General features: G+C 34.2%; 1 protein-coding gene and 1 long non-coding RNA gene across 2 annotated transcripts; one reads left to right on the top strand and one right to left on the bottom strand.

Moving 5' to 3' along the window:
* Nucleotides 1-51,176: 51,176 nt before the first annotated feature.
* On the bottom strand, nt 51,177-116,512 carry LOC149544175 (subtilisin-like protease SBT4.14). Its single transcript, XM_089795926.1, has 11 exons — nt 116,408-116,512; nt 116,187-116,290; nt 115,858-115,955; nt 110,937-111,080; nt 110,545-110,740; nt 99,283-99,808; nt 53,846-53,949; nt 53,362-53,589; nt 52,855-52,966; nt 52,548-52,761; nt 51,177-51,754 (listed from the first exon to the last, which is right to left on the bottom strand). The coding sequence occupies exons 1-11, from the start codon at nt 116,510-116,512 to the stop codon at nt 51,177-51,179; spliced, it is 2,409 nt and encodes an 802-aa protein (XP_089652052.1).
* LOC149544176 (uncharacterized) lies at nt 91,968-99,164 on the top strand. Its single transcript, XR_016355753.1, has 2 exons — nt 91,968-92,113; nt 98,885-99,164. It is a non-coding gene; the product is annotated as an uncharacterized LOC149544176 (long non-coding RNA).
* Nucleotides 116,513-144,179: the final 27,667 nt, after the last annotated feature.

Genomic DNA, 144,179 nt, shown 5'->3' with positions numbered 1-144,179 from the left:
GCAACATCACAGGTAATCCTAAACATGTAGAAGAGCAAGATGAGGAAATACTCTTTAAGGATTTGGCTAGAGAGGATTAAATACTTGTTTTTGAACTTTCTTCCTATAGTAGGCAGCTTACAAATGATGCCTTGTTGGATTGGATCTTTGAAATTGAGAAGTAATTTCATTATGAAAGTATTCCTGAATATAAGAAGATGAGGATAGAAGTTACAAATTTGAAAGGACATGCATCTCTTTGGTGGGAAAAATTGAAAAATTATAGAAGAAGAAGAGGAAAAGAAAAGATCAAGACTTGGGTGAATACAATTGGTAAGTTGATAAAGAAGTTCCTTCCTCTTGATTATCAAGTTAATGTTAGTATGACTACTATGATATTCCTTTAGGAGAGTATCCTATCATTGTTGGAGTGTTGGAGAGATTGACAATATGATTGTGTGTTTCATTCATGACTATTTTTTTCATTGATGTCAACATAGTATGAAGATTGATAGAGTAGTAGACAAAGATTGAGGTTGTATAAATCAAGTATTGAAGATGAGGTGAAGCACAACTGGGTACATGTTTCATACTGTGTCCTAATTTAGTGGTTAAGTGTGTGTATAGAAAGTTGAAGAGTAGTGAGAGTTATTTGTGATTTACAAAAGACAGTTTGTAAACACAATTCCTAAGAAGCAATTTCTAGTATTTGGATTATATCTCGTAATAGGGATAGAATCTAGTTAAGTGTAGTTAGAAAAAGAAATAAGGTAGTCTAATGATGATGTCAATGAGTGTGTAAAATCTGAGGTTGCACATGTGAGAAGTTATGAAGACTATGAGCCGACAACATTATGTAATTATGAAAACATGTAATGTAACATATTATCTTAATGAGATCCTATTATAACTATAATTGGGAAAGCCTCAAGGTAGACTCAATGATTTTTTTCGAGTACATGATATGAAGGAAATTTATTATCCATATGACAAAAAGACATGTTGATGATTTGATCAAGTGTACATGATAATTAAAGAAGATTGGTAAATGTGAGTAAGCATTCAAATGGATCATTGTGATGTGAAGTTGGAGATCCAGTACTAAGATATGAGAAGTGTTCTAGGTTGATAGAGGCATGGTAAAAGGATAGAGAAAGAATATGAGTTGCTAAGATTAGTTGCATTCCTATTATTTTGAAAGGAATAATATAGAGGCCAGTTGGATAGTGAGTTCAGTGGTCTTGCCCCTAAATTTGTTTAGATAGTGGGTCCATCTGCCTTCTACAACTCCTAATAGGGTTGACACAACTCCTAATATGGTTTTTACAAATCCTAACGGGATTGGAACAACTCCTAACAAGGTTGGCACAACTCCTAACAGGGTTGGCACATCTCCTAACAGGGTTGGAATCTCTTCACATGTATTCAAAGTCTCCTAACAGGGACTGATATGTACTAAATATATTTCATTGGCTCTTTACAGAGTCCATCCTCTTGCAAGAAACTTATATATTAGTACATCATTTTGTGGGTACCATCTCCATTAGGGTTGTCCCTTTGATCAAGGGTTTCCCTGGATAACATATCAGGTGTTATTGTGTATTGTATCTTCTTATGCTTTTTATTGATATTGATCACATGTTTAAGATTTAATAAGGATGATAAAAGTTGTATTGATCATATATTTATTCACCTCCCCCCCTCCCCCCCAGTTATCCTGGTGGACTTTACATTCTAACTATTATTATGTTGGGAAGAAGGAAAAATATATGACAAAAAGACACATTTGTTAAAGATTATATAGAGGAATTCTATGAGTTAGATATTAGATTTGGACATAACAATGATGAGGTTGAAAAGGTTGCCAGATACTTAAATGGTTTGAGGAATTCTATATCATTTTTTTGAAAATAAAAATTATTGAGGAAGCATATATGTATGCATTGAAGGCTGAAGAAAAATTGGAAAAGAAACAAGAGTACAAACAAGGACAATAGGTGCAAGATCTTAGGAAAGTAGAGGTATAGCTTATGGAGAAGGTAGTAGAGTTGAAAATACACCTAATGATAAAGGAAAATTAGAATGGAAGGAGGATAATGGAAATAGAGGAAGAGTTAGCTACACTAGAGGTAATTATTCTAGTTACTTTAGGAATAATAGCATTGCTAAGAGAGAAGATAGATCTTGGTTCAAAGGTATTTGTTTTAAGTGTGGTGAAGGACATAGATCTTTTGAATGCAACTTTTTAGTAAGAAGACATGAAGTATTAGCAAAAATGCTTTGATTCATGAAGAAGGTATTGATATGCCTAATGAACCTAAGAAAGGAGAGAATGTGATGGTTAGAAGAACCTTGTGAAATTAACAATTGGACGTAGAACATATTTTGAGGAAAAGTCTTTTCAAGCCGAGATGTAGGATTGAAGGAAAATGTTGCAAAATAATCTTTGATATTGGTAGGCCTTATAATTTGACATCTAAAGAATTACTATCTAAGTTGAAATTATAGAGATTGAAACATCTAACCTTATCACATTGCTTGGATCTAATATGAGCATAAATTAATGTTAAATGAACAATTATTTGTGAGAATTAAGATTGGAAACTATTTTGATGAAGTTTTGTGTGATGTTATGCCTATGGATTATTTTCATAATATTTTGAGAAGACCTTGGTAGTATGATATACAATCTTTACATGATAGTGTATTGAATCAATATACTATTGTTGCAATATGATAGTATATTGAATCAGTATACTATTGTTGCAACAACCAACATTTCCCTTCAAGATTCATGGCATGGTTTAACCACCTCCTATGTTCTATAAGTCATGTGGTTGTATTGTGTGTTAATAGGTCAATCTTTTAGTGCAATAGAAAATACGAGGGCTTTCAAGTTTCTAACAATTGGTATCAAAGCTTGGTAATAGATTTGAATCTCCTCACGTAACTCTAAGGTCGGGAGGGGGAATTTTTGGACTAATAATTGATCTTTCCCTTCAAGATTCATGACATGGTTTAACCACCACCTATATTCTATAATTCATGTGGTTGTATTGTGCATTAACAAATTGACCTTTTAGCATAATGACAAACATGGCAGCTTTCAATTTTCTAACTATTTGGGCTAATGGTAATAAACAAGTAATATTTCCTTTGGTAGAAAAACCTGTAAAAATCATTGTACTAAGAGTTTTTTTGGTTGAAGGAAATAAATTTGTGAAAGACATGAAGAAAAAACATGTTTTCTTTGCTTTAGTCCCTAGGAAGGCTACAAAACAAGATGGAATTGAAAATGCACTTGAGGTTAGACTTTTTTTTACTAAGTTTCAATATTATTTCAAATAATGTACCTGATGGTTTACTTCATGTGAGAAGTATAAGTCATTGTATGGATTTGTTACATGGAGCTAGTTTACCTAATAAAGAACCACATAAACTAACTCCAACATAGAATGGAGAATTTAATAGACATGTGCATGAATTACTTGAGAAGGATTGGAACCTAAGAAGAATGGAAAATGGAGAATGTATAGTGATTCTAGAGATATAAATAGAGTAATAATGAATTATAGGTTTCCTTTTCCTAGAATGGATGAAACTATGAATCATTAGAGTGGGGCAAAGTATTTTAAAAAGACTGATTTAAAAAGTGGCTATCATCATATTGGGATTAGAGAAGGGGATGAATGGAAGACTTCTTATAAGACTAGTGAAAGTTTGTATGAGTAGTTGGTTATGCCTTTTAGTTTAACTAATACACTAGGTACTTTTATGAGGTTGATGAATGAGGACTTCAAGAAATTTTTGGGTAAGTTTGTAACTGTACATCTCAATGAAATACTAATCCATAATAAGACAAAAGAAGAACACCTAATCCATATCAAAAAGTTTTGTATAGAGATTGATAGAGGAGAAGTTGTTGATAAATTTGAAGAAATGTTATTTTATGAAAGAGGAAGTTGTGTGCCTTGATTTTGTGATTTCTATTGATGGACTAAAGATGGGTCACAAGAAGATAACATCTATTCTTGATTAGCCCACACCTAAGAATGTAGGAGAAGTGAAATCATTTCATGGTTTGGCAAGTTTCTATAGGAAGTTTATCATAAATTTTAGTTCTATTTGTAAAGCTATAACAGAGACAATGAGACGTAACAAAAAGGAATTTAAATGGAAACATGGAGAAAATAAAATATTTGAAATATTGAAGGAAAAAGGATTTTGAATAACCTATGCTCAAAAAAAGGTTTTTCAAGTTGACTATGATGCTAGTGATAATAAAATTGGAGTTGTTTTGAGTCAAGAAGGTAAGCCTATAACTTTTTGCAATGAGAAGTTGAATGATGCTAAGAGGAAATATTCAATCTATGATTAAGAATTTTATGCAATTATTGAAGCTTTGAATAAATATAGATATTTTTTTTGCCTAGAAAAAATTTCTTGTACATTGGTCATAAAGCCTTATAGCATTTGGGAAGTTAGAATAAGTTGAATTAGAGATCTATGAAATGGGTCAAATACATGTAGAACTTTTTTTGTTTGTTGAAACATAAGACTAGATAGTCAAATAAGGTAGCAAATGCATTGATCAAAATAAGAAGCATGTTGAGAGAGATGAGAGTTGAAGTGCTAAGGTTTGAGGATCTAAAGAACTTATAAAAAATTGACCTTGATTTTGTCAAACCTTATAAAGCTTGTAAGAATCATATGATAGAGGAATAAGATTAGTGGTTTGATTATTTCATTCAGGAAGATATGTTGTTTAAAGCAATTTAGTTGTGTATATGAAGAGGATCAATGCAAGATAATATCATTAAGGAAAAACATAGTGGAGGACTGTAGGACATTTTCGGATTGACAAGCAATGAAGTTGATTTTAGAAAGATACTTTTGGTGATGATTGTATAAGGATGTTCAAAGAATGGTGTGGAGTTGCAAAAATTTTCAAGTAGCTAAGGGTCTATTTGGTTGGTGGAAGATGATGAGAATTGACATTTTCATTCTCTGGATTTGAATTTTTTTCATTTGTTCAAAATTGGTAGAATGGAATTAGAATATCAAATTTCTAATTTTGTCTCAAAACTCAGGTATCAGACTTCCCAATAGCAAGTAGGAATTGAAAATCAAAACCTAGTTATTCTTTTTGAGGAGTGTTAAAAAAGTTAGATTGGAATATTTTTGAGAGTATGTCTTCAACTCCAAGATTAGGCATAAAAATGTGTCTTTCCACTCGTCTTCCAAGTGAAACAAATTATACAGTAAAATCCCAAAATAAGAATGAAGATTTGAAAAACCTTGATTTGGCTAAATTGAGATTTGTAGAAAACTTGATTTTTACAATTCCATGAACCAAACGAACCCTAAAGGAAGTAGTCAAAATGTGGGATTGTATACAAATTTACATGTTCCTTGTAGACTTTGGGAAGATATCAGTATGGATTTTTTTCTTAAATTACCTAGAACTTAGAGAGGTAATGATTCTATCTTTTTAGTGGTTGATATATTTTCTAAAATTACAAATTTCATACCTTGTAAGAAGACATTAGATGTAGTACACATAGTAGATTTATTTTCAAAGAGATTGTGAGACTACATGGATTTCCTAAGACTATTTTTTTGGATAGAGATACTAAGTTGAGTATTTATTTTTAGAGAACACTTTGGAAGAAGTTGAATATTAAGCTTAAATTTAATTCCACATTTCATCCATAGGTTGATGGAAAAACTTAAGATGTGAACAAAAGTTTGGGTAACCTATTGAAATGTTTGATTGGGGATAAACCTTCTAATTGGAACTTGGTTTTGACACAATCAGCGTTTGTATATAAAAATTCAATGAAAAAAAAAAGTACTAATAAAACACCCTTTGAGATTGTGAATGACATGAGTACTAGATGAACTACTAAGTTGAGGAAGTTGGATAGTAAAGTGAAGAATAGTGCTGAAGAAAAATGATTTGTGGAATTTATGAAATGTTTTCATGAAGAAATAAAGAGTAATTTACATGTAGGAAATCAAGGATACAAGGAAAGAGAATATAAGAAGAGAATACATGAGATGTTTGAGGTTGCAAATGAGGTAATGATACATTTGAAGAAAAATAAATTTCTAGTTGGAACATATCTAGTAATTTGAAGATGAAGAAATTTGGGCCTTGTTGGGTCTTGAAGAAACATGATAATCGTAATGCTTTTGAAGTTGAATTGCTTGATGTCATGGATATTTCACTTATTCTCAATAGTTCAAATATCTTTAAACATTATGAACCTAATGAAGAGACTTTTGGTAAATCTGATTATTGTAAGAAAAAGACAAAAGGGAATTGATAGAATTTTGGATGCCAAAATTAACAAAAGCGCCAGAGGAAAGGATTACAAGGAGTACTTGGTTTAGTGGTAAAGTAAACCTATTAAAAATAGTTCTTGAATATCTCAAGATTATTTGGATCTTTATGATACTTCTCTGATCACCAATGCTTCCTAATGTGGACATTAATCCTTATTTACCCTAGGTTTCTGATGTAGGAGCATCTTTGGTGCTTTGTCAATCTTGCATCAACCAAAAGGATTTCCTATTTATTGTTCTAATATGTTGTTCATGGAATGACTTTTATTATGTTTAATTTATCTTTGCATACATTAGGCTCCCTAATGAGGAGCTATCGTGGATCATGTCCCTAAGCTCACAGAAACTAATTCTATCATATGGAGAAGTTATCTTTCTCTTTGTTTGTGGCATTCTCATTTCTTGATAGTTCAAGTAACATGCAAGTTTTGGATTTGACAAGGTTTTTTTTGGCATCAAGTATTTTTTCATCATTTGTGTTTGTTTATTTGATCATGTGAGGACCTATTCTTGTCCTTGTCAAAACTAGTTTTCCATATTGTAAGGTTGCTAATTTCTCCTTTGGGGCAGGACCTATATTTTGTAATAATCTACTTGACATACCAACTTATGGTCTTGCTAGCCATATAATTAGAGATCTAGGATTAGAAAAAGTATAATGAAGTTAGATAGTAGGAAATATCAAGAAGTTAGCTTTGTAATCCCAAGCTTCTAAGACTGCACATATTAATTTGAATGTATATGGCTGCAACTAGGTAGGTCTTATGCCTGGCATGCTGAATGAAGATTGTTTAATCATATCTGCATTGGAATCTATGTAATTTCTTGTGGTTTCTCCTATATTGTGTTGGCTCAATGTGTAACTCTAGTGAGGGAAACTTTACAGTGGCCCTTAAGTGCTCCTGTCCTTTATCAATATGTTTGTGCAAAAATTTATGTTATTTTATGCAATTTTGTTTATAAATATATTGAGTGATTAGGATAGTTTTGAACATGATGTTTACTTATTTTCTAGTTAGCTTTGGCATATTTTGATACTAACACCTTATTTTTCCTAATATACATTACCAATTATGTTAACTCTACTATTAACCATAGCATTGGTTCACTACATATCATTAAAGACTTCATTAGGGAAAGCATCATTACATTTAAATATAACTTGTGTAGCTAGTAGAGTTGGCCTGGGTAGTTGGTTTTATCCCCATTGGTCTCAAGTTTTATTTTGAGGCCTAAGCTTATCTAAAATGTGTGGTTTATGGGAAATTCTATGCATCCTTAAAGGACTAGTCTTGCCTCATCTCACCCCTTCCTAAACCCCAACTTGGAATTACATGTATGACCAAGGTAAGATGGGCCAAACATTGGACTGGGATGCAAGAATACTTTTGAATTAACAAAAAATATTTACATCCAATTTTTGTTAGTAATTCTTAAGATTTTTAGATTTTTCATTGATATGTATAATCTCTTCTATCAATTTACTCTACATTTTTCCTTTTATAATTATCTTTTTCAAATTCTAAAATTCATATCTCCTAACTAAATTAATGATATTTTAGACATAATTTGTTATGATTCAAATTATTAAATAATTGTGTGTGTGTGTGTGTGTGTGTGTGTGTGTGTGTATAGACAGACACACACACATAATATTCTTCTATACAATTTCATAATATGTTTTGGACATTGTTAATTAAATATTCCATAATAGAATCTAGGTATCACTTTAGCCTTAGTGCTTTTATTTTGCAAAGTATCAAATTTATTTATTAGATTTTATTTCTTCTCAAAAAAATGAGACTAGATGTTAGTGTTGATCTCTACGCCTAAGTTTTCTATTAGTGTTCAAACACTTAATCATTTACTAGGCAAGGTTGGACAGTCATTACTGTGACCAAATAGTCATTTACTAGGCAAGGTTGGACATTCATTACTATTACCAAGTCATCTAGTAAAGGTCGAGTACATACAAATTTATTTTTCTAAGAAAGTCAAAGATTGCCGAGCACATTGATATTACATAGTTGAGACCAAGTAAAATTGTAAGACAATTTTTTTCAAGTGAACAAAATAGATCAAGTGTGTAGAAGTCAAGTGCCAGCATGAACGTTAGTTATGACCGAGCATCAGAACATGATGTAAGAAAATAAAGGGGGACATAAATTATTATTATTATTATTATTTTAAAATTGTGGAGGAGAGAGAAAGTGACAAAAATTAGAAGAAAAAAATTTAAATTTAAATTTAAAAATGGAGAATGTAATGCCCCGCCAAGGGATCCAAAGAATTTTCACTAAGTTTACCAAACATTTTTTTTTTTAAATCATGAAAGATTAACCATTCACAACATACACGGAAGCAATAGTAACATCCAACTAAGAATAACATAACATAACAGATTACATTCTTTAAAGATCCCTTAACGTTGAATTACTTCTAATCACAACTTATTCATCTAACATTACATCCTTAACAATGAAATAACAAGGATACATCCAATGTACTTAAACAATATACAAGTGTACATTTTAGATTGCTCAATCATCCACTATACATGTTACAAGGTATGAAAAGTTTAAAAGAATAAACATCCATGTAAATAAAGTACACCATCATCCAATATTAATCCATGATGCAACAACATAAATGAAACCACATTTCATACATGATACAACATCACAAAAGATATAAACATCCATCATGTAAGATAACCATATATCACAAACATAACTAACTAAGTGCACGGTTCCTCCCAACCGTAAATAGCATCATTAGATCATCGTGGATCCTAGCCATCCCTCTGTGCGTAACATTCCAAAGCACCAAAGAGATCATCGGTATTATCATAGTAGGAATGTCACTCCTAAAACATCCTACTAACATGAAAAGTAAAGCATAAGATATCATCATCTAACATATGCAAATCATCAATGTAAGGAACATACCAGTAAATACATCCATCATAGGGTATATCATCTACCATAATGATCCAAGAACATAATGAAGATAAACACCAACCAAGAATACTCCAGCCACGGTGTCTCAATGGATCTCAAATGATAAGAGTGATAAAACACTACCACTCGACCACGTGGTACCTAAATGGTCCACTCCCACCGTGCTGAGGAGATAATCTCAAGTCCCAAACAGGATATCAAAAATACAAAGCATAAATCTCTTTAAATCCAGGAATCCTAAAAGTACACTAACTCAAAGGTTCCATCACACACAAAAATGACATCTAATTCCCAGAGGCACACAATGACATGTAGGAAACCTACTCTGCAAGCGGGAAAGTGTCATCGCATTTATCTTGTACAAGTTACCCTGGCAGTTAGCTAAACTCCACGGGTCCATACAGATCTCATGCGGCCACTAGTATCCTCTCATACTGATGAGGCATACTATGGAATGCAAGGTCACAACCATGCATCTCACTACTCCCATCCTAGCCTGTATAAGTGCTCAAGGCATGGGCGAGAACATCCAAAACAATTATCTTTTTAGGTTCATTTAATCCCCATTTAGTGTGTAAATGTTATCACTTATTAACCAAACTTACAATGAGTTATCCTAGCAGCCACTTAGGGCCCCAGCCCCCATTGCAAGCCACTTCCAGACACTACAAGTAGATTACCTACCCTAACGCTCATGGAATCATAATCACCACAGTTCTATACAAGCGACTGTAAAGAAAATCCAAAAGATAATCCATAAAAAGAATCATCAAATATCCACAAAATAAGCATCAAATATCCATAATAAGAATCATCAAATCTCCAAGATAAGAATCATAAAAAATGCATAAAAGAATCAAACCTCAATGAGCAACATCCATAGAAAATCATGACCACAACAGTTCTCTATTGGCAACTGAAGGCATCATTGATATTCATAAATATCCATTGGTTCTCAATAACCAAAATATATCATCACATCCATTGGTTCTCAACAAGCAACCAATAATATCTCAAAATCATACTAATCAAATATCTCAAAATCATACTGATCGAAGACTCCAAAATGGTTGAGTCAAACATGTCACAACATGACATCATCAAGAAATAAATCAACACTTTAGTCCCATCATGGCGACTAGAAAATAATCCAAGGATAACTGATCGATGACTCAAAAATGATTAGCTCAGGTGTCTCAAACACATACATCTTAGCTTCACACATGAAGACTGATGAACAAATACAAACATTTCATAGAGCATACAATCACATAACCATGGTTGGGCTTATAAAGATCGAGACCAAAAAGATCAACATGCCATCACATCTCATAACCCCTGAGCCTCTGGTAACAACCTAGGACTGGTCAACACTAGTCAACCCAAAACCGAAAACAAGAAGCATATAGAATACACGATGCAAACACATGTTTTGGTTTTGCTATAATCTCATAGTTGAGTTAAGTGTAGAGTTTCATTTTTCCATTTTCAAGTGTAGGGGTTTCAGTTTCCATTTTCAAGTATACTTCAAATGTCTAAGTTTCATCATTTGACCTACAAGTCAACCCAATTGTTCCCCGATAACATTATCCTAAGAATAACTTAAGGATAATTATTTACTCATTAAACTGATCATCATTGACCTTTAATTAAATTATCCTTTATATTTAACCATGATCCATATTTTAATTAATTAACTCTTCTTTAATGTTACTTCAACTTTTCACATAAATCAAGGATCATTAATCGTTAAATTATAAGAGAACCAAATTATCATTCTTCAAATAAGATATCTTAACTTAATTAGAATGCTCAATTAAATCCATCAATTGACATAGGCACACCATCTATGACCTATTATCATTCTAATAATTCTTAATTAAGACTTAACTAAATAATATTAAAACTTAAGCCTTTAATTCAATCGTTATCATCATTGACAATCATATAATATCTAAAATCATAAATTCAAGTCAAAAGATTTATCAACCTCAATATAGATAATCTACAATCTCGTTAAAATAATTATATCAATTAAATCTCTATTACATAACTTAGTTATTAATTAAATCCAATTAATTCTGATTAATTGATTTAATTAATAATTTCACAACCAAACTATCATCCCAATGAGTATTAGTTGTCTAACAATAGTTTGTACATCAAAGTCAACTTCAATCCAATACACAAATATGAATATTTTAACAAGTTATTTTGGAAATCTTATCCATAATGACTACATTCATCTTTCTTAACAATTTCGTATTAATGATAATCATTTCCTAGATAAATCTTTATCGTATTTAATTATATTGACAACACATTAATTGATTAAAATCAATTATACTTCAAATCCAAAAACTAATATCTTTCACAAACTTTAATCATTAAATAATCTTCACTGGATTAAATCTAATCAAACTATTTACACCATTATTTATTAATAGTTTGTTAGACACAACAAACATTAATAAATAATAAACTCATCCAAACTATTATTACTCGATTCTAGAGGACCTTCCATAAACTTCATTGGTTAAGATTTAACTAACCCTTAACACCACTAAGATATATCAATAATTTATTTAATAATACATATCGTATTAACAATACCATAACAATTCAAATCATAGCAAGATTATTAAATGACTATGTCCCCTGCTAATTAAAACTAATATCATTTTAAGTCTTTATGGATATCCCGTCTAATTAATTGGATCAAATAAGTTTAACCCCCTATTAAAATGTGATCTCAAATAAATATCTTACTCACTAACAATACTAAATTAGTTAGTAATAACTTAATTTTTCCATCCTTGAGAATTCTATAATTATTTTTACCACTTCAATATTTCATCTTTTCTATTAACCTTAGTTACACTAATTAAATAAATTTATTAACCTAAAACTATATCACTTATTTAAAAACTAGAATATTAATATTTCATTAATATTTATATACATACATCTATATATTATATATATATATATATATATATATATATATATATATATATATATATATATATATATATATATATATATATATATATATATATATATATATATATATATATATATATATATATATATATATATATATATATATATAAAACAATATATCTTAACAAGCATATATTAATAAAGCCGATTGTTTCAGTACAACACCCGACGGTGATTGCATTACCGTGCGACTATCACCTAAGTGACTTACTGTCGCGGGTACTTTGCTTGAGGTACCCTACAGCCCATGATTGTGAACTGACATTAATGTCAGTGAGGGGGTGGCATGGTAAACAAATTACAATTCTCTCCCATGTTTTAAACAATGGTCGTAGGCTTTATAAAACCCCGCGGACCTTATTACAAGCAAAGCCTTGTGGCTCGCGAAATCGTCGTCGACAGTGCCGTGCATTGACGACTTGCAATAAATGTGGCCTGCTGATCGCAGGTACCCTGCGATGATGCAGGTACTCGGTGATCACGCAGAGCCTACGTACATTGCCGCTGGCGGTATGGGAAAGGGGCGAGTGTGGTGGTTTAAACCCCGCCCACCCAAACGTGCATAATAACATTTTCTGTTGTGTGCTAGAACATGCATTCCAAGTTTAAAGTTTTCCATTTCGACTTTATACAAGTATATATACATATATGTATATATGCATATATATATATATATATATGTATATATGCATATATATATATATATGTATATACGTACATGTATGTATGTATATATATATATATACACACACACAATTTACTATCAATTAACACTGCATTTAATATATATATATATATTATATATATGCAGATTTGCAAAAGAGAGTATATATTTAGACTTAAACAAAAGGGTCTTTTCTAAACAAGAATTTTCCGTTTTAAATAATTATTTTCTAAACATATCCATTAATCCATCCAATAGGTTTAACTATAGATTTGATATCATCTTTCTCAATTTGATTCTAATTCGAACCCAAACCCGATTTAGATCTAGTTTTCTCTTTAATTGGATCTAGGGTTTTCTAATGTTTTCTACTCAACCAATAACATATCTAGATTTCAATTCCAAATTTCAAATTCATTCATGGAATATAATCAAACACATATAACAAACATGATGAAGACAAGAAGAGAAATGGTGCAAAGAGAAAATGAGAATATCACGAGTGCACCTGGACACTGATGCTAATTTTTCCATGCCTCAGAAGTCCATAGAAAATCCCTTTCTTCTCCATCATCCGTGATTCCTTCAAGATCCAAGCCAATCAAATCCTCCAAGTGACTAGATGTGCTAGAAGGAGCATAGAAGCATATAGAAATATATGAGCATATGAAGAAGAATATGAGCTTGTAGCTTGTAGCTTCCATTAAGCTTGTAGCTTCCATAAGACTTGTAGCTTGTAGCTTGCATTAAGCTTCCATTTAAGCTTTCATTTTTGCTTGTCCAAACACACTAGGAGAGCCTCAATTTAAAGGCCTCTAAGATGCATCTAGAGTGTCTCTAGAACAACTAGAAGATAAGCATGACAACCAAGCATGGGCCTTCTCCAACCTTCTAGATAAGTCTTAATGTTGTAAACACCATGTGCTCAAATAAAAATGCTAACTTCTAAGTGTAGACAACTAGTGCATTCTTAGAGTGCAAACTTTTGTGTTGTCTACATGACAACTCCCGAGAATTTGCTAACTCCTATGTGGTCAAATATTAAAATAATACACAATAATTAATATAATATTTAATTTACTCTTTCTAATTTAATTTATTTATTTATTAAATCTCATGCACTAACTTTAATAATTCCACTTTTCAATCTTAATATATTTATATTTTAATCACATGAGATTTAGAATCTTTTAATAATTAAAAATATATTTTCCACTTTTAAATTTCATTTTCCAAAACTTAATTGCTAAAATATTTATTAGCTTTAATAATATTATTATTTAGTCATTTATTTAAAAATGAACTCTAAATATATTATTATTAAAATAAATATTGTCACATTCCAACTTTTAACTTTTATCTTCAAATTTAATTATTTTATTTAATTAATTTCCAAATTAATTAAATTAAATAAATATTAAAATACCATATTAATTTTCCATTTAATTAAACCATTAATTAAATCTTTTAATTAGGCTTAATCAATAGAAAATACATCAAAGACTCACAAGGTAAAAAATATGAAAATCCATCATAGCCAAAATACATACAAAATCAAACCAAGGGTTAATATCACGAATTACGTTATCCAACGTATTCGAAGGGTACTCAACTCAGATACTTGTCCTAATTTTCCAATTAGAACAAATGGCTTAAAAGGGTTGGGATTTGGACTTGAGAATTTATCTCCCCTCTCTTATCATTGAGATAGTGTGATAGGGTACGCTCATCCTGGCAATTCAGGGAAGTCGATACCCAGTACCTGCAACCTGCATAAAAACCATGCATGTACAAGCACAATATATACTAAACTAAATAGGCAATGGCAGGAAGTGGTGCATCGTGTAGATCCCGACTAGCAGGTGACTACGACTCCCTTCCTTAACCACATCAGACACACCATACAAAAGCAAACACGCAAAGCAAACACACACACCATACACATGCAAGTATGGGGTAAGTATCCATAATAAAAACACATATGATAATAAACCATCTAACTAATCATCATTAATAACTAAAAGCAATGTAATAATCATCATCAATAATTGCGAACACTAAAAATAATCATCATACATACATGAAATGCAAAATCTAAGTAATCTCATCACGCAATAAGCTGAATCCATAGTAGAATATCTGATAATCTCAAAACAATGTTGCTAACTATCAACATAAAACCAGCTCTAAAAGAGTTCAGCAACGACAACAAAATGCGAACTAGGGGCAGGCACTACAGAGAAAAAGGTAAAAAGATATTTAATAGGTGGCATTATTAAATGTAACTTGTGGCTTGAGGGTTTATTTAATGTAACTTGCTAGGCCGACTTGTGGTGTACTCATATATTTAACATAAAGGTTTATTTTAATTTGTAATGGGCTAGGCCAACTTGTGGCTTAGTTGGGTATAAGTAGGGGGTCTTGTGGAGTCTTTTAGACATTCATTTAGTGGAGTGAGTCATAGAGAGTGTGGGATCCATCTTGGAGAAGAACATGGAAGATGGAATAGTTGAGTGAGCAAAGTTTTCCTAGTGTATGGATAGAGTGCCAAATGTGAGGTAGTTTATATGTGGATCTTGGGTAAGTTTGAGAAGAGCTAGTAGTTGAGGCTTGGTGATGAAGGTTGCTCCTCTTAATACCATTGACACATAACAAAAATAAAGAAACAACAACAATTTGTGAGAACAAAATATGGGCTTCTTATCATCGTTGCAATTGCAGAATTAAAAAGTTTAGAATTACAATATGTTAACCCACATGGTCACATTTATTATCGTAATTTGCAAGACAAAACTACAAACTATCATCTAGAGTTGTCAAAGACAATGTTCAGGGATTTCTTAAATAAGTAATTTTATGCCACACATGATGGTTCTAGACACCCAAACTTAATATCTAGGGTCAACAAACTCTAACAATACATATAGAGTCATCCAAATACACCTTTGACATTTATTTTAGAAATTTTGGGTAGCCCAACTTCAAAAGGCCATAACTCTTAAACCGTTGCTCTGATTGGCTATTATAACCACTTTTCAGAAACTTTAGCTCCTTATCTAATGGCTAAGATTGGCACAAGAACCCTTTCATTGAGTTTTTGGACCTCATCTAGGACCTTTAAGGCCTTCAAAACTGAGCTTGAAGTTTTTATACCAAAATAAAAAGATTTTTTGGTGGGCTTGCAAGCACAGGTTTAAATCTTCCTTGGAGGTTTCTACCAAAGTGTGGATCTTGACTATCTAGTGTTGGGGTTGGATCTTGAGGGATCTTGTAGAACTATTTTTGTAATTGCTATTATATTTGGTTGTAACCAAGAAGGCCTTATAGATCGGCACATTACATGTGATCAATTATTTTATGAATAAAGAGTTGTATTTGGTATCAGATTGTGTAACTTGCGTTGTGCTTTTTTTGTGTAGTTATTTGTTGGGGACTAGAAAATCTCCTTTGGGGATTCTCCTTTCTTGCACTGCATTAGAACATTCAGAGGCCAAACAAACGAGTTTTTTTAATATGAGTTTGTAATTGAAAAGACACCTATGTAAACCATTTTTGGCTGACTTCTATACAAAATTTAATGATTATAGAGATAGTTAAGATGGAGTTTATGCAACTTCATAGGAGGTATTGATCTCGAGGAAAGAAGATCAACCAATCATAAAATCATAAGAGAAATAGCAAAATGGATGAACTGTGAATCATTGATTATGATCAAAAACTTTCAAAGATTATCTATTTAATGAGGGCTCTAACCCTAGGATCAAAAATAATGTAAGAAGAAATGGTGAACGAGTGATCAATAATGAATGGGTGAATGCACAAGTAAAGGAGCAAACAAGGACAGAACAAAGCAAGGAAGACTGAGTCTGAAGGGAGATTAGAAAGAGAGGTCTAAGCACTGAAGGATAGAATAGAGATATCAAATTAAGAGATTGAATTGAGACATTGAACATGAGATCCAAAATTATCTTTTAGAGAAAACCTAGGGTCAAGTACTTGAATCAATTTTAATAGATTGATTCAAGGCAAATCTCTTAACAAAGTGATCTATTTAGAATCTCCTAACCGAGTCCTTAATTGATTATAAATGTAAAATCCTTTAACAAGGTAAGACCTAATAGTCTTAAATCTTTTAACAAGGAAAACCCTTCATTGATTAGATCATCTATTATGATCAACATTATAACCCTAATAGGTTAACTTTACTATTGCAACAATGAAGATTTGTGGGTTTCCATAATGTCCCTACTTGCAAGGGCTTATATTATTGTCCTGATTTTTTCCAAATAATCAATTTAAAGGTTATTATTGTATTATTAATGATTCTTTATATATGTATATATTCCTACCCAATCTATTACATTGTACGTATAGGATAGGTCACCTAGGGATTGGACAAGGAGATCGTATTAAAGGCTTGACAAGACCTTGGTCCTCACCTTTCAAATGAGTTCTTTCCATCCCTCACCATGCCTAGATGTTATACCATACCTCAGTCCTCAAACGTTGTGGTGGGGTCCCATAGCTCGATAGACCTAAGCCCAAGAGTCGATATATTCCCCTCTTGCCTTAGGACTCAGCCCTACCCTCTTATCCACCTAGTTCTTACTGATTAATGTAATTCTTGGGATTGTTTTCAAGTCATTATCATCTCTTAATCAATTACATTGATTAGATGTTTATTTCTTTTATTTAATTATGTCAAATGAAAGAAAATGTTCATTCTTATTACCTTGGTATTTCTATATAATTATGTTACCTCATTATTATCATAATTAATATTAAACAATATTTAAAATAATAAATGTTTACCTTATTACTATTTTTCTTTTCCAAGAGTCACAACCTTTCATAATACAAATCCTTTGAAAATTCACAACACTTTATAGTTATAATCCTTTTGAAAAGTCACAACACTTCATAACTAAAATCCTTTGGAAAAATCTCAATACTTTATAATCACAATATTTTTGAAGAGTCACAACCATTCATAGTTATAACCCTTTCAAAGGTTCACATCCTTTGATATCAGTCATACCTTTTCAAAAGGTCACTTCCTTATTTTCTTCATGATATTACTTTCCTCTTCCATTTTTCCTTTTTGAACTCCTCTCTTCTCCTCTTCCTTTTTCCCTCTCTAAAATAAACTCTCCTCCCTTTTGTATCTTAATTTTAAGAAGTCATGTCTATTTGTTAAATCTCTATTGACTTTTTATTAGATTTAGTTAATTCATATTATTCTATGTTATATTATTTATTTACTTACTTACTTGTGTTTATTATTATTTATTATGAAATTCTATTTAGAAATTTAATATACTTTCTACAATATTGTCTCTTGTATTTAATTTAATTTATTTCTTTACTCATTAAAATTTTATTATTATTTTTAATTATTTAAACTATCATGCTAAATATTATTTTAATAATAATATAAATTAAATAATAATTATTTTCTTGTTTTATATTTTAGTATTAGTCTTAATATAACTTTATTATTTATTTAATAAAATTGTATTATCTAATAATTATTAAAATTCTATCTTAAAATGGGGATATGACAGTTTCATCCCCACCTCGATTTTACCTTCACATTGAAGTGTCTTTGGGTAACCAAATCATTTGTGTTATGTGTCGAAACTTTTCAAGGACATTAGATTTTTATTTTATTTCAGCATTAGAGTTTTTAAGATAGATCTAAGATATGAGATGAATTACGTGTGAAATCATTAAAAAAAATTTGCAAGTAATATTTTAAGATCTTGATTCACAACTCCCCCCCCCCCCCACTTAGTCTCTTTTTTCCTATTAAATCCTTCCAACAATTGGTATTAGAGCGTATTTCTCTTGGAAAGAGTCTAATAGCTTGAGAGGATCAAATCTTGGAGATGGAGGAATAGAAGATGAGAAAAATCATTGAGAACCACATGATTAAAATCTAGATTATATTGCAACAGCTTGAAGGGGAAAGAGAATAGTTTTAAAAAATCCTTGAGAAAAAGTAAAGAAATGGTAATCCAACAAAAAGACACACTATACAAGGAGATTGATACAGAAGGACTACTTGATAGTAGAAATACTACTGATGGCGATGAAGCAATAGCATAACTACTAGAGAAGAAGAACATTATGAGAAAAGAGGTAAAATGACTCATGAGAGAATAGGAAACCTAATCAATAAGACTATGTGAAGTGATAGAGAAAAGAAAGAAATATAGAGAAGACAAAATCATGGCTAAATAGGATAAAACATAGATGGCAACCACACTTGAAGAAAGATCATTTGAAGTAAAAAATCTCACAAAAAATTTGTTGGATATGATAAATTAGTAGATAATTACAATTTAGGAGGTAAACAAGAAGCACATCTAGAGATTACAAGTTTAAGGTCATAGAATGAGAAACTAAGAAATGAGTTGAGGAATGTAAAGGAACTTCTAGAAAGAACAAACAAACCAAGTGAATTTATCAAATACTTTGAAGAACTGATGAGATCACTAAGATCAACAAAAGACACTTCTAGACTAGGATACAACAAACACTTTTCATCTACTAAGGAAGGAGAATCATCCAATAGTGGAGAACAAAGAAATGTAAAATCTAAAGGCAAGCCTACATGTCATCATTGTGATAAACTTGGACACATAGCCAACACCTACATAAGCAAGAATGGTATGCAAACTTCTAAACCCAAGTTTATTGATAATTTCTTTAATTGCAAGAAGGTGGGACACCAAGCACATGAATGTAGATCAAAGAAAAGTGACCCACCCACTACATCTAGATTCAAAGGACATTTCTATATTGTCAAAAATATGGACATAGAGCTCATGAGTGTAGGTTCAAGACAAAATTTAATTGGACATCTGAAAAATAAGCAGATGCACCAATAAAAAGTAACTCTCACAATTGGGATTACAATACATGGTATATTTGTCATTATTGTGGAGTATATGGGCACATTATAAAGAATTGCATTAAGACACATTTAAGAGAAAATCATAAGAAATTTCTCAATGGAGAACTAGTTTGTTTCAGTTGTCTCAAAGTTGGACATGTAAGTAGATTTGCAGAACCAGAATACCAACACCAAACAATGAAGATGGAAAAGGTAAATAAAAGGTTTGAGGTAAGAAAACATGGAAAGAGACAGTGAAAGATGAAAGCTTTGGAACAACCGAAGTTGAGATTGTTGGTGTTTTTAAAACTATAGGTTACTAAGAACCCTGTACCAAGATGCAAAAGATAAATAAAAACATAAGGACTAGCTAGATCTCATATTCAGCAAAAATGATTTCAAATCTAGACCAACTTTTAATAAAGCACATAGGGGTTTTCTACTCTTTAGGCTCTTTAGGGCCAAGGCAGGTGCACCTAGGGATTTTAGATGGGTTTCTTCTATGATTTTATTCTTCAAATATTTACTCATTAATATTCTTCTTCTCATATTTATCCCTTATAGCATATAAATGGTCAATAATCTTCTTGATATTGTAATCAATTCATGTGTTACAATAGCTACCTATAAACTCCAAAAAGTCATTAAAACAAGGGAATGACTAGCAATTTCATTCTTCATTACAAAAATGGAAAATTGATTTTGATTTATTTGTATTCTACAACCACATAACTACATCAATTTTCATCTAAATTAATGACTAGTGCCTTATCCATTGCTACACATAGTCAAACCAACAACCCTAAATCTATTTAATTATCTTGCAATTAAACTTATTAGTTGTTAACCCTAAATTTTCTTCTTATGATATCCCTCTCATATACCTAGAAACTCTATCAGTTCATGAAAGCATTTACTTATTTGACAATTTGCTTCTGGATTTGATTGTGTTTGTTTTTTTAGCATTTACTTAACTCTTTGAATTAAAAGAAATTAATGAAAAGACATACAACTCATCCAAGTTGCATTTATTTGAAATAACTTTGTTCATTTCAACCTCAAAATAATAGATACATGAAAATGGAGACAAAAATCAGAGACATGGATATGCAGAACTTTCCTTTGTATTAATCCTCCTTCAAAATAATACATTACTAGCATGAAACTCAAAATATAACTCAAGACATGACAAAACCTATCATTCAAGATTTATTGTATTCTTAGATTTCCAAAATTGAATACATCATACATTTGATACAAAACTTGAACTGACTATAAATAGCATAAGCAATAAAATTCTACAAGACTTAGACCCTCATTCCACATCTTGGAAATCCTTTTATAGAAGGATTGCAACAAGCTTCAGATGGGAAGACAGATGTCAAAAACTAACCTAAAAACAAATACAAAGATATTTCTATACTATTACATTACAAATATTCTTTGTACTTGATCAAAATTGGGGATCTAGTTACAAAACTAGTAGGTGGCACTTTCTACATGTTTCTTCAACATATTTATGTTTTTATTCTAATTTCCTATCATTTTCTTTACCTTTTCATTATCCTTTTGTCTCTTCTACCTTTAACTACATCTCTACACTGCCTAGTGACTTTCCCTGGATGGTAGGGCCTTTATCTCTTCTATAACTTCCTAGACAGTAATATCAATGTCCACATCAGCCCAAGTGGCGTCCCTAACTCAATTTAATTCTTCAAGGAATTTGTTCCACTTTGCATCTATTATAGCATTAACCTCTATGGTTATCTTTGACATTTCTGATTCTAACTTATGTAACACATCTATCAAATCATAAACAACTATAACATCTGCCTCACCATTGCAGTATGCCAAAAATCTAGAATGACTCAAAATATTGTCAAAAGAAGATGACCATTCCATCCAATTCTTAACCCCTCCATCATTATCCAAAATGGTGGGCACAAAGTTATGTGTTCTTGTGGCAATGGCTTTCATTTTGTTCTGAATTAATTGCAATTTGCCAGCAAAGAAACCATTTATATCTTTTACTTTATTAATAATTTTTTTGACATTGATAATCATTACCTTTGGAAAATATTTCTTTTGTGTCAACATAGGTACAATATTATCAAAAAATTGGGTGTAAGGACCCCATGTAGTAAATAGGGGAGACAACACAAGAACTACCTCAAAACATTTGTATTCAGCCCCCTCCAAAACAAGATAACTGCTATGCACATTTTGTTAAAAGAGTTTCAATGCATTTATTTTGTGAGTTAGCAAGTTCTTGATAGTTCTAATTTCAATCTCCTTGCTAGACTCCAATTCTTCTTCATCAACAATCATTTCTTGGCCTCTCACATCCTATGTTTCAAGTGTACATCCTTCTATTTATATGCCCCTATCTTGAATCTCTATAGCAAATTTGATAGTATTTTTTAGTGCCACCATCTCATTTTCTAATCTAAAGGTTTTCTATTCCAAGACATGAGTCTTTTTCATTTCTTCCTCATATTGCCTCTTGGTCTTGACATTCCTCATATTTCCTCTTGGTCTTGATACACCTCTCATAGGCTCTTTCTAGTTGATTCTCTAGAACATCAATCTTGTTCTTTCCCAACAGTGCCACTAATGTTTGCATTCCATAAATTTGGCTACTGGAAGTAGAGTGCACATTCCAAAATATGGCATTCTCCCTAAGGGACTCTTTGGTCTCCATAAGGGTGGGCTTTTGATACTGTAGAGCTAAACTCCATATTTCCATTGTTTGAGCATCAATGTTATATCCTGGCCCTCTCAATTCCCCTAGCCAATTCTCGTCCTCAAATGAGATTGTCTTGTCTTGCCTCCTCATCTAATCTAGAAAAAAGGAAGAATTGATATCCCATCTTGGGAATACAATCATTCTATTCCTCTTGATTAGCTCCATGGCTTCTTCACTTATGAAGGTTTCACTAACAAGATCATACTCTTGTAGTTTCTATACTAGTTCAACAACTACCTCGTTAGAGTAACCTGGTTTCATTTGTAGAGACAACTCATTTTGTTTCAACTTGAACAAGAAGCTTTTAAATTCTTTATTTTTGATGAATTTCTCGTCACTTATAAACTTATGGCTTTAATGATCCTATCATCAATCATTTGAGCCTATAACTATAATTTCTTAGCCCTTTGCTCATCCTTACTGGCCTGAGCTATCAGATAGTTTCTCTTTATATCATCAAAGTATTGGCTACCCCTAGGTAAGAGTTGTAAGGTTTTTTGTTGAGCCTTTTATGGAATTTCCACCATTTTCTACTTCTTGTTCCTCTACTAAGCCCACTTTGAGCTCTCAAGTTGATCATCTTCATCATCACTTACCTTTACAATAATTTTTTCATCAGAATAATTAGGATCAACCTTTCTTCTTATCTCTTCAAGAACTTGTGTTGATATCTCATCAAAATTTTGCACACACTTGTCTAGCCTTGACCAATAATCTTCTTTAGGATAGAATCCCTTAAAGGATGGATCTACCTTTCTCATCTCCTGCTCAAAACTCTAAACATCTATATACTTGATCATTATATCCCTACATACATTCTCGTCTAATTTGTCAACAAAGACATCCTCCTCCCATAGACATTTTTTTGGAGGTAAATTATTTTTGGAAATATAAGAGGAGTAACTGAGAGGGGAGGGGTGAATCAGTTACTACTAAAATAAATCTTAGATTCCTTAGATGTTAATAAAATTGAAAATTGAATACAACAGGAGCTTGGTAAACACATACAGAATGCAGTAACTCGGTAATAACTGAATGAGCTCGATAAATGCTTAATATACAAACTTTAGATGTTATCTGTGATTACCATTACTTTAACTTAGTTGTAAACACATTAAATAAAATAGCATGAACACATTTGACCCCAGGATTTAACATGGAAACCCAATTTGGGAAAAACCACCAATTGCAACTAGTTACTATTTTCACTCTTCTAAAGTGAGCCCTACTAGAAGCCAACCCTATTAAAGGTTACAAAACACACTGATAGGTGTGACCCTATTAAAGGATTTAATCACCCTATTTGGAGTGGCCTTGTTAGAGGTCTTTAGACAATTCAATAGAATTGCCACCTTGTTAGAGGACTTACAAATAGTTGTTACGCCAACTCTGTTAGGAGATTTAGATCACTGCTACAATATTTAGAGAGTAACAATGAGATGACCTAATTTGAATGCAACTAAATTGATGATTACATATCTCTATTTTGGCTTACATACTTGATCCTTCTTGACTGAATATACCTTTTCTACTCCACAAGGATATTCTTCTTAACCTTCAAATTCGCTTCCTCTTCATAATCAAATCTTCAATAACATCTTCTTACATTTTTTTATGTCCACACTTTGAAACCACAACTTGACCTTATACTTATATCTTTCATATTTTCAAGTAAGCTCAAATACAAATTAGAATAATTAATATTCATTACCTTAATTGGTTGAAATCAATAGATAAATTAGTTAAGCTTAATATGCCAAAATAAGAAAGAATATTGATCATAATGCCAAAAAAAGTACTAGTTCATAGTAAACAAATCTTTTGTAATCCTCAAGCTCCTTGTTGCTTTCTTCTTCATTTTTTTCTGCATATTCATCAATTCTAATATGTGCAATTTCTATAATTTTATAAGTAGAAAAATTCAGACATTTGTATGCTTTACTTCTGCAGGAGTATCCTAGAAATATGTCGTCATCACCTTTTACATCAAATTTTCCTTTTCTAGATCCTTTCAAGATATAACATTTGCTGCCAAATATTTTCAAGTAACTTACATTAGGTTTGTAACCATACCATAGTTGATAAGGAGTTTTGTTTGAGTTTTTCTTCAACCATACTCTATTCAAGGTATGAACTATAGTGTTAATAGCTTCCTTCCAGTATTTGAGAGAAACATTCTTTTCAATCATCAGGGTTCTTGCACAATCCATGATAGATTTCTTTCTTCTTTTAGCTATACCAGTCTACTATGGTGTACCAAGTGTTGATACTTTTCTTTTGATTCCTCTTTCAATGCAGAAATTATTGAATTCATTAGAGATGAATTCACCACCTCTATCTGATCTTAAGCATTTGAACCTCTTTCCTATTTCCTTTTCTACTCTTGCCAAATACCACTTGAATTTTTGAAAGGCTTCTAATTTTTCTTTCAGATGCATTACAATCATCATTTTAGAATAATCATCAACAAAAAAAATGAAAAACTTTTCTCCACTATAACTCTCTATTCCAATAGGTCCACATAAGTCTACATGAGAAATTTCTAAGACTTCTTCTAACTAATAATTTTTTCTATTGAAACTAATCTTTCCCATCTTACCAATTTGGCAATTTTTGCATAGACCCATATCAGGTTTCCTCAAACTAGGAATGCCTCTTACTCTTTTATGTTTGGTTATTTCAACCAGATTATCAAAGTTTACATGACATATCTTTTTGTGCCATAACCAACTTTCTTCTACTTAAGCAATGAAACATGAGCAATCACTGAATCCAACTAGATTTCCTTTTCCATCTAGTAGTTTGGCTTGTCCATTCATGAATTCCACCTTGAATCCAATGTTGTTCAACTATGCTACACTTAGCGGATTATGCTTTAGTCCTTCAACCCAATAAGAATTGTCACATACGAGTTCTTTAGTCAATGATATACATCCTTTTCCTTTTATGTTATAAGGTTCATTGTTTCGAAATCTCACACTACCTCCATCATAATATTCCATGTGCTCAAACATTGTTTTGTCTCCAATCATTTGATTTGAACATCCACTATCAATAATCCATATATCATTTTTGCTAACATGAGAGATAAGTGTCATCTTATCTCCTTCATCATCAGATTCATCTTTTACAGCAATATATACCATTTCATCTTCACTGTTGTCAGAATCTTTAGCTATAAATCAAGATTTCTTACCTTTGTCCTTGTAGTTTTTGGAATCCTTCTTGCCTTTGTGATTATTGCTTTTCTTTTCATCTTTGAGCTCTTTATTTGGACACCTTATAGAAATGTGACCAACTTCTTCATAGGGAAAGCAAATCAGATGAACTTTACCTTTGTACTTTCCTCTTCCTTTAGAATATTTTCTTGCAAGTAGGGCTTTAACAACTTCAAGATCACTATCTAAACTTTCTTTTGATTCTTTTTCTTCAATTCTTCATTGACTAGATTTTGATTTCTTACCCTTTTCTTTGAGTGAGATTTTATCTTTAAAAACATATTCAATAATTTTTGAACTAGGAACATAGTTATCAAAGGTATCTAATTCAAAAGTTGTCAGTCTTCAAACAAGAGCATCCTGGGTTAACTTGTTATTTGCATCACACCTCATCTCTTGGATAGCAGACATTTTAATTGCATAAATAGGAAGAAGAGTTCTGAGCAGCTTATCTACAATAGTTTCCTCCTGATGCTTTGATTGCACTTATATTGGCCTTGATTCTTTCCACATATTTTGCAATGTTTTCATCTTCTCTCATTCTCATTTGGTCAAATTGTCCTCTAAGACTTTCTGCTTTGGCTTTTCTTACATTATCATCTCCTCCATAGATATCTTTTAGTTTGGTCCACATTGCATGAGCAGTTTTACAATCTTGTACCTCATCAAATTCAACATAACTGAGAGCAGATGCAATATTAATCATCATGATAATATGATTCTTCTTTTCAACAATATCTTCAACTGATAGTATTCTAGTGTGAGTTTTGTATTTAGTGTCAAGATATTTGCAACCTGAATCACTAATAGTAGCTAGATGTAACCTCATAAGTCCTTTTGATGGTGCAAAATTGTCTTTGTTCAGCTTGGGAATTTCTCTTTTGTAAGACATCCTGATCTTTAGCTTAGGTCCTCGAAACCTTCTCTGCAAGCACCAAAATCTCTGATACCAATTTTTGGAGATATAAGAGGAGTAACTAAGAAGGGAGGGGTGAATCAGTTACTACTAAAATAAATCAAATCCCTTAGATGTCAGTAAAACTAAAAACTAAACATAGTAGGAGCTCAGTAAACACATACAGAATGTAGTAACTAGGTAATAACTGAATGAGCTCAATAAATGCTTAATATACAAACTTTAGATGTTATCTGTGATTACCATTACTTTAACTTAGTTGAAAGCACATAAAATAAAATACAATGAACACATTTGACACCAAGATTTAACATGGAAACCCAATTTGGGAAAAACCACCAATTGCAACTAGTTACTATTTTCACTCTTCTGAAGTGAGCCCTATTAGGAGCCAACCCTGTTAAAGGTTACAAAACACACTATTAGGTGTGACCCTATTAAAGGATTTAATCACCCTGGTAGGAGTGGCCTTGTTAGAGGTCTTTAGACAATTCAACAAAACTACCACCTTGTTGAAGGATTTACAAATAGCTATGAAGCCAACGCTATTAAGAGATTTAGATCACTACTACAATGGTTAGAGAGTAAAAATGAGATGACCTAATTTGAATGAAACTAAATTTTTGATTATAGATCTCTATTCTAACTTGTACTTGATCCTTCTTGATCGAATATACTTTTTCTGCTCCACAAGGATATTCCGCTTATCCTTCAAATTCACTTCCTCTTCATCATCAAATCTTCAATAACATATTCATACCTTTTTAATGTCCACACTTTGAAACCACAACTTGATCTTATACTTATATCTTTCATATTGTCAAGTTGGCTCAAATAAAACTTAGAATAATTAATATTCATTACCTTAGTCAGCTGGAATCAATAGATGAATCAGCTAAGCTTAATATGCCAAAATAAGAAAATCCTTCATTAGCCGACCCAGCTCAATAGAAACTAACTTAGAAGAGATTTCCTGTGTTAACCAACAGAAGCCTGGTTAACACTATAAACTTGCAAAAATCCTTTGATAACCAAGTGATCTCGGTTCGAATTTCTTTCATCCAACTTTCCTTCATTAACCAAGTGAGCTCGGTTAACACTCATTTTCTGCAGATTTTCTTTCGATGCCCAAGTTAACATGGTAAACACTATCTTTTGAACAAGAATGCTTGGTAGACACAGAAAATTTTCTATACTATCCAAGTGAGCTCGGTATGCACTGAATAATAATGATATGACATTTGTGTAACATCAAAGACAATATATAATTAATCAATTATATCCAACAAGTGTATCTCCTCGAATGTTCTTTAAGGCATTCCTGACTACATTATAGGGGTCATATGTTCTTGTTGGGCTACTTGGCAATTTATATCTCCTTAGGAAAACATTAGTTTCCTCTATAGAATTTCTCCCTATATCAAATTCTCCTACCTTGGTACATCTACAAAAAAATGTTCCCTTTTTTACAACTTTACCTAGATACTATCTATTTAATGAGATCAATTAGCAAAAAAATCCTACAAAACCTAATCTTTGTGGGACATATTTTAGTAGAATGTGAGGTGGTTGGGGGCATCCATAAATTCTAATAATAATATATTCCTCAAATAGAAAAATAGTTCCCCAATCATGCCCTAATTATTTTCCCACATCAAAACACATATTGGGCTTAACAACCTTTCTAACACTTCTAGGTATCCTCTCATTAATCAATCCTATAATTTTCAATACATGGTGCACAAAGTCATTATAAAGAGAAATAACATTAGAGTATGGGTAGAATATTTGCATTGCCCTTTTCCATCTTAACATAGGTAGCCTTTCTCCCCATTTCTCTATGCATTTGAAGAAGCTCTGATCAAAGAAATCAACATTTCTGAATAAGATCAAATGCATGATTAAAGAGTACTGATGGAACTTGAAGTTCTCCAATTGTCCCTACTATGTAGCAATGATTTCATCATGGATCTTGTTGATAATGTAGGTCACAAAATCATACCCAACATTCATGTTAGGATCTTGGATATTCAATGCCATGACATAATGTCCACCCAAACCATTCATGGTTCCATCTAAACCTTGGGCTTTGTTAAGACCAAAAATAGTGTCATGTAGATACCTCTAGAAGAATTTGAGAGGCACAAGGTTTTCTACCTCCTTTTTCTTTGGAATTTCCCCCTTCTCCTTCCTGGACATAGGGATGTGCCTTGTCATTGCTCTACCCATATAAAAAAATCTCTATTTCTTAAATTTTTCATTTAATTTGTCCATCTCAATAGGAAATGACATTGGACCTCCCAAATTGAATGCCTTTATGAATGTCTCCTTATCTAGTGCCAAGAAGCTATTTCTATCTTTCCTATGGAAGGACTTGCTAACTGGATTGTAATATTTTATTAGAGCCTTTACTAGATCAACATCCACAAAAACCTCTAGCATAATCAAGTTGCCAAAAGTCTTGGTCCAAGGGTTAGAAATTGGGACCTTCTTTGTTCTATTCTTGTAGAAGAACCAAAATAACTCATTTCTATCTCTACAAAATACATATGGGTCTCTAAAAGCATGATCATTTGCAGACTATGCATTGGTAGAACCAGGTAGAATTTGCATTGATTCCTCTACAAATGAACTAGGTCTCTTTATTTTCAAGGTAGATTCTTCAATTTAGACTTGTGTAATCAATTCACCTTCTTTTTGTGTCATTTCTTCATAATATTCTCAACAATTCTAATTGTTCTATGTTAGAAATGTTGGAATAATTATGGGAAGTGAGAAAAGACTTAGAGGAATAGAGCAGCATTGCAACATCCAGTTGAAGAAGAAAAAAAGTATCAAAATATCAAACAAATATAAGATCTCAAAGGATCAAGATCAGAGAGAGCAGATCAAGTGCTTGATTTTGGCAATTAAGGATTGTAAGCTATCAAGTTTATTAATCTAATACTCTCTAGCAATTGTATTAGAAAGAAAATCGTATGTTGATAGGTTAGCTTAACAACTAGGTTGTAGAACCTTTAACAAGGTGATAAAATCCTTTAACAAGGTGACACTTCATGTAAAGTGTTTGTGAATCCTTTAAACATGTCACTATTGATACAGTGTAAAGCCTTTAACAGGGCAGGCCTTTCATAGGGCAGACCATCAGAAGTGGTCAAACATTATTGTTACAGTGATAATTTGTGGGTATCATCCCCACCCCAATTTTACCTTCTCATTTTGGAGGGTTTCTGGGTCACTAAATTTGGTGTTATTTGATTTGATGTGTGTGTTTACTTTATGCTTAACTGATATGTTTGCATGCATGCAATTTATTTTCAGTAAAAAAATTTAAGGTTAAAGTGTGATACTTCTAATTCACCCCCCTCTCAGAAGTATTCTTCCCATTTGATTATTCCAACAATTGGTATCATAGTTGAGTTTTCACAAGGAGAAGCCTAACAACTTAGAGAAAAGACCTGAAGATGGAAGTCTTCAAACTTGGGAAGATTATAGAGGATCAGGTGATTGATGTGCACCTCACTCTACACAACTTGGAGGAAGCTACAGAAGAATTGAGAAAATCCTTGAAAAGAAGGAAGGATATAGCCATAGCTGAAAATGACACACACTAAAAGGAGATTGACACCTCAAATCTATTTTCAAATGGAGATTCCAAAGAGTTTGATCTAGCAATAGCAAAATTGATGGAGAAAAACAAAACTCAAGTAGAAGAAATCAGAATACTCAAGCTTGAACAAGAGTCACTGGCCATGATGCTTTGTGAAGTAACTGAATAGAAGAAAAGAGCCATTGAAGAAAAAGCCATGATAGAAGATGACAAGAGAAATCTTACCAATAGACTAGAGGAAAAGACAATTGAATTTGAAAGAATCTCAAACATGTAGCTAGACACCCTAAGCCAAATGATGAATGCACATCATGAGTTAAATATGAAAGACATTGAGATCTCTACACTAAAGATGCATAATGAACAACTGCAAAATGACCTGAAAAGAGAGAAGGAAATTGTAGAGAACTTCAACAAACCCAATGAAGCAATCAAGTACTTTGAGCAGCTACTAAAATCACCAAGGACTAGTAATGATACTTTAGGACTTGGTTACACCAACACTGAACAAGGAGAATCATCCAAGACTGGAGAAGAAAGGAGTAACAAGGGTAAGAACACTAAACCTACTTGTCATTTCTATGGTAAAAAGGAACATACTTCTAATGTATGTAGGAGCAAGAATTCCCATCAGCATGATAAGCCTAAGAATGCAAGTTATTGTCATAAGTGCAAAAAGCAAGGACATCAAGCACATAACCGTAGGACTAGGACTATCAGAACACCAAAATTTGAAGGTCATTGCTACAATTGCAAGAAGTATGGACATAGAGAATTTGAGTATAGATCAAAGCCTATGTGGACATTAAATCAGGCAACAAGAGAAGGTAACCATGATCATCACTACAATTGGGAAAATAACACTAGGTATAGCTATCACTACTATCAAGAATATGGACACATTCCTAAAAATTGCATAAGGACGCATTTTAGAGGGAACTATAGTAGATTGGTGAGCCAAACCACATGTTTTAGTTGCTTGAAGACTGGTCATATCAGCAGGACTTGCCCAACAAAGTCAAAGGCACCCAAGTCAAAAGTCAACAAAGGAAAAGAGAAGGTAGATGTTGAACACATCAAAGGAGAAATGAACAAAACATGGAAGAAGAAAGATGAGGTTAGCACATCAAATGACTTCACCTAATAGGTCAAGTGATCACACTTCATCATAACAAAGTTTTGTCATACATTAGTCCCAAGACAAACAAAGCACTACAAAGAAGAAAACAACATGAGAAAAGATGCAAAGTTAAATCTTAAAAATTTTGCAAGTGTTTTTGAGCTAATTTTTAGTTGATGTTGAGTTAGGGAACTTCAATGGAATTAGAGTTATGTTGAAATCTTTAAGAGTCGAGTGTACAACTATATATGCACTAAGCATTTAATGCTAGGTTCTGAAAGAGTATAAGGTCAATTTTTTCATCATTTCTTGTCATTCAAATGTAAAGCAAGAATGAGAAGAGCACAGAAGTGATAGATGAACAATACTGAAGCTTTTGCATGGGAATTCGACAAGATCAAGCACCATTTTCATAGATCTAAGGTATTCTTCAAGTATTGAGCTGTGTAGTTATAAAGTTTTATATCTTTTGAAACCCTAGATTTACAAAATGGCATCTAGTTCTAAAAATCCTAAGGAAAAGGAAGGTTTTGAGGTTCAGTTAGTTAGCAATGAGGTTAAACAACCCAATTGTAGGCCAATTCTAGAAATAGCCTATAAGAACAACCCTGTCGACACACTCTCCATTATTCTACCCAAAGTTGTGATGGTGTAGGATGTGAGGAAGTGTTACAATTTTAAGGTAGGAGCAATAGGAGACCTAGAGATTTTTCAAGCATATGATAAATTGTATGATAACAAAGTGTTGAAGGAAGAATTTCAAATAGTTGAGAAAAAGGATTTAACCCATGCCTTACTTTTCCCCATAGTTTTCAAAACTGAGTGGATAAGAATTGTCCTAAGAAGAATACATAATGGTTGTTTATGGCTAGAAGTAGGACCCATCAAGATAATGAAGAGCATTGTGCATAGGGTTATAGGTTTTCTAACCCTAGATCAGTACAAGACCCTGCGAAGTGATTCCAAAGTAGCTATTGAAAAGAACATCGGGGCTAAATGGAACAAAAGGGGCATGACTATTGATACTATCATAGATCCCCTTCTGGATTTTGTAGTGAGAGTGATATCTCACAAGTTCTATCAATCAAGCAGATTGAATAGTGTTCCTTGCATTGCTATGGATGTGGCTTACAAACTTGTCAAGAAAGATCATACATACGATCTAGCAGAATTGTTGTTACAACAGATCATGGAGAATTTGGGAACAAAAAGATCAAAAGGTGCTCAGTGTAAGTTTGGATCAGTCCTAATCTGCATATTTTTCTATGTTTTGGAAGAATTTCCCTCTATTGGCAAAGTTAATTGGAAATCAAACAAGTTAGTTATTACTCAAATCAATGAGTACATTGAGCAAATGGGAGACAACTTTGAAGCTCAAATGACAAGTTATTATGAGGATTTCAAGAACTCCATGAAACAAAGGCTTAGGATACTAGTTTCCTTAGTGGATTAGCACATCAATGATATATTTTTTTTAGTTGATATCAATCTCACTCATATCCAAGCAGCAGTTCCAAGGGTTAGATGGCTAGGACCATTGGAATATGAGCTAGACATTAATGAAGCATCAACAGCAATCACAACATTTCTTATAGAGGAAATTGATAAGACTACCAAACCTTTTGGAACATATGATGTTGTGAAATCCAAAGTTGAAACGAAGTTGAAGATAGCCTCTATGATATAGAGGAAGGATAAATTGGTGAAGAAACTGAAGAAAAAATTTGGTGAAGGAATTGAAGGGGCTGCCAAAGAGGAAGAAGAAGAAGAAGATGAGAGTGAATAAGATGAATAGGGGCAAGGCCCACTACAGATTACACAAGGCTTAGGAGAGGACGAAGAAAACAAAGAAGGTGTTGAGGAAGAAGAAGTCAAGGAAGCACCAGCTCAAGCTAAGCCCAAGAAGAGAAAGGCCAAAGCTCAACCTATAGCCCAACCCAAAGCAAAGAAAGTTGCAAAGCCAAGCCAAGCCAAGCCAAAACCAATGACAAGAGCCACCACAAGAGCCTCACCTCAAAAGGCAAAGGAACAAGTTAAAGAGAAGAAGAAGGCTATTGAGCAGATTGGTCAAGTGCAAAAGAAACCAAGAAGAAAATATGTTTCATAACCAAAGTCAGATGATGAGGAGAAGCCAAAATCTGAGGACATCAGCCAGTTTAGATTGGTAAGCCATCCTCCTAAGTTAGTTATTGATAAAATCTATGATAATGTTTGAAAGAATGCAATTTTTTCTAATTTGAAAAGTATTGATTTTTAATAAACTAAGTAGAGAAGATCAGAATAAGGTAGAAGAATCAATATATGCCATGATGGCTGAATTCAAGAATATTCCTCTTGAATTGGACAATAAAATGGCCAAGGAGTTGTATGAAATTATTGATAATAAGTGGCATTATTGTTTGAAAATGGAAAAGGAAATAAGAGAATCCACTCTAGTACAAGTGATTCTAGAATTGACTAGACGTCAAGTTGCTAAGGCAAATAAGAAACATGGGGGCAAGTTTGCACCAAAATATAGAGTGTTCTACATCTTGCAAAACAAGATTGAAGACGTTGTCAATAAGTCCAAAAAATTGTGGAAGTCAATATATAACTTGACTACTAACAAAGATGTAAAAGAAGAGAAATAGAAGATAGAGGGATAGGATCAAGATGCAAATAAGGCTAAGACCAATGAGAAGGAGAAGGAAGAGAAACAAAAGGAGGAAAAGGAAATATAGAAAGGAGAAGAAGAGAAGAAAGATGAAGAGGAAAAAGAAAAAGGAGAAGACAAGGAGACAGAAAAAGGAGAGGAAATGGCAACAGCTAATCAATAGCAGTAGTAGCAAGAAGGAAAAAGTGTGCAAGACACACAACTACCACCTCCTAGCCCTCCTCACATCACCATCACATCTGTAGATACCATAACTATGAAGGATGTTCTTGAAAAATCTTGTCAAAATATCAATCCACTGACTGCAGAGGATCTCAAAAAGATCCTTGACCAATCCACACAAGAAGCAAAATTATGTACAAATCCTGTATTGGTCAGTGTGGATGACTTACAAAAGGTAGTAGTTGACTCAATTAGAGATAAGATGAATCCACAAGAACTACCTTCCATCATCTCTACAACTACTAGTGGTCAAATTTTAATGCTTCCATCATCAATTCAAATAGTTGATACATCTGGAACAGTTGACACCATACTATAGAGGCTGACTACTAAAGAAGGAAACGATACATCAATAGAGTAAACAAGATAGATTGCTACATCTGATCCTACAATACAAACACAAAGTACACCTCAAATAATTGTAATTGATTTAGGAAGATCAAAAGAAGACAAGGACCCACCAAAGGAAGAGGAGCAGGCCACTATACAACAATTAGTAGAACTACTAACTACTAGCACTCCTACAAAAGTTCTTCAGAAGCTAAGCACTGATGTAATGCAATTGCAAATTTCTGCACTAGGCTCAAGCTCAACAAAGGTAACAAGGGTACTTCACTATGGCGACCCTAAGTTAGATGAGGAGATAGTCATACCTAGTTATGAATCAAAAACAATAAGCATTGAGAAAATCACTAAAATGTAGGAAGCATTGAATAAGAGAAAAAGGCAAGAGATACTTAGGAAGGAGTATAAACAAAAGCAAGAATTACATGAGATCAAGGACATCTTTTTGGATGCCTTCAGCTTGCAAACACTAGATGAAACCAAGCCAATAATGGAACAACTATTAAACATTGTAGACCAAGTGACAAATGAAGACCAAGAAACCAATGTAAAACTCATGGAATGGTCTGCAAAGAAATTCCAAGGAAAAGTTAATGAGAAAATATCAAGTGAAATAACACTTTCATAGGTAGAATTGGCTAAAAAGATTGAAAAGTTAAAAATTGTACTTGAGAATGTATTCTCATTGTAAAAAAAGTTGTGTGATTTTTCATACTTCACATAGGAAATAAGTCGAAGAATAATGAGCTTGGAGAGAAATCTAAAGATTTCCAGCACTCAACTGCTAAAAGATCTAGCTCAAAGTGAGAAGCATTTTTCCCAAACGCTTCACACACAGAAAGAATTAGCTACACTAATAACTAAGGAGGCCAATATCAAGGCCAAACTAATGCAGATACAATCTTCCATTACCCCACATTTGGAAGTACTCCATAAAGAACAAGCCTATGCTGAGACTATTCTAAAGAAAGATCCTAATCTTTCTACTTTAGATGGACTTGTTCATCCTGCTGTAGAGATTGTCATTCAACATAAATCATTGGAAATTGCTTTGGAGAATTGGGATGCAGCTCTCAAGATGATTATGGAGGTAAAAAATACATTTTTTGGCAAAATATGGTCTTAACCCTTAGTAACCTTTGACATCAATGTCAAAAAGGGGGAGATAAAATAAAGGGGGATAAACAATGTCAAGGGTAAAGACATAATGTGTAAATAGAAAGGGAGAGATATAATATTTTGGGGGAGTTGTAAATAAGAATGGAAGGTAGTATAGAAAGCAAAAATAGAGGCATAGAGTATCAGATACATCAGCATGAAACAAATTTAGCACAAGAATTTTGGTTACAAGAATGGAAATGGCACGTCAGCTCAGGGGGAGTTATAAGATTTTTGAGGTATATTTTTCTTTACAAAATTTTGAACAAGTTTCTAAAATTTTGTACATATGTCGAGCAAGAGTAAATGATGTACTCATAAGATCAAGTATAATGTTTCGTTAAGTGTTTTTGACACTCATGTCAAAGGGGGAGATTGTTGGTGTCAGATTGGTTTTGACAATTGAGTGTCAACACACTTAACCAATTTACATATAAAAGCCAAGTACACTATATATACACTATTTTTGAGTTGACATAGAAGAATCTCGAAGGATATTAAGGATAAGAATGAATCTTTTATATTTCCTCTGCAATCAACATGCAACCAATAAGAAAAATGGAGAAGGCATGCGACCAATAAGAAAAGTGCAAGAAATGAGCAGGAAATAAAGATCTAATATGGATTGTAGATTCATACCTAACCCTAAGTCTTCAAAATCCTTAAAAGGAGGGAAAAACTTCATTGTATGTGAGGAGGAATGAAGTGTATGGTTAAATTATAGCAAAATTCGGAGGGAAGTGAGAAAAGACTTAGAGGAACAGAGTAGAATTGTAGCATCCAATTGAAGAAGAACAAAAGTATTAGAATATCGAACAAATATTAGATCTCAAAGGATCAAAATCAAAGAGAGCAGATCAAGTGCCTAATTTCAGCAATCAAGGATTGTAAGCTATCAGGCTTATTAATCTAATACTCTCTAGCAATTGTATTAGAAAGAAAATCCTATGTTGATAGGTTAGCTTAACAGCTAGGTTGTAGAACCTTTGACAAGGTAATAAAATCCTTTAACATGGTGACACTTCATGTAAAGTGTTTGTAAATCCTTTAAACAGGTCACTATTAATATAGTGTAAAGCCTTTAACAGGGTAGGCCTTTCACAAGGCAGACCATCAAAAGTTGTCAAATATTATTGCTACAGTGATATTTTGTGGGTATCATCCCCACCCCAATTTTACCTTCTCATTTTGGAGGGTTTCTGAGTTACCAAATTTGGTGTTATGTGTTTTGATGTATGCGTTTACTTTATGCTTGACTGATATGTTTACATTCATTCAATTTATTTTTAGTAAAAAGTTTTAAGGTTAAAGTGTGATACTTCTGATTCACCCCTCCTCTCAGAAGTATTCTTCCCATTTGATTATTCCAATAGGAAATTAACTCAAAATCAATCTACAACTCAAAAGCTACTCTGAAATCTAAAAGACTTATGCAACTGGTGATGAAATCTCTATTTCTCTTGGAATTTATTTGTTTCTACAAAAGGAGTGTGATAGTAATGGCATTTAAAACCAACAGCCTTTAAAACCTATCAATTCTCAAAAAGCTGGAAAAATCTTCACTTTTTCACCATTCATACATCCAACTCATATCACTTTTTTCCATCTTGGACATGGTCATTTTAAAACTATATTATTATTTTTAAAAATAGAGTTTGCAAAGTTGTGATCTCTTCTTTCTTATTGTTTCGACGTAGTTTTCTATCTTTCTTTCTCTTTGGCTGCAACCATGTGAAGAAGGGTATCTCAATTATTTCACCACTTTGCAACTCTATTTCCTTGTTGACTACATGGGCATGCAAATTAGTGATCTCTTCATTTCTACCTTGTTGCTTCCTCGCAACTCATTCACTATTTAGTTTATTAACTATTGCAAGCTAGCGAAACAACTATAAGGCAGCTTATCACAACATCACTGCTTTAGAAACTAACTACATCTTAACACTTGCAATGTTGTGATAGCTCAAACATTTACCTTATCACCTCTTTGAAACTCCTAGACACAAGGTTTATTTTAGCTGTATGATGTTGTGATGAATTGTTTTAATTGACTGCCACCTTGTTTTGCAGCCTCGTGACCATAGAGCTTAACTACTATTGTAATCGTGTGATGATGTGGTAACCACTTTAACTTTAACCTTTTCTTTATTTCACAGTCTCACATCTTCAAATCTTGACCACAACTTTATCCCCACAAAGATGCGATCATGAGAATTTCGCTACTTTGCCACTTTAACTAGAGGTTAGCCTTAACTTCTTGCGATGATGCAACTTCTCAAACCTTAATTGTCATGATTACTTTCCACACCTTTGCAACTTAACTTTCACTACAATTCAGACTCCTGGGACAATGCGATGACCACTTTCTTTAACTGTCAAATGCTCTTCGTAGTTTCACAACTCAAAATCATTGTGCATAGCTTAACTATGTGAAACTACGATCTATTAACTTTCACCGCTGCACAACTTTGATCTTAAGTTAGATTTAACCTCTTGCAAAGATGTGATGACTTAAATTATAACTCTCTTGGTTGTTTGTCACTGCCTTACAACTTAAAATATTTTCAGTGCTTTGTAACCCATGACATTGTGATAACCATTTGAAGTTAACTATTTCTTTCGATTGCAACCTTGCAAATTGGAATTTTAACTCATCTCTTAACCCTACAAAGCTGCAATTACATGATTTCACTGCTTTGTAACCATAACCCTGGGTGACTCTTAACCACTTGCGATGGAGCAATAACTTTGACTTAACTGTTGCTATTAACTTTTAGACCTTCATAACTTAGAAATTAGAGTTTAGTTGACTTCTTGCAATGAAGTGATGGTTCAAACTTTGACTACCATATTATGCTCTTTGCATCTTCACAACTTAAAAAACTTCAAGCCAAAATCACACCTCAATCATGCAATCTTCTGTGAATCACTCCTTTGCAACCCTAACTTGATAGTTAGTACTAACATATGCAATGTTGTGATGAGTGTTATCATGACTGTTTCACATCCTCACATCCTTGAAAATAGTTAGTGATCATAAAGGAGCGATGTTGTGATTGAAACACTTTCACAACATCACAACTTCAAAAGAACTTTAGAGGCATGAAATATAACATGACAATTAATTAAAGGACTTAGGGATATAAAAGAAAATAATGTATAACCAAAGATTTTTAACACATCCCTATTTATACTTGTGAGTCAATTTATGAAGAAATTAATGAAACATAAGAAATGACCATTGCCCTGAGTTTCTTCACGAGGGAAACACATTTTCAGAAATCCTAAGCAACTAAAACACAAATTTTTCCTTATTTTTTCAAAGGATAAGACAAAAAAAATTGCTAGGTGAAAACCAAGCCATCAAAGATCACCCAATCCAATGGATCAAGTGATCACATCACAACCAACTAAATGAAGAAGGTATGTAGGAACTATATACTTAATGATATATCTTACATCAGTTCCTAACATAAAATGTGTTAAAAGTTCATGTCTACATAAGAAAAGATGCATTAAGAATAGATCTATAAAGAGAAAAGTTAATGAGAATCATCTACAACATGAAGTATTGAGCATTAGTGATACAGACTGTATTGACTGAGCATTGTAGTATAGACTAAGATCTTATGTTAACTTATAACTAAGTATTTTTAAGCAAGCATGGAGATCAAGAAAGTTGTCATACACCTACCAAGTAGAAACACATTTATTCTAGACCTAAGTGGAAAATTGAAGGAAATTATCAAAATTGAGCATTCATTTCTACTTCATCCAATAAATTCAGAGTGCATAGACAATTTAGAGGTGATCAAGAAAATTTTTAGCAAAAAAAAGTAAATCAAAGTGCAACATTAACAAACTGATAAAATTCAGTAATTAGAACTTTGAATATCGAATTATTTGTTTTTAGAGGATATCATAGAAAAGTTAGTTTTCAAAAACCATAGTTTGAAATGGAAACTAAAAGTGAAATGTTGAAAGAGAGAAATGTACAAATCATGAGGAACGACTGGTATCTCCCACCCAATTTTAGGGATTGTGTGAACATTGAAGTAATTGAAGCTAAAATTGGTACCCTATCGTCAATTCCACCAAGGGTTTTGACAATTCAAGATGTGAGATCTTGTTACATATGCAAAATTGGAGAAACTAGAGATTTTGAGTTAAGGGAAACTTATAAGAAGTTGTTTAATAATGGAGTACTAAAGGATGACTACAAGATCGTTTCTAAGAAAGGGCTTACCCATGCCCTAGGTTTTCCAAAAGTTTTGAAAACACAATGGATATAGATTGTCCTAAGTCGTGTTCATGATATGAAGGTATGATTATAAGGAGGACTAGTCAAAATTAACAAGGCCATAGTATGTCAAGTTATTGGATACCCTACCATGGATAGACTGAAGAGCATAAGGTGTGCAATACAAAATGAGATTAAAATATCAACTAGAGCCAAGTGGAATAACCGAGGGATGTTAATTGATGAAATTGATGATCCTATGATTGAATTTGTAGTATGAGTAATTGCACACAAATTCTTTTAGTCTAGCAAAATGAATAGTGTGTCATGCGTTGCAATAGATCTAGGCTACAAAATTATCAAAAAGGAACATACTTATGACATTACTGAGCTGCAATTCCAACAACTAATAGAGAATTTAGGAGCAATAAGAAAAGAAAAGAACAAATCGTGTAAGTTTGGATCTTTGTTAGTTTGTATATTTTTCTATGTACATAACTCTTTTCCTACAGTCGATACAGTAGTATGGAGTAGGAATAGGCCAGCTATGGAATAGATAAATGACTTGATAAGTTAGTTGGAAGAAATTTTTGAAGCAATTTTGGATAACTATTTTGAGGAATTCAAAAATAAAATGATAAATTGAATGTGGATTCCCAAATTTATTGTAGATAAATACTTTGATGAGATGTCTTTCATGGTAGACATAGATTTTGTTTATGCATGGGTAGTAATACCTAGAATTTCATGGTTAAGGATAATGCCTTATGAGGTTAATGTTGATGAAGTCACAATAGAAATGACTGCACTTCTATCAGAAGATATTGGTGCAAATGTTGAGCCATTTGGCACACATGTTGCAGTAAAAGATTGAATGAATGTAGAGACAAGTGAGCCCAAGACAAATAAGGAAAGGAAGAAGGAAAGTGTTGAGGAAAAGGATAGTGAAGAAGGGGAAGGATCTAAACAATCAGCTAAAGCCGAGGAAGGAAAAGGCAAAGAGCTAGTTGTTGCTGAGCTTAAGGAAAATAAGAAAAATTGTTGATCTCAACATTAAAGATGCTCTCAGGAAAGGTGTGAGGAAGGTTTCTCTACATCAAAGCCTAAAAGAAGAAGAATAATGAGATCAAATACAATCCATCCCCCAGCTACCAAAACAAAAGAAAAATCTAGCAAAAAGGAAACATACTAGTTCACATAAGCATAACATTCCTAAGAAGCTAAAGAGAAAATCAGTTGCAGTAGAGGAAGAGGAAGGTGATGAAGAAATTGAGTCTAATGATCTGAGAAAATTTTAGATTGTGCTGAGATCGCCTCCAACAATTGTAGATAAGGCATGTCAAGAAATTACTGGACTAGCAAGCTTGATAAGGTTCGAAGACATCAATTTTGATTCCTTAAATAAAGAAGATCAACAAAAACTTGAAAAACCTTTGATAGAAATGATGATAGAATTCAAGTCTACACCTATAGAGTTAGGCAAAGGAATTCCAAATAAATTGTACAATAAGGTTGATGCTAAGTGGAAGTGGGCATTATCCACTGAAAGACAGATTGGGGAGACCACTTTAGCACAAATAATGCTAGATTTAGGGAAGACACATATGTCTATTGCCCTAAAAGATTTTGTGAAGAAATTCATGCCAAAAGAGAGGACATAAAAAATTTTGATGAATAAAGCTCATGAAGTTGAGAAAGAGAGTGTAAATATATGGAAGGAAGCATTTGAGTTGCTCAATCCATTGACTAATAAAGGAGATGAGGAAGAAGAGGAAAGAGATGGAGAAGTCAAAGAAGGAAGAAGATGTAGCAGAAGTAAAACTTGTTGAGGAAATTAGGAAACTAGTAGAATGATGTGAACAACAAGATGTTGTCACCATTGAACACAATGATGTTTCATCACTAGATGATCAAAATGTGTTAATAGAACAAGACCTAAAAATATTAAATATGATACATCTCTATCTAGCACTAATATAGTTTTGTTACAAATCATATATTATCCAAAGATTGAAAGTGCAAAGACTAGTAATTTTGAGGTTAGATTAGTTACTAAGGATACAAGTGCCAACTAGTAAGGCAAAGCTATAATTGTGTTTCCACAATTCACATGTATGCCTATATTTCAGACTAAGGTAAAGATAGTAGAAGTCAAGGGAACATAGTTGGCATAAGAGGATAAGAAACCAAAAGAGAAAGAAGATACACAGGCTCTTATACATTTTTCGAGTGAAAAACTATTAGAACCATTGACTGGAACACTTGAACAATAGGTGACACCTACTCAAGAGGTCAAACAACATGTATCTAGATAGATTAGGAAGGGTAAACAATTACAAATATCACTACCCAATGATACATCCCCACAATCTCATATTATGACTCAAACAAAAGAGATGACAGATGAGTTAGTAAGTCTAGATGAGGTAATCACTTTACCCATGTATGACTTAAACAACTAGACATTGGAGAAAATACAAGAATTGCAAAATTTGCTGAGCCACAAGGGAAAGAAATAGCAACTAAGGAGAGAATACAAAAATAAATAGATATTACATACTATTAAAGAGATTTTTGTTGATGCATTTGGAATCACTAACTTGAATAATTAGCATGAAATTTTGGATTAGTTCATTTGTATAATTGATAAGGTTCAATTAGAAGATATTGAGACCAATGATAAATTGATGCAATGGTCTAAAAGAAAAAATTGAGCACAAAGTTTTGGAGAAAGTCCCGCGATAACTTGTAAATAAAGAAGTAGAGCTTTCTAATTTAGTCACACATTTAGAAGAAAATTTGAAGACTATCCATTCTTTGTATATGAAGCTTTGTGATGTTGAGTTCTTCACATTGGAGAATCAACAATCTATTGATTTAATACATACTAACATATGAGGGCTTGTAATTTATCATTGGGCATGAACACAAGTTCAATCTCACTCTCATATCATAAGTTAACATTTGGTCAGTAGAGGATAGTTGAGCTCATGGTTTGAGACAGGGAAATGCATAGCATAACAAGGGGGGAATTATAATAACAAGGGATAAATATACTACATATATGTCATAGAAATTAGAGACAGATTCATCATATGGAACAACATTCAAAAATCTAGATTGTAGATCTAAATTATAGTATCAGGGGGAGTATTATTGCATGGAATGATAATTCATGAGAAAGTTTTTTAGCCACTAATGTCAAAGGGGGAGATTTTTGATCTCTATGCCTAAGTTTCCTATTGGTGTTCAAACACTTAGTCATTTACTAGGCAAGGTTGGATGGTCATCACTCCCACTGAGTCATCTAGTAAAGACCAAGTACATACAAACTTATTTTTGAGCACATCAAAGATTGCCAAGAACACTAGTTGAGACTGAGTGCATATATAAGCTGAGCTTACACAGTTGAGACCGAGTAAAATTGTAAGATAATTTTTGTTGATGAACAAAATAGATCAAGTGTGTAGAAGACGAGTGCTAGAAAGAATGTTATGAGTTGTGACTGAGTGTCAGAACATTCAGAGGTCGAGTAAACCATTTTTTGTCATATGAGTTTGTAATTGCACAGTCACCTATGTAAAAAAAAGAAGAATCTGACTTCTCTACAACATTTACTGATTGTAGAGATAGTTAAGATGGAGTTTATGTGTGTTTACAAAAGCTATTGATCTCGAGGACAACATATCAACCAATCAGAAAATCAAAAGGGAAATGACAAAATGGATGAACTATGAACCATTGATAATGATCCAAAACTTTCAAAGATCATCTATTTAATGAGGGCTCTAACCCTAAGATAAAAAGCTATGTAAGAAAGAACTGTGAATGAGCGATCAATAATGAATGGGTGAATGTGCAAGTGAAGGAGCGAACAAGGACAAAACAAAGCAAGGAAGACCAAGTCTAAAAGGAGACCAAATAGAGTGATCTAAGAAGTGAAGGGAAGAATGGAGATATTAGATTAAGAGATCATAATGAGACATTGAATAAAGGAGATCTGAAATAAGCTTTTAGAGAAAATAGAGGGTCAAGTATTGAATCAGTTTTAACAGATAGAGTTAGGTAAAATATCTTAACAGAGCAATCCTAATAGATCTATTTAGAATCTCCTAATAGAGTCCTTACTTGGTGGTAAGGGTAAAATCTTTTAATAGGGTAAGACCTAATAGTCCTAAATCTTTTAACAGGGTAGACCCTTCACTAGGTAGATCATCTATTATGATCAACATTGTGCTAGAAATATAAGAGGAGTAACTAAGAGGGGAAGTGTGAATTAGTTACTACTAAAATAAATCCTAGATCCCTTAGATGTCAGTACAAAATAATTCTACTGATGTTCAACAAACAAAGGAATGTTGTAACTCGATAAATACTAAATATGCTTGGCAAATACTTAACATAAAAATCTTTAGATGTTATTTGTGATTATCATTACTTTAACTTAGTGGTAAACACATAAAAGAAAATAGCATGAACACATTTAACACCAAAATTTAACGTGGAAACCCAATTTGGAAAAAACCACCAATTGCAACTAGTTACTGTTTTCACTCTTCTGAAGTGAGCCCTACTAGGAGCCAACCATGTTAAAGGTTACAAAAAACACTGTTAGGTGTGACCCTATTAGAGGATTTAATCACCCTATTAGGAGTGGCCTTATTAGAGGTCTTTAGACAATTCAATATAACTTACACCTTGTTAGAGGATTTATAAATTGATGTTAAGCCAACTTTGGTAAGAGATTTAGATCACTACTATAATGATTAGAAAGTAACAATCACATGACCTAATTTTGATGCAATTGAATTACTAATTATAGATCTCAATTCTAGCTTATACTTGATCCTTCCTGATTGAATATATCTTTTTTGCTCCACAAGGATATTCTGCTTATCCTTCTGATTTGCTTCTTCTTGACATAATCAAATCTTCAACATAGTTTCTTCCATTTCATATCTATATTTCTAATCCTCAACTTGACCTTATACTTATATCTTTCATATTGTCAAGTCAGCTCAAATAAAAATTAGAATAATTAAGATTCATCTTCTCAGTCGGCTAGAACCAACAATCAAATCAATTGAACTCAATATGCCAAAATAAGAAAATCCTTCATTAGCCAATTCTGCTTGGTAGACACTAACTCAAAAATGATTTCCTTGTGTTAACCAAATGAACTCAATTAACACTGCATATTTACAAAGTTCCTTTGGTAACCGAGTGAGCTTAGTTAACACAAGTTCCATCCAACATTTCCTTCATTAATCGAGTGAGCTCAGTTAACACTCATCTTCTGCAAACTTTCCTTTGGCATCTGAGTGAACTTGGTAGATACTGTCTTCTGAACTAGGCAAACTCAAGAATGCCCAATGGACATAGAATACTGTCTTCACTGCCCAACTGAGCTCGACATACACTGACTGATAATGATATGACATTTTGTGTAACATTAAAGACAATACACAATTAATCAATTGTTTCAACACATTGTAATCCTAACAAGTTAACTTTATTGTTGCAACAATGAAGATTTGTGGGTTTCATCCCCACCCAATTTTACCTTTGCATTTAAGTGTTGTTGGGTAACCAAATCATTTATGTTATGTGTTGGAACTTTTCATGGATGTTATGTTTTAATTTCATTTCAACATTACAGTTTTGATGATCTAGATCTAAGATATGAGATGAATTAGGTGTGAAATTAGTAAAAAAAAATTGCAAGTATAAGTTTAAGATCCTGATTCACCCCCCCTCTTAGTATTTTGTTTCCCATTAAATCCTTCCAACAATTAGACCTTGTGAAATTTCTCTAGGACAATATCATGACACATAGATGTCCATTTCATATGCAACTATACAATGAGTATTAAAAAATTGGACATTGGTTTCTTACTCAACCACCTTTGATCACTTAACATAACACTCACTAGTTGAATAAACACCATTAAAATCGAAATCCAACCCTTCTATGTGCAAGGAACCTATTTGACATAATTTGGCTGTCCACTCTTCATTATCAACACCTATAATCACTTTTCTCCTCCCTATGTTGCACACTTCATTGTTTAGAATTTCTCAAGGAAGAATATTTGTAGCCTTCATTACATCTCTATGCCCTCATTCTTTTCTTCATTACTTGGTTGCTAGTTTTTCAAAGAAAATGTTCATTCCTATTTTGATAGTACTACAAACTTTATTTCTATGCAAATTTTCTCATTGCTCTTTGGTAAATATTTTGGTGACTACCTAGTATCCTTTTATCTAAAATAATAGAGCAGACAAGACTAGTAGTACTAGTATCCTTAAAACAACCAATATCTATATTTTAAAGCCCCAAAATATTTTATGTTTAGGGAAAATAATCTAATAGTTACGAGATGTATTGAGATAATACAATATTATATTTTAATTATATATTACAACATTATTAGTTATAGCTTCAAAATCTTAAGTGCTTAGGTTTACTAATGATAAAATGAAATGAATTAAATAGAATAACTCACATCTCAAAAATAAAAAAATCACGGGATACTACATGTACACATCAATATAATGACTTAATGAAAAATAATGGGTATAACTTTTTGGTATTTAATCACAACTAAACAAAACCATACTAATGTGGCACTACATTTGATGACGTGGACGCAACACCTTATGAAGATCAATAAATTTACCAAGTAAGTTGCTATTACAATCTAAGCTATTCAAAATGGCACAACGTTGTTTGAGTTTAAGATCTATAGATTTAGGGGGCAAGTTTATTAGTCCTCTTCTTTATCACTTTTGAGCTTAACACATGTTTACAAAATGTTCAATATTCTCCTCCTCGTTTCTAATTAAGATAAATGCCAATTCTTTAGTAATAAGAAGAGTACTAACCAAATAGAAAAAATAATAGCTCACATTACACCAAGATTTAAGAAAAATTACCATCCTTTGGGATTGAGTTTATCCAAAATTACCTTTAGGTAGTAGGTTTCTACACATTTGACTAGTATAACCCATAATAGAGTGTTGAGTTTTCCAAAGTTGTTTGTGAGTCTATAGTGCTTAGATTTGAATTTAATGTCAAAAAATATTTATAATTAATTAATTAAGTGGTCTCAATTTTAATAATATCTTACATAATTTTATTATTTAACTTAATTATAAAATAAAAAGTAATAAATAATTAATATCAGTTTGCTTGTAACCTTTTGAGAAACTTCCCTAAGATCTTTGTAAGGTCACGGTTTGAATTGTAGGAATCATGACATCACAATCTTCTTAAGAACCAATTAAATTTATAGATTTTTGAAGTTTATTTAAGTTTTGTAAAGTTTTATAATTTCAATATATTTTAAAAATTTAAATAATACGATTTTTTGAGAATCCTATTTATTGTGAGTCAAAAAGACAATAAACAAATTAGATTTTATTTTCAAAAAAATAATAAAATTAAACACAATTGTTCCAAAAGGTACAAATGACAGTAATTAATGCTTTATTAATAAATCTGAAACTGTGTCATTTCATCCATTTTAAATAAAGTTGTGTTTAAAGGCTACTGATAAATTTTAAATAATTGATAATTTGTTGTACACCAACCCAAATTTGACAAATGTATTATTTTTGTTTGTTTAAACATGTATTTAAAATACATTAATTCTAATGGGGTTGATATTTGTTGTTTGAATTTTTTTTAATATTGGTCAGTAAATGAATCACATTTAAAACTAACCAGTTTAAACTTCCAAGATTGTGATTAGGTTTTAAATAAATAAAATTGTAAGTTTATATTTATTATTGAAAATATTGTTCACATTTCAATTTCTAAGTCATGTAGAATTTTTAATTTTTTTTTAAAGAACCAATTAAATTTATAGATTTTTGAAGCTTATTCAAGTTTTTGTAAAATTTTATAACTTCAATATAATTTTAAAATTTAAATAATATTATTTTTTGAGAATCCTATTTACTGTGAGTCAAAAAGGCAATGAAAAAATTAGATTTTATTTGTGAAAAATTAATAAAATTAAACATAATTGTTCCAAAAGGTACAAAGGACAGTAATTAATGTTTTATTATTAAATCTGAAATTGTGTCGTCTCATCCATTTTAAATAAAGTTAGTGTTCAAAGGCTATCGATAACTTTTAAATAATTGATAATTTGTTGTAGACCAACCCAAATTTGGTGAATGTATTGTTTTCGTCTATTTAAAAATGTATTTAAAATACATTAATTCTAATGGGGTTGATATTTATTGTTTGAATCTTTTTTTAAATATTGGTCTATAAATGAATCACATTTAAAACTAACTGGTTTAAACTTCTAAGTTTGTATTTAGGTAAAATTAAAGTGGATTTTAAATAAATAAAGTTGTAAGTTTATATTTATTATTGAAAATATTGTTCACATTTTAATTTCTAAATCATGTAGAATTTTTAACTATTTATGAAATTTAACTATTATTATTTATGACAAATGTTTTAGATATCTTAATTTTTTTATTGGTAGTGTAAGAGTTTAAAAAAATTAATGATGATTTTAATTAGGATTTTTTTTAGTATGAATACTTTTAATATTTTTTTCTAAGTTAACTAAGTTATTTAATGGATAGAATTCCTCAATTAGTTCTTCATTCTATACTATTTGTGAGTCTTTTGTCGAAATAAACTATTAGCAAAAAAATACTTGTGCCAACTATTAAACCACAAGAAACTACTTTGTCTATTTTATGTTGTTACATTTGCTATCTACTAAATGTATTAACTCTATGTAATCGAAAATTTGTCAAAGAAATTACTAGCAGTTATCACAGGTAACTTTACACACTCTAAGTTTTTTAACATTGCATATAACTTCCATGTTTTTATTTTAGTGTCGTTCTATACAACTTAACTACTATTAGCCACTATTTAGGTAGTAAGGGAAAATGCAACTTGATTCATGATGCATATAAGGGTCAAAATATGGTAACTATATATATTGTTCTGGCCTTTAGGAGCCAAAATGGTACCTATTGTTCAAGTTTATAGGTAGTTGACACAAACATAATATGATTCATTATATTTCCTTGATTTATATTTCAAATCTAAATTACATAATATCATATATTTCTCAGTCTTCTCAAATATACATAAATTTAACATATACATAATTTCAAATGTAATCATGGCACAAATTTAAAGAAGGAAGTTTTGCTATTTTGTAAATCTTCGTCATGTATAATTCCCATTTATTTCAATTCTTTCCTCTAATGCACTCACAATTGTGATCAATAGTTATTTAACTACATTCTCACATCTTCAAATGATCTATTTGCACCTTCAATTCAATTCTTCATTTCCCCAACCCAAAACAATCCACAACCACACATATGGCAAGAACTTTGGCACTTGCACCCCTTGTGTATTTGTAACTCTACAACTGGAATTCAATGTGCTTGTCATTTCAGAGGTGCAAGATCCTCCCTTTTTGACATTCACAGTTTTGGTGAGAGTCACTCCTCACCCTGTTCCTAGGATTGGTCCAAATCTAATACATTTATAATATCTATTTGATCATCAACCATTCAAATCTTTTACTTTGTGTCAATGATATTTATGGATGGTTACATAATATTTTGTAAGTAACAATTTGATCTTGTTCTGAAAATACATTGCATCGATTCATTTGTGCATTATGCACAGAAATTTCATGACCATAATTAATCGAGGAGTCGTCCAAGTGTCCTACGAGTTATGGGGTTGAATTATCTATAGTTAGAGATCTCATTATTGTGCAAGGATTTCAAAACAAAACTCCTATTGTGTGAGAGTTTCCTAGAAGTATTATATTGACACATCTTGTCGTACAAAGGAGAAAAAGGTTTTTTCATATGGGAAATATTTTAACCATATAAGGTAGAGAAATTTTCCTATTAGTAAAAGTCAAGGCACTTACAGGTACATTTGACGTAGGTGGTGAGAGCCAAGGGACCTATAAGTGGTTTATCGTACAAGTGGCCTTATTATGTGATGATTGTATTGTGACTTATCTAATGGGTGAGACTAGTGTGATACTAGTGGAAAGGTGGTGCTATAGGGTCAACCCCACATTGTGAACATTACATTGGATTTACAATCTTTTCTCACCCTTTTATTTTTGGCATTTTCCTAAAATATTTTCCCTATTTGAAGAACAACTCAATGACCTTCATATTTACTGGACTACATAAATTTATAAATATTCTTTTTTTTAGCTATACCCATTAAAAAATAATATTATACTACTATTGATGGTTGTGATATTACTATTTCTTTCTCTACTAATGAGAGAGCTCATGCTCTCATAGATATTTAATTTATAGATCAAGCAACACAAATCAATAAGGTGACATGGGAGTTTCAATAGATCTAGGCCCCCGCATGATTGGAAAAGTTTTCTTTGCACTACGAGTTGTATTTTTTTCAAAAAGGGAGTTTTATTCACAATCAAAGTCATTTTTTGCATCTAACCTAGTGTAAGAGTTGATCTTCTTCATTATGTGGCAAGTGCAATAGGAGATCTACTTGGCCCTCCTTTGTTTAGGGTGGCATGCACACTAGCACAAATGTTCCTCCACTATATAATTAGGGGACACTTTTGTCTTTTGTTGTTAATGACTCTTGTGATAGATGGATGACTCCTAATTGTCCTTTAGAGTAACCCACGTATTGACTACTCCACCTTGGAAATTATCCACAACCTCTTTAAAATTGTCCAATTGTACATGCTTAGTTGGATAATAATTTTTGATATCTATTTTTTTCATAACATTTGACTAGATTTCCATATATATGCACCAATCCCTTTAATAGATCAATACACAAATAACAAAGTTTATTGCAAATATTTATATCTAATCCATATACATACATACATTTGTAACAAAAATCATAAATTATTGTAAGAGGATATATTTGCATGAATAAAAATCAATCTAAATTGGATTCACCCTTTGTTACCCAATATCAAGATAAATGATAAATAATAACAAATCTCTACAAAACAGAATGATCCATCATCCATGTCTTATAAAAGAGGAAAAAACGAAAAGAAAGGAAAGATTACGAACCATTAGTAGAGCTAATGGTTGAACTGGGATACCATGCTCCTAAGAGAAGGGGAATATACAACAATTGGACTTCTTACACTGTAATTTCCACAGTTCCATGTTAATGCACCAGCTAGCATGGTTTCCCCAGGTAGACCTCCACCGCTAACTTTGAGCTTAAAAGACAACTTTTGGTTGACGGAAGTGAAAGATAGGGTATTTGGTGTTACCTTCACATCCACGCCAAAGGGTTCAATTATCTGAGACTGGTATGTACAATCTGCAGGCCCTACATTAGTTACTCTTCTGGGAAATTTAACAGAATATGACGTGTTTTCCTTAGCAAGAACCATCATGGAAGGATAGTTGAGTTGCCTCACTCCTCTAAGCTTGTTCTTAGTTACATTTTCGGGGCAGACACTATTGTCTCCTGTTACTAATCGCAATGCTGTAGTGTTGTAACCTTGGCTGCACATCATGTTGATGTAATCATTCACATCTGCATCATATACAAGCCCTGGGTCCATAGCCCTCACTGGGTCAATGAGGCCAGACCCATATGCAAATTCTGCATCTTCATTGCCATCGATCTTATCATCCAAAGGATGAGCTGCAAAATATATCGTCGGTTAGAAATAAATAGGCTACAACATAATTTGTCTAAATTTACACATATGATTGACTAATTTACATTTCAAATCACATTTTATGATCCATCAAATAGTGAATAACAAGATCAAAACCCAAGATTTTTTTACATGATAACCCTAATTATAGGATGGAGGAAAGATGCAACATAATTACTTTGATCAACATTTGAAAGAAGAGAAGCAACTATTGGTGATTGTAGATTACAGTAGCCCATGACATTGATATGTACTATGACCATAAAAATGATTTTACTTATTCTTGAATACCATTTTGTTCTATTTTGGTTCGAGTTCAAGAACACTTAAATTCCTACTTTTCAAAAAAAAATTAATCTCTTTTATTTGCCATCCTAATTACAAAAACTTGAAAAGCTCAAGAATTCTGCATTTCAGATCCCCCTGCTATTCCTACTTGAATTGTTACAATGCTTTTCAAGGAAGCTATGAACTCTATTTGTGTAACTGTTGGAGATCCCAAATCCATTTGCCCTCATTGCTAGTAAATGAAATCTAAGAAAACTTTAAAATGTGAGCTTAGTTTACAGAATAAAACTCATCATTACCCACAGCTTTGGTTCAAATTCTTTGGACTGTAATTAGGAAAATATTAATTGAATCTCTCAGACTATTGAACTGAATCTCTCTAAGGATGAGATTTGTCTGTAATCTCGTTTTTATCAAATTAGCTAGGTAGAGTATATAGTTCTTTGATTTATACTAGAAAATAATCTGTATTGAAAAGTGATATGATACCTGTGGTCATGAGAGCTGACTTAATAGCAGCAGGAGACCAATCAGGATGAAATGACTTGACGTAGGCTGCAGCTGCTGTGGCATGAGGACATGACATGGATGTTCCAGAAATCATGTTAAAATTCACAAACCTTGTATCCCCTGAGTTACTTATGACTGGTGCAACCTTGGACCATGCAGCCAGGATATTCACTCCAGGGGCAGTAATGTCAGGCTTGTGGCAGTAAAATGAAATCAATTAGTTCTTGTAATCACACAACACGTTAAGCAGAGCATCCGACTGTCAGTCAGGGTTCAAGAATGTCACCTTGAGTAAATTTTCTGTAACTGGACTTGGACCTCTGGATGAAAAATGGGCCACTATGGGTGCAACTGCACCATTGGGAGTAATAGTCCTCAATAGTTTTGCAAGAGGTGAGCTGCAATAGAATACAGAAATGATTCCAAATTAAAATGAAGGAGGGAGGTTCATTATTGCAACAAAAGCTTATAAGTTATAATGCAACGCCAACCTTTTGTAACTCTGTTTAGAAATTTCTCAAAACTTCAGTGACCAATAAGTTTAGACATTGGGAGACTTTATTCAGATAGGACATTATAACTTTGCATACATGCCAGTAAATTTGGCTATACCAACAAGATTATCATTTGATTGCATCCAAAAACTAATTATAGAGTGTTGCTGTTAAATTCATGAGTTGGCATGTTAAATCCTGGCACTTTTTAGGGATGAATTAAAATTATACTTCTTTTGGAGGCATTAAAGACATATCCTTGCCCAAGTTTGTCTAACATGATTAAGTAATCAAATTACCTTGTGGAGTTGATGTAGGACTTTATCTTGTTTGTTTCTGCAGTTGATAACAATGTTGCAGGAAGAACATACTTTCTTGCTACTTCAGTGTTTTCATTAATGTGATCTGAACTAAGTATGACACCAGCACCTCCAGCTGAGATCACTGCTAAATTATCATCTGCTTCATCACAAAGCACTATCTTTCCTTTCACTTTTTCATGATCCAAAGAATCTGCAAAACATTGTCTGAGGAGTACATACAGTAAAATCTAGAATTTTGTTTTTAGAAAAGTTATATACCAGTGGGTTCAAAATATTTTTAGACAAGCGTAAAGGGAAAGTGTTCCCATTTTCTTTTTCAAATATTTCCCCATTTTCTCGAGGATCAATTTATCATATATTTAACATCACTAATGATTCTAGAAATAATACATTGCTTTCTATAAAGCATTGAAGAAAATAAAATGTTTATTTATGGAGATTTGAAAGAAAACTATTGCACCTTGCCTCTTCAGAAGAGTGTCCTCCAGAAATATTGGCGGCATTCCCGGCATATACTAAAGGATACCATTGCTCTTCCATGGAAAATGTGTTTATAGCTATTCCCTATTATAAAACCAAATTTGTTAGTCCAAGGTAAGCTTACAAATATAGTTTGTTTCTAGGTAAGTAGCATATTTATGTAGAAGATACTCATATATAGCTGAATTTAAAATATTTTTAATATTGTTTAAAAAATTTAAAAACAACATTTTATAGTTAAAGGAAATGTTATGTCTGATTGGATAAGGAAGGATAAGACTATGACTACAAGTAAAACATTCTAAAAATGAATTGAATTTATATTTTTCCAAATTTTGAAGAGAATCTCCACCTTCAAAGCTGTCATTCTAGGTGTATTTGAAAGGGAGACAACCTCTATCAAAACCATTTTCCATGAAAGAGAAGTAACTTTAAGAAGGCTTAAAGAAATTATAAATCTAATTCCAAGCTTCTTAAGCTGTAGTGCAAGACTAAAAACGATGCTGGAGTCTCTAATCATCCACAAAATTGACAATAATAATCGAGGACTCTTAGATGCTGCAATAAGTGAGAGCTAAGTGAAAGGCCTTTAATAAACTGTGCCATGACTGACTGTAACTAAATTACTTAATCTTCAAAAACATTATAATATAGAGTGTTTTTCTTATTTCACTGGGGGAAGAAACCCAATAACTGACAGGGGGCCCAATAACCGTGATAGTTTTGTAATAGACACCTCGCAAGTACCACTCTTAAAAGAGCCCCAAAAAGTGAAAAACACATGTACTAATAGTTGATCACACATGTACTAATAGTTGATTGTTGTTTATCTTTTTTGGTTGGTGATTGACCAATTTGTGCACTACTATTGGGACATTTCATAAAGACTATTGGGACATTTAACCACAAGTAGTGGCGTTTTTTGAGTGAGCGACTATTGGTGCATGAACATAGAGGGTATCGGGTTAGCATTTTGAAATGGCACTTTTTGATCACTCTGCGCTCCATGATCCCTACAGAGAGGTCCGTGATTACACAAAAGCTGAAACCTTAGCTTTACGGAGGTGCACCAAAAAAACCGGCAAAACCCGACTTATGGTTTAGGAGTTCTAGGTGCAGCAGTTAGCCTGGACGGCTATTGGGTCTTTTCCCCTATCCCTTGAAAATAAATAAATGATGAAATGAAGGAGGTGCCTTTTAAGCCTACAAGTAAAAAAAGACCGGAGATAGAGGGGACTGGGTGTATGCTACAGAGGTGTAGATAATCAGAAAACATCTTGTTTTGACTTTAAATAACTCAAACAAGTAGAAATCTGTAAAAGAAAACAAAGAGGGTGGATGTGAAGAAGTAACCAGACAAGGACAATATAGAGATACAATCTCCTTAGAGGAGACGACAACCGTTTGCTTGGATTTCAGCATACATGTTTGAACACTGTTAAGTGGCAACCATCGGTAGTGAGATGTCCCATATTAGAGGAAGGCCAAGAAAGCTAGCATTGAAAAACAGGGTAGGCCGTATCTTCTGAAGTGAGGTCCACTGTGACTTTACACGAGTCTGGAAGGAAGCCCTAACCAGCTATATAACGTAAGGAATACCTAGAAGTCATTCTGTAGCTGATATTTTACATTTATAATGATAAATGAATGGAGTTCTATTCTTGTGAGTTTCTCTCTCTGTGTGTGCATAAACAAATGTCTTCACAGTATTTATATTGCAATTGTTGTTTTTGTATGGCGTTATTAGCGTGTGTTGCAGTAAAGATTTGCATCATAAGTTGGTGCTGCCTCTCTACTTTCTGGTTATTAAATACTGTGGGATTGTATTTGTCCAAGGTTGCTGTGTGTGATCCCTGTTAATTTGGTTCTTCCTCCAGGTCTGCATTAGATATGAAGAAGACTTTTCTCTATTATTCTTTTTAAATGGCTCCTCGCTAATGTACAATATGGGAACAGTCTTCTAAATAGTTTGTGAACGTGAGCACTCTCCAATAGATCTTAGATTTTCTAAAATCAAGTGGAGAGCCAAAATCATGTTATTCAAGTCCAGTTGTAGCATTTCAAATGGTGTTGCAGCAATGCTCCAGTCAATATGAAGTAAACCCCATGGTTTCCAGATAGAAATAAAAAGTCCCATTCCAAAATTTGATTGCATGAAGTTGGACTATTGGCTGCTGAACTATAGTGCATATCTTAAAACTTTACCCGATCTGGTCAATTATCCTATTGTTCAAATGTTGAGCTCCATATGGCAGACTTACTGTTTAACTGGTGGCAACATAATCCAACAATGCTTGTGGCAAGAGAAGAAAGATAAACTGGTGTAAATAATTCCAAGCAATGCTCTATGAAAGATTTTACTCCCTGGCTACCTATGGAACAGGTTACCTAGATGCATACAACTTAGGCAAGATTAAGATCAGTCAGCTTAGTTGTACATTGATGTCTTCAACAAGCTTTGGGACAAGTTGAATAATTCAGATGTAGAGGAGGTACTTGTTAAATTTCTTTTGGGTCTCCATTTTCCTTTGTAAAGAGTTATCTTTTGTTCGAGGTCGAGCCTTTAAATAGGGGTTTTAAGCTTGTAGTGGCTATTGAGATTAAGTTAGGCCTTAACAGGGGATTCAACAAGGTACATCTAAACCATCCTTAAACTGTATTGGTCAGTCAAATTTTTCTAATGAGTTCTCCTCCCCTGCTTCCAATAGAAATAAATTATTATGTATCTATCACGAGTATTGTGGTCATTCAACTGAGGAGTGCAGGGTACTCTACAGTAAGAAAGATGACGAAGCTCTCGTTGTAGAATCTGGGCAGCAACATAAAGCAGAAAATGTGGAAGATCTGTAGAAGTTGATAATCTTACAGAGGTCGATGTGTCCTAGCTCTCATGACTGAAAATTACTCTAAGCTTCTAGAGCTCTCATGACTAAGAACTACTCTAAGCTTTTAGGGAGACCATCTTTATTTAGAATTTGCAAGTCAAGAATAAAATGGTTCTCTTGATCATTGGTTATGAAAGCGAATAATTTGATTAATGAAAAGTTGGTCTCCACTCTCCAAATCCCCACATATGATCAGCCATAGCCATATCATCTAGGCTAGGTATGTGAATATGGACCACATAAAATACTGAAAAAGGTTTGCGTAGTTACCTTTCAAACCGTTCCTATCTAGAATACAATTGTATGTGACACAACAACCTTGAATTTCTTACATCATTTTTTGAGACACCCATTCTAGTGCAACTAAAGTACAATTTATGATGGATGGCTAAACACCTATAACATCCTAAAAGATGGTAAGCTGTATAAGATTTCTTCTTCTTATAAGTGCTAGTTCACTTGTTATTTCAAGTATATCTATTGTAACATAGGTAAATGTATCATAATACATGGGACTCTGTCATCTGCCAAGTTGAGGAGATGATTAGGGCATGCTGTAATCACTTTTTATGAGAAATTTGGTTGGATGCTTTTGACAAGCCAAATGAGTTGCCACATTTTAGAAGATACTAGTCATTCTATAGATTTGGTTTTAGGGTCTTCCTTACCAATTTCCTACCATATTGCTTGTTACAAGTTAAGTGTAGAAATATTGATTGGGCTCACGAGGTAAGCGAGATTTTGTCCAATGCTCTCAGTGCCGCAAAATTCTACAACTACTTCTATATGTCCTCTTTTCTGATTTACATGGTAGCTTCTCTACAATTATGGCCAGGCCTCCCAAGGGTAGAGAATTTCCTTGATGATGTGAAGTCTTATGAGTTCTATTTATGTTTGCAATTGGAAAATATTTATGCAGAATATATAAGAGTCAATGATGCATTTACCATGAGAATTTGCAGGGAGCTCCAGGGATGCCCAAAGAGGAGATTTAGCCCCTAAAGCTATGGCGATTATTAGTCAGTTTGGAAATTATTTTATCCAGTTCTCATCAATAACATATTTGCATCTTGCAGCTTTTGATGGATTTCCCTTGAAGCTACCGACGTATCCAAGCGATATGATTGTGTTGATCGAGATCGTGAGACAAGCCATTCAAGTGAACATGCTGAGCGGGAGTCTAAAGAAGAAAAGTTATGAGTTCCCTATGAAGGTGGGAGCTTTCAGTTGTGAGTCCCGTTTTGATGCAAAGAACATGTTGAAGGTATTCGACATGAAATATAAATTGGAGATGTATGAAGTTTTGAGGCCTATGTTTGATCCAAATGGATATGCAAGAGAGGTGTTGCAAATTGGAAGTGTTATCAAACATATCACTACTATTGAAGACTACTGGGCTGATTGCAAGGATGAATTTGAGAGCCGTGATCGTGCCTTTGCTAGACTCACAGTAGATCAAGTGAAAATGTATAAGATTGATATCAATGTGGAGGGAGTAGAAGATGATGGGCAGAATATGTATAGTAATACATATCTAACAAAGCTAAGAAATATTCCCATCAGCTCGGAGCCTTCTCAAGATACTGGGGATGATCTAAATGTCATGATGGGCCGAATTATTAAAAGAACCAGGAAGTGGGTTGAGTGGACTACACCAAGGAGAAGTCAAAGTAAAAGCACCCCCACTCAAGCTTCTCCAACAGCTGCCCTTGCTTCTTCCTCACAAGGTGGCACATCAGGTATAACTCTGGCCATAACTCAAGCACCAGCTCAACTAGCAGGTGGAGGTGACCAACCTCTAGACAAAAATATCCCTTTGGCTAAGACTTGTCAGGACATCTCCTCCCTAGTGATTGGTTCCCAACCAGAAGTTGAGAAGAAGGTGGATGATCCGAAAGATAGCACTGCTACTCCGGTTCCCTCACCTCCAACTAGTCCAGTTCCATCTACAAGCCCTGCACTTCTTCTCCCAAGCAGTCATCATGTGCAAGTAGTGGACTTAGGGGATGGAGGAAGTAGTGATAGCAAGTCCACTGAATCGGACGAAGTAGCTAAGAAGACTACAGAAGCAAAGAAAGGCCAAGAGTCCTCAAAGCTTGTTTCAAAAGCTCAAAAGAATCCCTTCTCTTTGATTGCAAAGGCAATCACTCCTGTCAAAAGGAAGATGTTTAGCATTGAGTCTCTTCGGACAGTCTCAAAGGTGATAGGCACAGATTCATGGTTGGAAGATACTCTGTATAGGAAGAGAAAGAGGAAAGATGAAGGTGCTCCCAACAAGGATACCTTATCCCTTGCTGTCCATTCTGGCTCTGCATTGACTAACGTTAAGAAACCAAAGACCTTGTCTATCCTCGGGCAAGACCCTGAAATAGGGCATTTAACAATGGAGATAGCCAAACCTACTAAAGAAGGAAGGATTGGGGATATGACTATGGATGATTTCACCATACATTCAGTAGATCTCGGGGAAGCCAGACATGGTACCAAAGTCGGCTTGTAGAAGTCCACAGATGAAGTGATTGAAGGACAACTGGAAAGTCTTAAGTTGTCAAAGGTCCGGATGAAAGCAAAAATATAGGAAAATAATAATTTCATAAGGCAATTAGTCACTCCTTTGGCAAGCATTTCCGGGATGCCCATTACTAGGGATCCCATAGTCGCAGATGTCCAGGCACTTATCTCCCAGCTCCAAGAAGATAAGCATTTTGGGCGAATCGGCAAAGAGTGGAGTGAGAAGATCAAGGAAAAAGGACTCTCCATTATAGAGCAGATTGGTAATGCCATATTAAGATTGGAAACAGAAAAGGATAACATATCATCAAATAGAGCCACCTTGGTTGCGGAGAAGGTCAAGAGTGACGATTGTGTTTCTTTATTGAAGATGATCATTCACATGAAGACAAAGGAGGCTGTGGAAGCAAAGATCTTGCCTAAAGGGGATGAGACCTTGTTTGAATGGTTTCAGAGCATGTAGTTCAAGTCCGAAATGATCATAGCCGCAGAGGAGGGATTGAAGGAAACTGAAGCTAAAATAAAGGAGCAGGACAGAGACTATGAATTTCTAAGAGCCTTGCACCAGATTCATAGTTCAGTGGGCAAGGAAAGGCAATCGTTGGAATACCTGTTATGCAAAAAAGCTTCTCTAATTTTATAGATGGTCTAATAGAAATAGCTTCTAGTCCTCAGAACAGGATATCTAAACTGTAGAAGCTTGGTGGAGGTGTGCATGTGGCTACGGAAGAACTACAAGATCGTTTGGGCGCTGTCAAAGACCTGGCCCAAGAGCACTCTAAATGGCTCTTGAGATACACCAATGTACACATCCATAGGCATGAGGAGTTAATTCCAATCATTGTCACCGCTAAGGCCTATAGGGAAAAGGCAGAAAAGGGAAAGAAGGCAAAGTGATTCATATTCTGCCCTTTCTGTTTTTGTTATGTAATCATTGTAATAAACGAATTGGCTCCTTGCCATTTGTCATTTTTGAGGAGATGAACCGATTGAACTTCCATTGTAATGGTCATCTTGGAATCCTATATGTATGATAATGAAAGACTAATAAAAGGTCGGCAAATTTTTGGTGTGAAGTACTTGATGTTGCAGAGTCAATTGAATGGTATTTCTGTACCAATTATTTTCTATTCCAATTTTTTAGATGTTAATAGTTTTATCTTCTCTTGTTTGAATTAAAAAGGAAAGAACAGAGCTTTGTTCCCCTGTTTTCAGGCAGCAAACTGATCATGATAAATATTGTTGTTATGAGTTCAAAAGGGATCTCTTAGGCATTTTTCTGTGATTTAGTTTTCCTTTCTCTGCATTTAGTTTCTGATAAATTTAGCTTAGTAGCAGCTAGCATGCATATTGGAACCATTCGGTCTTGTGAGTTCATAGGATGTGTGAAACTTATAAACTTAGTTAATCCTCTCTAAATCATTTAATCCTCTCTAAATCATTTCTTGCCTGAGTTAAATCTTATATAGTTTTAACTCGGTTAACCTCTCCTGTTCTCAGGTTAAGAACACACCCTTTTAAACTTAGGATAAACAAAATTCATTGCAAATCCGCAATAGGGAGCTGTACCTAACAATTCAGAGGGAAGTCAGCCTTCCTAGAAGCAACTTTCCAAACTTTTGTAATTAGAGTTTGTTCACAAATTAGGGCACTTGTGAGTCAGAATTGGAAAGAACATATCTGTTTACCAACACACAGTGATGCTCCAACTTATCAGGCTTATCAGATATTCTTTTTCCTTTTTAAAATCTTCACCGGCTTCAAAATCTCTCTCCAGTAATTGCAATAACAAGACTAACGACATTGTGTAATATGTCTGGTGTTCATGACGTATCAGATGATTTTGAAAATCCTTCATTCTTTGTTTCTGGGGATACTTCCTATTCACAACATGTGGTGCTAAGAGACTCGCCTTTCCACAGTTATAGGTAGATAATGCAATGATTTTTCATATGTATTAGAAACGCTTCCAAATTATCCCTCCATAGTGAGTATTTGCAGATAGTATTCATGCTTCCCTTCTATGCACAAGTCCCTTCTTATCCACTTCAGTGCCTTCTTGTAGACTCATTGCATTCTAGCTTGAATCTCATGCTCTGTAAACCATCTCCTGAATCACAAATCATCGCATGTTGCAAAGAAATGGTACTCCCTCTTGTTTACGCACTCATGCCTCTAACTCACTTGGTCCAGACTTGCAAAAAAAAAACATAAAACATTGTTAAATATACTTCATTAAACCGTTATCAATGGGTTGGAAAAGTGCTGAAGGCTTCATGACCATGAATATCGAATCTAGACCTCCCAGATTTCACTCGGATAATTCCCCGCGCTCGCTTGGACTAGTATGCTATTGTTGTGGATGCCTGCATGGATTTTGTCTTTAATAACATGTACGAGAATCAATAAATGTTTCTCCATATCATTTCTTTACTCTACTGTTATTGCCATCATTTGGAGCATGACTTGGATTGGTTGCATATAATGGTTTGAACAGACTCTGCAATATTAAAGAATAATTCCACCAATATGCCACAACTCAAAACCAATATTTCAATAACGACAGGAAAATATATTGCGGTTAAGATATTACTGTCATCACTCAAAATTATCCACCTAAATCATCATTTGTTTTTATTGCTGGATGCTCAAAAGGCTTGAACGTAATTGAGGAAGATTTGCCTTGATAGTAACACAGATTAGCATAGAAAAAAGATCATCAATTCTGCTGTATCATCTTGACAAAGCATCTATTAGGCTGATCATGATCTACATATGGTTGACAAATTCATTTGTTCTTATCAGATATGTAATGCTGTGAATTTGCATCAAATAATACAAATCAGTACTTGCTCTCTATTATTGCAGAGATGTGGACAAACATATGCCATTGTCTATGTGCCTTTCAGTGATTGTATCAAATTGGAAATGATAAAAAATAAAGCCTTAAAAGCTTAATGCTGCTTCTCTATTGTATTCTTCGAAATATAATAGAGACTCAGGAATTTTGGCGCCATCAGGATCACTTTGTGTTGTCAGATTTCAATTCTGATGCTTCTTCAATTGTTTTTGCAAGATGTGTGAATTATTTTTATTATTCAACTAAATATGTTGAGGTTGCTATTTTTGTTGATGTTGTTGGTTGGTCACCTCAGTATCATAGCTCATTGGAATCGGGACGAAAAGTTTTGAATAGTGGGAACAAGAAACAGTGGCCTTATGTGTCAGAATATTAAGTTATGGTGGAAACGGTCATTTTTGGATCCAACAATTAATAAACTAGATTATAATGACACTTTATTATATTTTAATATTGTGTGTGGGAAGCTTCTTAAGTGAAGTTCATTTGAAAAACTTTGTGCCATTTGGAGATTATAAATATGAGCCCATTCGATGAGTAAGGCATCCGATTGTATTTTATTTTCTTTGTTGTCTTTGTGACACTTCCGAAGTTTTGAAATTTTGTTTCCCTTGTTGAAGTATTAGGGTCTGGAATCTACAGTTGAAATATTTTAAATTCAATTTTAAGTTTTCATTTTGAGGGTTGCATTTGCAATTGTGCTGAGGTATACAATTGCCTTTTTCTCCTACTGTATTAACTGTTGCTAAACGAGAAGTTTGATTTTTCTTGCTGCTGGAGGTTGTTCTGGAATTTTTGAAGGCATTCGTTGGAATTGTTATATCAGATTGTGTGCTGGTTAATTTGGACCTGGTTGGGCGTCGCTTATATTTGTTGTTGAGCACTATTCTCTATCTGCACTTTCGAAGTAACATATTTGCAGTTGAATTTGTCTGTTGGAGAATTCTTTTGCTGCTGTTAGTGTTCATTTCAGAGGGCTTTCAAGGCATGTCTACATGTAAGTTCATGGACTGTAACTCCTAATATTTTTGGGTATTGTTGCTTTAGATAATAGGGGATATTTTATCAACTGGGTTGTTGATATTTTGTGAAAATACTCAATATCTAAATTGGTATTAAAATCTGAAATTTTCAATTGTATATTCCCTATGTAATTTCCAAATATTTGAGTTCATATTATTATTGCAATATTTTCTATTTTGTTGTTATATTGTTGTATCAAAAAATCGCAAAACATCAAAAACAAAAAAAAGGAATCAATTCTTCATCGCAAATTGTTTGAGAGACAGCAAGGCTGATTACAAAAGTATGAAAGTTTGCTTCCAAAGTGTTTGACAAAATGTCAAAAAACTGAATTATAAAAGAATTTGGTGTTTGTTGAAGTTATAACCAGTTGGGGTTATTACACAAAATACATTGGCATTAAAAATATGTCCCAAGATTTATGGAAAATTGTCCATAGATGAAAGATTCTGGCCACATGGAAAATTATAATCTTCCTTATTTCTTTTATGGTTTTTGTTGTTGTTGAGTGTAGAAAGAAATTTACTTTACATAATTGAATATTTTATAATGCAAGGTGGAAAATCACGCCAGGGATCATCAAGGATAGCCAAGAATGGTTGAGATGAGTGGTATAGTCCATTTATGAATTGGACATATAGATAAACTTGAAAAATTAGAAAGATGAATCAAAACTATGAAAAATAACATAATTGGAATCTAGTCAACTCATAGCGGAACTAATTTTAAATTAGTTTGTCAAGTTGAGTGATGGGTGATTAGGCACATAGTGTCCTTTGGAAATCCCTGGCCAAGGTGGTTTAGTGGTGAATGATGCTGCTATGATCACCAAAGTTAGGATAACTCATAGTTGGATGGATAGATTGCTGGGAGTTACTCGCAGTCTAGCTGATTGTGTAGTTGACAACTCTAACACTAGGTTGCTTAGGTGGTAGAACGAGATGGTATATGTTGTCTTGCATTTTGTCACTACAAAATGTTGGTAACAACACAAAACTTTTTCAATCTAGTTTCACGTCTTTCTAAGTTTAATTTGATATTCCATTGTTTAATGTTGATTGATTGATCAATTTCAATTCATATATCAAATCGTTTTACTGAAGGCTTTCGTCAAGTCTTTTTCATTTTGCTCTTTATTGAGCGTATGCTTGATTTTTGAGGCCTTCATAGTCATTTTCTTTGCTTTTGAGTTTGTGTTTGTTGGTTTTTAGTCCTTTGGTATTGCTCATGTCATGCCTTTCACTTTTCCCTTCGATTCAATCTAACCTAGAGCTCAATTAGAGTTGTCAGTCAAGAGATATGCCCGTTTTAGTGCCTCAAAAGTGGACCTTTTTGGTGCAACAACATGAATTAAAAATATCATGTTATATTTTCAATTTGACATTCACTTTTTGAAAAATATAATTTAAATTCAGTTTATGTTATGTTTTTAAGTTACTTTATCATTTAAATTTTCACTTAAAGTAACTATAGTCGCCTTTATGTTATAATTTTAAGTTGAGTTACTTTTTGACTTTTCACTTAAAGTCACTAAATAAACTATATAGTTTTAGTTTAATTTTTGATTTTAAAATCAAATGCTCATTTAAATGTTACTTTTAAAATGATATTTATGTGTTGTATTTTTAAACATGATATATAAATGTTGTTTATGTCCCATTAAGTAACATTTTTGTGAAATTAAGTTGCTTAAATGACTTTAAGTTATCAAAAGTGGACCTTCTATATGCAACTACATGTAAAATCCATCAAAAGTGGACATTTTACATGTCACTGCATATAAAGTTCAATTTGAAATCATAAGTGGACCTTTTTGATGTCATTACATCAAAAGGTAAGTTTTTATGTCTTTGCATCCAAAATGTGAGATATAACTTAAAACATGCATTCCCCTCCAAAAGGTGCGATTTTGATCACTTGCATATTTTAAAACATGTCATTGCATCCAAAAGGTCCTATTTGCCTTGTTGGAAGTTTTTAAAATGTGCTTATCACCCCAAAAGGTGCAATTTTAACCAAAGGCATGTTTTAAAATGTATATTGCCCTCCAAAAGGTCCGATTTTGAAGGAATTCATGCATTTGCCTTCCAAGAACCCGATTTTGATCATTGCGAGAGATTTCTTGGTGGATTTGCATAAGATCTTCTCCATTGAAGGCATTTTTGCTTGGCAATAAGTTTTCTTGCATCAAGAATGGAATTACTATGCTAAAAATCATTTTTGGAAGCTCTTTTCTAGGGCACATTTTTGAGAAAAACTTCAAAATACACCATTTTTTATCAACTTTTTGCTCCAACATGAATCAATTTGGTCTTATTTGGTGATTACATTGCATGTTGATGAATGTTTTAGTGTTTAAACATTAAATCGATTTGATCATGCCACTTGGTGAAACATGTTTTTCACTAAAAATGTCCCATAACACATGCATGCAAAAACGTTGGATCATGTAGCATTGATAGGGCACGTTTTGGCATCTTCTACCAAATACTGCTTGTTTGCTGCCCTCTCCCATTTGAATTTGCAAAGTTAGAAAATATCTAGGTGTTTTTGAAGACGTTTTTAACATTGGAACATCTTTTTCTTTCATTTTTGACACTAAATCTTCATGTAAGTGGACTTATTCTTTTTTTCTATTTAATTTGTGCTTATCTTGTTGATTTTATGCACATTATTGCTTGATGATTGCCACTTGTTGAAATCAATGCCATGGAAAGTGCATTTTCCCTTTAAAAATGAAGAAATTGTTCTTTTTCTTGTTTTTGGGTTTTCCCCAATTTCCAAATTTGAATTTGTGTGTTGAAGTGCATTGTATCTTGACATGTTTGAGTCACTCTCCAAAGGTATGTTTTCCTTTTGATTTATGTGCTTTGTGCTTGCTTGCTGGTTTTCTCCACTTTGGAGAAGTCACAAGTTCTTTCCCAATAACTTTTTGTTGTTTCACTTCATGCGAAAGCATCGTCACGAGTCACTTCCATCTTCCATGTCACAACGCTTCACATCTTATCTGACAAATGCGATTATATGTTTTGCATCTCATTCACCATTTGCACATGCATGTAATTCCATTTTCCACTTCCATTTTCACTCATCTCACTTTTCACATCCACTCGCACGACACGATTACACGGAAAGTCTTACGTGTAATTGCATCCAAAATGTCTGATTTTGGTTAAAAAGTCACTTTTTGAAAAAGTCAAAAAGATGTCATTTTCATTTTTCATGTACTTTGACTTCATCTTTTCACCAAAGGTGACTATAAAGCTCATTATCCCTTTTCCATTTTCCATTTCCATCTCTTCGTATGCGTTTGTGCCTTTGTGAGCAAATACATCTTTTCGCATCTTTTCATGCTTCGCATCTCATCCTCTATTCGCACTTGCATGTAAAGTGCATCCTCCATCCGTATTCACATCTCATCTTAGCTTTCATCTCCTGTTACATGTTGCACTTACATGAACTCATTTTTCATGCAATAATGCCTTGAAAACCCTAAGTCACGTTCGAAATCAGCAATCTTCATTTGCACGCATTCCCATGCATTCTGCCTTCGCACAATTTCATTTCATTCCATCTTTCATTTTCCACCTTGATAACACTTCATTTCTGCTTTCCGTTCATTTCATTTTCATTCACTGCATATGCATGATGATTTCTTTCTGAGATCATTTCAATGGATCTACAAAGTCTCCAATCCGTTTCTGACCCTTTGTTGCTGATCGCAAATCAACTTGTATGGCAATTCCTTCTGACGATGTGTTTATGTTTTGGGATTTTCGTGTTGCAGCACAAATGCAAGAGATGCCCTCATCATCAAAACCCAAAGGAAAGATGAAATATCAATATGATAAAGAGTTGGCTAATGCAACTCTATCATCAATTGCATCTGTTCTTGACAATGTAATAGACACGATGATCAATCATGTGGACATGGCTGATTTTCCACGAAGAGTTGAAAATCCTATTGGTCATGAGATGAAGCGCATGAAAAGAAGTAACATTCACTTGGTGTCTACATTTCCTATGGCAGCCATGAAACCTAATTTTGTTCTTAGATGTGCACGATGTTTACTCCAAAGTCAAAGACTATCAAAGATGTTGATGACAAGGTTCTCATTAGCCTTGATCTAGAAGTTATTGAGCAGAACTTTAAAGTACCGCATAAAGCAAAATGTACAACTTTAACCAACGAATCATCTTTGGCATGCTGGAATGGGCAAAAGGGTGATTATCAGAAGTTTGCCAATCTATACTAGTTAGACAATAAAATGAACAACTTCTCTAGATGGCCAAAAACCGTTCATCGGTCTAACTTCAAACAAGAATATAAGGATCTCATCATCTTTCTTAGCAGAATTTGCAATCTCAAAGATTCTACTAATTTTGAGCCATGGATGTATAAGTTTATCTTTCAAATAATGGAAAAAAAAGAACACATCTACTGGGGAGAGCTCATTAGCACTGCACTTTGCCAGCAGATAGGCAATGTGGGAACTTCAGCGCCCTTCTACATGAACTCTTACCTTTTTTACATTGCTGCTGCCATGGGATCTTTCTCTAGTCTCTCAACCAAGGGAGATCATCTTCAGGTTTCTATCTGGGATTATTATGACCAAATCACTTTGGCAAATAGTAAATTTCATTACAGAAGAGTCCAAGATGCCTTCTTTGGACATTTCCAGTGCTTGTTTGATAGACAGTTATCTATCAAAAGAGTATCTGATGTGGCATGGGAAAAAGGTGAACCAATACAGCTGTATTTTCATTCAATTTCCAACTTCTACATACTTGAGAGTTGGATATTTCAAAGGCGAGCCATATACCTTACCTAGGTATGCTATAGATCAAATCATCTGGATAGAGCTAGCTAGATAGCTCATGGACGTGCAGAGTGATCAGCATGCTATGCATAAGCCTGATTTTGGTATTACCTCAGCTAAACCCTTGGCTATTGGCAGCTATTCAATCAATTTTGTGCCCAAAAGCAAAGAATATGGAAGCAATGTTGCAGTTGATCACCTTGAAGAAGTTCAAGGTCAGATTTGACTTTGATTACTGAGAGATGAATCCTCAGATGAAAAGAGCTTTCACACATGTTCATTACATCAAGGATATTTGGATTGATATGAGAACAAAGCTTGACATCATGAAGATGGACTTCTGCAGATTAACCCTGCAGTTAATAATCAATCTCAACATGTTGGAGATCCCTTCAGATTTCCAAGTTGAAGATGACGACAACATGCTTAATTTGGAGTTTCATCAAGCCGACTTTGATAAAAAGTGCTCTTTTCCTATTCAGTGGCAACAGAAGGAGGGAATATCTATAATGGATAGATTTCAATCCATCTTGGTAAACACTAACAAATGGCTGAAAAATAAAGGCCTTAAAAGAGTTAATCCTAAGATGAGACTGGATTGTGGAAGCTTTGGCCCTCCTGGCGGGAAGTCAGTGTTAGAGATTATAGGGAAAGATGGTGCCTCATCTTCTGATGCTAAGGGTTCCCTCAAATTCAAATTGAAGGGTGGAAAAGCTTCCAAGTCTTCTCAAATTTCTAAACCAGTTGAAGAGTTAGAGGAAGAATTAGAAGAGGAACTAGAGATAGAATTAGATAAGGAAGATATAGATGAAGAAGGGGAAGTCATGATCATATCTCCCCCAAAGCTTGCACAAACTCATGTGCCATCTATTCATAAAGCACCTTTTTTGGATGAGGTAGATGACGATGTGGATTCATTCTCAACGGTTTTCACTCCTATTCCAGACTCAGAAATTAATACAATGGCCCTTCCTATTTCTTCTACTGCTTCTCTCATTCCTGTGAATGAACAATATGAGCATTTGGTAAATGTGTTTGAGGATTTTCCAACTCTCACAAATGGTCAAGTTTCCCAACTTGTTACATCTTTGACAGGTTTTGAGCTTTTTATGATAGAATCTTCTCAGCATGTTCTTATGCCTTCAACTATGCAGACTGAATCTTGTTCTGTTACAACGGAAATACAATCTAGATCAATGCTAATGGTCTCCACTGTATCTACTTCTACGGATGAAGGTTTCAACTTGCCTATATGGTTAAGCAGAATCACAACAAAGAGAAGAAAAGTGGTTGTACTGCCAGATAATCTTCCTGTTAAAAGGACCAAATCTAAATCTTTGAAAGATAAGATTGTTTCAAGGATTTTGGTTGATTCAAATAAAACCAAGTTTGTTGAAGTTGCTGAGCCCTTGGTGGACGAACTTGCAGAGGAACTTACTCGTTCTGATTCCAAGTTCACTAAGGTAGAAATCGGAAAACAATCACATTTGAGTTGTTTACAAGATGCTCAAGATGCATTGCCAAATGTATCAAAGAGCAATCATGAGCTATGTGAGAAGGAAAATCAACTGAAACAGGAGGTTTCACGCTTGAACGAGGTCATCTAGCAATAATCTTCTCAAAGTATTGTTGCTATGTCTCAAACATCCAAGTAGAGAAAGCTGATTGAAGCCGCCAAGTCTTGGATATGAGAGATCATATTTGATGGAGTCTGAACCATCATGGAGACATTTGCAGTTCTTAGGCATATCAAAGAGATGAAAGGAATGGATCAAAACTTGATCTCTTCTTTGACCCAAGAAGCGGATAAATCGAAGGAAATCCTCCATGATTGGGATGAAATGGGAAGTTTTGATCTAGATGCCTTGGTCTCATGTGACATTCTTCCGTCATGTGAAATGTTTTTCAGATTTCAAGGACTTATTGGTTACAAAGAGGAAACATTGAGGAAGCTGATCACAAAGTTGTAGACGACATTTGGATATTGTTAGGCAGTAGAAATAGGTGTTACTTGTGATTTGGAATAGATGGGATGCCATGTTATTGATGATTCCGGTAATCTCATTGTGGTTGAAAGGGTAAGCTCAGAATATACAATTAGGATCAATGCTGATGTAGATTCTTAAGACTTTGGTTCACGCTCAATGAACAAGTTTGTCTTGTATAAATCCTTGACAAAACACTTGTTAGATATTATGGCAGCAAATTCCAAAGTTGTGTAATCATCACTTGCAGATGCAGTAAGGATCAAAGCCATATCAAAGACCATGGCAACTGCTGATCTTTCCATAGTGCGTGATATCATTGTCAAATTCAAGGCACTAAGAAACAATCTTTAAGATTGTTGCTTTTGTTTTTATTCCATGTTTGTAGGTTTAAGAGGATTCATTACATGAAAAAGTATAATTACATGTAATGTGAGTTACATGTATGTAAAAGGATGTAATCCAAGTTGCATGTAACCCTATATTTCCTCTTGTAGTTAGACTAAGTCAAAGTTGGTTGAGTTGCTCCCACTTTTTCTTCCACCTTTTTCTCAACTCCTATGCCTATATACAGGAGTGCCCCTTCATTGTAAAATCATCATTATCTTTATGCAAGAGAGCTCTGGAGAAATTGTGCTAGCTGAACTTAACTTTGATTAAGTGAGATTGTTACTTGTGGGAGTTATAAGCTTTGTCTATAATTCATCTAAGTTATCTTTGATTCATGTTATCTTGTGTTTTGGGTAATTGTATCTCATGAATTGAATACAAAAGAGTTAAGAAGCAATTGGAGTCAAAGCTTTGACCAAGAGCAATTGTGTAAGTGTATAGATAGAAGCTTTGTCTATAGCTTATGCTTCGTTCTTAATTCACAAAATAGTTAAGTTATTCTTACTTTTAGGAGTCTTTGTGCCCTAATTGTGAAGTTTGTCCATATAGAAGTACGACTAGAGTTAGAGCCAAACCGGTACATTTTCAGTTAGCCTTTGAGTTAGTGAAGGTCTATTAGTATCACTATTTCCAGCTCTTGATAGAAGTGTAGTTAGAGATTCACCCTACCCATTACTCGCTCCACGAGTAAGTGGATTCTTTCTTGAAACACCCATTTTACAAAATCTCTCGACTTCTTGCTTACCTTGAGTTGATCCAAGGAATGGTGAGAAGGGATAGCCTTCCCTTTAAAATATGAGAGACTTTCTCTCACACGCTATGGCTGGTCATTCTATTTTATGATTGGATTTTTACCCAAAACTGTCGGTTGCAAAATATCCACCCTGCAATGTACACCTACCTTATCCCGTGTAGCGCAGGGCCATTCTTAGTAGATAATTAGTGGAAATTACACTAGGTCCATGGTTGGGAGGTTAAGCCTTTGTTAATGCTTTTCTTCTCCTCCAAATGCCTAGACTTGTACATGACATACCAGTTTCTACTTCTCTTGATGTGGTGTGATCTAAACCTTGTTATTAATCCGTTATTCTCTCAGTTGCAGCTTTATCTCAGTTTCAACATTATACTTCATGCAATTACATTCCTGTTCATATTAAATGGTAGTTAAGATTTTGTAGTTAGATATTATTTTACATATCTTGTGTAGTATAGTTAATTAATCTATTTTGATCATTCTTTCTAGTTCATAAAAAAGGTAGGGTAATTCTTTCAATTGATAGTTAAGATATTTTCATGAATGTAATTATGATTTAACACTTAATTAGTTATTTTTCGTTATTTCCTTTTCATGTTAATGGGTAGCTAGCTGTTTACTTCTATTCGATAAAAGAAAGAGTATCTTAAAGTTTTCAGTCCTTCAAAATTTTAGTTGTTGCAAAACCAATTCGTAGATCCTTGTAGGTTTGAGAAACCGGTCTCAAAGACTGCAAAAGAGAAGAAACCCTTGTAGGAAGGATGCACCTAGAAATAAAAAAAGTTGCTTGAGAAGGTCTTAGAAAAAGTACAAAAATAGGTTGTGTGGTGTGGGAAGAGGTTGTGATCTGTAACCGAATGCCACACATGTTGGAAAAAAACTTTGCACGATCAAAAACCCTTGCGATTTGTAGAAATTTGGCCATGAGTAGAAGAATACTGTGAACTAGAATTATGATGTGATTTTTGAAGAAAGAAATTACCAAAAATATCTTCCACACTACAAGATTTTTGAAGAAACCCTTGATGGCTCAATTTTCTAAGAAATAAAGATGCAATTTTCGTTTGCAATGAAACACTTGATCAAGGAAGGATAGAACTTCCTAATTTCAAAACTCACAATCGTTTTCTTAAAATGTTTAAATCTTCTAAAAACTTCATGAAATTACAAGGTAAATCCCATGATTTTTTGTTTGAGAAAAACCAATAAAATAATTTATAGAACTTTCCTTAAAATTTCTAGGTAAAATGACTACAAAGTTATGTTAGAAATTCCACCAAAACATAAGATATGCTCTGTTACGAGATGAATGATAAAAATTACAAGAAAGGAATACTCTTTGTGGAATGGAATGATCGAGATGGGCTCCAAATAGCACAAGCAATTTTGGGCGGGCAGAGGTTTTCAAAAAGTTGGCAGGATTCAGAGGATGATGGATCATGTTAGCAATTGATTCAAGGATATTCATGAGGGTCATGATCGAGTGGATAGTGGACAATTTTAGCAAAGATTACAATATGGTTGACATTCTTTGTCTGACATGGTTGTGAAAACTGAAAATGAATGGTAGTGGATGCTCATTATGGTGATCGTCTGAGATATAGAGTTCTACCTATGTGACCAAAGCCCAAGTTTCAATTTGCTAAGCCAAACTGGGTAACGTTCAATCAGAGGCATCTTGACAATAGGATACAACTTGTTTTTGATATCTGTTTTGAAGACATATCTAGAGAAGAGCTTTTCTTTGTTCAACTAGTTCTATGAAGATGCAACAAGAGATTACAAGGGGGTTTCTTCTGCACAGACATTCCATGGGGGACCACAGGATCCTGTTTTATCTAAAGCATATAGAGTCATAGACACACTCCTAATAAGAGATACTGTGAGTGGGGAGAATCTAGTTGGTCTAATCCTCTCATTCATATTTTCTTCTGATGATCTTACACATAAGTCACCAATAGATGTGCCAAACAAACAATGCATATTATTCAGATAAAAGGTATATTATTCAGATTCTGGGATTCCAAGAAGCAAATCTTCCAAGTATTTATCATGGTATTCCTTTTTTCATGGGCTTCGACATACTATCTAATTGGGATTCAGTAATAGATATGTTGAAAGATCGTGTCTCTTCTTGGAAAGCTAGATTGATTTCACTTTCTGGTTGCATTCTCTTGATTAAAACAGTGCTAGCAGCAACAACAAATTACTTTATTGCAGTCATGAAGGCACCCATGACTGTTGTGAAGCTGACTGAGAAAACTATTTAGAACTTTCTCTAGAAAGGGAATATGGATGAGGCAAAGAAAGTGCCTTTAATTTCTCTGAAAGGCCTAATAGATGATAAGAAGGTAGGAGGGGCAGGGCTGTATGACATTGCAAAGAGGAACTTAGCTTTTGGTGCAATATTAGTTTGGTGTTTGTATTCCAATCCACACACTAAGTGGAGCTAATTTATGCAAGCAAAATATTTAGACACAGGAGACCCCTCAAGAGTACTTACAATAGAAAATCCTCCTAGTGGTCCATAATGTGGAATTTCCTGGTAGCATCATGGGAGATTATAACTTCCTACATTACTTGGAAAGTTCATGATGGTGAGGAGTCAATTTTTGGCTTGACCCTTTGAATGGTTTCAAACCACTATGAATAATGGTTGAGCTCCAATTGGTGCCCCTTTAGTGTCACAATTTTGGGGAAGAAAAGTAGTTCATTATGTCTCAGCAGTAGAATTTATATCAGACAAGGTTATATGGAATGATGTCACTGGGTTACCTATAAATCAGATTCAAAAGGACTTGCTGACGCAAATCATGAAGGAAAGAATTGTGTTTCTCAACTGATCCAATGACAAGATTGTTTGGGCTCCATCAAAATCATGTAATTATTCATTTAAAATGGGATATGAGGCAATTCAGAAGAAAGATTCTCAAGGTGTATCCAGGAGGGCGTTTAGGTCTTGCTGGAACTCTATGGTTCCTCCTAAGGTTGGGAGCTTCACTTGGCTGGTACTTAAGAACTCTGAAAGGCCTAAAGGATGATAAGAAGGTAGGAGGGGCAGGGCTGCATGACATTCCAAAGAGGAATTTATTTTTTGGTGCAATATTAGTTTGGCATTTGTAGTCCAATCCACACACTAAGTGGAGCTAATTTACGCAAGCAAATATTTAGACACAGGAGACACCTCAAGAAAACTTACAATAAAAAATTGTCCTAGTGGGCCATAATGTGGAATTTCCTGGTAGCATCATGGGAGATTACAACTTCCTACATTACTTGGAAAGTTCATGATGGTGAAGAGTCAATTTTTGACTTGACCCTCTGAATGGTTTCAAACCACTCTGAATAATGGTTGAGCTCCAATTAGGTGCCCCCTTAGTGTCACAACTTTGGGGAGGAAAAATGGTTCATTATGTCTCAGCGGTAGAATTTATATCAGACAAGGTTATATGGAAAGATGTCACTGGGTTACCTATAAATCAGATTCAAAAGAACCTGCTGAGGCAAATCATGAAGGAAAGAATTTTCCAATGGCAAGATTGTTTGGGCTCCATCGAAATCAGGTAATTATTCAGTTAAAATGGGATATGAGGCAATTCAGAAGAGAGATTCTCAAGGTGTATCCAGGAGGGCCTTTAGGTCTTGCTGGAACTCTATGGTGCCTCCTAAGGCTCGGAGCTTCACTTGGCTGGTACTTAAGAATGAAGTTCTCACTAGTGATAGATTACAAAAGTTGCATATTGCTGATCAGTTTAATTGTGTCATATGTCAATCTGCCATAGAGGATGCTAACCATCTTTACCTCCAATGCACATTTTCGCAATAGTGTTGGCATTTTGTTCTCGCAAAACTTGAATTCTCTATGCTGTTTCCAAATTCAGTATGGGACCTTTGTCAGGATTGGCCATTTCTGTACAAGGATTCTTATTTTGCAGTAATTTGGAAAGTTGTTCTAGCGGTAACTGTACGGTCTTTATGGTGGGAAAGGAATAAGCATATCTTAAGGAAGGAATCCAGTGGCATTCAACATGTTTACACCAAGATTGAGCAGTCAGTATCAGAGGTAGTAATGGCTTATATTCAAAAATCTAAGTCAAGCACATCCTTCTTTTCATCTTGGGATAGTCAAGTATTGATAAAATGGCTCCATATCTTCATGCTGGTTAGTGGCTCTTAATATGTAGCACTAAAATCAAGGTGGATAGAAGGCTTAATATATGGCTAGCTTCGATTCCCCATATCTTAAAATAGTTTTGACGACGCCTCAAGAGGCAATCCAGGGACCTCTAGAGTGGGGCTGTGCATTAGGGACTTAGTGGGTAAGCTTATTGCAGCCAAATCAATTCCTCTGAACCAAGGAACAAATAACATAGCTGAAGCTCACGCTTTGTTTAATGGTCTGGTATTGGCTAGGGATTTATGCATCTCTCATATCCAGGTGGAAGGTGATTCCCTTATAGTGATTGAAGACACTAGGAAATTTTTTGTCATAATTGCAGGATAAAATATAATATTACATCAAGTTTGGATGCTACTTGATAAGTCTGGCGCATTTATAGTTTCCCACACATATAGAGAGGGAAACATGTTAGCTGACCGGTTAGCTAATCTGACATGTGGTCATGGTGAATTCAGTTTTTAGGATGATAGGGAACAACTTATTGCCCATCTACTGATTGCAATGACTGTTCACAATGATATGGTGGGTAAGTGCAGGAAAGGTAAAGCATGAAATAATAGTTTAATGAGGCAAGCAATATGGTAGTGAATGTGAAGTGATTCTGGTCAACACCTAGGCATGGATTCATATGCATCGTGTGTGATCCATGGCTGTGGTTATGCTATTGGAAATGGGAATTGTCTCTTTTCATCATTAGCTCCTCAAGTCTGGTTTGAAGACAGGGAAAAGTCAGTGCAGTGGTGTCAAGGTTATTTGGGTCTGCATAATGCCATTTTTTAGTCAGGTGGCTGGGTTCAATCACATGCTAAAATCTAGGACTTGGGATCTTCTAAAGTGATTGTTACATGATGCAATGTTGGTGAATAATAGTGATGTCAGTATTGGAGATTAGCGAGCAACATTTATGAAGCTGGTAATGTATTGCAAAACAGTGTGTTGTAGCAGATAACATATTCTTCATATTTCCATCGTCTTCGATATCAAGTTAGTGAGGGATTATTAACAGCTTTTACAAATTGGATTCTTCATTGAGCTGCACAGTTGCAATTGGCTATACTGGATATGGGTTACATCAGAACTTCTCATGTGTAATATCAATATGCCTCTGCATTGGTGCATGGAATTGTGTGGTCCCAGCTAGCCATTGTTAAAGAGTACGAAAGGTTTGGTTTTAATATCTCAAAATATTTTTAATTATGACAGTGTATGCTGTTAACCTTCATATGTAGCTTTTTGGCAATTTTGATGGATGGGTTAGTTTTTGAGGATTAGGTATATGGGGTTTCTTTTCCTTGGGCATATGGAAAATATTAATGTAAGGGTTTTGTTTAGGTTAGAGGTTTTTTGGGCTTCTAGTCATGCTTTTAGGCATCTTTGTAAACTTGGGACTGATTTCTTAACTGCAGATGTCACATTCCTGCAAATCTTTATTGTACTTTTATGGGCAATGATCAAAGTTTTTCTTTCCTGGTTCTTTTCTCTGGGAGCCCTTTGAACTATTTATAAATAATATAAATATTAAATTTCCCACCCCCCCCCCCAAAAAAATAAATAAATCAATGACTTCCCTTTTGCTTGCAATTGTTATCTGGTCATGTTTCTTAATTATGAAGGTCACCACACAACATCACTAAACTGAATTCATATGTGCGAAGATTGATGTCATATGATACAAAATTATCATTTTAGTAAATGGAGCTGGGCTCTTACAAGCTAAATCTTATGTTGGCACAAGAGACGATAGTTGCATCAAATCCAGTACCTAGATTTTAGGCTAAGTATTTTTTGTTAGAACTAACGAGGCAAAAATAACAATTACATGCAAATATAACCAATATCAAAAACCAATAAATTGCACAGAAGAGAGCACAACACAAAGATTTAGTGTGGTTCACTCAATCCCTGGGCTACGTCCACCAAATAGTGAGTCCAATATTCTTATTATCTAGTGATTACAACCTGATTACAATCTGTAATCCCTTACAACTCAATATCGCCACAAGAAGCTACAATCACATTATACATTTTGAAATCTCTAACCTTAAGCCATTTAATACTAGTGTAACACGGAAACGCGTCCCTCCACCAAAATCGGGCCGCACTTGAGACAGGGGGACGACATCTCGGCGTCTTGGGCAGTGCCACTCAGAGCCCCACCTCCGCTGGAGACGGCAAGACTTCTCTGAGATGGCGAGACATCTCTGTGTCCCCTATGGGTACGGGGGGACGCCAGAATGTATCCCACGGCGACAAGATGGGGGACATTAAAAATTAAAAAAATAAGGCATTATTTTAACATTTTTTGGTTCTATATTTTTTATAATGGGGATGTGGGGCCCATCCCTTCCTCCTCCTTTGTCCAAAAGCCTTCTATTCTTAATTTTTATTCACATTTGCATTTCTATATCTGAAAATTGATATATATTATTAATTTAAAATTATATAATTTGACACTCTTTCATTTGCTGATGTTCAATGTTCGTTGTTTGTCATTTGATAATGAATCTTGATGTTCTAGTTCAAAACTTCAATGCAATATTCAATGTTTTAAGTTTTTTATATCTTTATATCTTATATTGTATAATTGTAGTATATCTTTTCATAACTAGCATTTTAAGTACCATATGTATAGTACATACACCCCTGTTGCCCCCGCCACCCCCCGTCCCCCACCGCCGTCCCCTGTTGTCTCTAAATCAAGGCCCCTCTGTCCCCTCATCCCGCTGCCCCTCCATCCTGCAGGGTGGTGTAACTATGTTTTATACAAGCTTTTTGCCACTTACAAAATTAGGGCTAGAATATGTTGTCCAACAGAAATAACATCTATTGATGCCTTTTATAATAATAAAGTCAGGTGAGCTTTCGGGGGCGCTTACCCCGAAAACCCCCACGAGGTGTTGCCCCTCAACCCCACCCTATATTGTGATAGGGAGTGCACTTGGGGTTCTCCCCTAGGACCCCACAAGGGGTGTTGCTCTTTGATCCCATCTTGGGGGCGCTGCCTCCAAACTCTCGTAGAAATAATTTGGGGAAAAACTGTGCTGAATAAAGTGGGAAAAAATTAACCTATAACTCTTATTAGGATCCACATCACAACATTTGTGGTATTGAATGCAGGTTTACTCTTGGGAGTTGGCGTGTCTCTTTAATAACAAGTCTATAACAACTTTGTGTCTATAGGATTCCAATTGTAGAATGGAGAGAATGACAGGATGCAACCATGGCCGTCATTGACGGTAGGTGCCCCATCTGGAATTCAATAATACATAATTTATAGGAGCTACTACAAGAAATACTTGCTATGCAACTATAGGGTTCAACTATCGATGGAGGACTAGGAAACTCCTACTTTTGGGCACATGCTCGATGAAATTTTGGTTCAAATCTTTCTCATTGAGTAGCCACATCATCATAGATAAATTATATCCATTATTCGTGAGGAAATTTTGTTTCACCCTCTCGTGTTGTTATCCTCCCTTCCCAGATTGTCTCATTTTTCCTCTCCACTTTAATGGGTCTATTGCAATCTTATTCTTTGTTAGATGTATGCTAACGGTTTTCTCACAATTTTTGGGTGATAATAAATTGCTGAAATTTGCCCGAACATATGACTTTCAAAATGACCAAGCCTTTGTGAGTGGGTTATTTCTACATCATATGTTATATAATGGACATACCTTCCTCTGTGTATCTGATTGTAGTATTAAAAGAGCCCTAGGATGTCAGAATTACAGACACCTTACACAAGGTTTGCAAGGATATGAGAGGGTTCTTAGTGAGGATATGGTTAGTGTGATTAAGCACAAATTGAATGCCTTGCTTCAGCTTCTAAAAAATGACAATAGTCCTCCAAGATTGGATATCCCTGTTTTGCCAAAGGTGATGATCCCTGCTCCTCTAGAGGTGATGGTCGATGCTGCAAACAATTTAAGGGAAGCCAGTTTCGAAGACAATGTGCCTAATCTCTCCACTTCATTGATATTGCTAGATTGTGCTGATGATACATCTAACAAAGCTACAAGCCATGATCCTAATGCAGTCCCTATGTTGATAGAGGAATGATTTGTCTTTGGTTCTAATCACTTTTTTTTTGGTTGACTCTTTATATATGTTCCATATGCTTGTTTGTGGAATATAATGCAGATTTTTTGGCTATGAGCAAGGCACAACTATAAGGCAAATATACTCTTCTCATCTTCAATCACATACCTTGATTAGACCTCAGAAGCTGACATGAGAAGACAGGTGTTTTTTTAATTGTGTTACTGAAGGTCACATGCTCATTGTGACATAGTCTTGTTCTAATTGTAATCAATGTAATATTTGTGAAGGGAGTCTCTAGATGCCATGGTACATAACCATTTTGATTGGCGTAAATAGATTGGGTGGGTGATTTTTTTTGAGACATTTTCTACATATTTTTGGAGCATCATCGTTGTGTTAGTCGGCTTTAAGCCATTCAAAAGCCTTTTCTATATGTTATCTATGTAATTTTTCTATATTAAGTTATAGGCTTCTAGCCTTTTGTTTGAAAAAAAACATATGCTCGGTTGCTATGAAATGACAATTTAGTGTTGTTTTAAAGAAAGGAGAGGAATACTCCTTATGTAAGCAGTAATAGGAAGATCTTTCCATAATGGAAACAAATGAGAACTAATGACAAAAAAGAAAGTTACTAAATACTAATTTTTTGGCTTAGATATAGGAAGTTATTAAAAACTAGCTAAATGACTTAAATGAACATTATAAGTTAAATATTACGATATAACTTTAATAGCATTGCTACAATTTTCTATCGGAGGAGGCTACTCCATTGGAGTTTATCCTAGCCTTTTGTATTTGACTTTTGAAGGGCTATATCTTCAACATTCAATATCCTCAAGTGCAGTTTTTTTGGTTATTTAAGCCATTTTTCCACATATTTCATGGTGGTGCATGTATATAATTCTTAGCTTTGGATCTTTGAAGGCTTTGTATGGGCTCAAATAAGCTCCTTTACAAACACCTTTTTATGATGTATAAGTTCATAAGATCTAGACATTATTTCTTTAGTTTTACATTTTTGTTCCCAATATCTAGTTCTAATATTGTGACCACCTTTTGGCATGTGTAAAGCATTAAGATCAAGCGTAGTCTATGGTCACTGCAATTAAAAATTGTACATGCCCTAAATATGAAATACGGAAATAATTTTGTTTTAGGGGGTTTTATTGCTTGGGGGGTAGGGCATTATGATGAAATTATCTACAAGGAAAACGTTGTATTATAAATGTGGATGAATCAAATGTTGAATCTATTGGCATTGATAAAGAGAGTTAGAAAATATTCACGAGAAAGCTATTGATTACATTTTTTCATTACTTTATCTTGTAAAGAAAATTGTATAACATATAAGGAGGCTTGGGACTCCATTGCAATATTTTATGGTAAAAATAGTAAGGTTGGATATTAAATTAATAAAAATCTCATGAATATAGATCATAATACTTTTACTAAATCTTGGAATGCATTTCTAAGGTCAAACAACTAACAGCACAACTAAATAATTGTAGTATGGATGAAGGGGATTTATTATTTACAATTGATTTTTAATGTGTTATTTTCTCTTGGTCCAAAGTATCCAATTTTTGTTTTTTTTGACTTTCATACCATTGATTTTTTATGATAGCTACATATATTGTGCCTACTTATGATATATTTTCATATCTTCTAGTTCAACAGTGGGAAAAGCTAATTCAAATGTGCCTCTCATGAAGTCTTCTAAGTCAGAATGTAATAACCCCTTTTCCTGGGCCTTAGCTAACAACTATCATAACATTGACATAGTTACTTTCCATGTTCATGATCATGAGAAGACAGTTAAAACCATAGTTCTAGGACTCTACGAGTCAGAGAAGGACTTGCCAAGTTTGAGCCAGAGTCCATCAAAACAAGGTAGATTGCCTCTAGTCTCAGACTTGGCGAAGTCCAGGCAGAGTCACCATGGACTCGCCGAGTTCAGGGTCTCCCAACTCACAGGGTCTCGAGCTCTGGACTCTTTCCGACAGCAAGACTCATGAAATGCAAAAAATAATAAAATAAAAGGGTTAAGTGAATTGTTTGTTCTTTGTATAACAACTATTTGACCTGAAAAGGTTGTTCCATCCTTTGCTAATGCTTGTGATAGAGAGAAAAGAGTTAGAGAAGAGTATTGGGGTTTTGAGAGAGAAATTAGCAACTTGGTTGGCTATCCCATATCGATTGCTGATATTTGTGCAACTTTGTAGCTTGCACTTAAGTATTCAGAGGAGCTAAAGGAAGCATTTGGAGGAGGCTTCTACAAACTTGCATTTCCATTCTTTGTGCAAAAATTGAATGATCTTGCCTTTGTTCACTACAACCTTCGCCTTCACCATAAACAAATCCAGGGCACCGACATATCACCGATTGTATTAGAGACTATTGATCCACATGTAGAGTGGAACATAGAGATTGTTGATTTTGTCTTCAGTGATGAAGAGGTGCAGTGGGTTGATTAGGTGGATTGGGAGGCAGAGACAATAGCGATGGCAGTCGAGGAGGCTACAATGCAAGGAGACTGAGTGTAGGACCCTTAGGCTAGGAATGATGGATCCAAGTCTGATGACGAAGATTATGTGGGTGAGGATGAGGACGAGATGAGGATGCCCCTGAGGTTCAGCCTCAAGAACAGGGAGAGAGGATGGCTCTAGAGTCTTCCATGACTTATCTTAGGCGTATTCGTGGGAGTACATAGGCTACTATGAGCCTTAGTCTTCTACACTCTAGCTGTTATTTTGATATATGTTTTGAATGTTTGATTCCATGGATTTCATACTGATGAATATTGTAGACATTTGATAGTGACACTATGTTTAACTCTATATTATGTTATTCAATTTTTTTCCTTCAGAAATTCACTTTTATACTTATGTGATTTGAGCAAAATGGTGTACGCGTGTTAAGTAGCTTCTATTTATCTTAATTATTGTGTATTTGATGTTAATTGACGAAAAAATGCATGAAAAAAAAATTTAAATCCTTAAAAATCTTCGAATTTCATGGATTTTTCGATTTTCCGAGTCTTGGCCGAGTTTGGTTGTTGAGTTCGAGTCTGAGCCCAATTTCGACTTTCCAAGTCAGAGGTGAATCTGGGTCCCGTAACACTAGTTATAACAACTATTTTACATGTTTATACGAGAGAGATTAATGGTTAAAATCAATTTAACTGAAATATCTTAAGTAATCATTGAAGAGTATTCAATCAACAAATATGATGAATATAAGTGCTATCGTAACCGATTATTTAATGGCAAGAGAGACCTTCTATGCTATTAAAGATACATACCTTTCATAAGCACATGAAGATGGTTTTACAACTACTTCACATATTTAGATGGAAGAGAACCAATGAACCAAATTAACTGAAAAGAAGATAACTGATTAAATGATATCAACCATCTAACATATCTTCAACTTGGACTTGCAAATTCATAAAAGTAAAATACTTGTTACTTGTAGATGTTTGAATGCAGATCATATCTTTGTCTTGTGCAAATCTCGGCATCTGGTGGAGACGATGAGCATTGTCACGGGCTTAACTTCCCAACTACGGACCCTTAAGTATCGCCATACAATCTCAACCAAGAAAGACCCTCCCTACCTTGTGATTCAGTATGAACATCATTGTCTTGCCACTGAGCATCCTGGTGATAGTGTATCCTACCACAACTGTCTTGGCATCAAGATTCATACCCTTAGACCACCATGAGCTGACATTGTTTTTATGACATCTTTTATTTCTTGATTATTGTTACTGATTGATCTATCTTTTATCATGCAGGGATTTTTCATAATTTCAGTGGCTATCGATTCACACCCTTCATCTCGACCATGCTGGTCTTCCTGGATGAATTTTTGGGGTTTTTGAATAAGCATAATATATCACAGCCATTTACAGTCTGCCCAACCTCGGCTTATGGCTTAACAAAGATTCATGTTACTTGCATTTTAATTATTGGTTTTCCCTTAAGGGTATTACCCCTTTATCTCAGAGACATGTGGAATAATATCCCTGTATAAGCTTGCAATGGAAAGATATTCTTTGAGACACAGTTCAGTTATGTTGTTAGAGTAATGTTATGAAATTAAACTCAATACAAATTGCATTCTGTTGTGAATATGATATCAGATATGGTTTCATTATTCTGGTGTGATATCAGTATCTGCTATAACCCAGCAGTCTAATATACTGTCGGTATAAGAATAAGGTTTGATGCAATCTTTGCCTAATCGGGTTGCAATCCGGTTTCAAGTTTTATACTTGTGCACATCCATTGTGATGAACTAAGATATTGTTTTTCAGAATTCAAAACCTCTTGTCATAATTACAAGATCATGAATATGGAAAATAACTATGTCAATGTTATAACTGCCTTTACATGATCATGAATATGGAAAATAACTATGTCAATGTTATGATAGTTGTTAGCTAAGGCCCGGGAAAAGGGGTTGTTACACACAAACATTGTGGTTGGTGAATAGCTGTTATAACTGCCTTTACATGATCATGAATAGCTGTTATAACTGCCTTTACATGATCATGAATATGGAAAATAACTATGTCAATGTTATGATAGTTGTTAGCTAAGGCCCGGGAAAAGGGGTTGTTACACACAAACATTGTGGTTGGTGAACCTCGCTGACAAATAGAGTTAGAGAATCTTGAAAGCAAACAAAGGAAGGAAAACAAAAGGCCAGAAAGGTAGATCACAATCATATTTTGAATCTTCCCTCTCATGAGTGCAATCATTGGGCAAGGAGAAAGCCAAATGTGCCTATTGGAGAGACATTGACATGATGCATTATACAAAATAGATCAAAGTTGAAACATGAAATTACAAAAAATCTTATTATTTTGCCTTCAATTATGTCAGAGAGTTCATTATCATGTTCTTTATCGAAATCAAAACATTTTGAGGGTGATGCACTTCTTACTATATTCTAGATTTTAAGTTAGCAAAATGGATTCTTGATCTTGAAGCTTTGCATCATATAGCCTCATCACAAAGTATTTTTTTTCTTCAGTTGATATCTATTTTATGCGACACATCACGATGGGGAAGACCACTTATATTTGTGTTTGTAGTACAGATTTTGTTGACATGATCATTAATGTTCATTCTCTACCTTCTTTGTCAAATATTCTTGCATCCATGTATCATATTATGTATAGTGAGACAAATAAGAATATTGAGTTCATTCTTGCTTCTGTGTTCCTTCAGGATTCACACTATAATGATATTGTTGCAAATTGGGGAGATGGACAAGTAGTCTAATCTGTACCGCCTTCTCAAACTTAATTCCCCTCATCTGATGTTCATACTCAGTCCTTTGGTGTGGTTTTTTGGGGTGTGCAATATGGTCACTTGAACCTTTAAATATTTTCATTGATTGAGGCTATCGAGAAATATTCTGACATTTCATCACCATCACCTCTTGCTTCTAATGAATTTAGTATTGCTTCATCCATAGCTTATAACAAGTCAATGGAGCAAGGCCTTTTGTTGACTTTGAGCGACAGCTCATTGGTATGAGAAGTTCATAGATCTTTCACGTTTGTTTTATGTGTCCCATATTGTAGATGTGGAGAATATCATTGAGGACTTGAAATTCTTTCTAATGGCAATTTCAGAATTACAGTTGTCTCCACTTTTTTGGTACCTATTCTTTATCTGGGTGAACATTTCAGCATACATGCATTTGGTGCCACAAAACATCAAATACGTTTCTCCATGTTCAGTTTTATCATGAATAATATGGTGTTAGATTTCTATATTTTGTTTTTACATGGAACTTTGGATCCCTTGTTAGAGCTATGCAAATTCGACAATCATAACATATGGTAGTGGTTTGTTTCTGCTTGTATCCAAATCTTTGAGCAACTTCCTGAGCCAGACCACTTACTTTGTTACTTGCGTTACTTCTATATATTCAAGCTCCACTCAGGACAAAATAACTATTGTTTGCCTTGTGCTTACCCAACTAACTGAGCCATTTCAATTTGAAATAATAACAGGATCTCTGTTTTTTGTTAATAATGCATATCACTTGCCCAATCATTGTTTCAATGTGTTGTTGCCTGGACAAGCTCTATAGCAACTATATTTTCTTGATTAATTCCATGAGAGGTCATTCCTCTCAAATACTTGAATATTATCTTTATAGCAATCAAATTTTGTGTTCCTAGATTTGACAACTACCAGGTCTCAGCACCCATTCTATACGCAATGTGAGGCCTTGTGCATGTCATTGACATAACCCTGCCCAGTGCACTTTCATATGGGTTGCTTGTCATCTTGTTAATGCACTGCTGAACCTACTATTAGTATAGCGGAGAAATTGGTGGAATTAAATTCCTAATAATAGTGGTTGAAAATAGAAACTGCCCTGCTATTTTGAGGAAAGGGGAAACAAATGTTCAATTAATATTGAATAGCTCTATTAGACCTTAGAGAGTTGGGTTAGAAAATTGTTGATCTTCTAAAGCTTCTGGTTGTATGAAAATAAATAAATATTAATGGCTAATAATAGGGACTAGGGAGATAGATGGGTTAGCATGCAACATTTAGTGTCTCTGAAATAAAGCAGTACGTCCGTGTTTCTGTAAAGGAGATTTTGTCCACAGAATATTTCTGCTGATTCTCTCTCTACAATGTTGCATTTAGTTTTCTATGTCATTTTGGAGTCACTAATTTTTAGGAGAAAAGGTTTTGTCTACATCGATAGCTTTTTTATTGGGTGATTGGTCGAGACATATCAGCTATTATTTTGACACTATTCTCCATAGGCATGCTTGTTGGTTTTCTTATATGTAGTGAACTTTTTCAGAATGTTCGTAACATAGCTATACTGAATGAAATGAGTCAAACAAGCACCTCTGTTTTGCTACACTTGAATACATAATCGATTCTGCATCACTTCATAATCTGTGATTATAAAACTCAAAAAACTAACCATAGGTGGCATTTATGCCAGGAATAGTTAAATAGGACTTTTGTTAGTTAATCTAATAAATCATCGTTCCGAAGGGTTATCGGAGACATTTGGAGATTTAACCAACTTGGATGAGTCTACTTGTATGTAGTTTAGAACAAGTGAAAGGGTGGTGAATGTTGGCATGGTTGGCAATGTAATCCTTTGGTACAATCAATAAAGTAATATTCTGCCATTGTTGTGCATTCCCTATGATATTGTTATTTATGCTATTCTTTTGGTAATCATAGATTGGTTCATTAGTATGTAGTTTCTGTGCTAAGACTACTTCCATATTTGGCATGTAAACACTTCCATATCTGGTGTATGCGTAGTTACATATCTGGTATGTAAACACTTCCATATCTGGCATATGAACACTTCCATATTTGACATATGAACACTTTCATATTTGGCATATAATATTTCTAGCATTGTTGCCTAGTATGAGCTTGAAGGTCTCAAGGTGATAGGTGAAAACATGGAAGTATAATGGGTCTTACTTTTGACCAGCAAGTAGTGATAACAGACAGTGACATCGAGGAGGAAGTGACTTGGAAGGATCAATTGACATACGACCTCATTTAGGCATGGGATATAGTAGTAGACCAGTATGTACGGTGAGAGGCGAAGCAAACGGCTCTTCCCACTGATATGGTACAGACTGAACTCATGGTGAATGAAGTGATGTATGATCTTCTTGGGAGCCTTTTGAGGCTACTAGCACGTCGGTAGAAGTAGAAGGAAGAGAGGCTACCCAAAGAGAACAACGAAGACAACAAATACAACAACTCCACAAAAGGAACCGGTGAGAGGAGTAACCTCATGACACAAACATATGCCGCACATCCAGTAATTCCAAAAACTAATGCCCCTCCTATCGAACAAGGATAGGAGACATCATAAAGAGACCCAGCTAGAGGAAACAAAGCCAATGTGTCACCATCCTTATGAATCCAACAATAGATAGAGAGACAACGAAGGTTCTGTTGACACCTAAATTTGATTACATCATTTAAGTAATCCTATTTAGTCATCTCTTAAGGCATTATTAATTAAGAATTTAATATTTAATTAATTTAATGTCATCCCCTAGTTAGTTAATTCATCTAATTGACTATAGTCCAATTGATAAATTAAATGACAACCAGAAGTCTAATTATCAATTAAATCCTTATTCTTCTATTAAATTAAATAAATGCATACTATCTATGTAATTTAATCCCAAATTCCCCCTTTGATTAAAAAATTCTTTCTAATCAGATCTTCAACCCTAACCCTTAACCCAATCCTAAATCCTTAGTTCTAAATCAACCCAACCCATTCACTCATGCTAACCCATTTAATTGACTAATTAAACCCTTTTAATTACTCAACTCAACTACATTCCTCTAACATGCCACTTGCTTCCTAATCCCCCCTCTAATTCAAGCCTAATCCTCATCCTAATCATATGCACAACTTTTGTTACATTCCAATTTTTTACCTAATTAAAACTATAGCCATTGAGGTTCACATGAAGTCAGTTGACAATTAAATTTGTTATAGTCCTGCAAACTGGTAAGGTGGTTAGTCTTTATAATTTTATGTGAAGGTAACATGCTAGTTGATTATTTATCACGAATTCATGGAATTGAAAAGGTGGTTAGCTGTTATGATTATTTATAACTTGTTATGATAATATGATTTAATTGCGGAGAATTTCCTTGTAAGAAGCATGTCGAAGGAGTGGAAGCATTGTCAAAAAAGAATTGGACACAGGAGCATCACCATCACTAAGAAAATGAGTATGAATCGTGAATCACCATGGTTGAGGATTTAGTGACTTGAACATCAGGATAAAATCGAAAAAACTGCATGAGCTATTAAATAAATAATTTAAAGCATAAAATAATTTAATTGAAATATAAAACACACCTCAAAGGATTTTAAATGATCTTTCACCTTATTATTATAATAAATATATCTATGTATGTACACAGATATAAAAATGAAGTGACACCCTCATATTATTTTATTATAATAAAATGATGCCACCTCGCCAATATATTTACATGCACGTATATAAATATAAATCATAATAATTTTCGAATTATAACCTTCCAACTCTTTTCCCATCTTTTTATTCTTTTTCTTGTTTGAAAATCAATTGACACTTGGCACATTTATTTGGTGTCCAAGAGCCGAGACATTCTTTTATGTTACGGCTTCTTGGAAGCCAAAGGGTCTTTGACTCTTTTATATATTTCATAAGGTTGAGAGAGTCGAGATATACAAACAAAATCACATATCCGACTTCCTTTTATTATTCCCGTTTTTTCTTGCTCAATGCCGACTATTATCTACAACCTGATACTCGGCAATTACCATTCGAAATTCTACAAGTTCCATTCGAAACCTCTGCATTATTTTAGCAGTGCCATTCTTGTTAAAATCTTCCTTATATTAATCTTCCTTGCCGAAGTCGAGAGAGGAAGGCGGACATCTTTATCAAAACACTCGACTACCTTGTTGGTGCTTACGTTATTCAATATTCTATTGGAAATCGTGAAGTACTTTTATGTTAGAGTTGTGTTAGTTATTTTGCAAGTAAAGGTGTGGCAAGTAGCTGAGCATTCAACAAGACATCATCTCCAGATTATCTAGGTTATGTAGAACACCCGAATCCAATGTTTCCAATTTGTTTTTCTTGAACAAATAGTGCAATAACATCGAATTTCATAGCAGTAAGCTACAGTATTTATCATGATGATATCTTGTTTGGTATTATAGATTTGATTCTCTTAATTTAGATTTGTTCATGGCAAGTGAGAGCCAAATAACCATAATATGAATCCATAAATCATTATGTTAATGGAGATTAGAGTTAAACAATTTCTGCAATCTTTAAGAGTATCTTTTTCAAAGCACAGATTTTGATAAGTTGGAATATATATATATATATATAATATTAATGAATTAGTTGAAAAATCAAAAGATAGAGCCAATTGCTTTGAGATCCGAGCACCTAGGATTCACCAGCTACATAGTCATGGAAAAGGTGAAGAGGTGACATGAAATCTGCAAATGGCATAGAAATAAAAGTTAGATATGATACATTAAATTTGGAATAATATCATTTAATAGCTCATGCTTGATCATGTTTATTGTATTCTCTTGCTACCAAGTCGAGTGGTGTGATTAGAAACTAGGATGCTTAGTGGATGACGAGGTGCTCCATGTCTATTCCGAGTAGGGAGGGCCTTTCTCGTTAGAGATTCTATGGGGATAAGCTATGGTCCGAGGTTGGGTAGTTAAGCCCTTGACAACATTTCACCTCTCCACAACTTGTTGAACGTGCAACAGACAAAGATAAGCTATGTATTCAAACGTTTGTCAGAAATAGGTTATTTTACTTTCATGATGTATATTCAAGTAGAAGGTAAGATTAATTGAGTTGTATCATCATTATAGTTATTTCTTTAAATGAAAACAACTCTTATTGTTAATATAATTGGCAATCAGTTAGATCAGTTGATCTTCTAACTGAATGTGGAATATATTTATTTGCAAAAGATAGATTTATTTGATGAATTGCTATTTCCATCTTTCATTTATAAGATTAATGATTATGAGCATATTTTCTAATCTTATGTTATTTCCACGGTTAAGCAAATCGGAAGGAAAGGAATGAGACAATGGTATCTGAAGCCCTACATGATATAGTGCTATCTGATGCCTTAAATGATCCCCTAATTGATGCCCTAAATGATACAGTGGTATTTGAAGCCGTAAATGATACAGTGGTATTGACGCCCCAAATGGTATACTGGTATTTGATGGCCTAAATGTTCTAATGGTAATTGATGCCCTAATTGATACAGTGATATGTGATGCCCTAAATGATATAGTGGTATTTGATGGTAATCATCATTTGAATTTGATATTGTGGCATTGGATGGTAGTCGTCAATTGTTATTTAACATTGATATTTGTGGACTAACCTGGGTGGTTGCAGAAGCATCCCTAGAATGATTCAATCTTGAATTCCATGGTATGTAGATTTTAATTTCCATAGTAAATTCATTGATGGTTTTTTCAATTCTTAGTTATGAAATTTTGTTTAACTGTCTTTAACTGTTTCACATAAACATAACTGATATAACTGTCTTCCTTTCATTATTCCCGTTTTTCCTTGTTCAATGCCAGCTATTATCTACAACCCGATACTCGGAAATTACCATTTGAAATTCTGCAAGTTCCATTCGAAACCTTTGCATTATTTTAGCAGTGCCATTCTTGTTAAAATCTACCTTATATTAATCTTCCTTGCTAAAGTCAAGAGAGGAAGGCAGACATCTTTATCAAAACACCCGACTACCTTGTTTGTGCTTACGTTTTTCAATATTCTGCTGAAAATCGTGAAGTACTTTTATGTTAGAGCTGTGTTAGTTATTTTGCAAGTAAAGCTGTGACAAGTAGCTGAGCGTTCAGCAAGACATCATCTCCAGATTATCCAGGTTATGTAGAACACCCAAATCCAATGTTTCCAATTTGTTTTTCTTGAACAAATGGTGCAATAACATTGAATTTCATAGCAGTAAGCTACAATATTTATCATGATGATATCTTGTTTGATATCTTGTTTGGTATTACAGATTTGATTCTCTTAATTTAGATTTGTTCATGGCAAGTGAGAGCCAAATAACCATAATATAAACCCATAAATCATTATGTTAATGGAGATTAGAGTTAAACAATTTCTGCAATCTTTAAGAATATCTTTTTCAAATCACAGATTGTGATAAGTTGAAATATATATATATAATATTCATGAATTAGTTGAAAAATCAACAGATGGAGCCAATTGCTCTAAAATCCGAGCACATAGGATTCACCGGTTACATAGTCACGGAAAAGGTGAAGAGGTGACATGAAATCTGCAAATGACATATAAATGAAAGTCATATATGATACATTAAATTTGGAATAATATCATTTAATAGCTCATGCTTGATCATGTTTATTGTATTCTCCTGCTACCAAGTCGAGTGGTGTGATTAGAAACCAAGATGCTCAGTGGATGATGAGCTGCTCCATGTCTATTCCAGGTAGGGAGGGCTTTTCTTGTTAGAGATTGTGTGGGGATAAGTTATGGTTTGAGTTTGGGTGGTTAAGCCTTTGACAATATTTCACCTCTCCACAAGTTGTCGAATATGCAACAGACAAAGATAAACTATGCATTCAAATGTTTGTCGGAACCAGGTATTCTTGCTTTTATAATGTATATCCAAGTAGAAGGTAAGATTACTTGAGTTGTGTTGTCATTATAGTCACTTCTTTAAATTAAAGCAACTCTTATCGTCAATATAATTGGCAATCAGTTAGATTGATTGATCTTCTAATTGAATGTGAAATATATTTATTTGTGAAAGATAGCTTTATTTGATGAATTTCTATTTCAGTCTTTTATTTATAAGATTAATGATTATGAGCATGTTTTCTAATCTTATGTTATTGCCACAGTTAAGCAAATTAGAAGGAAAGGAATGATACAGTGGTATCTGAAGCCCTAAATGATATAGTGGTATCCCGAAATGATACAATGGTATCTGATGCCCTAAATGTTTTAATGACAATTGATGCCTTAATTCATACAGTGGTATGTGATGTCCTAAACGATATAGTGGTATTTGATGGTAATCGTCATTTGAATTTGCTATAGTGGCATTGGATGGTAGTCGTCAATTGTTATTTAATATTGATATTTGTGGACTAACCTGGGTGGTTGCAGAAGCATCCCTACAATGACTTGATCTCGAATTCCATGGTATGTAGATTTTAATTTCCAGAGTAAATTCATTGATGGTGTTTTCAATTCTTAGTTATGAAATTTTGTTTAACTGTTTTTAACTGTTAATCTCTTTCACATGAACATAACTGATATAACTGTCTTCCTACAAAAATGAAGTAATAACTATATTTCTTTGATATGTTAGTTGTTATTTAATACAAGGAAAAAGTATATGTTACAACTTTAATCATGGATTAAGAATTCCTAAGTCACACCAAAGTCAAATCTCCCATCCCATCTCTTACAGCTCTCTTACACTCCCACCCACATGCATTAAATACTCTTACAGAGACTTAATGGCTCCTTACACATCCCTTACACTCACTTACATTCCATCCCCCTAATAACTCCTTTGTCCCCCCACTTTCCCTCCATTTTGCGCATCCTCTCACATCCTCTCTCTTTGTGAAAAGTATCACAAGACTTGTCACAAGGATATGGATTTGAGAAAGCACAATCCATGTGCTTTCCCCTCCATGCGTCCTAGCCCTCCCTCATCCATCCTCCATCTTTGCATCTTGACCCTCCATCTTCATCTCCCTTGGCCTATAAATGAACCCTCTCCCTTCACAATCCATATCCACTCTTTATGCTAATGTTATAATGCTCTTCTGAGGAACAAAATCATCCAATATACCCTTACCATACTCAAATTCACACCCATCTCACACTTCCATTTATCATCCATTGAAGGCTTGAGGGACACTTGAGCATGCATCTCCATCACTTGGACAAATCCTCTTCAACTTGAAGCTATTTGGAGGAGTGAGATTTGCATTCCTTTTGATTGTTTTTGGTTTCATGTTGAAGGTCTTGTCATAGGTGTTAACCTTGTTGTTTTGTTGAATGCTTTGTCTAACGTTGGTATTTCATTGGCAATAACAATCTTGAGGTGATAGAGGTTCCAATGCCTTACAAAAGGGGTCCCACAATCCTCACAAACTTAGTGAGATAAGGAGAGCTTGCTGCTTGGTAGTGTTGTAGAGGCGGAATTCATACTTAGTACTGATTCAAATGAGGTAGACACAGATAGTTGGGAAGTGACTCGAGTGGAACAGAGCCATCTCTGCATTTCGAAATTGGTGACAAGAAAAGAAGTTTTGAGGAAGAGGTAGTTGACTTATTCGAAAATACAGTATGCTAGAAGGAGGTTGTCCATATCTAATGAAGTAATAATAGGGCAAATAGAGATAGAGACCATGGGAAGGAGGGAATACTGTTACCACCAAGGTATAATACAAAGACGGTGGGAGAAGGAAACTCTCGTAGTCTGGCGGTAGGGGTGAAGTACCAAGGGGGCACGAAGGAATGATTGACCCGCCTATTTCCCAAAACATAGGAGTTACCAAGCAAGGAAGAAAAATGTGAAACATTCTAGACAAACAAAAACTCCCCAAGTTTAATGGTGAGGGGTTGGAAGACCTAACACGACATTGTAAGATGTGTGACCATTTCGGAGGCAATTGGAAAGGAAGATGAAGATTATTTGGTGAAGGCTTTCTTGGATACCTTGCAAGGTATGGCCATTGATTGGTAAAGAAACCTTCTAGCCACCTAGAACAACCTAGAGCAATCTGAAGAGATCCTTTCAGACAGAATTTAGGTTGTTGCAAGATGATGATGAGGTAGTGGTAGAGATATACAACACATGCCAGGGCAAGAGCGAGAATGCTCAGGTTTGCCATCAGAGGTTAAAGGAGCTAATAGCTAAGTTGTAGGATAAACCAATAGATAAATTGAAAAAGAGGTCGTTCATAGAGGGTTTAACTCCCTCCATTCGCAATAAAATGAACGTGGTTCCCCCCTCCATGGACAAGGAGGTATGTGGTCAAGAAATGGATATTGAAAGTGATAAGAAACATTAAGGAACAAAAGGAGAGTGAATGATGACAACGACAATGTGGACAACAAAGGCGAGTGTTGAACAATCTAGGCACTCCATAAGGATATGATGCAAATGATGAAGGAAATGAAGGGGTGAAAAGAAGGAAAGGAAAACAAAGAATGATGGTGCCCAAAATGCAGCAAGGACGGGTACACAAGAGCCAATTGTCTGAAAAAGTCCTTCTGCAACATTTATCAAGTCATGGGACACTCCTTGTAAGAGTGCCAACACAATATGTCGGTAATCCTAATAGAAGAACAAGAAAGCCCACCCACCACACCCCCAAAAACCATGACTTTTAATGCATCCCTAGGAGGTTATCGAAATAATAGAAATGTAAGCAATAATAATAACACTAATAAAATGCTACAGAGCCATGTCCAGTATGACACAAAAGGCTGCTTGATGATACAATGCAGAAGATGCAGCGAGTGGGGGCACTTCAGAAGCGAATGCCAAAACCAACGAAGTGGCTGAAGTATGTTGTGTCAGTGGTGTGGGTCGAGGAAACATAAAGATGTTGATTGCTTGAAAGGGAAGGCGGTGAACATGCTAGAAGTCACAAAACTTGAAGAGGAAGTAATGATGATTTCAAGACTTGATGCAAAGAGAGCCTCATACCTAGATCCTCGGACTGAAAAGGAAAGGTTGAAGGAAGTATAATTGGTAATGGAAGAGGAACATAAAAAATCTCAAAAGGCAACAAACATTTCTGTATGGTTAGTATCGGAGGTCAACATCATAAAATAGATGTTGTAGGCCACCATACCAGTAAGAGTAGCAGACCTACTGGAAACATTACCCTAATTAAGGGTAGCTATCTCTAGGATGGAAGTAAACAACACCAACACAAGAAAAGACAAGAGCATGGAAGAAGAAACCGAAAGGAGTACTCTACGAAGGGAGCCTCCACCCCCAGATCCGATGCTGTTCACGGTCAGGATAGAAAGGACACTTGCCATAGTTGAAATGGAGATCACGTGCCATAAACTCACTAATACTATTATGGAAGGAGGATCAAGAGTAAAGTTACTTTCCAACGCGATGAAAGGAAGATCAAGAGTAAATGTACTTTCCAAAGAGACACAGAAGACTTTGGGAAAACCAACGTTATGGCCGTCTACCTTCCGTTTGGTAGGAATGGACCAGCATGGCATAAAACCACTTAGCATACTCATAACCTAGAAAGTAAATGTTGGAACACAATAATTCTTCTTACATTTTGTAGTCATCACCCAAGAAAAGAGGGATACGATGCTCTACTAGGCAGAGAATGGTTGATCATGAAAAAGGTCAACCATGTGGAAGAATACATTATCCATTGAAGCAAAGGGAAAATATATGTCACTGATCTACAGAGCCAGATAGTAAGCCAGATATTGGCATCAAACTTGGAGTTTGAGGAAGGAGAGTACAGTGAAGAAGGAAGGATGGAACTGGATGACGAAGGCATACTAAGGCTTGCTAGCTGCTCTAAGAACAAAATGAATTCCCTTAATGGATTATTCCATTGCAAGATGAAGGATTATAAGATATTTTAGCCGAGTTGCCACATGCTGGAAGTAACGAAGATAGAGGGGGATGGAGATGTGTACCCAACGGATTATAAAGAGTACAAGGAATGGGTAGCTAGTGTAGATGACACCCTTGCCCATTGATTTGGGAAGGACGAGGAAGTGGACTCTAAAGAACTAAGTATAGAAAAAATAAACTTGGGAAAAGTGAAATAACACTACCATGGAACACAAAAACAACACAAACCAAGAGGTAGGAGGATTATGCTAAAATTGTGCTTAAGCAAGAGTAAAGTTAGACAAATAAAAAATCATGGTAGGGTAAAGGGAAAAGTAAAAAGGAAATCATATTAAATAACCAAGGAAAAAAAGAATATGTACCTAAAAAGAGATTACAAAAAGCCCTAATGGCAAGAAGAAAGTTATTGGGAGAAGTTCGAGAGCCATACCAGGAAGGCACCATATAGTGGTACCGAAGAAATCCATACAAACCAGCACGTGGGAAGGCACAAACTAGTAGAAGAAAGTGTGAAGGCACTAGAGAAGGACAAAGACAACTCCATATGAGTGCAACTCGTAAGAGTGTCGTCCGTACATAAACAATCTATATGGATACAATTGTACAGGTGGGGAATACATGTGCCAATAATCCCATACACACCATACAAGTATGAACCAATCACTACTCTATACAGAGTGTATGAGGGTCAGAAAGCAACAGGACGAAGGAAGCCAATTCAGACGACCTGCCAAAAACCCATACATAAGAAAATGTTGTATGGCTAGTAGGACTAGTCAACCATTCATATGTGCAATAGGAAGCAAACTATTGAGCACTAGCTAGAGGACAAGTAGCCACAATATAGATAGGAGGAAGACCATACTACGTACAATAGAAGAGATTGGTGTGGGCCATACGAGATGTAGGGAAGTCAGATTCCTCGTCAAGAGGGAAATGGGTGAATTGAATCACTAGTTAGGAAACACAAACATCAGCGTAAAAAAAAGTGTTGGGAATTCTAAAAAGGGCATTCCTTCGATTAGCTATAAAGCCATAGCTAGCAAGAAAAAACTACCATTCATGGGCTACTTGGAGACATGAAGAGGATTGGAGTTAAATATCAAACTTTTCAACGTTACATAAATTAGCTAAAAAATCTAGTTTTGGGTTTCATCAGCGTTGTTTTAAGCATCCAAAAAATCCAAGAAAATAATGTGCACCATGGAGTCCTGTGTGGTTTTGAAGATGGTAATTTGGCCTTGGCTGTGGGGGCACTGCCCCTCGACCCCGCCTTGTACCATGTCAGGGAACGTGCTAGGGTCACTATCCCTGGTCCTTGTGAGGGGCGCTGCCCCTTGACCCCCCTTCTCACCTTTAGTTTTGAACTACACTACAACTTTGAGTTTGTGTAGTGTAAGAAATTATCTATATTGTTGTCATTAGTTTTCCTTCATTTTACTTGATGTATACTTGTCGTATAGAAGACGACATTTTCTTTTTGGGGGGGGGGATGATGTAGGCAACAATTATACCAGGAATAGTTAAATAAGACATTTGTTTGTTAATGTAATAAATATCATTCCAAAGGGGTGTGTGTTGCTGACGGTTGGAGACTCAACCAACCATGTCGAGTCTATTTGTATAGAGTCTGGAACAAGTGAAAAGGTGGTGAATATTGGCATGGGTGGTAATGTAATCCTTTGGTACAATCTATAAAGTAATATTCATCCATTGTTGTGTGCTTCCTATGATATTGTTACTTATGCTATTCTTCTTGTAATCATAGACTGGTTGCATTTGTATGTAGTTTCTTTGCTAAGACTACTTCCATATTTGGCATGTAAACACTTCTGTATCTGACATACAAACACTTCCATAGCTGGTATGTATAACACTAACAATACCTTTGTATCATTTAACAATTTAAGATCATTAGTTGCTATAATTGCAGCATACACATATACTGCAATTATGATCTTAAAATATTTGTTCTCAACATAAACATCTGCATCAACATCAATTTTTACCAAACCAGCAGAATAGAGTCACCTATCAATTTGTTCGTACCGGGGTTTATCTTAATTTCCACACCATCCTTTCATTCGTGAAAACTGCAATTGCCTTTGGCTGGTCTGTATAGATGTCTTTGAGTTATGGAAATTCAGATTTGATGGATTTCTAAGTTCTTAATTATACTAACAAGAAGCAAAACTTGAATACAATAATTAAAGTTCTAATTAAGGGTTCTAAGACATAGTACCATTCTCATATTTCCCCATTTTAATCAAATATATATTAACAAACATTTAGACTGTAATGTTCTAAAATCAAGTTCTGCCTCTTATTGCATATTTAAGACATCCTTTATGTATGAGTGAATGATCCATTGGTCTTGTTACAATTTTGGAGGCACATTCAGAGGCTGTATTGATAAATTGGTTAAATAATGAACATAGTGTGCTACCATTTATTTTGGACATTTCAGGTGACTTGTAGGCAACTTGGATTCTTGTCTCATTGTAGTATTTTTTAATTTTTATTTATAAAAATTAATTAAATATTGAAGTGGTTTCCATGTCAACTTGGGTAGAATAGCATAAAAGAACTCCTTATCCTAAGTTGGGTGTCCACTGATAAAAAGAGTTTTTTCAGCTTGGATAACAATTATTTGGAGCTATCTATATGGCAGCTCTTTTGGGATGCCAAACTTAGGGTTTTATGCCTTTTACAAATCTCATTTTGTATGGAGATGACTTTAGATGCCCAAAGAGTGATTTTTGAGTATATCTCTTGGTTGGAGTAGCATGTTGGATTGTACAAAGGTTTTGAGGCTGCCTTTTTGAAAAACAAGGTTGCTTCTTTACAGGTTGTATGTGTGTTGAGGAAGATTGAGTTATTACAATTTTTTATTTTGATTGAGCAATAAGATCATGGCCCATTTTCTGGTGTATTTATTTCTCGAAAGCATTTCTCTATGTATATTCTATCTTTTGTAATTTGTTCATATCTGTTTGCATTATTGAATTTCTACAAGTAAAAGAATACTGTTTTGTTTTAAATGCATTTGTATTAAATTTTAACTTCTGATTTAAAACACATATACAAGATTTGTTAGTAGTTGAAAACTCGACATAATCACTATATTTCCAGCAATTACAAGTGGCTTTTGTAGACTTCCTGGATTCTTTTCTCACTGTACCCTGTTTCAATCGATAAAATATTTATCCCTTAGATAAGAAACTCTGAAGTTGAAAGTATTTTTGCTAATTCTAGAGCTGAAATGGGATGAATATATTTTTTTGATTTCTCAAATGACAACTGCTAATGTAGTACCTATGGTGAGGCAGGCTAGCATGGAGGCTATTGGAACTCTACGTCCTCAAGCATGGAGACAATGAGGATGAGGGGTATGTGATGATGAACTCTTTTATGTTTGAGAAGTAAAACAGAAGCACTTAAAAACTGAATATTTTATGTAGATCGTTGAGATTGTGAATCAAACAAATGAGTCATGTTTTGGATATTGTACGACATCACTGATAGACTGCACTTAGCTTAAAGTGACAAGATTGAATATGCCAACTTAAAGAAGAAGAAGAGAAAGGGAAAAATCTGTTTGGATACAAACTTATTACAATTGTTTTTGCACTCCATCTAATTTTAGGTGAAGGTAAGCAGAAATTAATAATCTATGCTCAGATCTTTCCAAATATTTGATTGATATTTTAATGTAGGTCTTACCTACCTGCAAATACATATTGTTCCCAAGAACAAGTGGGGAGACAAATTTTCGATCAGTTGTGCTGGCAGCCACAGTGAGAATCCAGGGATTATAGTTGCGAATGTCTTGTAGAGAAGGTCCATAGTTTCCTGCAGAAGCTGATACCAAAATCCCCTTTTTCATGGCATGAAATGATCCAATTGCAATTACATCTTCAAAATATTCTAGATGTTTGATTTCATTTCCAATTGAGACAGAAATGATATCCACTCCATCATGGATGGCATCATCAAATGCGGCAAGAATATCAACATCCTCACATTGTGCATCGGGTGCCCAACAGACCTTATACATTGCAATCCTTGCACCGGGCATTCCTCCACGGGCATCTCCTTCTGCCACTCCAAGAAGGCTGGCATTTTTCACAACATTCCCAGTTACCGTGGATGATGTGTGTGATCCATGACCATGACCATCTCTTGGTGACAAGAAATCTTTAGCTGGATCACCATCCAACCCTTTGTTGTAGAAGCTTGCTCCAATAATTTTTCTGCCAAATTAACATTGTTTAGAGAACACCATAGTAGTAGTTTCCATATTTAAGCAAATAACTTCTACTATATGTTGTTTCTGTACATACCTAAATTTCAGTAAAAGAAGTTTGAAATTTTGGCAACCTTACCAACCAAGTAACTTATTAATAACACCCAAATCTAACATCTTACAAAATTCTTACTCAGTTATTGAATCCAAATAAAAATGTCTCCAAACAGATGGAATATTTACGAAAATATTTTGGATGTTTCTACCACACTGCATAACCCATCATGAAGATTTTATTCATTTTAGCATATAAGAGCTGCCTGAGGTGGATTTATTTATATGTCTTATATCGATTCCCAATATTATGATTCATAATTATGTATATATCAAATTAATTTTTATAATTTTAATTTCAACCAAGTTCTTATAGTGAAAAACAACCTTCCCAATATAGCTTTACCATGAGTTTATTAGGCTTCTCCTTTGTGGGTAGGGATTGGAATTATCAATAGCAGTAGAGAGCTTAGATGGTTGTTAATTTGGTAATTGTCATATGTATATTACTATATAGTCTAAATTGATACTAGTTTCAAAACATAAAATGAAGTTTTATGACACAAGAACTTGACTAACTTGTGAATGCATATTTTTGCATAGGTCTTTCTAGAACTTTTGGTCATGATATATATAATTAGTGTTTAACTTTATGTTAGTTTTAGTAGGGATTATATAGAAAATAGATTGCAACGTGAGTCTAATGGTGCGTACTGCAATAAAAGAGTTATATCAACAACTCTTGAACTCCATGTTGGATCATCTCTCTATCGTTCAAGTGGTTCAAACTTTGCATCTCTTAGTTCTTATATACCAGATATAGTTGAAAATTGAGGCTTAGAAACAAAGGTGATAAAAACCAAAGACAAGGAGACATACATTGTGACATATGTGCCATGGTAGAACATAAATTATTGGTTTCTTTCACAATTTAGTAATTTACTTAATATTGAGATTTTATTATGTAGTTTTTGATTAGGTAAGTAAGATCTTGACATGGCCCAGAACTTCATATATTAAGAAGAATAGTACATGAAGGATAACAGGAGAACAATGCAAAACCAAAAGAAACACAACAAGATAATGAAAGGAAAAATCCACACAACCTTACAAAACCCTTGTAAAGCTAGGATGGTTTAAAAACGTACTAGATATTTTTGGTTAACCTGAATGTTAATGCATGCAGCTTTGGTCTGACATTACTGTGATCAGCATATACATATGTATATATGTACAATAGTATGATGTACATATAGTTATACATATATGCATACGTACGTGCTATATGTGATCATTCACAGTTTGAACACAATGACATATATATTTTCAGAGATCATTAAGGCATGATCGAAACTACTTTTGATTCCTTTGATATTTAGATCATGCTCGATGTATCTTTTATATTGCGCTGCAGATTTAATGATTGGTATTACATTGATTACTTTTGTTTAAGTACGTAACAAATCGTAAAGATTAGTTACCTCCGAAACCTTCGAATGGGTGTGAGAATGAATGGAGACATGACCATTCACCCCCACACCCTTTCCACTTGATGTATATCCAATCTACCCGAAGTAAACAAGGCATCAAAATCTATTAATGCAAGCACTTCAAAGGATTGAAGGAAATTCTAAGTTCAATAATATTGTTTTATCTCTGTTATTACTGCACTAACTTCTACAGATTCAGGAAGCGAATCAGTCTATTGGCATTAGTGATAATACCTGCAACACAACTAATTAAAATCTGGTAAGAAACTTTACATGGTATCAAAGCCCTGTTAAGGAGAGATCTCATTAAGTTTAAGAGATCAGATTTCACATTAAATTGTTGTCTATCTTTTCTCTACAAGATGACAAACACGTTAAGATTAGAACACCACCTTGCAAGTGTTGATAACTTAGAATCCTGGAAACTTCATGTAATGATGTTATTAAAAGAAAACAAATTGGAATCTTGTGTAAGAGAAGATACTGAAGTACCTAAATATGATCTAGAGAAAACATTATGGATTGAGAATAACGAGAAGGCCATGAAGATAATCATGGATGGTGTTCGAGATCACATTGTGCCTATTGTGGCAAAACATGCAACAACATATTGCATGTTTTGAGCTCTTGAAAATGCATTCATAATAAATAACACTGGCAAAAAACTTGCTCTTAAAAAACAAATGAATAATATCAGCATAAACAAAGGAGAAACTATAAATCCCTTCTTCATGAGAATCACAGATTTGTGAGATCAATTATCTGCAGTCAGTTATGAGATTGACAACCAAGAATTATCCTAATAGCATTAAGAGGATTTCCAAGTTCTTGGGAATCTTTTGTATAAGTGCTAGATCTAAAATTCCAAAACTAGATCAATTAAGATCTGATTGTCTTCAAGAAGAATAGAGATTAATGATTAAGAGAAAACATAAAACCTTAGATGAAGATGTTCAAGTTCTTAACAGTAACTCTCATAAGGAGGGAAAGAAGGAAAACAATAAAAGGAAAAGAAACTTTCATAGAAAAGGACAGTCTAAACAGAAGAAAGAATTCAATGTTTTAGAGGTGATCTATATAGACATTATGCAATAAATTGTCCCAATCGATCTAAACCTCAAGCATCATTTGCCAAATCTGATAAATCAAACGAAGGACATGAATTTGAGAAATATGCCTTCTATTCAGCATTGTCCAGTCAAATTTTAACCAAATTTAACACTTGGATAGTTGACAATAGATCTTTAAGACACATCACTGGATATCAGGATAACCTAGAAAGCATGCAAATAGAAATGGATGAAGAAGTTACAATTGGTGATGATTTTGCACATTTTGTAAACGGAATTGGGACCTACACCATCAAATTGAAATCTGGAAATTCTATTCAGCTTTCTGGAGTTCTTTATGTATTAGGTATTAAAAGGAATTTAATATCTATATCTGCACTTGAAGATGATGGTTATAGAATTACATTCATGGAAGGTAAGGTACTAGCTTGGCCTAAGAATTCAACCATAAAGAAGGCTCTAACAATAGGAGTATGGCAAGGACTATTATATGAGCTATGTACTAAGACAAACTTTGCACTTGTGCACGAGACTTCAGATTCAAATGAAATATGGCATAGAAGATTAGGTCATATCAACTTTCCTGCCCTAACATCCATGGAGAAGTTAGTAACTGGAATGCCCAAATTAAGTCATATTCACAATGAGTCCTGCAAAGGTTGTGCCTTAGGGGAAAACACTAAAAAATCATTCCCTCATAGTTTGAGCAAAACTAAAGATGTGTTGGAACTAGTACACTTTGATCTATGTGGACCCATGTCTTTACCATCTATTAGAGGGTTTCTGTACTATGTGATATTTGTTGATGACTTTTCAAGGAAGACATGGATATACTTCCTTAAGTGCAAAGAATCTGATGAGATTCTTTTTAAGTTAAAAAAATTCAAAACAATCACTAAAAACTCCTCAGCAAAGAAAATTTAAGTTCTGAGAACAGATAATGGGAAAGAGTACACTTCTGAAATATCTAAAGAGTTCTGCAAACTTATTGGGATTAAGAGGGAGTTCATAGTCCCCTACAATCCTCAACAAAATGGAGTTTCTGAAAGGAGAAAAAAAACTATTGTCGAAGCTGTTAGGGCTATGATTTTTTATCAAAACTTGAGCATGTCATTTTGGGCTAGAGCATCTAATACAACAATCTATATTCAGAATAGGTGTCCTCACTCATATTTGGAAAATAAGACCCCTGAAGAAGCATTTTCAGGAAAGAAACTTGACATTAGTGACTTAAGGATATTTGGATGTCCTGTGTATGTTCATGTACCTAAGGAGAAAAGGACAAAGTTAGAACCTTCTGGAAGAAAAGGAATTCTTATTAGTTTTAGTGAAATAGTAAAAGGATACAAAGTCTACATACGTGGATAGAAACAAATAGAACTGAGCAGAGATGTCATTTTTGAAGAAGACATTGCTTTCAGAAGAGCCAAAACTTCTGATGAACTAGTTACAATTGACGTATCCCAAGAAGAGGCTCTTGCTCCTAAGACTCAGAGGGAGTACCTTGAAGAGACTTCAAATGAAACCGAGATCCTTCTTGAGACTCAAGAAGAGAGTCTTGATCATTCTAAAAGGCCACTTTAGGAAAGAAAAATTATACAGGAAGGAGATGGATTTGCAGCACCTTCAGGGACTTTCAGAGAAAGCAAGAGACCTAGAAAATCGACATACAATGCTTTCATGTGTGAGAGTCCAAACCCTGAACCTTCAAGTACTATAGAAGCACTTAAACATCAAGCTTGAAAAGATGCAATGGTGGAAGAGTATCAGTTGATAATAAAAAATGATGTTCTAAGTTGCCAGTTCAGGTTCGGTTCCAAGTTCGAAGTTTGAGAACCAGTTCGCAAGTTCAACAAAATTTTGGAAAGGGGTTTGGGTTCATTAGTATATATATATATATGTATGTACATTTTTATCAAGCATGAATTAAAATTAGAATGTAGCATAGTAGCATAAACACATTTAAACAACAAAAACTTTAGAACACCATAAACGGTAACATATTGTAGTGATCATACCATCATATAGTAACATAGTTAAATCAACTTCAACATTAAAGATTCAAAACATTTAAAATATCAAGTTCAACTATTCAAGTATCTTCATCTTCTTCTTCATATTCATCTTTTTCTTCTTCATCTTCTTCTTCATCTCCTTCTTCTCCACCTCTGGTATTACTTGCACTAAGGCCAATGGGATCAGCAGCAGAATCAACAATGGTATTGACATCAAAGTCATTAAAATCATCAATTGTAAGCCCAACAGTGGAAGCATCCAAGTCCGCAATCTTTGCACCTACATCCCACTTCTTTGTCTCCCCTTCTTTGTATTCTTGACTCTTGTGCGAAAGAAGGCTCAAATTCTTATGCACAAATACTAAATTCTCTGCTTTTTTTTATTGCAACCTATTGCGCTTCACCGAGTGGATGAAATAATAGGTGCTCTAGTTTTTTTTTTGATGCCGAAGAACTAGCAACCTATAAAGACAACATAGGGTAATCAATTAAAAAAGAATTAATCCAATCTTATAAAAAATTTAAAATCACTCTCTAGTCATGATTCTTTTGAAGATAAAGTGAGCTAATTTTTTAAAAATAAAACTTACTTGTGATATAACTTTGATTGCAAGGGGCTGCAGTGTTTGGCCATGGAGGTACCACTAACCATGAGCATCCTTCTTGAACCGATGATGAAGAGCATCATTACTTAGACCTCTAGCATTGACAAACTCTATGAACTCATCCATGATTACATCTCTCATATCATCGTCCGGAAATATTTTTCTAAATGCTTCCTAGTACCCGTCAGACACTTCCATATCTTTATATGGTGGCAACCTTCTTGGTAGATTACAATATTGTGAGCTATAATATTTGGGGGTCAAGGCATAGGCAAGCAAGTGTAATGGAGTGGTCATTTTGTTCCATCTTTCATTAATAATTTTTTGCACTTGTTTGAAAAAGGTTTCTTGCGGACCTTGTTCCTCCTCATTTATAACTTGCCTGATCTTCTCAATCATTGAGTCTATGCCATCATAGATCTCTCCAAGGCAAAGCCTATCCACGTTAGTGTACCTAAGCATGCTCATAATGGGCTCGGTGATCTTAAGGAGATATTCCACACGTTCCCACCATGACTCAGCCAATAGCCTATCCTTTATTTTGTTTTCCTTTTCAGTGTTCTTTTACTTCCATACACCCCAATTGTGGCTGATTACCATACCTTTAAGTGCATCTTTCACTTGCACAAGTCGTCTTAAGAGGATTATATGTGATGCAAAACAGGTCTTAGCAACCTGTGACATAAATTAGAGCAAAAAAAACTACTAGATACATATTTTAGAAAACTAAGAAAAGTATACACATTGGCAATTGCACAAGTAAAATATGAAAAAAAAAAAATTGTCAAATATTAAAAATTAAATTACTAACTTGAGTTCAAGTTCATTTACCTTCAAAAGCTCCAATTTTGAGTAGTTCCTAAAAAGAGATTGAGTCATGTGGTGGTTTGTGACAAACATTTGTATGTCCTCAGGCTCTTCATACAGTGTTTTGATCCACTCAATTTGGTTCCCAATATTTTGTAGCATAAGATTGAGTGAATGGACTGCACAGGGTGTCCAAAAGATATGTTGATATCGTGATTCAACCAACAAATCTGCTGCTCTACAATTCTTTGCATTGTCTATTATGACTTGGACAATGTTTCTTGCACCCACTTGTTCAATGACCTCAATTAGGATATCAACAATAAATGACCCATCTTTTACTTTGCCCTCACAATCCATCGCTTTCAAAAACATTGCCCCTTTAGGGGACATTGCAAAGACATTGATCAAGGGACGGTTCCTGGAATCCTTCCAACCATTTGGAACAATTGTCACCCCTGACTCAACCCATGAGTCTATTATGGACTTCAATTGATTTTCAATCCGTTGGACCTAATCATCGAACAAGGTGGTGCACACTTTCTCATACCCGAGGCCACAATACCCTTTTGGAGCTTCATTGGCACCCCTCAACATGTCCTTCCAAAATGGAGAGTGGACAACATTAAAAGACAACCCATTTGCATATAGGCATCTTCCCACCTTAATGTCAGCAATTTCCCAGCCCTTATTTTGAAAAGCAGTTTCTAGTTGCCCCTTTCTTTTGTGTACAATGGGGATAGATTCAATGTCAGTGTCCGCTGTAGTACTGAAGAAGGGGTGGTCTTGTACTCTAACATATGAGGGGGGCTGCATTCCTTTTTCTCTTTTACTTTTATTGCTACTGAGTTTTGTTACCCTACGTCCTTCTCTCTCTTCTATTGCCTCATGCTCTTCAATATATTTTAACACAGTTTGATTTGGTATAGGGGCACCTTTTTTGCTAGGGCATTTCTTGACTCCTATTCTAGTGTAACCACATAAATGACCCACCACACGATAATAAGAACTATTTCTTCCTACACCACGTTCTCGACATCTCCAAATGGAATGCACCACCTCCTGGAAGGGGTTTTATAATATCTACATACTTCCATAGAGGAGAATCATATTTGGGTTCCATTCTTTGTTCGGTGTTGCTTATTGATGAAGAGGTAGATGACATTCCTTTCCTTATGGCAAGAAATTAGATACATGTTCATAATTTATATGCAAGAAAATGACAAATTTTGGAATAATGGAAAAGATTCAAGAACATATGAAGATTGAAAGAGAAATGGAAAAATGAAAAAACTAGAACAAAAACAATAGAAAATGGAATAAGATCTTACCTTTTCCAGCCATTACAAGTTTGCAAATGTGTATGAATGATGCACAAACACTTAAAGAACACCAACAAATCAATCTTCAAACTCCTCCTTACACGGCCAGATGCTTGCTCAAAAACTTATGTGCTCTCTTTTAAGACAAAATAAGCTATTTAGAAACATAAAATCACAATGAGAGGGCACAAAACCAATTAATAACACCTTTTAAGGTTACATGGATGCTAAAAAATTATTAAAAATTGCAAATAAAACACTTAAAATGCCTTAAAATGCTGTTTGTAGCAACGGATTTGAACTGGGTTTGATTTTTTTGAGGTGGTTTGCCCGAGTTCGAACCTAGTTCGAACTAGATCAAACTAGGTCTGAGAAAAGAGGACCTTGGTCGAACCAAGTTCGAACCGGACCCGAACTTCGACCGATTCAAACTTATCTTGGTCCGGATGGGGGGGGGGAGGTACCCGTGCAACCTAGATGATGTTTGGGATATAGTTCCTAGAGAAAAGGGAAAATCTGTTGTGTCTTCAAAATGGCTCTTCAAAGTTAAGTATGTTGTAGATGGCAACATTGAAAAACATAAAGCTCGTTTTGTGGCTAGAGGTTTTTCTCAAAAGGAAGGAATCAACTTTGAAGAAACTTTTGCCCCAGTTGCCAGGTATACCTCAGTTAGAGTTGTAATAGCCATTACAACAGCCAAAGGTTGGAAAATCCATCAAATGGCTGTAAAAATTGCTTTTCTAAATGAAAAAATTGAGGAAGAAGTATACTTGGAACAACCAGAAGGATTTGTGACTCATGATGCTACCTCTTATGTATGTAAATTGAAGAGGGCTCTATATGGACTCAAATAGGCTCCCCGAGCCTAGTATGAAAGAATTGACAAATACCTTTTAAGTCTTGGATTCACCAAGAACGTGGCTGATCCAAATCTCTACTTTGAGGTAACTAAAGGTGATATGCTAATTCTAATTCTTTATCTTGATGGCCTTCTGATTACAGGGGAAGAACATCTCATTAATTAGTGTAAGAAAGATTTGGCTTCTGAATTCAAAATGAAGGACTTAGGAATTCTTTATTACTTTCTTGGTTTGGAATTACGTCAGAAGTCTAGGAATATCTTTCTACATCAAAAGAAGTATACTTTTGATATCTTGAAAAGATTTGGAATGTGGGACTGTTGACCTATGTCTACACCTATGGAAACCAGCTTACACAAGCTAAAGGAAGCAAGTGCTGAATCCAGACTAGTTGATCCCACGTTATACATACAGATAATTGGGTCTCTAATGAATCTTGTAAATACTCAACCTGATATTTGCTATGCTGTGAATGCATTAAGTCAGTTCATGTGTGAACCTCGTGAGATTCATCTTGTTGCTTTGAAGCATATATTAAGATATCTCCAAGGTACTATTGGGTATGAACTTAAATTTGAGAATACCACCTTGGAGTTACATGGATATACTGATTTTGATTGGGCTAGAAGTGTAAACGACCAAAAAAGCACATTAGGATGTTGGTTCAGCTTAGGATCAGCTATGATTTCTTGGATCTGCAGAAAGCAAGCTTCAGCTGCTTAGAGTTCTATTGAGGCAAAGTATATTGCAGCAGCAATGGGAGCTAGAGAAGTAGTATGGCTTCGGAAGTTGCTTTCTAACTTGTTTTGTGAGCCTATGAAACCTACCACCATTCACTGTGATGACCAAAGTTGTATCAAGTTATCTGTGAATCCAGTATTTCATAATAGATCCAAGCATATAGAAATTCCTCACCACTACGTAAGAGACATGGTGGAAAGAAGAGCTATTTAGTTAGAATATATAAATATAGGTGATCAAATAGGTGACATTCTCACCAAGGCTCTGCCTAAAGTGAAGGTTGATCATTTTAGAAAGAAACTTGGCTTGATAATAATGTAAGTTTATGAGATTGAGTTTCAAACTTGTAAATTTGTATTATTTAAATAAAAGATGTTTAAACTCTTTTGTCATATGTGTGACTATGACTCATGGGCCTGCCGTATGTTCATTATTTAAAAGGTGACAATCTTTTATAATGAAATGTTCATTCTAATAATATAAGGCGACGACTTTATAATTATTAGATTACTATCATGATGAATATCATGTGACTTGATATTCATGGAAAAATCATGATAGTTAAAAGAGCATGTTAATGGATATCATGTGACTTGATATCTTTTGAAGATCAATATGTTCAAACTCACGTGTGGATATTATGTGACTGAATATCTATGGATATACCATGATCTTTTATGGTGGATATCATGCGACTTGATATCTATGTACACACCATAACCAGAAATAATATCATGAGACTTGATTTTCTTAAATATTTCTAGAGGATATTACTTTTCAAATAAGGAGAACATATATATATATATATGTGCACTTTGTCTTCCCTAGCTAAGAGGGAGTGTCAATGCATGTAGCTTTGGTCTGACATTACTTTGATCAGCATATACATATGTATATATGTACAATAGTATGATGTACATACTATTATACATATATGCATACGTACATGCTATATGTGATCATTCACAGTTTGAAACCGATGACATATTTTCAGAGATCATTAAGGCATGATCGAAACTACTTTTGATTCCTTTGATATTTAGATCATGATCGATCTATCCTTTATATCGAGCCACAAATTTAATGATTGGTATTACATTGATTACTTTTGTTTAAGTCCGTAACAAATCGTAAAGATTAGTTACCTCCGAACGGGTGTGAGAATGAATGTCCATGTCTCTGAATGTCCATGTCTCCATTCGGAGACATGACCATTCATCCCCACACCCTTTCCACTTGATATATATCCAATCTGCCCGAAGTAAACAAGGCATCGGAATCTATTAATGCAAGCACTTCCAAGGATCGAAAGAAATTCTAAGTTCAGTAATATTGTTTTATCTCTGTTATTACTGCACTAACTTCTACAGGTTTTGGAAGCGAATTAGTCCATTGGCATTAGTGATCATACCTGCAACACAACTGTGCATCAGTGTGCAATCAAATTAAAATCTGGTAAGAAACTTTACACTGAATACCAAGATCCTTCTATCCTGAACTCGTTCTCTTATAACAAGGATAATCCATAGAAACAACTTTTATTTTTTTAATTTCTTAATGTCTTGTTCATTCTCTTTATTATGTTCTACTTTATTTTGAAATACTTTAGTTATTCTTTTTGTTATACTTTATAATAATTTCAATTTCTAATGAAACAAGCAACTAGTCTTTAATTCTAATAATTATGACACACATTTTGTTACTTGTTTACATGCCATGTTGTTAGATGTGGTAACATTGTATATTTGTAAATTGTTCGAACTTTAATTTAAATGAGACGAGCTTGATAAAAATAAATAAATAAAAACTCTAAGTTTACTTGCCAAAGCAATCAAAAGATCAAGAATAATAAAGTGAGAAAGAACTGACTTGTTGCAGGCCTTAAAATCCAATGTGATTTGACATTTTCCTTTCCATTTGGACGGGACTGGGCCAAATCCAGTGTCAGTGAAACTTTCTGACTCTGGCCATATTCCTACAATACATCCACCATTTGAAAGCTGCTTAGCTTTATACATACCCAAAAATATAAACATAATAACCTTTTATAGTTTGTCTTTGTTATATTAATTCAACTAATCTTAATGTTATATGTGCAAATATAAAATGGATAAAACATAGCGATTTCCTTATTATCTAATATTAATAATAATAAAAATATAACAACATACCTGTGTCTAGGACTGCAACTATAACATCACTTTCATAGGACAAATTTCTCTTGACATTTTGTGGGAAGCCTAAATAATCCCACGATCTTGTTGTGAAAAGAGTATTTACTTTGTTTTCAAACACAGAGAGAACCCCCTCAATGCCTACATTTGATAAAAAATATCATCATCAAGCATGATAATATACTATATACACACTGAAATAGATGTGGTGGAGAAAAAAAATTTGCTCAAAACACTTTTGTCAAGCAATTTAAATTTAATGCATAAAAATATCAAATCCACGTTGAACAAATAAAATACAAAGATGAAAGCTTTGTCTTATGGCCATTTGTAGTGGACTCTTCAATGGGACCAAGGATTTTTTTTTGCTTACCTAATATAAAACAAGTTAAAACAAATGTTATCAAAGTTACGTAATAAACCAGCTAAATATGGACACAACTATATCTATGATTGCGATTTGTTCACTAAAAATAAAATAAAAGAACACATACACAACAATAAAAAACTTAAATAATAACATATTATAACATTTAACACAAAATAAATATTCTTAATAAATGTACAAATATAAAAGAGCTGATTTTAATCATAATATTAGAATTTTACATATTTGAACCCTGCCTAGATCCAAATGCATGATTATGAAGAAAGATTTATATTTTAGTTCTCTTTGATTCAAAATAAAGTAGTGGATGACACATGTTTTACTTATAAAATGGGAGATATTTTTATGGTGTAAAGTAGTGTGATATTTTATTGGGATTCTTTGTGTAGTCTGAGTCAAACTCACAATCCCGTATTTCACGAGCAATGGTTCTTATGAACTCATATTTCACGATAAATGGTTCACAAGAATTTAGATATCATTATGTTTAACCTTGTGTATCACCTAAATGTAGTGAGTGTTAAGTGACCCGTTCATGATCATCAACCCTTATAGTCATCACTTAGATACAATGAGTGCTATGCAGATCTTTCATACGAGTGAGATATAAGTTATTGTGAACCACTACCAATAAAATGAGTTCCTAAATGTAGCGAGTGTTAAGTGGCTCATTCAAGATCATCAATCCTTATAGTCATCATTTCGACACAATGAGTGCCATGTAGACCATTCATATGAGTGAGATATAAGTTCTTGTGAACTACTACCAATAAAATGAGATATAAGTTCTTAATAAAAACATCACATAGCTTGTATTCTTTACTGGTACCCCATAGATTTTTTTTTTAGTTATAAATAATTTGCATTAATATAAAATTATATTGCTCTTACACATAATTGCTAGCACTAAACAAATGCTAGAGTAAGTTCTATGATGAGTGACACATCATTCAATCCACATTTTCAATATTTAGGACCTTTTAGTTTAGAGTCACATTGTAAATTTACTCTACTAAACTTAAGCAAGTAAAATCCCATGATCTAGGCATATCTGATGGGTCTTCCAATTTAACAAAATACATTTGTATGCCTTGGATCTTGTAATAGCCAATTTGTTATCTAACATTCATTCAACTTGTTCTCATTTCTTTGGAATTGTTTGGTCTAGTTATCGTGATATTGCTATCAGGATTCAACTGTATAGTTTTTAAGTCAAACTCATTGACCCATGTATCATGAGTAATGATTCACAGAAAAATCCATCTCTCATGAGAATAAATGGAACACTTAACACTCATTCGATCTAGGTGCTGCTCACAGAGGTGAAGCACCAAGACTTTCCTGAAGGTTACCTGTCCTAGTAGTACTCTTGCTCGAGTGCGCTTAACTACATAGTTTCCTCTATGGTTAAACCCATTCTTCTTGCAACCCTATTTGCAAAACCTTCACCAAATGTTGTGCCTTATGAACCATTTGTTAGAAAGCCCCTTAAGCTCATCAATTGATAAGCAAAGTGGGTTTAACCATGGAGAAAACTCCGTAGTTAAGCATGCTGAAGCTAGAGTAGTACTAGCATGGGTGACCTCCTAGGAAATTCCGGTGCTTCACCTCTGTGAGCATCACCAAGATTCAATGAGTGCTAAGAGTTCCATTTATTCTCATGAGAGATGGATTCATGTGTGAATAGCTACTCATGATACATGGGTCAAAGAGTTTGACTCAAAAACTACACAGTTAAATCCTGATAGCAATGTCACAATTTGACTTGTTGTGGAAAATATCTCCTACTTATCAATTGTTGTGCTTAAAAGGCTCTCTAATGAGTGGTTCATAAGTCAACACTTGGTGAAGGTTTTGCAAATGGGGTTACAAGCAGAGTGGGTTTAACCATAGAGGGAACTCCATAGTTAAGCACATTTGAGAAGGAGTAGTATTGGGATGAGTGACCTCCTAGGAAGTCCCGGTGCTTCACCTCTATGAGCATTATCTAGATCCAATGAGTGCTGAGTGTTCCATTTTTTCTCATGAGAGATGGATTCATGTGTAAATCACTAATCATGATGCATGCGTCAATGAGTTTGACTCAAAAACTACATAGTGAAATCCTAATAGCAATATCACAAATTGCCTTGTTGGGAAAATATCTTCTACATATCAATTGATGAGCTTAAAAGTCTTTCTAATGAATGGTTCATAAGGCACAACACTTGGTAAAGGTTTTTCAAATGGGGTTGCAAGCAGAGTGGGTTTAACCATTGAGAAAACTCCATAGTTAAGTGCACTCGAGATGGAGTAGTACTAGTATGGGTGACCTCCTGGGAAGTCTCAGTGCTTCACTTGTGTGAGCATCACCTGGATCCAATGAGTGCTAAGTGTTCCATTTATTATCATGAGAGATAGATTCATGTGTCAATCACTACTCATGATACATGGGTCAATGAGTTTGACTCAAAAACTACACTGTGAAATCCTGATAGCAAGACTTGTTGTGGAAAATATGTCCTACTTATCAATTGATGAGCTTAAGGGGCTTTCTAATGAATGGTTCATAAGGTACAACACTTGGTAAAGATTTTTCAGATGGGGTTGCAAGCAGAGCGGGTTTAACCACGGAGGAAACTTTGTAGTTAAGCGCACTCGAGATGAAATAGTACTGTGATGCGTGACCTCCTGGGAAGTGCTGGTGCATCACCTCTATGAGCATCACCTAGATCTAATGAGTGCAAAGTGTTCCAATTATTCTCATGAGAGATGAATTCATGTGTGAATCACTACTCATGATACATGGGTCAATGAGTTCGACTCAAAAACTACACAATGAAATCCTAATAGCAATATCACAATTTGACTTGTTGTGGAACATGTTTCCTATTTATTAATTGATGAGCTTAAGGGGATTTCTAATGAATGTTTCATAAGGCACAACACTTGCTGAAGGTTTTGCAAATGGGGTTGCAAGCAAAGTGGGTTTAACCATGGAGGAAACTTCGTAGTTAGGCATGCTCGAGATGGAGTAGTCTTGGAATGCGTGACCTCTTGGAAAGTCCTAGTGCTTCACCTATGTGAGCATCGTCTAATTCCAAAGAGTGCTAAGTGTTCAATTTATTCTCGCAAGAGAGGAATTCGTGTGTGAATCACTTATGAGTTTGACTAAAAAACTACACAGTTAAATCCTGATAGCAATATCTCAATTTGACTTGCTTTGGAAAATATCTCCTACTTATCAATGGTCTAGTTATCATTTTCCTTGTCCCAATGGGCCACCCTTAAACATCACACATAAAGGGAAAAATTAAGTTTGAAAAAGTTAAGTCAACTTTGACTATTTAAAACTTTTAATCTAGGAATTAAGACATAGTGTTGGATGTTTAATTCGTCCAGTCACACTGTTTACCCTTACCTGTAACCTTCTTTTTAGAATAGTAGGGTGTTCATATGTCCTTCAATAGATTGAATACAAGTCCGCATTAAAATTAGGATTGTAATATATAAATAGGAAAATGAGGTAGAACATTCAAACATCAGTAGTATTGGACAATTATAGTTTAGCTTTCAACCGTAGAAGTCTCAATAAGAGCTAATGGGCGTGCATAGTATCTGAGGAAAGCTGGTGTTACCCTGAATTTGGTGATGACCCTGAACCACTCTTTACAATAAGCTAAATGGGCAATCCAGTTTTTAAATAACATCTCTTCTGAACCGATCCACCAAACACGATGTTCACGTGACCCAACTTGGCTATTAGATGCAGAGTCTTCTTGTGGGTAGGTGAATAGTTGTAAGGCAAATAACTCTGTTTTGAGAGGGTGATAAGAACACTGTTCTATGACCTGGAAGATCACTAGGGATGTAGGATGGATCAAAATTGGGCAGCAGAAGAATCTTAAGGCATCCGAGGTTGGGGATTCTCTGGAGTTCAAGTGTATGTTTTGCTTCATATGGCTGGTCTTTATATCTGGAGATGCATTAAATACAAAACCATCATGCAAAGAACAGCAAAGGTTCATTATAAGAAAGGAAGTGTCCAATATTCCAATAGATACTTCAGCAACATAAAGAACATTTAACTATGTCACGGAGGTCTACATTAAAATAGTTGCACCTTTTCATATATATGAAGTCTATGACTCTATTCCACCTAACAAACTCTTTCAATTTACAACTAGAAGTGCATTTAATATTTGTAAATAATAGTAGGTTAACAAACCAGAGTAGTTACAAATGGTTGCTATTATTAAAGGACAGTTTGGTACAGCCAGTTATTTAGTAAATGATAACACAGAAATGGACAACTTTTCATAAAAAAATTTGTCTCCTATGTAAAATTTACTAAATAACTGGCTACATAGTCATTGCCCGACAGTTTCGCCTAATTAGCACTTTATAGACACTACATCAAGTTCCAGACTGCCACTTGGTATATTTATTAAACTGTTATTATTTTAATTCAACGAAATAAAAGGAAGATAAAACATAAGGAAAAATAATTCTTTACAAAGATTTATAATAGTCAGCTCCATGTAATCGAACCTGAAATCTCTTCTACCTCAGATGGATTAAGCCATGCCGCAAATCCATTAAAGCTTTTCCCATAACTATGTGCCCAACGCTCTTGTGCTGCTTCATAGCTGAAATTACATATATATTTCTTAATTGTACTTGGTACAATTATTTATAAAGTTGCTATCTATTTTCTTTGTATATATGTAGATTAGGAATAACATTTTGTATATAAATATCGAATCCTAGAGTAAGATTCAAAACGTGCTATTGCTGGTAAGGATATGTCAAATTTCGTACACAACAGGATAGAAACATGTTTAATTAAAAATGAAAAAATTGAAAACATTAATTCTTACCTTCCAACAACATCTTGGAGCATATTAATGTGAGATGAAGCAGCTACTTTGTGGAAATCTCCTTCAACATGAGGTGGAGTGTCACCCATATATATTATATGAAGCTGATTCAACACCGACATAATTTTTCTTATCACTAAACATTTTGGACGATGCAGTTACAGAATATCTTATTCCATTTGATCATTATAAATAGAATCAATTTTTTGATAGATGCATACCTTTTTATCTGATTCTTGAAATGCACCAGCACAAGCATTACTATTGAGGTGCACCAGAAACAAAATGACCAGTGCTAAAAACTGGCTTTTGCTGATATCTGCCATTGTGAAATGGTTCAGAATGGACATCTTCAATTCCCCCGTGTTGAGCCTCTAATTTATAGTTTAGATTAAATCTGCTATGTTTTATAGTTTACTTCGGCAAAACATCCAGATATTACAATATAATTACGCCATGCAAAACTTTTTATTATTTTCCTGGTCTCATTTAATTGTCTTATATATTACAACTTTCTTTTCGATGATAGTGAATCTTTAGACTATACAACATTTCAACTGTTATGATTGGATTTTTGAGAGACCATGGATTCTATCAGATCTATTAGGAATTAGCGTTTGTCACATATAAACATATATTATATCGAAGCTCACTACTTTCAAGGTTTATTGATGTTACTAAGAGAAGACAACTTCATTTCTTTCCTTGTTTATCTCGCTCCAAAATACATAAGCATTTTTGTCAGGTTTATTGGTGTTACTAATAGAAGACAACTTTATTTCTTTCCTTGTTTACCTCGCTCCAAAATAAATAAACATTTTTGTCATATAAGTGCTCTCAAGCATTACTACTCTCATTCATAGATCCATTAATTTTTTTTTTAATTTTTAAATTTTATTTGTCATATAATATATTAAGAAGTGTTATTATAGTTTAAATTTTGTCACATCAATTAGAAATCAAATAATTGAATTCTATAATTTAAACTTGTGAGTTTGTTTGTTAGGGAGACGATTATTTATTTTATTATATCATATTAAATTGTCTCTTAGATTTAACAAGATTTTATGATAGATAAACTTTTGTCATTTAATGTGATGTATCATATAATCTTTTGTGAATATATCACATCGGTGCATTACTAGACCCCATCATGTTAGATAATAACTATACAATCCTTAAATTAAGTGCACTAGATTGAAATCATGATGAAATTTGAGCTTTGCAACTATCTTAGGCCAACTTTTGCCATTTTCTTGTTATGCCTATGGCCTATGGTAGTTGCTTCTGGTTATTTTCTATTGCTTGATTTTGAGTGTTTATTATAGGGCACTATATAGTCATGTGGTAAATTTGACAAAGTTTATGTTTTCTTTAGCTCTTTGAATAAATACATACATGTTCACAAATGCATGTTATTATCAAATGTCAACATTTTGGATATTCATTAATTATCATTTATGTTTTGAGATGCATATGTTATGATTTATATGATTAGATCGTTATGATGTTTTATTTCATTGCTATCCTTATATTATCAAGATTATAGTTATGATTATTAAAGGAATTTAATAATATGTAGTAAATTGATTAACACATTTCCATGTTCATATGGGATGAATATATGGTTTATGTGATGTCTTATGGTCCGTTGCTCAATTTTATATTTTTGTGCTATTATATATGGAACAAATTTACTTCACATGCAAATTGACTATGCAAGTACAAGGTCACTTCCCCACTTGAATATGTAGGCTTGGGATATTTTCCTAATGATGATTATTTAGATGTGTCACATTAAGGTTAATGTGTTGTATACTTCTCATAATACTCACATTGAATACCAATTATGTAGATATTAGAATTATGTGTAAAATTAAACCCAAATCAATGTCAATCCTAGAGTTTATTTTTGTTATGGATAAATTGTGTATGTGTTTGATCATGTTTGTACATACTCATGGCATCTATTTATGTGAATGTGAATGAATATTTTATAGAAGTTCTATATGATCCATTTGGAAACTGAAAATAAATAGATTACTAATATTATGTTTAAATGATATCTAAATTATATGCAAATACTGATTAGTTAAATAATTTGGTTATATATTCAATTCAATTATGATACAAACAGAATTTGAGAATAAGTACAAATTTCCCAAATACCATCTCAACGCAAGTTCTTTTGATCATGTGAGATCTCATTCATTATATAAAAATAGACCTCCTCAGAAAACTCATCAAATAATTTAAAATCTCAATTGATAACATTCAATCCCCTTTTCCATCATTTTCAGATAATTATTTCATTTCCTAAATTATGCTCCTAATTTTTCTATAACCAAGAATTTATAAATTTAAACAATTTGAAATCTAAAGTTTAATACTTCACACACATTACACTCAAATTTGGACTATAAGATAATCATGAACTATTCACCTCCATATACATTTCTTATTCTCCACTCATTTTCCAACTATCAATAATATGCAATGTACATCCTCTATCTTCACCTTTAATTTATATTTTAAGCAACCAAGACCTAGCCTCTATCTTCACCTTTAATTTATATTTTAAGCAACCAAGACCTAGCCTTAATTGCTTCCCAAACACTTGGTTGTTGCCCCTTAAAATACATGTGCAATATTATATTTCCTTTTTACCTCATAGCCTCTCTTTCGAACATTTACATTTTACTTTAATTTTCTGTAAGGAACTGCCTCAAGCTTGATATAATATAAGAATTTATCTAGGACAAGAATGAAATGCCAAGATCTAGAAGCTCAAGAGATAACATAAGAGAGATAGGCAAAATGATGATCAATTAAGTCAATAATGAGCAAGAGTACAATGCTCAATAGACTCTTGCTCAATAGCCTATTGATAAAAACATCATAGATGTGCCTGAATATATAGGTAATGTATGATAACTAGGAGTGATGATAGAGATAATATATCAACTATGCAAGGTGTAATCACATGTCCATTAAAGGTGGGTCATCCTCCATTGTGCAACATGCACAACAATGAGAGGATTATAATGTGATAAGAACACAAAGGTGGAGCTCATAATGAGCTGTGAGACAACAACTATTTGCAAGTGGATTTCGCCTACGCCATGTGCTTGAATAGAATGCAAACTCCAATGTGTCTACGTGAAAATTAATATGCAAATGCATTATCCTAAGTAAACTTAAATAAACTGTAATTAGTTATAGTTAATTACACTAATAATTGTCAATGATTCATCTTTCATATCCCTTCTTTCTATTGATTCAATTTGTTGTCGATGACTATTCGTATTCATAAGTCTCCTCTTGCATACGTTGTAATTTTGGTACTTCATTCCTTTGTTTAATGGATGTCTGTTCCATGGAAGCTAAATCAATTATAATACCCATTACTCTAATTGCTCTTCCCATTTCTAGTGCACACACTTAATGTCTCTCTTCACATGAGATCAGTGTTGGGAGATTGTTTGAATATCATGTAAATATGTGTTGACATTAATGTATTGTCATTGATATCATCATATTTTTGCTATGCGAGACAATTGTCCTAAGATGTTTAGTGAGATGATTGGTTTGATAAAACGATTGTATTGAGGATCAAAATCTGTGAATGGTGCACTTTTGTAGAGGGACATATATAATTGATTCGTGTCCATTTGTGGAGGTTTGCAAGGTGATTCCAATGAGTTATTGGTTTTTGTGCTTAGACTAGTATTTTTGGATGTTTAGTGATGGTGTTTTAGTATTTGGTTTAGTGAGGTTCAGTATTGCAATGTTTTGTTTTTTGGACCTATGTGGTGTGTTTGAGACATTGACGTGTGTCCTCAACTCAATTGGTTCATGATTTGGCAGTTCACAAGTAATTTTTCTACAATGATAGGCTACTATAATGTTCTTGAGGTTAAGTTAAGATGTCTGAAGAATTTATAGATTGGAGTTGACATGGATGTTCTTGAGGTAATTTATGATGCTTGTGGATGTTTCTTGATCATGTTCCTATCTTGTTTTTGGTTCACATTGATTAGTGTGATCGCATTTGGTAATTTTTAGTTGGCGACTTCATATTCTTCATGTTCTTGGCCAACTTGGTGGCGTAGCATATCAAGCAAATATTTAATGCATGATTTATAGATGATCAACAAGCTCAAGGATGATAATTTGGGACTGAGTCTTCACCGATCCTCATTGGTTTACATTAAAATTTACATAATTTATAATTGTAATTTTGTAATTGAGGCAATGAAATTTTAGCTGACCTTGTGTATTCTTTCACTGACAATCAATTGTATAAATGTAATTGCATCCCTTTGTGGATCGTAATTTGTATGTGTGTGAGTGCAAGAAGAGGTACAACTGAAATCTGCACTTGAGGAAAAGATGCGAATCTAATATGAACTTCAATATAACTCATCTAGGCGTGTTAAAGATGTTATTTAACAATTAATGAATTGTAGACTGTTGTCTACATGATTGTTGTAACATTCTGAGCCTTTGTCGAGGTTGTAACCTATAATGAATTTGTGTAGTGAGTTTTAGGCAATATGCTTAAATGCATGCACATTCTCATTATAATATCTTTAACAAGGTATAGTGCTTGTAATTGAGTACATCATCATGTTGGTTCCTTTCCCATTGTGGTTTTTGCATTGACATGGTTTCCATACGAAAACCTTGGTATTATGTTTGGTGTGTTTTGGATATTTGTTGCAAGTTTAATTATTAGATATGTTGTTTAAGGTTTAAATTTGTTAAAGCTTGAAGTCATGGGCACAAATGATTCACCCCCAAGTTGTGTGTTGTCTTGTTTCTATCAATTGGTATTATAGCCAATTCCTCTTTAAGAAGCTTAATTGCTTAAGGTGATTTGGGATGACAACTATTAAGGGAAGACTGAGATTGGATGGGAATAACTATTCTAGATGGAATTATTAGATGAAGACACACTTGATGTGCATTGGATAATACTATTTAGAGATTACAAAGAAATCATACAATCCTCCTACTAGTCTTTCTACTATTGTTGCAGATAAGAAGAAGAAGGTTCAATATAACACTATAGATAAGGAAGCACTGTTGAATGCCTTGTTTGATTTAGAGTATACAAATGTTATTGAACTAGAGACTTCACATGAGATCTGTATAAAGTTGGAAAACTTGCATAAAGGTAGCACCTTTGTGAAGCAAGCTAGGTTATAAAGGTAGAAAGGAAAGTATGCAACAATGAACACATAAGTGAAGATGAAAATATTCTTCTTATATACATAAGGTTAATGAGATTGTTTATGGTATCAAATATGCTAGTGGTTAGATGGATGAAACATAGATTGATTCTAAGCTGCTTAAGTCCTTACATCACACATATAGACACAAATTTGCTTCTATTGATGAGATCAATATTGTGACTAGTGTTACAAGAGATACATTGGTTGGTAAGTTATCTGCTTTTGAGACGAGCGAGTTTGGTGATTCCCTTCCTAAAGTTGAGTTTGCATTTAAAAATGCCAATTCTAAGAACAAGAAAAGATATCTCTTCTAGGTATGCATCTAGATATACAAAGTAATGGGAAGAGATTGAAGAAAAAGAGAGAAATCTTGAAGAAATTGATGCCCTTATTGCCAAAAGATTGTCTAAATTTACTAGTAAGTATGAAGGAAAATTTTCTCTTAAACATTTTCTTCAATAAGATAGGTCATTTTCCTTCAAGAAGTCATGAAGGGATCCAAAGAATAAGCCTAGAAAATTCCAATCTCGGTTAGAACAAATGTTATTACACTACTAAGGAAGGTGTGATAGATGATGAATCTGAAAAATGTAGTAAAAGTGATGATGAATGGGTATATATTTTTATTAAGGAAGAAAATATAATCCATCATGAGACTATTGGTTGCATGGACATGGAAAAAGCCCTTGTTACACATGTTGAAGAGAAGGATATGGGTAATTGATAGTCAATATTCACATCATATCACTAGAGATAAGAAAAAATTGTGAACTTAAAAGGATATGATGGTGGTGTTGTGAGATTTGTTGATAATAGGTCACAACTCAACCCTTCAAACCCTAATATTCTAGGAATACTTAGCGACACTTGGACTTGTGGACTCTTTTGACTTGGACTTGATATGAAAAGACACTATTTTGGCTTTTTAAAAAGTAAGATATTATTGATATTTTGATGTCATTAGAGATAGTTGTATGATATTTTGATTATGAAAATTTTCGAAAAGGACATTGCTCATGATATTGTCTGATCATGATGTAAAGTTATTATCATCTTTTATTATGCAAATAGGAATGTGTATAATTTATGTTATTTTAAATCCCATTTTGGGATGCTAACCCATTGATGTGTTTCATTCGAGTGTGTTTAAGTGATTGCTAATGGAAGGCAAGGGTGCGGTCAAGGTAGAGGGGGATAACTCCTTAGCAACGCCGACTCAAATAGTTTGGTTGCATACCCACACACCACATTTCAAGTTTTGTTTCTTCTTTACCATTCTATAATTTGCTTGTGAAAGTCTAGTTAGGAAATTCTTCCATTTCTTGCATTATTATGGTTGATTAGAAAATTTTAGAAATCAATTTGTAAATCTTTGGCATTTGGAAGTAAAAATGCAAGTATGTGAATATATATGTATATTTGATTATTTCTAATAGACTTTTCATTATTTAAAATGGAACATATGTTCATATATATCTTCGTGTTGCTAATAAAACTCTTCTTCCTCTAATCTTCTACTAAGGAGATTAGATAATGAATGAAAGAAGGCAAAGGAAGATCAATGGATAAAGGCCTTAAGGAAACTAGAGAAAGAGAAACGAATTGAGGAGATGTGCAAAATGAGAGTAGACCATAGATGTGCATAAATGTCTATTGATTGAGGAATGGTTATAGTAGAGCTTAATAAGGGTATCAAGAAAGTTGTCTCCCCTACATATGATGGGAGGGATATTGGTGAGGAGATAGAAGCTTGGATCACTGCTATGAAAAAATCTTTCCATGATAGGAACTCTTTTGGCAAATCAAGGGTACTGTGGGCTACTTTTCAACTAGTTGGAGAGATCATTACATGGTGGAAAAATGAGATAGTAGAGATGAAGTTCCACCTAGGGAAGATTTCTTGAAGTTGTTCCCTAAGAGGTAGTTTCGACTTGATCGTTTTATGATCAGAAAGTGGCCAGATTTCAAAGGTTAATTCAAAGTGTCATGAATGTTACATACTACCATGTTGGGTTATGTCACTTGGTGAAGTACACTCCTCAGTATGAACAAGATGAGTTGTTCAAGGCTTGTAAGTTCGTCGTTAGGCTATGAGCAAAGATCGCAACAAAAGTTGAGATGCATGATCCTAACAACATGGAATTAGCACTTAGAAAAGATCTTAGTATATATGAACAAAAACTACAAGAAATGGAAAAGGTGATCACTTATCAGAAATATAACACCTCTCACAACATAAAGAGGAAATTTGGAGATGACATGAAGAAGGGTAGGGAAAGAAAATAGATTTGAAACATGAGAGCTAAGGGACAATGACATATAGGAAGGAATTCAAACAATAACAATTAGAACCAAAATGATAACAACAATAGGAACAACAAAATTTGAAATGGCATACATGGAGCACATGTTGGTTGTTACATATGTAGAGGGGATCATAATTCTAGCATGTGTCCTTAATGTTTAAAAAATTTACCTGACCATGCAACGATTGATCAAGCATAGGTAGATTTCTAGAGCACACCTATTTAGATGACGGGTAATCTCTCCAACCATCCTATTTCTATTTTGATTGATACTAGTGCACTAATTATTTTGGTGATCCTAGAATTGTAGCTAGATTTCCTATTAGAGCACAATACATGACTAAGGTCAAGGCATTAGGTAGAGTGATAGTTATTTTATAGCAAGTTGGAGCTTCCTTTTTTCCAAATTGAAGTAAATCTGTATGTATACCATTTGGGTTCATATGATGACATCTTAGGTATCAACTAGTTAACGAAGCATAAGGCCATAGTAAACTCTAGAGAGAAATCAATTGAATGCATCAATTATACAGGGAAATATGTAGTTGTTACGAGCATGAAATGACCCCTCAAGTTAAGACAAGTCTCTTCCATGCAATTGAAGAAGGAAAAGTGTAAGAGGTGTATGATATATGTCTTATATGTCAAGGATATGGATGACACATTCCCTTGAATAGAAGATTATTCAATCTTATGAGAGTTCCACGATTATTTTCTAGATGAGCTACTTGAGTTGCCTTTAAGAGGGAGTTTGATTTTTTTATCAACTTGATGTCAGGTACAAAATCTCAACCCAAGGTTTCTCATCACATAACCAGTACATAGAGTTAATAATTAAGGGTACAACTATAGGAGTTGTTATATAAAGGGTTCATTTGCCCTAGTGTATTGCCATGGGGAGACCCAATAATAGGTTGTGTATTGACTACTGGATGCTAAATAAAATAACCATCAAGAATAACTACCCTTTACCTCAGATAGATGAGTTGTTTAATCGAATGAAGCGGGCCACAATATTTTCCAAGATTGTCTTGAGGTCAGGATACCACCAGCTATAAATTATGGAGAACATATCAATTATTGCATTTTGGACGCGGTATAGACAATACAAGTTTTGGGTTTTACCTTTTGGGTTGACAAATGCCCCTACAACTTTCATGAATCTCATGAACAATGTTTGAGAAACTACCTTGATAAGTTTGTGGAGATCGTCATTAATGTTATCCCGACTTATTCCAAAACCATGGAAGAACATGAGGAACATTTGCACATAGTTCTATAGCATTTGAGGGACAAGAATCTTTATGGAAAGTTGTCCAAGTTTTCCTTTTACTAGAAGGAGATGCATTATTTGGGGCATATTCCTTTTAGCAGATGGAATTGCAGTAGATCCTTCTAAGATTAAAGAGATCCTTGAATGGTTGACCCCTCAAAATGTGAGAGAAGTCAAAAGATTTATGGGACTCGCTTGGTACTACAGGAAGTTCGTGGAGTTTTTTTAATAAAAAATGCAGCCCCTATTAGACCCTCCAAAGGAAAGAAAAGAGGTTTGAGCAGACAAAGGAGTGTGAGGAAATTTTTTAATTCCTAAAATAGAGGTTCGCATTTTCTCCTATACTAGTCATACCAGATCTTAATGCACAATTCACAGTGATTGCATATGCTTCAAGTAAAGATCTTGGTGATGCTTTGATGTAGGATGGCAGAGCAGTGACTTATGAGCTATAAAAATTGAAAAAAACATGAGCTTAATTATGAACCACATGATCTTGGTCACTATTGTTCACTCTTTGTAGATATAGAAGCTCTATTTGTTGGGTAATCCCTTTGAGATACATTTTAACCCAACCCATCCTAGATGCTAGGCATAGAAGATGGTTAGAATTCCTCAGCAAATATGATATTGGAATAGAATATAAATGAAAAGGAAAATAAAGTGGTGGATGCACTTATAGTAGGAGGCATGACTCTACCATCACTACCTCTAGGAAACACTTGAAGAACCACATATTGTTGAATCTTCAATGTGACAATCATTATGAAATGGTCCAATTAACCCTAGACAATGAGCTATTTGATTCTCATTCTGAAGGATATACCTTTGATGAGGATGGCGCCCTGAGGTACCAAGAAAAACTTTATGTCCCCAATCGACAAGATTCGAGGAAGATAGTACTTGAGGAGATGCACTGCACTACACTCCATATGCAAGTCATCTTAGGGTAAATACGATGATGTCTAAATTGAGACCACTATACTTTTGGACTAGACTTAAACAAGATGTGATAGTGTATGTAGCTCCGTGTTTGGAGTATCAGTGAGTTGAGGTGGAGAACATCCATTCACTATGGCTACATTACCTTGATGAGATTCCATAGTACAAGTGACAAGTTATTACCATGGACTTCTACAAATTACTTATGACTAGGAACATTCATGATATTATCTTAGTTGTGGTGGATAAGTTAACTAGAGTGGCTAATTTCATTACTAGGAGTTTGAAGGACAGATCACTAGCTTTACCCAAGAAGTTTATTTAGAAGGGTTTTTAGACTCCATGATGTACTCAAGATTATTATCTCTGATAGAGACACACATGACATCTAGGTTTTAGACCACTTAAAATGCTTCATTTGGTACATATTTGCACTTCAAAACTACTTTTGGCCCTAAGATTGATGGTCAAACTAAGAGAGTAAACAAGGTTCTTGAAGATCTATTCTATATGTATTCCATGGATCAACAATACAAATGGGAAGAGTACCTTCCCTTGTTAGAGTTCACATATAATAACTTTTGTCGTTCTTCCTTGGGTATGGCTCCTTTTGAGGCATTACATGTGAAGAAGTGTTGTACTCCCATTAATTGACACAAAATTAAGGATAGAGTTGTGATTGATCTAGATATGTCAAAGAAAATAGAAGAAAATAACCTTAATCTATAGTCAAATGAAGGAAGCAGCTAGCTGAAAAAGGAGCTACATGGATATAAATCAAACTTTCAGGCAATTTTGGAAAGGGGATAAGTTTTCCTGCATGTTCAACACCACAAGAGCTCAATCTCTTTGGAAAAATATTCAAAGTTTGCATTGAGATATGTCGGACACATTGATTTCTTGGAAGTCATCAACCTAGTTGCTTACCAACTTGCTCTACCATCTGTTGTGGCCTAAATTCATAATGTTTTTCATGTGACTTTCGTAAGCCTTATCATCTGGATGCTTCTCACATTTTAGATTGGTGTGCCTTGGAGGTGCAGGATCTTGGGGTGGTGTGAGTGGAGCCCACCTAACTCATTGATCAATGCACCATTTGAGTGTGTGATAGAGATGTCCTTAAGTATAAGGTCTAGTGGGACCAATATTTTGTTGATAGTGCGACTTGGGAGGATGCAAAGGATATTCATACATCCTTAGTTTTGTTTTGTTTCCCAACTTTTAGACACTTTGATATTGGTGTGATAATTTTTGTTGTGGTATTATGACATCGGGTCGACGTCTTTTCCTAGAGGGGAAGGATGTCATTGCTTGACCCTTCACACCCTTATATTGCAAGAATACATAGAGACACCTGAACTTGTGGACTCTTTTGATTTGGACCTAATGTGAAGTGAAACTATTTTTTCTTTTTAAATAGTAGGATATTTTTGATATTTTGATATATCAAAGAAATTTGTATGAAATTTTGATTATGAAGCATTCCAAAAATAAAATTTCTCACAATATTGTTTGATCATGATGTATATGTTGATGTTAAGTTATTATTATCTTTTCTTATGCAATTTGAAATGTGTATAATTTATGTTGTTGTTTATCTAATACCGGGATATTGAACCACTAATGCAATTCATTTGAGTTTGTCTAAGTGATTGTAGGTGGAAGGCAAGGGCATGACCAAGAGGGGCTATTTCCTCAACAATGATGGCTCAAATAGTTTGGTTGCATACCCAAACACCACATTTAGAGTCTTTTTTCCTACTTTACACCCCTATGATTTTCTCATGAAAGTTTAGTTAGGAAATTATTTCATTGCTTGCATTATTATGGTTGATTAGAAAATTTTAGAAATCAATTTGTAAATCTTTGACAGTTGGAAGTAAAATTAAACATATGCGTGCATGCATGTATGTATGCATGGATGATGCATGTATATATGCATGCATGTGTGTGTTTGTGTTGGTAATAAACCTTTCATTATTTAAGATGGAACGTATGTTCATATGTTTTTGTGTTGCCAATAAAATTCTTTGTTTAAAAAATTTAACTGAATCATTATTGGCCTTAGAAAATTAGAAACACCATTATAAAAATATACCAAATATATTAATCCCAATTCAAAACAAAAATGATGGAGTTCTAAATTTAAGGAAATTTTAATATTCTCTAAGCATTTTACCCATTTTTGGGGTATTCTTTGTCAAATTGACTGGCAAGGAGTGGGGTTTTATGGTGGGAATCTTACACCCATTTTTGCATGGAGGAGAACAAGTAAGAAGTGGAAAAAATGGAGATGAGGGACAAAACAGAGAAGAGAAGGAACTTGGGGGAGTCCACAAAGTAAAACTATTCACAAAGTAAAACTATTCATACATATATTGCACCAGGTCTTTTATTTTGTGAATAGTTTTACATATGTATGAATTCTTCTTACCTAGTTCTACGATTGGATATGTTGCTTTGAAAATTGTCTTATTCTTTCACTGATTTGGTCTTTTATGCACATTTTCTTAGCAGCAACTGCAAAACCTCACAATTTTTCTCAGTCGAGCATTTGTCAATAAGGAGATGCCCATATGTCCTACAAATCATCAAACCCTCTTCTCCATGTCTCACGCCTCTTCTACCACCCACTCTTGCCTGAATTTATAATGTGTTTCATTTGTGTTTTCTTAAGCCTTATAATGTGGATGCTTCTCACATTTTAGATTGGCATTTCTTGCAGGTGCAAGATTTGAGGGTGGTGCTAGTGGAGCCCACCTAACTCATTGATCAATGTATCGTTCTAGTGTGTGACATAGATGTCCTCCAGTAAAAGGTCTATTGGGACTAATATTCTAGAGATAGTGTCACTTGGGAGGATGTAAGCGATATTCTTACATCCTTTGCTTAGTTTTGTTTTTTGTTCTAGCATTTAAACACTTTGATTTTGGTGTGATTATTTTTGCGATGATATTATGATAATGGGTCGATGTTTTTTCCTAGAGGGGAAGGATGTCACAACTCAACCCACTAGACCCCTATATCCAGGAGTACCTAACAACATTTGAACTTGTGGACTCTTATGGCTTGAACATGATATGAAAAGACATTTTAATTATTATTTTTTAAATAGTAGGATATTATTGTTGTTTTGATGTTATCAAAGATAGTTGTATGGAATTTTGATTATGAAAATTTCCAAACATGATGTTGCTTAGGATGTTTAATCATGATGTATATGTTGATGTTAAGTTATTATCATCTTTTATTCTGCAAATTGGAATGTGTATAATTTATGTTATTTTAATTTGATTTTGGGATATTGACCCACTAATGCATTTCATTTGAGTGTGTCTAAGTGATTGTAGGTGAAAGGAGAGGTTGTGGTTAAGGTAGAGGGGGATAGCTCCTCAACAATGATGGTTCAGATAGTTTGGTTGTATACCCATACACCACATTTCGAGTTTTGTTTCTTCTTTACACCCTTGTGATAATGCCCATGAACATTTACGTAGGAAATTCTTCCATTCTCTACATTATTATGGTTGACTAGAAAAGTTTAGAAATCAATTTGTATATCTTTAACATTTAGAAGTCAAACTGCAAATATGTTAATATATACATCATATATGACTTCTTTAGACTCCTTAGATCTACTATAATCTTCTAGTCTTTCTATGACTTCTTGACTTTCACTTAGCTTCTTCATTAGATTTTTCTTTTTGGTTAGGGACTTTCTCAGCTTTACCTGCAAACCCTCAATAGTGAGGAGTGCTTCATTGAGTTGCTTCTATAATCTAAAGGCCTCCATTAGTTCTCCACTCAAACAGTTGGGCTTGTATCTACTAGGGTCTATATTCTGATACAATTTGCTGGTCCCAACTAGTACTTGGGGAGGGTGGGGAGGAGGGAGGGTGAACGAGTACGAACTTTTCTTCCAGTTAATTGAGCTATCACATTGTATATTCTTAACACCAATTGTCTTAGCAGTAATGCAATAAAAACTCATACACAAATGCATACATCAAGTGAGACAATGATTTTGTACATAAAAACTTGCGATGAGAGGATGAAACCACAATCGGAGAAAAATACCCACTAGCCCTTTTAACGTCTGTAAATGATTTCTTGGTTAGAAGCTACTATTTTTCCTTCTGGGAACACATTTTGTTAGGAATGCTTATATCATTTTAGGATTACAAAAGCCCGTGGAAGCTAATTGGTTAGAGGATTTACAAATCTCTTTATGAGAGACACACTGTTAGAGGATTTACAAAATCTTGCTACTGAAGCTTGACCTATTAAGAGAATACAAATAGATGTAATGGTGAGAAAATAATCTAAGTGAAAATGATCTATTGATAGCATCATCTTCAGGGTTTACTATAGTGATGAATATTCACCAATTGGTGAATTTTGCACATTAGCCTACGTTGATTTGGAAAATTATTTCCATGAATGTGGTAAGGCGTGTCGATCCAACTTTACCAAAAATGGGCTGCACCCCTAGGCTCATCACCACAAGATTTATACCATCGGCTCTCCTTTTCACGTGATATAGCCAATTAGAATTTTTTTTGTACATGTGTAATTAAACACGTTTGCTTATGATTTTTTCAGGAAATATTTTGAATGACCAAAATTTTCACATGGTTTTAAAATGATTTCTTTAGGAGAGGGACAACATTCGCCCCACCAAATATGCGGGTGTGTGTCCCACACTAATGCAATTTCGCCAACTATATTATGCATGACCATATATTGGACAGACTATAATCACCTTGGAAATAACATAAGACGTGTTTTTATTACACCAGATTCACCAAATATTTTATAACACTATATTATTCCTGTGGATTTCTCTAAAAAAGAATTGCTATAAATACATTCACAAATTAGTAGGCGTTTTCAATTCTAATCAATACTAGTCTCAATTTCTCAAATTGCCATGAGCATTGGCAAGCTATGACTGCAATTGTTGCAAAGGTTGTAACTTAGACCCCTATTTGTCTAGAGTCTACAATTTTAGTTTGTTCTTATTTAGTAGGTACAAGTTAAATTGTTAGTGGTCAGTTATTACTTGGGACCAATGACCATTAAGTCACCTAATAACCAAGCTGATCTAAGACATCTATATTTTATAGTGTAGGTCTTACATTCAATCAATCATATTATAATAAATATATGCAATAGTCAACTATCACTTTTTCAACAAGTTGATTTTTTTGGCATCCTATATTTCTTTAGAGATGTTGAACATGAACAAGGGTAAAATTCCTACATGTGATAGAAGCCAAGAAAGGCCAATGAAACACACTCGCAGAACCTTGTCATCATGTTTTAGTGGCCAAAATTAGGGAGCTACAACATCACAAGTACATTTACAAGATTCTCAACTATTGCTAGTGCCATTGCCACATATTGAATAAGTTGGCGAACCTGATATCTTGGATTACGATGAACTTGAAGATCTTCAAGTAAATACTTAGAGTAGTCAAGATCTTTAGGTGAATACCTAGAGTAGCTAGAATGGTATGCATACAATCAAGTTGGATCAGAATTCCAAAGATGTTGATGGTGCATGAGCATGAAAGGAAAAAAAAATTACAAAGCAAAAAATGATGTGAAATCCAAAAAAGAACAAAATTGGGATCTATGGATTACGAATTTCCAAAAAGAACGAGCCTCAAAAGATTCAATCATTGGATTTGTACAGAATCCAAATGAAGGCGAGCCTCAGGTAGAATGCAAAAGTATGGTATGTAGAAGGATAAATAAAAAGGAAAAGAGGTTGTAGCTAAAATTGGCACCATAGAAAAGCATATGGGTAAAGTTTATGAGAAGAAAATCATACATGGAGTGGAACAATCATGATAAGATGAAAAACCAAGGAGGAAAACTAAAAAGTTAAGAATGCAAACATCTTTGAATTTTAGGAGAAAATACAAATGAAGCCTATTGAAGTAAAAGGCTCAATTGAATCTCTTCTTGGAAAAGTAATGGGAGCAAATGAAATGAGTAAAACTCTTCAATTAAGGGTTTTCTTTTTTATTTTGAGTAAATGGGAAACCATAACAGACTACCCATCATTGAGTGGTTTATTACACTTTCTAAAAGTTCATATTATCCAAGGAGTCACTGGTTAGTGAAAAATGGATGGGAATGAGCAAGTTGTCATGCTGAGGTTTAAAAGGAAAATATCAAGGCAAAAATTAAAGAGTCAAATTTTATTACATTATCTTTAGATGAGGTGACAAGAATAGACAATACTTATTGGGTATGCATGCATATCTATAGTGCACACAATTTTGTTGGCCAACCAAATCTACTGACTGTTGTTAAAATGAAGGATAATTCAAGAGGAAAACATTATTTTTCAAGTAGTAAAGAGTTCTCTAATTGAATATGGAGGTATGCATGACATGCCAATTACTCAAAAGTTGGTGTGTGTTGGAGCAGATGGAGCTTCAGTAATGCAAGGCCACAATAACCATCTTGTCACAAAGTTAACACATTTTCTTGCACCTTACGTTGTTGGCATTCATTGCATAGCCCACATAATGAATCTAGCTTTAGGAATTGTTAGCAATTATTCACAAATATACAAAGTTGACATTTTAATCAAAGAGATCTATAAACACTTATGTTGATGTCCTAAATGATTTAGGAAATTTAAATAGTTTATCGAGGGAATAACTAATGAGAGAAAGCTTCTTAAGGATAATGATACCAAATGGATCTCTTTGGATGGACCAACACATTGATTTTTTTTTATAAATACCCATTGTTGCTTTGGTATAATGGAGTCAACTTGCTACAAGGGTAGCCAATAGAAATATGGTGAGCTACTTGAAAGGTTAAGTAATGTTGAAGCACTCTTAACACTAGCAGCCATTCTCCCCATGCTAGAGGAAATGAGAAATATAATGAAGAAGATCCAACAAAGATATATGTATATTGCAGAATATAATATGATGCATAAAATGACACGTGTGACCCTTTATAATCTCTATAGAAATCCAAATTCATTTTGTGAGGATGAAAAAGTTTCAAGACCAATGAGAATCACAGATTTTGATAATCTTCATAACTTTTTAAGGTTGATACAAAGGGGTGATTATGTGCCAATATATTAGGTGTTGAGATACCGATACACTACTATGGAAGGATCATGTCCACGAGAAAATAAAAGAAACCTACACAACCAAAATTAATTGTTACGAAGGAAGTGTTTGACAAGATCGTTGAGTTTGTAATTGATTATGTGAAGGACATTGCTTATAATATTTCCTCAAAAATTAGACAAGGATTACCTCCACGTGAACTAATTGAAGTAATGTGTATTATGTTTCCCAATTATTGGAGTTTCAAAAGTCTGAAAGATTTTAGAGACAAGTTAATAGTTTTGATAGATAAAATTTTCAAAACCAAAGATATCAATGTGGTTACTGTATATGGAGTTTTAGATGAATCTTGTTTGAGAGGGAAATCATGTTGTTTTGCAGAGACAATAAAGGAACAATATGATCTTATGCAGAACTCTAGAGAAGAAGGATCAGTTACCAAACTTTGGAGAAATTTGACTCAGAGTGAAATGTTGTGAGATTCAATATCACAATATTTCAAGCTTGGAAATTTATGTTTAACTATGATATTGGGGTCTGTAGAGGATGAGAATTTAGTGCTTTGGCATTCCTAATGTCAAAGGTAAGAAATAACTTAGACAAGAATTTAGAAAATTGCTTGAGGTTATATACATCCAATTATGAAGTCAATAATTTTCCTTACGAAAGTGCATTGAAATTGTAGAGGAAGAAATTTCAAAGAAGAGGGTTCAACAACATTTCAAATAATGAAATTAGTAACTCAAGTAATGGTATAGGTAGTGTTGATGTTGAAGCTAAGGATCAAGTAAGAGAAGGTATGTAGACTGAAGAAAACATGGAGCATAATGAAGAGAGCAATTTGAAGATTTGGATGAAGAGATGCAGTGGAAACTGTAATAGTTATGGTATGATGTGGCAACTCTAAATTTGTTATTTATAAGTAATTACCACAGTCTACTTTTGGGATTCTCGAGACTATTCTCTGTATCTCATCATTAATCATGTACTAGTAAGTTATATCATTCTCTAAATGTCTAATATCAAAAAAAACATGTACATTGTATGTTATATGATGCCATAAATCATTCAAATTTTACCATTACTATTGATTTTTATTTGTATTATCATGCTCGTATGATACATTGTTATGGTGCAATCCATGATTATTTTCATTAATTTTATGAAAATACAACAATTCATATGATTAAATTCATATTGATTCTCATTACTTTATTGACACATGATAATTGATACAATTCAATGAACCCATTTTGTAAAGGTTAAATCTTAATACCCAATTTCATAATCATGAGTTATAAGTAGTAAGTTTACAACCATTAGTTTTAGTAAATGACCCTAAATTTCCTTCTATACAAATAAGGGAGCAATAATAGCTTCAGGTTGATTTGCCTCATGGGAATAGTAGCATTAAATCCAGTATCAAAAACATTTTTTGCATTTGCATTTGACAAACATGTTCAAGAAAATAGCATTTGGATTCTTCTACGTTTATCTTGTTCAAGAAATAGAGTTCAAATATTAAACTCATATCAAACCATTAGAAATAGAACTAAAATATATACTATAAAGATAATTAAGAGTACTTTTCAAGTTTCACATACTCTGATTGATGTCTTATGAGATGATTGAAGATTCTGTCATCTTTTTTAGGATGTTGAATTCTACTTCATTTGGAATTTGAACATTTTTTAATGATATAGTAGATGACCTACAACTTCATCAGACATCCATATTTGGAAGATTTACTTGAAAGAAATGCTACATCCAATATTGCATTCATATTTCCTGAAGGTTTGATGCAATTCACAGTGCCTTCAGGAGTTGTATCCTAATGAAACTTGACTACTTCATACCTCATTTTGGCCACTAACTCTTTTTGGTAAGCTTCCTTCTAACAAATTTCATGAGTTACTAGGGCTAGGATTGGGCAAACCAAGACTTATCATTAATTTTTCTGTATCATTCATCTTGGCAAGGTCTATCCCAAATGAGTTCAAATATTCCTCTCATTCTCTTGTACTCTGGCATTTTTGAATGATAGTTGATTATTGATGCACGAATGCAGTCATGAATTCTGTTGCTTGTCAAATGTCCATTATTGTTTGTGTTGATTATGTGTATAGTATGTCTTGTAGTCTTCTCAAGATTAAAAAGGCATTTGTTCTTCTCAATTTACTCTTTGATACTCCCATAAACAACTTGAACACTTTTATGCAAATCAAACCAATCACACAACCTATAAGCATTTGCCATCATTTACCCCCACATTTTCAATTTAATTTTCTTGACTAATTTTTTAATTTTCTCATTTGACTCATTCAAGCTATTTTCATAGGTTGTGATTGTTTTATTTTGCTTCTAAACCTCTTGCACCAATTGTAACAACCGATTTTCACTTTTTTTTCTTTATTGTCGCTTCTTTATGTTCTGACTCTTTTTCTTTTTCCCTCTCCTTCTCCAATTCCTTATTTAAGTTAGTGATTGTATGTCCATTAGACTCCAAATTTTTCAAATATCTACTAAAGATGCTCTTTCATTCTCAAGTTGTTTATTGTTTTCTTGAAAATTTTCCCAGAGTTATTTGAATTTTACATCTGCATCCATATTAACATCAGTATCACTAAATTTCAATTGCTTTTTTCCAATTGTTCTTTTAGCTTCTTGAGTTCTTCTTTTCTCTCCATATTTACGTCACTTAGTTTTTTGTTGTTTTCTTCCAATTGTTCACTCATAATTTTTATTTTTTCCTCTCCAACCTCTCTCTCTCTCTCTCTCTCTCTCTCTCTCTCTCTCTCTCTCTCTCTCTCTCTCTCTCTCTCTCTCTCAAAACTGTAGACCACAGAGTTGGTCTTTTTTGCCATGTTGACTTTCTCCACATTTGTTTTTTACTTTAGAGAAATCCATTGATATTGTGCTAACATGGAAATTTGGTGGATTTATCTCTCTAGTGGATTATTATCTAGCTATGGGGACAAACTAATAATGAACTCCATCATTTATTTATTTGGGTCATATATTGGAAATACCCTACTAAATGCAAGTTCTTGAAAAGGAGCCACATCAAGTACATCCTTCTTTAATGCCTTATTATTTTTTCTCTTCATTTCTTGGGTTTGTTCAAAATTCTTACAAAACTATTGAATTCAAGTGGATGCAACAACCTCATCTCTTCCTAATCTTGCCCCACGACCACTAATAAGTGGAGTTTTTGGATTGTCTCGAGGCTTTTCCCTGATGGTATTCTATCTGGCATTGTATTAGTATGAGTATTCATAACCTTTTGCTTCTTTTCTTGTAGGTTATGTTCAACTATAGTATTTGTGTCAATGTGCAGTTGTAATGTCCTTTTTGGATCACTAGAACTACCCATGCCATCCCCATCAATGGTAGTGTCAATGATAGTTGGAATTAAAGATGGGATGAGCATTGTTGCAATGGATTCACCATTTTTTGATGAACTTGATGGGTCATCTAGAATGACTATTTTATGACTAGTTCTTTGTGGCTCTAGTAAGGGAAGTGGATACCAAGGTCCTTGACCTATTGGGCCTAGCCCACCATCACTTGAATAACCCATTTTTTCTATCATTTTTTCCCTCTACCATAAGTTTTCGTTATCTATTGATTGAGTGCAAAATATGGACTAGGTGAAGGAAATGAACTAGTAGAATTTTGGGGAGTAGATTGAGTAGAACCAATGCCAGTAGCGATGGATGTCAGATCGTTAGAAAGCTCATACTAATTGTCATCATCCTCAGCATCATCTTGTGCTACCATTGCATGTAGATTCTCATTATCGCATAATTGCAAAATGTTTCATCCTCATCCAAGTTGTCAAAATCTACAAAGGTCTTAGGCTCGCCAATATTCTTCCTCATTTACCAAAAAACAATAATTTTTCCTCGAGGCCAATGTGCATCTTTACAACCTTTATTTATGGCATATGGAATGGATTTTTAACTCAAATGATCCATTTAATGGTAGAAATTGTAGGATGTCATGAGTTACACTTTTTCTTTTTGTTTGTGCAATTCGTTAATTTGTGCTGACAATTCCTCTATTGAAATATTTTTTTCACTAGTGCATTTCTCCATCTCTTTTTTGGTTGCTTCCCACGAGTCAATGTTTTTCATATTCTCATGTTGACATTTTCTTGCAGAGTTCATTCTATCTAAGCTTTCTACCAATTATGTTTAGTGGATCATACTGCTAATTCCTGACAACATCAAATTAAAAAACTATAAAAAATTCCTATACCAATTTGAATGTTTTTCTTCCAATTGTGAACCCTCCAGATGAGAAAGGCAAGGAAGGAAATATGTTTTTTTTTTTTGTTGACCATGAAAGAGTACATCTGTGCTCTCCATTTGTCGTACATATTCCAATGCAAAAACCTTCTGCATCACATGTATTAGAAGTTTGTAGGGTTCTAACGTTGAACCATAAAACCTTAATACAATGTACTGTTCCATAAAGTACTAGTCAACAATTTGAATTTGACTTCTCAATTGAATGCAATCTTTACAAGGTATAAACAATCTAGGCATTGAAGTCCTTTTAATTTTATAATATAGAGGTGACAAAAAGAATTCTACAAAGTGGTTGTAGTTCCTCCCATTATCACTCATCCTTATCACAAATGTCCATTCATTTATTTTTTTCTCAAATTTAATCTGAAGCTTGTTTGTTTAAAATATTTAACGATGCTTTGATAATAGAAGATAGAACAAGTAGGTCATGTAACTAAATGTCTTCTGCAAACCTCTTTTAATCATTAATAATTGTTCTTCCATGCAATGAAAAATGTGCTCAATAAAATTATATCTTAAGAGTTGTTTTAGGCAATGAATATTGAAAATCATTTCCAGAATGCTAGCAGCCACTTTCTTGTTACTTTCCAAACCCAAAGGCATTGATAGCAAGGATATACTATCGTGAACCCATTGTAGAAAAAATCAAATTAATAAGGAGGTTTATGATCATGAGCTAGATTGCATCTATCTAGTAATCCTTCTATATACAAATCTTTTCTATCTGGTTGTAAGTTTACATATGTTTTTGTTAGTTTTACCAGGTCAATGTGGGTTGATTTTTGTGTTTCATACCCTAGAAACATAGACTGGAAAATTCACTTTGTGTTATCGACATAATTACCTCTTGTGTTTTTTTTTGTCAATTTCTATGTTTATCATAGTTTATGTGTAATGTCGTACTTGGAGATCCTTGGACAAAGGACAAATATAAGCCAAGATAATTTTTTTTTAAACAAGTATGGATGGACATGATACAACAGATGAGGATCACAAAGCTCGCAATGAAAGACTAAAACAAACATCTTGACACCAAAATCTCCAAACGCCACTACTGACCAACAATGACGAACCACATAAGGATGCAATCGAAACTGATACCAAAACATTTTGGAATCAAAATGCAACTCCAAGGTATTTAGGAACACCTAAGAGGGTATCCAAAACACCTCCGAAAAACTTCTGGTCAAACCAAAAAGTGCCCATTGTCCACTCGGACGGGTTTTCCTAAGACCCAAGTGATACAATAATTTAGCACTATGCAATACTTTTCAGTATCGTACAACCTTTCTAAAGAAGGTGTGCAACACTTTTAGAGTTTGGGTGACACTTCTCAAGAAGACATCCAATACTTCATAAATATCGTATGACATTTCTCAAAAGGATTTGTGATACTTTAAAGTATCACATGATAGTCTTCCTATGGATGCATGATTCTTTCCAGTATCGTGCAATTCTTCTCCTTTGGGTGTGCAACACTTTAAAGTATCGCCCAATGCTGATGCATGGTCGACCTAGGAACAATAAGAAACACACCAAGGAAATCAAGGGGATAAAACAAGAAGTCAGAACCTCCACACCGAAGAGTATCGGATCTACAATCGAGGCATAGAGACTCGAACATCAACTACAAAGGGAAACTACATCTATCCATTTAACATAGCAGTGAAGGAAATAACTGAAAGCAACATCACAATCTACTAAAATAACAAACTAAGTGTATGGTTCCTCCCAACTGTAATAGCATCATGAAACCTTGAAAGTTCTAGCCATCCCTCGCATGTAACATCTGTTAGAGTAAATAAACAAATAATTATTAATTATTTATTCCATTTACTTAAGCTTACTTAGGTTAATGCATTTATTTAATATTTAGTATTTAATAGTTGTAGTGGTTAGTTGTTGACAACATGGGAGTTTGTTCCCTTCTAGCATGTTCCACCTTTTTGTGGATGGTTGGTTGTCAACTTTATCTTCTACCACTTTCCAGTTTGTTCTACAAGCTTCCATGAGGCCTTTACATTTGGTCTCTCTCTCATTGTAAATTCATCAATTCACATAACAATTTCATTTTCCTATTGTGAAATATTTTCTCTTGCATTGTTTGCTTCAAACTCTTGCTCCTTCAGTTTCTTTTCAGCAATTTGCATGTAGGTGATCTTGGCGGCTGCAGAGTTGGAATTCATCAACTCCTACATGGTATTAGAACCTCCTTGTTGCTTCTTGTTCGAAGGATTTTTTTGAAGCCGCGATTCGGAGACACAAACCCTAGTTTGTTTGTAATTTTTTCTTCAATTGGGAAAAAGAACATTTTTTTCAGTATTTGGAGAAAAAGGAGAAAGAGGATTTGACATAATAGATCTAATATTTTTTGGGCTTTTTCTTTATTTTTTGGAGGTGCGACGGTGGTGATTTAGAAAAAATAACTACAGAGGTGATTTTCAAACAACGATATCTCCCTCATATGGACTCATTTTTTTGAGCAATTTTTTTTTTGTTTTGGGGTAGGATTTCATGATCTACACATTGGTGCAGATGGTTTGAGATCTCTGTTCCTGAATTTTTCTGCAACTCGCAATTCTCGATTTTTGCCACTTCAAATGCTTAGTACGGGCTCATCTGGACACATAATCAGGTTCTATTTTTTTTGAAAGTGTATATTTTTTAATCTACTTTCTAGATCTGTAATTAAATTAGAGGTTCTGTAGAGAGAAATACTACTTTCAGAAATAGGCCCTAAATTAGCTATTGTAATCACACTAAGTAAATAGTGTCTAATTTATACATTGTTGGAGGGGGGGGGAAGCATTTTCTTTTCTATAATTTAATTCAGAATAAGACCCTTCTATTTCCATCTTTTTCGCTCTGAATGGCAGATCCATCTGTGACCCATCTCATGCCACACAATTATCACACCTGGAAGGCACAAATGACAAGGCTTCTCATGTCAAGGGGCTTATGGTCATGTCTAGATGAGAATCAACGTATTCTTACATGCCCTATTGCGATTCTTCAACACAAGAACAAAATGGATGAGGACATGGGATTGATTGCACTGAGCATTTCAAATAGTCTACTATTTCACTTGGATGGTTTGACCACTCCTTGGGCTTATTGGCTCAAATTTCAGACTTTGTTTGGTCAAGAGAATGAGTTCCGGGCACTTCAGTTAGATGTAGAGTTGACTTCTTTGACACCTGACAACTTTCCCACCATTGAAGACTTCTTGATGAAATTCAAATCTTTGCGTACACTTTTGTAGGGATGTGGGAAAACCAAGACAGATGATGAGTGTATCTTTTTGATACTCTCAAAGTTGAGGGGATAGTATCAGATCTTCTCTTCTACTTTCTACTCCACTATGGATGCCTTGGGTGATAGACACAGGATGCCTTCATTTGAGATATTTTGTGATCAATTAACTTGTGAATAGTCCAAGATCACTCAAATGGATTCACTTTTAGGTTCACAGTCACATGCATTGCTTGGCAAGGATACATAGGAGCAGAAGTCGAAGCAGATATTAGATCCCTCTTCTATTGGTTCATCATCTTCTAAAATGAAGGAGAAAAAGAAGACTAAGACTCCTACCTGTTCCTATTGTGGGAAACGATCTCATGATGAGGCACATTATTTTCAGAAGAGATTTGATGGCTATGAGAAACAAATTGCAGATTTGCAAGCTCTTCTTCAGAAGAACACTGTTTCTTCTCCATCCTCTTCTACCTCTGAGGGGTCTGCCTTTCAGTCTTCTTCCACATCTTTTCCATCTACATCAGATCTTGTAAAGGGTCATGCATTATAGGCTACCATTACATCTCCTTCACAGGTTCCTTGGATATTGGATTCAGGTGCTTCTCACCATATGACATCTTCTCACAGTGTCTTCTCTACTCTTGAGGCTTCTCTCATTCCTCATATTCGCATGGGGAATAACATTGTCCTTCCAGTCTATGGGAAAGGTTCAATTAGCATCCAAGATGGTATATTCAATGATGTATTGTATGTTCCATCTTTGTTTGCCAATCTTCTCTCAATTTCTTAGATTACACGTAGTGGATCAGGGAAGACAGTTGAGTTCACTGCCAATTTAGTCTTCATTCGAGATCGTGCAACAAGAGGTCTTATTGCTATAGGGGCCATTGATCCTTCTACTCATCTCTACACCTTCTCACACTTTGGTCCACCATCTCCATTGTTGGAGCATGACTCTTCTCTTTTGCAGGAGCATCATGTGGTGCAGTCAGGATACTTGAACCTTTGTATTGTTCCTGAGATCCCTATTTTGACTTCCAAACCACATCCAATTGAGGGCTTTTCTCTTCCACAGGATTCTTCTTCTGCTTTGCCTGATCCTCCAGCTTCATTCATTGAGACTCTAGGAGCACTTGTTGCAGATACTACAGTGGAAATTCATGACAGTGTCATCACACCTACCTTGGGGATTCCCTTTCCAGTTCCTCATACATTCTCCTCTGGGCATCATCAAGGCTTTCCAGTTTTGCCTCTCATTCAGAGATTCCTTTATTATGTACCCTTGTTTCTTCCACATTAGAGTTGCATTAGTTCGATCCCTCCCTCAAGGGCTCCTTTTATTCTAGGGAGGCTTTAGTATCTCTCATGGGGGGGCTAGTTGTACTTACGATTTTGAGCGGGTCTCTTGACCCTTTTTCGACAAAAGTTGTCCTTGGGGGGATTGGTTGAGGCCTTCCTTCCTTCACTTCATGTTTTTTTCTGCATGTTGTTTTTAGCTCTTTTTGGGGGAGGGTTTTTCCCACATAGTTTTCTCTCTTTCCCCATTTACAGAGGTTGCATTTTTTTGCATTGTACATGGGTACCTAACATGGCCTCGTTGTCGGGACCCATTCTGCATTTCATTTTAGTTTTGTGAGTTTAAGGCATTCCCTTAAGTTGCACTTAAGGGGGGGTGTTAGAGTAAACAATTTATTAATTATTAATTATTTATTCTATTTACTTAAGCTTACTTAGGTTAATGCATTAATTTAATATTTAGTAGTTAATAGGTGTAGTGGTTAGTTGTTGACAACACAGGAGTTTGTTCCCTTCTAGCATGTTCCACCTTTTTGTGGATGCTTGGTTGTCAACCTTATCTTTTACCACTTTCCATCTTGTTCTACAAGCTTCCATGAGGCCTTTATATTTGGTCTCTCTCTCATTGTAAATTCATCAATTCACATAGCAATTTCATTTTCCTATTGTGAAATATTTTCTCTTGCATTGTTTGCTTCAAGCTCTTGCTCATTCGATTTCTCTTCAACAATTTGTATGTAGGTGATCTTGGTGACTATAGAGTTGGATTTCATCAACTCCTACAACATCCCAAATTGCCAACCAAATAGTCAAAGCTATCTTATAAGGATATCACTACTAAAGTGTAATAATATCATAAGGATAGGAAATCTAACATGCTAAACTAAAAGCAATAGATACTCCAACTAAGAAAATAAAATCAAATATCATATGCTTAACATCATAATAAGGGAATGCATCAATAAACTAACATCATCTGAACATGATATACAAGCATTCTATTGAAAGCATAAATCACAAGAAAGCATACTCCAGAACTCAAAGTACCAAGTGAAAGCATCCAACAATGATCGCACTAAGATAATTGAATATCTCTGTACACCAGTCCCCACCAATGGTATAGGTAGCTATGCCTCCCAACCATGTGAAACCCGTAGGTCCATTCCTACTATGCTGATGGAGATAATGATCCAACCACAAACACACTCAAAGCAAACGTCCATGGCTAACACTCACACTAGATAGTTTTGATGACTAAAATCAAGATCATGAAACAATGCAAGTACAACAGGTCCTAGATAGATGCTCAATGGGCTACTATGTAGGGGCTGACATCATGGAAAGTCGCTTGGCATCGAAAAACCCAAATTAGTATTGGTAGCTACTCTCCCCAACGAGAGCTGCACAACCCAGGCAACAACTCTTCCCAACAGAAGGTGCACAACCCACCTTTTTATTATCTTATATTTATTACCACCTAGTATTTTAATTTAGTTATCACTTATATAAAACTTCCTCTACCAACCAACAAGAAATACTCACCAAGTTGCAAGATAGAAGCCCCTTCATGTGCTACCCTATCCTACCCATGCTCATCCAATGATTAGTGCACGCAGGCATGCATATTCCCAACCCAGCCTCAATGATCATAACTCTCAGAAGTACCATAGAAGATTAGGCTTCGCAAGTCACCCGACGAATGTATGCGCACCTACTCATGTGTGGCACACCACCATCACAAAGATCACAACACAAGGACTAGATGAGAACACAATGCAAAAATACACACAATCAAAATAAACTCGGGAGAGTGGATGCGGTACGCATCCTAATGCAACATAAGAGTGCAACAATGATCTGACTGACATTCAAACGGATGATACAGGTTCATGACCAACATCATGCCAAGAGAACCTGAGAAAATAGGGTAGCACACAAAACAAGGTAAAAACTTCAAAACTCGAAAACTTTGAAATAAATATACATTTGGTCTTACAACACAAAAGCCTAAAAAATCCAATAAAATTTGGGTTTAGATACCGTATGCAAAAATGACTGGCATAACAATGTGAAACTCCAAACCCCCATCCCAAAAATAGGGAAAATGTTCATACCCAACCAACTAGGTAGAATTGACAAACAAAAATGGAGGGGAATACTAGTTCTTAGCCTCCAAACAAATAACTACCAGAAACAGATACAAAAATTGAATTGAAACAAGAAAATGAGAGAGCCCTACTTGATAGCAAAAAAGGTCGAAATAGG

This window comes from Cupressus sempervirens, chromosome 8, assembly GCF_028749045.1.
Source record: "Cupressus sempervirens isolate cs-2001-9-10 chromosome 8, ASM2874904v1, whole genome shotgun sequence".
NCBI lineage: Eukaryota > Viridiplantae > Streptophyta > Pinopsida > Cupressales > Cupressaceae > Cupressus > Cupressus sempervirens.
This window is presented reverse-complemented; position numbering and strand designations above follow the sequence as displayed.

Coding starts and splice junctions, on each gene's coding strand:
- LOC149544175 (XM_089795926.1), bottom strand. CDS start 116,512: ATGGCAGATATCAGCAAAAGCCAGTTTTTAGCACTGGTCATTTTGTTT. Junction 116,291..116,407: donor TTCAAGAATCAGATAAAAAG/GTATGCATCTAT, acceptor GTGTTGAATCAG/CTTCATATAATATATATGGG. Junction 52,967..53,361: donor TCCTACATCAACTCCACAAG/GTAATTTGATTA, acceptor ATTCTATTGCAG/CTCACCTCTTGCAAAACTAT.